The sequence below is a fragment of the Zingiber officinale genome, chromosome 4B (genome assembly GCF_018446385.1).
Source record: "Zingiber officinale cultivar Zhangliang chromosome 4B, Zo_v1.1, whole genome shotgun sequence".
Classification (NCBI taxonomy): Eukaryota; Viridiplantae; Streptophyta; class Magnoliopsida; order Zingiberales; family Zingiberaceae; genus Zingiber; species Zingiber officinale.
In genome coordinates this window covers 52,823,066-52,967,244 of record NC_055993.1, presented here as the reverse complement: position 1 = coordinate 52,967,244, position 144,179 = coordinate 52,823,066, and the positions used below count along the sequence as shown (strand labels likewise).

The 144,179-nt window shown below is 36.9% G+C and overlaps 1 protein-coding gene across 1 annotated transcript; it reads left to right on the top strand.

Moving 5' to 3' along the window:
• The first annotated feature begins 44,546 nt into the window (after window positions 1-44,546).
• LOC121975066 (alpha-N-acetylglucosaminidase-like) lies at window positions 44,547-137,677 on the top strand. Its single transcript, XM_042526435.1, has 16 exons — window positions 44,547-44,720; window positions 53,584-53,669; window positions 53,830-53,924; window positions 65,499-65,580; window positions 83,084-83,190; window positions 92,565-92,595; window positions 118,997-119,114; window positions 124,768-124,815; window positions 125,460-125,569; window positions 125,685-125,787; window positions 125,905-126,003; window positions 131,388-131,498; window positions 131,758-131,993; window positions 136,814-137,051; window positions 137,138-137,216; window positions 137,299-137,677. The coding sequence occupies exons 1-16, from the start codon at window positions 44,547-44,549 to the stop codon at window positions 137,586-137,588; spliced, it is 2,007 nt and encodes a 668-aa protein (XP_042382369.1). The 3' UTR covers window positions 137,589-137,677.
• Window positions 137,678-144,179: the final 6,502 nt, after the last annotated feature.

The following is a 144,179-nucleotide window of genomic DNA, read 5'->3' as shown; positions in this document are numbered from 1 at the left end:
GTTAGTAGACATTCGACATCTTAAACACAGGGAGACTAACACACTCATGATAAGAAGGAGCCTATAATGTAATTTGGGATTGGTGCTGTAGTGCGATAATAACTCTCTAGTGGAATAAGTTATTATCGATGAACTTGAGTTGTGTGTTCGGGGCGAGTACGGGATACTTAAGCTCATCAGAAGGCAAAAACCAATTTCTCCTCTAGGTCCCTGTTGTAGCCTCAATAAAGCCTCAAGTCCATCCAAAGAAAAGCCTATCTTGGTGTCCAAGAAGGGGCCGGTTCATTACTTGGTGACCAAGAAATGGTCGGCCACATATTCTCTAGAAGTGGTCGGTCCTTGCCTTGGGCAAGGGGGTCGGCCGCAATATTTAAATTAGGAAGGTTGTTTTTGAATTTTTAAATTTCCTCAGATATTTACAATTTATAAAAAGAGAGATTTTAAAAATTTATAAAATTTTCCTAATTTAAATTAGGCCACAAGATTTTAAAAGAGAGTTGTAAAATTTATAAAACTTTCTTTTAAAAAGAAATATTATTAGAGATGTTTTAAATTTTAAAACTTGGTTTTAAATTTTAAAACTTTCCTTTTAATATCCACATTAGAAAAAAAAAAGAGTTTGTAAAATTTTATTAGAAGTTTACTTCTTTTAAAATTTTATAAAAAAATTTTCTTTCTTTCCCTTTTAATAAGTGGCCAGCCACCTTGTTTGGTGCCCAAGCAAGGGGCCGGTCAAATAATTAAACATCAACAAATAGTTGTTTAATTAATAAATCAATCTAGGATTGATTAATTAAAAGGAAAGAAAAAGAAAAAATTAAAAGGAAATAGGAATGAGTCTAATTTTTTATAAAACTCTTTCCATAATTTTTCGTTGGGAAACTAATATAAAAAGGGGGGAAGGGGAGGCCTTGAAAAACATAACAATTGATATTGTGTTGTTGGAGATCATCAAGTGGTCGGCCCCTCTCCCTCTCTTCCCTTTGCTCTCTTTTGCTCCTTTGTGGTGGTGGTGGCCGAATTCTAGAGAAGGAGGAGAAGCTTTCCGGGTGGCGTTCGTCTTGGAGGATTGTCGCCCACACGACGTCCAAGAGGAGGTGAGGGATACGACAGAAGATCTCGAGGTTTTTAGCATACAAGGAAGAGGTATAACTAGTATTTAATTTCTACATCATACTAGTTAATTTTTCTTTGTATAAATACCAAATACAAGAGGCATTCGATTCTTGTTTTTCGAATTTAATTTCGATGTTGTGTTCTTTTTCTTTTTTCCTTGTGATTTGATTGTTCCTTTTGGTTAACCTAGAGTTATATAAGGAAATTAAATATTAACTTTCCTTAAAAGGCTTTGTCTAGTCGGTGGTGGTTGCTCCCATATCCAAGAAGGCCAAGTGTCTCGCCATGCAGTACTGGAAGCCAATTTTGGAAATTAATATTTAATTAAATTTATAACCTAGGTGATTTGTATCAAACGTGTTAAGTTCCGCAGGAGATCTAAATCTAAACCTAAAAGAACATATACTTTAAACTTGGAATCAAACGTGTTAAGTTCTGCAGGAGATACAAGTTTAACTTAAAAGAACACATGGTAGCTAGGAAAGGTTCAGATCACATACAAAATTTTTGTACAGTTGAGCCATTGGGTTTTCCGAGTAGCAACCAACAAGCGCCTCAGGTGCAAAGCTGGAGCTGGCTGCGAAGCACTCTGGAGGCGCCTTGGAGGAGTCATAAGGCGCCTTGAACTAGTTGCTTAAGGCGCCTTGAATGAGGCATAAGGCACCTTGGAGAGATAAAATTCGACCAGTTCAAACTTGATCCATGCAGGTGACTCGGCTTGTTTAAGGCGCCTTGGATGGCTTTCAAGGCGCCTTGAACACCCTTTATAAGAGGGTTTCGACCAGCAACTCCACACAACTCATTCCAAGTGATCCTCTTGCTGCGTGCTGCTAAATCGACAACCCGGAAGTGCTGCGACTTGACACCGACAACCCGGAGCTTCGCTTTTTCATCCATTGTTGTCAGTATAAGATTTCTGATTTTAATTAAGCTGTAAATTGTAATATTTGTAAACCTTATCGAGCTTATAGTTGTTGCCCATGGAAAGCGATCAAGGATCGCGGGCCTTCGAGTAGGAGTCAATCTAGGCTCCGAAAGAAGTAAATCCTCTTGTTCTTTCTGTGTATTTTTCTTTATTCCGCTGCGTGTTTTAACTCCGATAGTTTTACGAATCGAATAAAATAGCCACGAGCGCTATTCCCCCCCCCCCCCCCCTCTAGCGCTTCTCGATCCAACAATTGGTATCAGAGCGGGGTCGTTTTGAATCGGTGCAACCACCATTCAAAACAATTTTTTGTGGTATTTTTTAGATTTTTCGGAGTCAATTAGAATTTAGCTTTATAGCTATATTCTAATTCTTTTCTCGAATCGGTTTTTGCTCGAAGTTGGTGCAACACCACTCGAGATCGTTTTCTTTTAACTACTTCCCGCACTACTAATCCAGGGCCAAGTCCTGGAATTTTTTTGTCGTTTATTTTCTTAATAGTTGATCTAAAATGGCCCAACAAGAGGGTTATAGCACTGTCCATCCCCCGCTCTTCACCGGAGAGGACTTTGGTTACTGGAAGGGTAGAATGGAGAACTTCCTGAAGATCTAGTTCGAGACGTGGATGATCGTCAAGACTGGTTTGGATCTGCCAACGGATAAAGACGGCAATCCCACACCCTGCGAGGACTGGGAACCTGCATTAATCAAGAAGGTGGAGGCAAATGCTAGAGAAACTTGTACCCTCCAGTGCGGACTAATAAAGGAGGAGCTAAACCGCGTCGGTCCATTCTCAAGCGCCAAGGAGCTATGGGAGAAGTTGATCGAGCTTCATGAAGGAACCACCGATACCAAAGTAAGTAAGCGTGATTTATTATTCAATAAATTGTACAATCTAAAAATGCAAGAAGGTGAGATAGCAAGTTCACTGCACGCAAGAATTCAAGACATCCTCAACTCTCTCCACGGAATCGGGCAAAAGGTAGAGAATCGGGACGTCATAAGGTACGCACTAAACTCGTTTCCGAGGAGCACATTGTGGGCATCAATGGTAGATGCCTACAAAGTCTCCAAGGATTTATCGTCAATAAAGTTAGATGAAATATTCTATGAGTTTGAATTACATGAGCAGACTAATGCACAGCTAACCGAGAAGGGGGTTGCTTTGGTTGCAGGTACCAAGTCAACCCACAAATCAACTAATCTAGAAAGAACTAACTCTTTACTTGAGCTCCTTCACCTTGACCTATTTGATTCACATGGAGCCAAGTCACTAAGCAAGAACCAGTATTGCTTAGTAATAATTGATGACTACTCTAGATTCACCTGGGTAAAATTTCTAAAAACAAAAGATGAAACTTTTGAAGAATTTAGTAATTTTTGAAAGTTAACAGAAAATGAAAAAGATACTAAAATTAAAAGAATAAGAAGTGACCATGGGGGGAATTTGAAAATCATAGGTTTATCCAATTCTGTAAAATCAATGGATACCAACATGAATTTTCATGTCCTAGAACCCCCCAACAAAACAGTCTAGTGGAACGTAAAAATAGAACTCTACAAGAAGCCGCTAGAACCATGCTAAATGAATACAACTTAAGTCATCAATTTTGGGCCGAAGCCATAAATACAGCAACTTATATTCAAAATAGAATTCTAATTAACAAATATCACAATAAAACTCCTTATGAAATGTATTATAATAGAATTCCCAACCTAAACTACTTAAAAGTTTTTGGATGTAAAGTTTATATTTTAAATACTAAAGATTACTTAGGAAAATTTACACCCAAATCAAACCAAGGAATCTTTTTAGGGTATTCCACAACCAGTAGGGCCTATAGAGTCTATAACCAAAATACCCTAAAAGTTGAAGAAACAACTAATATAATATTTGATGAAGAAAATAATCTACCTAACTTAAATGAAAATGTTGAAATTAATCCAAGAGTTACTGAAGACGATGAAATTCATCCCAACACCAAGAAACCAGAGGAACCAATTTCTGACCCAAACATAAGACCAACTAGAACAAGTACCTCTCACCCACCTGACCAAATTTTGGGTGATCCAAACCTAGGAGTCAGAACTAGATCCTCTTATAGAAACTTTAGTCAGATTGCCCTTATTTCTAAAATTGAACCTAAGACTATAGAAGAGGCCCTACTTGATCCAGACTGGATCATTGCTATGCAAGAAGAATTAGCTCAGTTTGATAGAAACCAAGTCTGGCAACTTGTACCTAAACCCTTAGATAAGTCAATAATAGATACCAAATGGGTATTTAGAAACAAGTTGGATGATCAAGCCAAAGGATTTAGTCAAGTTGAGGGTTTAGACTATGACGAAACCTATGCACCAGTAGCTAGGCTCGAATCCATTAGGATGTTGTTAGCCTATGCAACCCATAAAGGATTTAAGTTATACCAAATGGATGTAAAATCTGCATTCCTAAATGGATTAATTAAGGAAGAGGTCTATGTAAACCAATCCCCAGGATTTGAAGACCTTGACTACCCTAATCATGTATTTAAACTGAAAAAGGCCTTATATGGACTTAAACAAGCTCCTAGAGTATGGTATGAACATTTAACCAATTACTTAACATCCAAAGACTTTAACCAAGGTCACATAGATCCGATCCTATTTGTAAAAACTATAGAAAAAGACATCTTCATAGCACAAATCTATGTTGATGATATCATTTTTGGCTCAACTAACTCTAAATTTCTAAAAGAATTCGTTAAGTTAATGGAAAATGAATTTGAAATGAGTATGGTTGGGGAACTAAATTTTTTCTTAGGTTTACAAATTAAACAAACGAAAGATGGTATCTATATTTACCAAACTAAATATGCTAAAGAACTAATTAAAAAATTTGGCATGGAAAACTCAAAAATCATAAATACCCCAATGGCCACTAACATCAACATTGACTCTGACCCAGAAGGAAAAACAGTAGACCCAAAATACTATAGAAGTATAATAGGAAGCCTACTCTACCTAACTGCAAGTCGACCAGATATAATATTTGCAGTTGGTATGTGCGCACGATACCGATCTAGTGCAAAAGAATCACATCTAACATATGTTAAACGAATACTTAGATATATAAAAGGCACCCTCAATATAGGACTTTGGTACCCTAGAACTAGCACCTTTGACCTGTTTGGCTATTCTGACTCAGACTATGCCGGGTGTAAATTAGACAGAAAAAGTACAAGTGGTAGCTGCCAAATCCTAGGTCAGTGCCTAGTAAGTTGGTCAAGCATAAAGCAACATTGTGTTGCTCTATCCACCACTAAAGCTGAATACATATCCCTAGGAGAGTGTGCCTCTCAACTTTTGTGGATGATGCATACCTTAAAAGACTACCAATTAGAATACAAAAATACAAAAATATTAATTGATAATATAAGCTCAATTAATCTAACAAAAAATCCAATTCACCACTCTAGGACTAAACACATAGAGGTAAAGCACCACTTTGTAAGGGATCACGTAGCTAATGGTGAACTTGCACTCAACTATGTTGAGTCCAAATCAAACCTAGCTGACATTTTCACAAAACCCTTACCTGAACTTGAGTTCAGTATACTTAGAAGAAAAATAGGAATGTGCTGGGTAGAATAGATATTAATTTTCAACATTCATTGTCTTACTTCTTGTTCTTTTCAAAATCTAGGAAAAATAATGATTTTAAAATCCCATTTTCTTAGAATTTTCAACTATTGGACTTAGCCTAGGCTTTACCATAGAAATCCTATTCCCCTAGATTTAAGCCAAAGCATCTCACAAATACCTAGGTATACCTTGCTTGTGTTTGAAAAACATAGAATGGTGTGAGATGCATAGGGTACAGCCTGGACTCCAGTATGTTTATTTCTGTGCATCAATATGAGTCTGGGCGTTAAATATTTTATTAACAGTAATCAAGTCAAGTCTTCCAGTCTTAGTCAAATATAACTGGACTAAATGACTTAACACGACTAACCAAGTGAAAGCTGCTACCCTCTAGGCAATCAGCAAGTAACTAAAGGTTAGACAGTTGGTGAAGGAAATATTAAGTTTAAGCATGCGTGTACGTTAGGGCTCTGATACCTGATCAAAATAAATTAGATATTTTTTGAATACTATTTAACTTGACTCATGCTTGGACTTAAGGACCAACCAATTTAATTAAATTAACTAAATTAAATATTTAGTCTCTCCCTCTTCGTCCTAAAAATTAACAAATTCTTACTCCTATGTTTTCAACAATAAGTATTGTTTTATTCAAATTAAGCTAAGTGTCTTTTTAACTTAAGCTATAGTTTCAAAATTTAATGTTTGCAAAAGACTAAGCTAAGTGGTTCATATAGAAACCTTCTAACTTTTTCAAACTTAGCCAACCTTCAGATCTAACTTTTTATAAATTCTTGCTAAGATATTTTTACTTACCTAAAAGTATTAAAAATTATAGTTTTGCAAAATTTTTACTCATTGCTTTTAAAATATTTTTTGCTAAGTAAAAAGAGACTTCAATTTTCTTTAAGATTTTCAAAATTTATCTAAGTATATTTCAAAAACAACTAAGTTTCAAAAGTGGCTAAAATCATCCTTCACGGTCTACTATATATTAGCCTTTTAAACTTAGGTGAAAATTTTCCCGAAGTCAATTTACCATTTATCCCGTCTTTTTTTCAATAATAAAATATTAAAAATTGCTTAAAACTAACTTATTTTTGATAAATGGCAAAGGGGGAGAGTAGGAAATTCAAAAGTAAAATGAAGCCCTGTATTAAGGGGGAGCTTCACAAAGTTTAAGTGTTAGCTTAAGTTATGCTTTTATTTGAATTTATAGACTTAAGCTTGCTCACTTAAGATCTTTTAATATATTCATGCATTTATTTTCTTAACTTTGAATTTGGGTTGTCATAATCAAAAAGTGGGAGATTGTTGGTGCGGGAAGCATCCGACGATCTAACCTGAGTTTTGATAATGGAAAAGGGTTCAAAGTTAAGGTGTGTTGTGATCTAACAAGTCTGTTAAGTGTTTCAGGAAAAGACCTAACTGTGGTTAGGCAAGGTAAAAACCCTAGGGGGTGGTAACCCTAGGTCATAGGGGGTGGTAACCCTATGCGGAAAGTCTTGGTGGGTCGAGTGCTTCAGGCAAAAGTCCTAGGGGGGTAACCCTAGGTGGAAACTCCTGGTGTCGTGAACTAGGTGAAAGACTGGACCAGCCAGGAAGCGGAAGTCCAGCAGAAAGTCCGGAAGCATCGAGCACCGAGCAAAAGTCCAGTCGATCTGGAAGATCGCACTAGCAAAAGGTAAATCTCCTAAGTGGAGTAGGTGAGGACGCGTTCCCCGTAGAGGGAACAGTAGGCGTCGGGTCGACCTAAGGTCTCCGGTTGGAAATCCGAAGTCAGACCCGGACAGTCCGGAGACTGTCAAACTTTCATATTCATACTATTATTGTGTACTAACTTTGTGTTGTAGGTATTTTGGGACTAACATGTTTGCAGGTACCAAAAACACAAAGTACACCTCGGATGAACAGTGTCCGAGGCGCCTCCATGGGGCTTGGAGGCGCCTCGGGTGCAAAGCTGGAGCTAGCTACGAAGAACTCTAGAGGCGCCTTGGAGGAGTCATAAGGCGCCTTGAACCAGTTGCTTAAGGCGCCTTGAATGAGGCATAAGGCGCCTTGGAGAGATAAAATTCGACCAGTTCAAGCTTAATCCACGCGGGCGACTCGGCTTGTTTAAGGCGCCTTGAACACCCTTTATAAGAGGGTTTCGACCAGCAGCTCCACACAACTCATTCCAAGTGATCCTCTTGCTGCGTGCTGCTAAATCGACAACCCGGAAGTGCTGCGACTTGACACCGATGACCCGGAGATTCGCTTTTTCATCCATTATTGTCGGTATAAGATTTCTGGTTTTAATTAAGCTGTAAATTGTAATATTTGTAAACCTTATCGAGCTTATAGTTGTTGCCCATGGAAAGCGATCAAGGATCGCGGGCCTTCGAGTAGGAGTCGATCTAGGCTCCGAACGAAGTAAATCCTCTTGTTCTTTCTGTGTGTTTTTCTTTATTCCGTTGCGTGTTTTAACTCCGATAGTTTTACGAATCGAATAAAATAGCCACGAGCGCTATTCCCCCCCCCCCCCCCCCCCGCCTCTACCGCTTCTCAATCCAAGAACGTCATCATGGTCAGATAAGAGAAATGAGTATCTCTCAGGCTGACGACGTACCCTATCAGATCTGCGAAGAGGTAGGTCTACTTGAACTGGTTATGGTTCCTTGACTCCTTGTGGAATAACATCATCCACAACACTTTGTGGTTCCAGTTCAACTTCCATCGAGGCTTCAGTGCTATGGTCCACATCTTGAACATCTTCAAGATCGAACGTACTCCCACTAGTCTTTCTAGAAACAAAATCCCTTTCTAGAAAAACCCCAGTCTTAGCCACAACTATCTTTTGTTGACAAGGAATGTAGAAGTAATATCCCTTCGTTTCCTTGGGATATCCAATAAAATAGCACTTATCGGATTTGGGTCCCAGTTTGTCTGAGACTTGACGTCGAACGTAAGCCTCACAACCCCAAATCCTCATAAAAGACACCTGGACATCTCTCCCAGTCCATATCCTATATGGTGTCTTTGTTACAGCCTTAGATGGAACTCGGTTGAGAATGAAGGCTGCTGTGTCTAGAGCATAGCCCCAAAGATACATAGGAAGATCTGTGTGACTCATTATAGATCGTACCATATCTAATAAGGTACAATTCCTCCTTTCGGATATACCATTCCACTATGGTGTTCCAGGAGGAGTGAGTTGAGATAGAATCTCACACTCAGCTAGATTGTCACGAAACTCATGGCTAAGGTATTCACCACCTCGATCTGATTGAAGTATCTTAATACTCTTGCCAAGATGGTTTTGTACTTCATTCTTGAATTCTTTGAACTTTTCAAATGATTCAAACTTATGTGTCATCAGGCACACATAACCATATCTACTGAAGTCATCAGTAAATGTAATGAAGTACCTATAACCACCTCTAGCAGTGACATTGAAAGGGCCACATACATCACTATGTATAAGACCTAACAAGTCAGTCGCTCTCTCACTGTGTCCACTAAAGGGAGTCTTGGTCATCTTGCCTAGAAGGCATGACTCGCATGTCTCATATGATTCAAAATCAAATGAGTCCAGCAAACCATCTTTATGGAGCTAGGATAAGCGTTTGTCATTTATATGACCTAAGCGACAGTGCTAGATATAGGTTTGGTTCATGTCTTTTGACTTGAACCTCTTGGTACTTATGTTATAGATAGGGTTCTCAAGGTCTAGAATATAGAGTCCGTTCATCAGAGGTGCACTACAATAGAACATGTCATTTAAATAAACTGAACAACATTTGTTCTTTATTATAAATGAAAACCCTTTCTTGTCCAAACAAGAAACTGAAATTATGTTCTTAGTTAAAGCAGGCACATAACAACATTCATCTAATTCTAATACAAGCCCAGAAGACAGAGATAGATGATAAGTTTCTACAGCAACAGCAGCAACTCGTGCTCCATTGCCTACTCATAGGTCCACCTCGCCCTTCGTCAATGCCCAACTATTTCTCAGCGCCTGCACATTAGTACAAATGTGAGAAGCACATCCGGTATCTAATACCCATGATGAAGAAATAGATAGATTGACTTCTATAACATAGATACCTGAAGTGGAAGTCTCACTTCTCTTCTTCTTAAGATCTTCCAAGTAAACTTTGTAGTTCCTCTTCCAGTGCCCGGTCTGACCGCAGTGGAAGCAGGTAGCATCCTTGGCGACCCCTCCTTTGGGTTTCAGTGCCTTGCCTTTGCCCTTGGCTTGGGACTTTCCCTTGCCTTTGGGCTTGCCCTTGCCCTTGTGTTTCTCAACCATCATAATAGAGTGGGCTTAACCTTCTTAAGGTTGAGCTCAGCAGTTCTTAACATGCTAAGCAGTTCGGGCAGTGACTTGTCAAATTCGTTCATGACAAACTGACTGTAGCTCTCTGGCAAGGACTGCAAGATCAAGTCAGTGGCTAGCTCTTGGCCAAGGGGAAATCCCAACCTCTGTAGGTTTTCAATGTACCCAATCATCTTGAGTACATATGGGCCTACGGGAGTCCCATCTTGCATCTTGCACTGAAACAGTGCCTTAGAGATCTCAAATCTCTCATGCCTCGCTTGTCCTTGATATAGTTGACGAAGATGTTCAACCATATCATAAGCACCCATCAACTCATGTTGCTTCTGAAGCTCAGAGTTCATGGTCGCGAGCATGAGACAGGACACATCTAATGCGTCATCCTGTTGCTTCTTATAAGCATCACGGTCAGCTCGGGTGGCAGTGGCAGGAGGTGCCTCAGGAATGGGCGGCTCCAGGACGTACAGTGTTCGTTCCTGTGTGATAATGATTCTCAGGTTCCTGTACCAGTCCAGGAAATTAGCTCCGTTGAGCTTGTCCTTCTCAAGGACGCAACGCAGGGAGAAAGAATTCATATTTGACGTCATGGTTATCTACAATAGAAAAATGCAGAAAAATAAATATCATATTCTATTAATCATCTAATTAGGCGTTTAATTAAATGATGCTCCCACTGAATTCTATAATTCATGTGGGACAAGATCCACATTATACTATGCCCTGAGTTAGCTTTGGCTAAATCGCCCAAGACTTAGTATGATCGGTAGGTAACTAATTACCAATTACATCTCTATGCAACTCTTGTTTATAGGATCAAGATCCACATTTATGTTAAAACTCGAGTTAGCTTTGGCTAATATGCCCAAGAGTTAATATAAACGTGATTTTGTCCTATCTTTCAACCATTGAAAAAATACCTATAGTTAAATTTGATCCAATTGAGTTAACTAGTTACTCAATCTAATTGAGTTGTACTCACCCATGCGTTGATAGGCGGGACCAAGATTGTCCCTCCGTATCCTACCAAGATAATATGTGTTGCTCTACTTTGGCAGATTCAACAACAACATATGATCGAGGTAGTGATAGGTATCATGGCATGGTAGGCATTACGAGTTGACACGATTGAGATCTAATCTAATCGACGATGTGTATCATATACTCGATTTAGATCTAATCTAATCATGGAGGTGCATCATGTGCGCGACATAGATCTAATCTAATCGTTAAGGCACTAATTAATTACTAATCTAGCATGCATCACATATACACACACAAGAAATTAATTAAATATTTTGTGATTAGTCATGGCCCTACTACGATCTTCTCAACCCAATGAGAAGAACGGATGGTCAACCAAAGGTCAATAGCTTCTTAAGTTCCTTCCTTTGACCACCTTGTGTTGCTCGCGCCTTCCTCATAACTCCGTCTCAAGTAGACCTTCCACCGCTCCATTTTTTACATTACAAAAGTGAAACTCGAGTTACATTCGAGTCTAAACTATTTACAACAGGAATAAATAAATAGAAAGGCACGACGCGCAGGTGCGTATCAAATATACAACACGCACAATCATATGACGGCACGCAGGCCGTATTATGAATTACAATACACAATATCCAATCAAATTGGGTCTTTTGGCCATGACCATCACAAAATAATACATAATTCTAAATTATGTAATTTCTATAAATTTCTGTAATTTTTCTTACAATTTTTATAATTTTTATGAGTAAAAATTCCCAGCGGTCCCGTTTAGCGATTTTCGGGCGCAATCGCGGAATGAAGCCCCTTGCAGGGTCAGGGGCAGCACCCCTACCTGCGATATAACCATCGCGAGTGTTTCTAAGCGATCCTACAGTGCCTTAGCCCACTATCCCAAAATCATTTGGGGTGAAACCTTGCCATTTCGGAAATATTTTCTCGGTAGTCGAAGCCTACAAGTGTCTAAACACTTGTGCTTCGCTTCTACGAGAAAATTACCCATAAAATCTATAAAAATAATAAAAACACAGAAACTTACAGATTTGTAGAATTTCATAAAATTCAAAATAAAACTCGTACGCGCTTTGCACGTGACTCTGATACCACTGTTGGGTTTTTCGGGCCGCAAAAACCGCTTTTTACGTTGCGGAAACCCCAAAATTCCCATGCCACCGGATCCGTGCGAAGATTAAAATTTTATAAAAACTTTCACGTATGAGTTTTCTAAGCCTAGATCTAAACTAGATCTACAAAGGAGAAGAGCTTTACCCTTGATGCGATGCCCTTCGCTTAATCCCGCTTGTCCAAGGTTCGCCGGATCTCAAGAGTATCAAAGTAGATACTCCTCTATGTGTATCCACACAAGCAAGAGATGGAGAAACCAAACAAAAAGATGTGCTAGCACCTTTGAATGGTTCGGCCAAGGTGGAGGAGAGGGAGAGAAGAGAGAGCTTGAGGAAGAAGATGAGAGTTACTCCACAAAATGAAAACTCCCACACAAGAATGAATGTGGTCGGCCACTTCATGGAGGAGTTTTAACTCCATGGGATACCAAGAGTCACAACTCTTGGTAACTCCCATAAGGTGGCATCCCACTTAAGCAACCATGATGATGTGGAGCATTATCATTAGTCCACTTAATGCCAACTCACCAATGAGGTGGCAAATGGTCAAGTCAAACTTGACCCTTCATCTTCCTCTCAAGTCAAGTCAAACTTGACCACTTCTCTCCCAAGGTTGATCAAATCTAACCATTAGTTCAAGTCAATTTTAATTTAATGAATCTTTATTCATTGAATTAAATTGACACAATGAGTCTAAGTCCAAATTAGACTCATCTAACACATGAACCAAATTGAGTCCAACTCAATTAGCCTAATTTGGGTCCAAAGTAGACTCATCTAACACATGAACCAAATAGTACTTGTCGGATTTGGGTCCCAATTTGTCCGAGACTTGACGTCTAACGTAAGCTTCACAACCCCAAATCCTCATAAAAGACACTTGGGCATCTCTCCCAGTCCATATCCTATATGGTGTCTTTATTACAGCCTTAGATGGAACTCGGTTGAGAATGAAGGCAAAAAGCGATGAACTCTGAAATAGAATCTATGTATTCTAATAAAGCCTAGGAGCTTGTGGAACCACCAAATGGTGTAAAAGTCGTTGGATGCAAGTGGATCTACAAAAGGAAAGTAGGGATAGATGGGAAGGTGGAAACCTTCAAAACAAGGCTTGTTGTGAAAGGGTACACTCAGAAAGAAGGAATCGATTATGAGGAAACTTTTTTACCAGTAACCATGCTTAAGTCTTTCTGGATACTCTTATCTATTGCCGCTCATATGGATTATGAGATTTGGTAAATGGATGTCAAGATAGCTTTCCTTAAAGGAAGTCTTGAAGAGAACATCCATATGAAGCAACCAAAAGGGTTCATTGAAAAAGGCAAAGAGAATCTAGTGTGCAAGCTAAATCGGTCTATTTATGGACTGAAGCAAACTTCAAGGTCTTGGAACATCCGATTTAATGAAGTAATCCAGTCATATGGATTTATTCAGTGTCCAGATGAGTCTTGTGTATACAAGAAGTATGATGGAAATGTGATGGTATTTCTTGTACTATACGTAGATGACATTTTGTTAGTTGGAAATAATATCAAGGTGTTGTCGGAAGTAAGGGTATGGTTATCCAAACAATTCGATATGAAGGACTTAGGAGAATGCGTATATATTCTTGGGATCAAAGTAATAAGGGATCACAAGAAAATGATGTTGTGCTTGTCCCTAGCTTCATATATCGATACAATCCTTGCTCGTTTTAGCATGCAAGACTCCAAGAAAGATTTTCTACCTTTTAGACATGGAGTATATTTATCTAAAGAGATGTCTCCGAAGACATCAAAGGAGATAGAGGACATGAAGGCAGTTCCTTATGCTTCAGCTGTAGGAAGCCTAATGTATGTTTTGTTGTGCACAAGACCGGATATCTTTTTTGCCGTGGGCATGGTTAGCAGATATCAAAGTAACCCTGGACAAGGATATTGAACTGCTATAAAGCATATATTAAAGTACCTGAGAAGGACTAGAGATTATATGTAAGATATCGCAAAATAAATATAAATGTTATTGGACGAAAAATCTTATTGGATTTTTCAGGAATTTTTAGAGATTTTTCGGGATTTAAACGGGGTTCGTATGACCTATTTTGTGGAGATGGATTCGGGGTACAGAGGAAGCCTGTTTAGAACACCAATTAAGTGGGAGTTAATTAAGGAGTGAACTTAGAGTTTAATAAAGTTAACCCTAAGTATTTAATCAATTTCCAATTCCCTCTTCTCATTTTCCCCGATTCTTTTTCCCCTGTTCATCGTGCCCCGAGCTTCTCCATCGGCGATTTCTCCTCTCCGTTTCTCGGGCGATCACCGGCGCCGACAACCCTAGCTCTGGTTCGGTCATCGCCCTCTCCCTTCTCTCTTGTCATCGTGCCCTAGATTGCCGACGCCGAGTCTTGCTCGCCAAGATGCCTCCAGCACACCTTCACCGCCAATCAGGGGAGCATATGTTGGCGCAAATCCGGTCGCCAATGATTCTTCTTCGACCTCCAGCGAGAGATGCCTATTCCCTTTTGTGCGCCACCAACCAACGCGTGGATCGGCACCAACCCTAGTCGCGGACATCTGGTGCTCATTGGAAGTTGTGTGCACGAACCGGAGACGAGGTTACTAGCTTTGATCGTCGTGGCCAGCCGTTGCCCTCTTCCTTACGCACCTGTGCCCTAGATCAGACCCCTCCACTCCGACCAACTAGTGCCGGTGATTGTGGCTTCATTGCGGTTGTCCTTCCCTTGCCAAGAAGTGTCTACAGAGGGATTTTTGGCTACTTATGGCTTGTTGCAATCACTGGACCTCTACTTTGACCATTGTCTTGCCCAAGATCCAATGCTGGACATCATTTTCTGGTTCTGATATGAAGTTGCTGGACATCTTCCAAACATCATCGATTTGGCTAGAAATCAGGATCCAACAGAGGGTAAGTTAGTTGATTTCAGTTGATGAATTGAGGTTTAAATCTAATGCTCGATGTTGATTGTGTATTAGGATATTGTTTGGGAGTTCAGCGGTCTCATCTTGCCCTAGTTACCAATTTCCAATAGCCAACATTTTCGGCTTTGGATCAACCACGGTGCATCCGAAATTGGGTAAGTTTTGGAGTTGATTTGTAATGGTTAATTGGTGAATGATTTATGTAAATGGATACATAATCGTTATTGGTATGAGTTGGATTGATTAGAGTTTGTATTGGGTTAATTATTTCAATTAGAGTTTTCCCTAACTAGATTGGGGAATTTTATTTAGCTATTTGCTACCTATGTAATTGGCTAAAGGTATTATGTGATCGCAGGATTTGGGTTTGAGGTGAGTGTCTTGATGTGGGATTGGTCTATCTGACGCGATCGACAGATAAAGGCGGGTATTTCTTCCTTTGCCTCTATGTAGATTTTCTTTGAGCTTAGTGCATGGTTGTTATTTAACGAATTAGGTTACTTTACCTTATATCGTGTTCGGTTGCTGTTTGTCTTGCTTGTTACTTTTGCTTGAGCTTAGAGATGATCTATTTAAATCATATACAATCTCTACTCTTGATTTCTACTCTGCTGTGATTACGCGTGTAGAGTATGTATTGTAGGGATTGTCGAGTGGTTGGATTTACCATGCTGATTTTGCATATAATGTGGACTGTACGTAGCTTGGTATGTGTTTTAGGAGACATCATGTTGACCGTACATTTGCATGTTGTATGTACACACGTGTTTGGTTAGGTACATTTGGAGGGGTTATGTTGATTGTATGTTTGTGGTTTATACACGTGTCTAATGTTTTTATTATTGGAGGATACATGTTTATTGTACTTACGTTCTGTGCATATGTGTCCAGTGGGATTATTGGAGATTTTTGGTTGATTATACGTGTGTAGTTGTGTACATGTGTTTGGTGGGATGTGTGGATTTATCATGACGATTATATTCATGTTGTGGAGTGCTTATGTGGAGTTAGAGTTTGCATGGATGATGACGGTGTCTGTATCATGATTATATATATATATATCATGTTCATCATTCATTGCATACTGACGACTATCGTCTCCTTTGTAGTTGAGAGGGTTGTCAGTCTTTTATAGCTGTCCACTCTACCACTGATGGAGAGTGGTAGCTGGGAGTGGAGCTATGTCCTGTCGCGCTTACTCAGCTGCTCAGTATTTTTACTCTGTCAGCCTCGACCACTCTGGAGTAGTGGATCTTGAGGGTATAGTAGTCAGAGGGCTTGAGTTGTGAGTGGTCAGGGACCCTTAGCTATGTAGTTAGATAACTACATAGTATACTGTCGCCTCAGTCGCTTTATAGCGGTTACGTGCGTGAGGCTTGTACGGTTTATCACGGACCCAAGCCTCTCGGCCATACATGGGTCGTGGTGTCTGTAGAGGTGGCGGGGGTGACCATGGAGCATGCATGCACATTTGCATTTGATGCGCGGTGCGTCGTTGGAGATATATTTGCATACATGCCTAGTAGATACTAGTTGCATGTGTTTGTGGTATGTTGCATTTGTTTGCGATATGATTGTTGCATATGGTTGTCATGCTGCATACATGTCATTTATTTTACATGTATTTGCAGTCGTATTTATAGTGCACAGGTGTCACAGGTATGTCTGTTGCAGATCTAGTGAGTTTACTGATCTTTGTACCTTGCGTCGATTTCAGATTGGGTATGTATTTACTATTATATCAGTAGTGGTTTGTGCAGTTTGTATGTCAGTTATGATTATGTCGGGTTATTACGTTAGGTATGTTCAGATGCATTGATTATGATAGTATGATCATGTTCTTTATTTCCCTACTGAGACTGTACACTTGTGATCTCCATGTTTGTTTATGGACCATGCACTATCTTATCTATTACCCGCTAAGTTACCTATACTCACCACCGCATGTATACATTTATGTTTTCAGGTAGCTTGTAGATGGTTAGTGTCGCTCGGGGTATCCTGTCTGCCGGGTCCTACGTCACATCTGAAGATCGTGCTTGTTTTCTTTTGTATATTCTTTTATTATTTTTGGCATTGTATTTGTGTATAGCCATGTGGCTATCTTATGGTTTTGGTGTTGTATTTGTGTTTAAGCCGTGCCGGCATGCATTGTATTTATTTGTGTTGTGTGGGCTTTCCTTCGTTTTTCCGTTGTGTTTTAGTACAGCCGTGTGGGCTGTTTTATATATAACTGCGTGGTTGTGATTGTTTCATTCCAGCCGAGTGGGCTGTTATTATAACTGCGTGGTTGTGTATATAAATATTCCAGCCGCATGTGGCTGATGTATTTTGCTTGTATTGATGCTTCATATTGTCACCGGTACAGAGGAGATGCTGTCGGATTTTTGTCTGGCAAAGACTCCTTTGGGGGCGTGACATTATATGCTAGTTTACCTAGCAGATGATTTGCTCCCTATGGGATACACGAATTCTAACTTCCAATCAGATAAGGACAATAGTAAGTCTACATCAGGCTATGTGTTTACTATAGGAGGTGGAGTCATTGCATGGAGGAGTGTTAAGCAGAAATGTGTTTCTGACTCAACTATGGAAGCTAAGTATGTGGCATCCTTTGAGGCAACCAAAGAAGCTGTGTGGCTCAGGAACATCCTAATGGACTTAGATGTGATTCCTAGTTTTCCCAATATCATCACAATTTATTGTGATAATAGCGGTGCAGTAGCAAACTCGCAGGAACCCTGAGCTCATAAGGCAAGTAAACACATAGAGCACAAGTACCACCTGATACGAGACATCGTCAAGCGAGGAGAAGTTGTTGTCGCCAAGATTGCATCAGCGGATAACCTGTCAGATCCTTTCACTAAGGCCCTTCCGACAAAATCTTTCTATCGGTATGTTGAAGGAATGTGAATCAGATGTATGACAGCTTTTATGAGAGCATAGTCTTTTAGTATAAGTGGGAGATTGTTAGAACGTATACTAAAAGCCTAGCCTTTTGTAAACATTTTATTGTGAAATAAAGAATCACATTGGTCAAATGTCTATATTTATATGCTAAGTGTAATTGTTCAATTAATTTATATTGTAGATAACATGGTGTGTGGTGTCACACACAAAAGATCATTATAAAAGTAACAGACATAAACCTAGAACTAAAACTTGAAAATATAGGGCAATAATTCAAGGGGAGGCTCCCTCATAGTTGGAACCTCCAAAACTAACCTACCCGACAGAGTAACCAAAAACTAACCTACCCGATAGGGTAATTAGGACTAGTTTAAAGGAATAACAGTTTAACTTGACCAATAGTACTGGTGAAGTTTTAGATGATAGTACGTTAGGGGAACTTTGTCTATGCATGTCTAGGAAAATATGACTTCGACCTAGTGCATTTGGCTTAGTGGAACTAACCGACGCTACCCTTTACGGATCCTAACCAATTAGATCAAGGCTTTGTATTAAGTTCAGTGGATAGGACGATTTGAAAAATCTCGAAGGCATGGTTACTCTAATGATGTCCAAGTGATTCACCACAACCCAGAAGTTTATCCAAAGAATGTCTATTTGTTGAGCCCAAAGCTAAACCTGAATCTAACACAAAGTTAAACCAAATCCTAACAATCAAATTTAACTCATCCCACAAAATTATAAGATTTTCTGATTGAAAATTTAGATCAGGTGAGATAACTAAGGACTAAATTAAATTAAATTAAAATGAATTAAATTAAATTAAAATTAGACTAAAATTAAATTAAATCAAATTAAAATGAATTAAATTAAATTAAATTAAAATGAATTAAATTAAATTAAAATGAATTAAATTAAAATAAATTAAAATGAATTGAATTGAATTAAATTAAATTAAAATGAATTAAATTAAATTAAATTAAATTAAAATGAATTAAATTAAATTAAGTTAAATTAAATTTACATTATGGGTACCATTGCCTCCATATTTCGACCAGTCGGATATATATTTCTCTATATGTTATTTTTGATGAATCTCTGTTTCCGTTTGTAGTTGCTCCCTGAGATCCTCCTTCAGATAATCAAGGCAACTATCTAATATCACTAAGTAATATACTAGAAGCCCCGCATATTGGTTCATCAGGACATATTGAAAGTACAAGGGGGATGGCATCTTGGGTCTTGCTCCATCTCCACAAGTTCCTGTAGATTCAGCGGCTAGTGGTGATCCACTCTCTAGTTCTGATTCTCATCCGTCTGACCACTCATCTCCAAATAGCTCTGATGATGATATTCCTCGGCGGATGCTTCCTTTAAGTGATATTTATATACTATGTCAACCAGTTTCTGATGGATCGAAAGCGCTAGAGGGGGGGTGAATAGCGCTCGTGGCTATTTTAACGATTTAAAACACAGAATAGAAACGCAGCGGAAAGTAACGTCAAACACACAGAGACGCAGGTGATTTACTTCGTTCGGATTCTATTTCGACTCCTACTCGAAGGCGCGCAGTCCTTGACCGCTTTCGGTGGGCAACAACTATATATCCGGAATTATTACAAATTAAAAGCAATTACAGTTAAGTGCAAATAAGGAAGTTTTACCAATGAACAAGAAAGTAGTAGAGCTTTGGCATTTCAGTTCGTTGTAGCAGCAGAGCGTAGTTGTAGCGTATGGAGCACACAAGAGCGCAGAACTTCTGTTCGGGATTCGATATCTGAGCTACACCTCGAGGCCTCCTTTTATAGCTCTGCAAGGTCTGATCCAAATCCCCAAGTCTTGGGATCAGTTTTGACCCGAAGCGAATCGGTCGACCGATCCCCACGTTCGGTCGACCGATCAAATGACCTCCACCGCATTTGATCCGTCCATCCGTCGCTCCGCTTCGATCTGGTCAAACTTCATCCCTGGGTTCAGTCGACCGATCCCAAGGTTCGGTCGACCGATCAGTCTCCTCTGACCCGCACACCTCGGCTTGATCCAGTCGATACCTATCCAGGTTCAGTCGACCGATCCCAAGGTTCGGCCGACCGATCCCTGATCGAGCCCGGTCCAACTTCTGGAGATCTGATCTGGTAGCTTGGAGGTTCGGTCGACCGATCCCAAGGTTCCGTCGACCGATCCCGGTCAGTACTAACCCTGCACAAAAGTGTTAGTTTCCTGTAAAACAGAGTTAGAACAAAAAATGATAAACAAATGTATTGACAGCCTTCGGACTGTCCGGGTCTGACTTCAGGTTTCCTACTGGAAACCCTAGGTCGACCCGACCCCTACTGTTCCCTCTACGGGGAACGCGTCCTCACCTACTCCACTCAGGAGATTTACCTGATGCCAGTCCGGTCCTCCAGACCGACTGGACTTTCCGCCTAGGGTTACCACCCCCTAGGACCTAGGGTTACCGCCCCCTAGGGTTTTTCTCCACCTAGGGTTACCACCCCCTAAGACCTAAGGTTATCACCCCTTAGGGTTTTCCTCCACCTAGGGTTACCACCCCCTAGGACCTAAGGTTACCGCCCCTTAGAATTTTCTACCTGCCTAACCGCAGTTAGGACTTTCCTGCACACTTGTTTAAGCTCATTAGATAACAAAACAACTTAACTTGAACCCTTTGACATAATCAAAACATCGGTTCGATCGTCGGATGCTTCCTGCACCAACAATCTCTCCCTTTTTGATTATGGCAACACAGTTCAAAGTTAAGTAAAAGTATGACAAAATTAAAATATGAAATTATTAAGAAATTTAAACATGAATGTATAAAAATTTGTAAAACTTATGCTCCTCTTTATGTTTAAATTCTTAATTGTTAATTTCTTTAACTATTTCTTTAACTTTGACTTTTCTCTCCCCCTTTGATATAAATTAAAAAGAATATCAGGAAGAGAAAAGAATAATTAGTTTAAGCTCCCCCTGAAGAGTAGCCATTTATTTAATGTCTTAGTGTTTCAAAAAGAATTATTTTACTTAAGTTAGGAAATGCCTTGGAAACTACTTAGTGTTTTCAACAAAAACTTAGCAACATTTAGCATTTTGAAAAACACTTAGCTCAATTTGAAATTGTTTTGAAAATACATAACTCATTTTCAACAAAAACTAATTTTGACAAACACTTGAAGGTAAAAACTTTGCTTAACTTTAAAAGGATTTTCATAAAAGCGTAACTTAAGTACTTAGCTTTGAGAAACTGTTTCTTGAAAGGAACTTAGTAAAGGATTTGGATAATTTAGTGCTTAGTTTTGAAAATTGATTATCTAAAAATCCAAGCCTTTAAAAATACTGTTAATTCTATTTTAAAGCTGAGTCAAACATAATTTTTATAGCAAGTCAAAAATAATTTTTAAAACCAAGTCAAAGATAATTTTTATTTTAAAGGAAAACTAGCTTGAAAAGAAAATTCACTCCCCCTTGATTAATGTCTTAATAAATTCTTAGGGTCTTATAGTCCAAGCATGAGTCACGTTAATTATTTAAATTGTTTTGGTCAGGTATCAGAGCCCTAAAGTGTAAGCAAGTTTAAGCTTAACATTTCCTTCACCAACTGTCTAACCATTAGCTACTTGCTGATTGCCTAGAGGGCAACAGCTTTCACTTGGTTAGTCAAGTAAAGTCATTTAGTCCAGTTAGATTTGACTATGGCTGGAAGACTTGACTTAATTACTGTTAATAAAGTATTTAACGCCCAGACTCATATTGATGCACAGTAATAAGCATTCTTGAGTCCAGGCTGTACCCTATACATCTCACACCATTCTATGTTTTACAAACACAAGCAAGGTATACCTAGGTGTTTGTGAGATGCTCTGGCTTAAATCTAGGGGAACAAGATTTCTAGGGTAGATCCTAGGCTAAGCCATATTTTTGAAAATTTTAAGAAAATGGGATTTTAAAATCATTATTTTTCCTAGATTTTGAAAAGAATAAAAGAACGAGTTTTGAAGTAAAACAGTGAGTTTTGAAAAATTAATATCTATTCTACCCAACACATTCCTATTTGCCTTCTAAGTGAGCTGAACTCAAGTTCAGGTAAGGGCTTTGTGAAGATATCAGCTAGGTTTGATTTTGACTCAACATAGTTGAGTTCAATATCACCCTTAGCTACGTGATCCCTTACAAAGTGGTGTTTCACTTCTATATGTTTAGTCCTTGAGTGATGAATTGGGTTTTTTGTTAGATTTATTGAGCTTATATTATCAATTGAGATTTTAGTTTTATGATACTCCAGTTGATAGTCTTTAAGGGTATGCATCATCCACAGCAACTGAGATGTGCATTCACCTAAGGCTATATATTCAGCTTCAGTGGTAGATAAAGCAACACAGTGTTGCTTTCTACTCGACCAACTTACTAGGCATTGTCCTAGAAATTGACAGCTACCACTTGTGCTTTTTCTATCTAACTTGCATCCGGCATAGTCTGAGTCAGAGTAGTCGTTTAGGTCAAGGGTGCCAGATCTAGGGTACCATAGTCCTACATTTAGGGTTCCCTTAACATACCTAAGGATTCTTTTAACAAGGGTTAAGTGAGACTCTTTTGCGCAAGATTGGTATCGTGCACACATACCTACTGCAAAAATAATGTCTGGTCGACTTGCAGTTAGGTACAGTAGACTTCCTATCACACTCCGATAGTATTTCAAGTCTACTGATTTACCTTCTAAGTCTGAGTCAATTTTAGCATTTATAGCCATTGGTGTATTGATTATTTTTGAGTTTTCCATGCCAAATTTTCTAATTAATTCCTTAGCATATTTAGTTTGATCAATGTAAATTCCATCATTAGTTTGCTTAATCTGTAAACCTAAGAAGAAATTAAGTTCTCCTACCCGACTCATTTCGAATTCATTTTCCATAAGTTTGGTGAATTCTTTTAGAAATCTAGAGTTTGTGGAACTGAAAATAATATCATCAACATAAATTTGGGCTATAAAAATGTCGTTTTCTAAGGTTTTTACAAAAAGGGTTGGGTCTATTTGACCTTGGTTAAATCCTTTTGATATTAAGTAATTGGACAGACGTTCATACCAAGCCCTAGGTGCTTGTTTTAATCCGTAAAGGGCCTTTTTTAATTTAAAGACATAATTTGGGTGTTCTAAGTCCTCAAATCCTGGGGGTTGACCTACATATACTTCTTCTTTAATAAATCCGTTTAAAAATGCAGATTTTACGTCCATTTAAAATAGCTTGAATCCTTTGTGTGCTGCATAGGCCAGCAACATCCTAATGGATTCAAGTCTTGCTACTGGGGCATAGGTCTCGTCATAGTCTAACCCTTCTACTTGACAAAATCCTTTAGCTAATAACCTAGCTTTATTTCTAACTATTTCACCTTGATCATTCAATTTGTTTCTAAAAACCCATTTAGTGTCAATTATGGATTTATTAACGGGTTTAGGCACTAATTCCTAGACTTGATTTCTTTCAAATTGGGCCAGTTCTTCTTGCATTGCTAGAGTCCAATCTGGGTCTGGTAGGGGCTTCTTCTATGGTTTTAGGCTCGATTTTTGAAATCAAGGCTATTTGGCTCTGGTTTCTGTATGACGATCTAGTTCTGACTCCTACAGTTGGGTCACCCAATATGTGGTCAGATGGGTGATTTGTGCTTGTTCTAGTTGGTCGTATACCATTTGAGTCAGTGATTTGTTCTTCTGATTCAATAGGTTCAGGTTGAATTTCGTCATCTTCTTTATTTATTGGGTTGATATTTTCTGTATTTTCATTTTCATTTATTGTGTTGGGTAATTTATTTTCTTCATCAAATATTATATTTATTGTCTCTTCTACTCTTAGGGTATTTTTGTTATACACTCTATATGCTCTATTGGTTGTTGAATACCCTAAAAATATTCCCGGTGTTGTTTTTGATGTAAATTTCCCTAAGTAGTCTTTAGTGTTCAAAATGAAGACTTTACACCCAAATACTTTTAAGTAGTTTAGGTTGGAGATTTTATTATAATAAATTTCATAGGGTGTTTTATTTTGTAATTTGTTAATCAAGATCCTATTTTGAATGTAAGATAGTTTATATTCGTTTAACATGGTTCTAGCAGCTTCTTGTAGGGTTCTGTTTTTACGTTCTACTAAACCATTTTGTTGAGGGATTGTAGGGCAGGAGTATTCATGTTTGTATCCATTTATTTCACAAAATTCAATAAAGTTATGATTCTCAAATTCTCCTCCATGGTCACTTCTTATTCTTTTAATTTTAGTGTCTTTTTCATTTTCTGTTAATTTACAAAAATTACTAAATATTTCAAAGGTTTCATCCTTTGTTTTTAGAAATTTTACCCAGGTGAACCTGGAGAAATCATCTATTATAACTAAGCAATACTGGTTCTTTCTTAGTGACTTGGCTCCGTGTGAATCAAATAGGTCTAGATGAAGGAGCTCAAGTAAACAAGTAGTCCTAGCTAGATTGGTTGACTTGTGGGTTGACTTGGTTTGTTTTCCTTGTTGACACGCATTACAGATTGAATTTTCAATAACTTTTAATTTTGGCAATCCTCTAACTAGTCCATTTTGACTCATTTTTGAAATGAGTCTTGTGTGAGTGTGACCCAATCTTCTGTGCCACAACTCCATTTCCTCTTGTTGTGTTAGAAAACACTTTATTGAGGGTGTTGGTAGATAAATGGTGTAGACATTATCTTTCCTAGTGCCCTTAAGTATGATTTTTGGATTGTCAATATGTTTGACTATACATTCGGACTTGGTAAAATTAACTGAATAACCAGTATCGCAAAATTGGCTTATACTTAATAAATTGAAATTAAAATTTTCAATTAATAATACTTTTCGAATAATAAAGTCGGAATTAAGTTCAATATTACCTTTTCCGATTACATTCAGTTTTCCATCGTTGCCGAATGCAACTGACCCTAGATTCTTTAGTTTTAGCTTAGTGAACTTCAACCTATCTCTAGTCATATGTCTGGAGCATCCACTGTCCAACATCCATTGATCCAATTCCTACACATAAAGTAGTTGATGGATCAAAAGACAGTTTGATTCAAGTATTTTTGAAAAATGTTAAGTTTGGAGAATATTTTAAGTTTTTTTTTTTAATATTTAAGTTAAACTTTTTAAAAAAATATTTAAGTTAATTTTGAAAAATATTTAAGTTAATTTTTGAAAAATATTTAAGTTAATTTTTTGAAAAAATATTTAAGTTAAACTTTTTGAAAAAATATTTAAGTTAATTTTTTTTTGAAAAATATTTACGTTAATTTTTTTTTGAAAAATATTTAAGTTAATTTTGGAAAAATATTTAAGTTAATTTTTTGAAAAATATTTAAGTTAATTTTTTGAAAAATATTTAAGTTAATTTTGAAAAATATTTAAGTTAAACTTTTTGAAAAATATTTAAGTTAATTTTGAAAAATATTTAAGTTAATTTTTTTGAAAATTATTTAAGTTAATTTAAAAATATTTAAGTTAATTTTGAAAAATATTTAAGTTTATTTTTTTGAAAAATATTTAAGTTAATTTAAAAATATTTAAGTTAATTTTTTTTTGAAAAATAATTAAGTTAAACTTTGAAAAATATTTAAGTTAATTTTGAAAAAATATTTAAGTTAATTTTGAAAAAATATTTAAGTTAATTTTTGAAAAAATATTTAAGTTAATTTTGAAAAATATTTAAGTTAATTTTTTTTGAAAAATATTTAAGTTAATTTAAAAATATTTAAGTTAATTTTGAAAAATATTTAAGTTAATTTTTTTTTGAAAAATATTTAAGTTAATTTTGAAAAAATATTTAAGTTAATTTAAAATTATTTAAGTTAATTTTGAAAAATATTTAAGTTAAATTTTTTTTTGAAAAATATTTAAGTTAATTTTGAAAAAATATTTAAGTTAATTTTTTTTTAAAAAATATTTAAGTTAAACTTTGAAAAATATTTAAGTTAATTTTGATTTGAATGAATTTAATTTTGAATTAATGAATTAAATTTTTAATTAATGAATTCCTTAGTCATCTCTCCCTATCTAAATTTTCAATCAGGGACTCCTATAATTTTTTTTGTGAGATGAATTGAGGTTCAATTTTAGAATTATGTTTAACTTTGTGTTAAATTCAGGTTTAGCTTTGGGTTCAACAAGTAAGCATTCTTTGGATAAACTTCTGGGTTATGGTGAGTCACAAGGAACTCATTAAAGTAACCATGCCTTCGAGGTTTTCCAAATAATCCTACCCATTGAACTTAATACAAAACCTTGGTCTAACTAGTTAGGATCCATTTAAGGGTAGCTTCGGTCAGTTCCACTTGGCCAAATGCACCAGGTCGAAGCCATATCTTCCTAGACATGCGATGCCCAAGCTTCCCTAACATACTATCATCCAAAAACTTCACCAATACCGTGGCTCAAGTTAAACCTAGTCCATTTTATCTAACCTTAATTACCCTACCGGGTAGACTATTATTGTTTACCCATTTCGGGTATTTTAGATGTGGGTGCCAGCTATTCTGGATCCTCTTTTTTTTTAATTAAATTTAGAATGTTTAGCTTAATTTTGAATTTTGATTTAATTTTTTATTTTAATTTCAAATTTTTAATTTGGAATTTTTTAATTGAATTTTTAATTTTAATTTCGAATTTTTTATTTAGAATTTTTTAATTAAAATTTTAATTTTAATTTCGAATTTTTAATTTAAATTTTGATTTTTAATTTAATTTTTGGTTTTAATTTTTTTTTTATTTTAATTTCGAATTTTTAATTTGGAATTTTTAATTGAATTTTTGAATTTTAATCGTTTTAGCTCCCCCTGGATCATAGCCTCGATATGGTCTATCGAGGTAATGTATTTGATCCTTGGGAACCCAATATTGTCCGAGTCTAACTTGATTGATCAGGTTGGACTTGGCAACCCATGCTTGGACCATTTTTCTATTTGTTCTTTGTATGAGAGATAAATATGACTTATATTTCTTTTTAAATTTGTATCCTAGTCCAGTTCTATTGTAGATTGCCCTTTGTGTTCCAAGAATCAAGTCAAGATTCTTGAATCCCAGGGAAAATCGTTCTAGGTTTGGCTTCAAATCCTTGACTTGATTTTTCAGGTTAGAATTCTCTTCCTCAAGTCTTTGAACTTGAGTTGAGGTTCCAATCTGAGCTGGATCAGTCAAGGATTCGTTATTAGTCGTTTCTTTAAGGAGTGTTACCTCCTTTAGAAGCGACTTGATTCGAATTTTTAACTTAGCTACTTTATGCATTAAATAATTAATTAAGCTATATAAACGGGTTGTACTTACAGAGGGGTTTGGCCCTTCGGAAACGGATGCGGATCCGTGGCTTCTTTCGGACTCGGCTTCCGATTAGTCCTCGCTTCCGGATTCGTTGGTGTAGTCCCGGGCTGTCAGCGCGAGAAAATTCGTCTGCTCGAGTTCTTCGTCGTCGGATTCCTCGGAGGAGACTCGTCCCACGTTGTTTTCAAGGCCTTATTCCTCCTTGGTTTCTTTGGATCTTTTTGGTTCGGGCAATTTGCCTTGATGTGCCCCTTCTGATTGCACCTGTAGCAGGTCACTTCGAATTTGGCCTTCGAGCTTGATCGGGCTTCTTTGGACTGGATGGCCTTTCTCACATCCTTTTTGTTGAAGCCCTTCTTTTTGTAGAGTTTCTTTACCAGGTTGACTATTTCGGTTGTAAGCTCGTCATCGTCTTCCGAATCTGGTTCTTCTTCTTCTGACTCAGGTTCGGTTCTGCGCTTTATCTTTGATTCGCGTACTCTTCCTGTTCCTGCAACCAAAGCCAACCCTTTCTCGGTCGGGCATGCATTAGTCTGTTCATGAAGTTCGAATTCTGCAAAGAGTTCATCTAACTTAATAGTAGACAAGTCCTTAGAAACCTTGTAGGCATCTACAATGGATGCCCACAAGGTGTTCCTCGGAAAGGCGTTTAGAGAATACCTTATAATGTCCCGGTTATCTACCTTTTGTCCAATTGCATGAAGACCGTTGAGCAGATCTTGAATCCGGGCGTGGAGTTGGGCAGCTGTCTCACCTTCCTGCAGTTTGATATTAAACAATTTATTGAAAATTAAGTCTCTTTTACTTACTTTGGTGTTGGACGTCCCTTCGTGAAGTTCAATGAGCTTATCCCACAGCTCCTTGGCACTGCTGAAGGGGCCGACGTGGTTGACTATAGGTAAAATTCCCCCTAAAGGTCAACTCCCCCTTGACCATTGCACCAACAATGTCTTGGAGAGTTTCAAACCTTCAAAATACCAACTCCCGAGCTGAAATTTCAGACAACCAGTCGAATTTCAGCAATTTGGCACGCCCTGATCGGTCACCAGACCGATCAGGCTCCCTCTGGATCGGTCCAGTGACCGATCCACACAGACCTGGACCGATCAGGGAACCTCCTGATCGGTCCACGACCTCTGATTTCTGATTTCTGATTTCTTCTCCCAAAATTCAGAAACCTCTAGAAAATCACAGAAAATTCTACAAATTGTAAAATTTTGAGGATACACTCCTCATAACATATACTATCATGGAAAAATAGTTTTCTATGAAAATAAGTTCCATTTTCAAATCTTGATACAAAGTTCAAAAGTCTTTGAAATACCTCAAAGTTAACTCATCTTTGTATCACTTTGCTCAATGATGAATGCTATCACTAGAAAAGCTTCATCAAGGTTTTTCAAATCAATTTTGAAATGATTTTAAACCATTAATTTAGGACCACAATCTCTAGGCTAAATGTACATGACTTGTACATAAGCTTTCCTTATGATCCCCAATTTTGAATTAGGCTCATCTAGGTACAAGAACTATGCACCTTGTTCCTAACTCATCATCCTAATATCTCACACACATCTAAGGTGTATCAAACACATCCAAGTCAATTTTGGTGTGAGATATGGGTTTAGGTTATCTTAGGCTAAGGTCTCATGCATTTTCTAAACATCAATTTGATCTCCATATCAAATTATGTTTTTAACCTTAAATCAATTTCATTGATTATAAATGCAAGAAATGATGACATGGCATAAAATGATATCATACATAATAACATGTGTCAATGTCATGATGTCATGCATAAAGTATGAAACTTAAATAAAGCATGACATATAAATAACCTAAGCATTATCATGACATTTCAAATGATCACAGATTAAATATGATGTCATGACATGGCATATGGCAAACAATATATGGCAAATAACATGTCAAGGTATAGAAAATACCTAATTCTAGCCTTAGTTGTCATTTTTGATAATTTTGATCATTTTGCCATAAATTCTATATTCCTAAGTGTAATAGATCTAAAATTATATCCTCAAGACTTTTAGATCACTATGTGCCAACTAGATTGACTCTAGAAAATTCCTCAAATGTGGTTGGCACATCCTAATTATCTTAGGAATAATTTTCACTTTCATTTTCAAGGCTTGATTAGACCTTGAAAATTCCTAAAGTGCCACCTTTTGCCATGATTAGATTAACTACCTATTCAAGTAAGGTTGGCACACCCTAAACCATCTAGCGTGATGGAATCACGCTCCTAGGAACCCAATACCTATTGGAGCTCATTGGGTTCACTAAGTATTCACTAGGGATGACTTCCCTAGCAACCCTTCTAATGACCCTCCTAGGCTTTGAAGCCTTGGTCATTTGGGACTCATCAAGATCAACTCTAGGGGTGACTCCCCTTGTGACCTTGGTGATGGTCTTCCTTACCCTAGATTTTGTTCCATAATCTAATGGAACATTGTGATAAGTGGGCTTGACCACTTGGGACTTAGGTTTGTGACCCAAACCTTTCATGTCCTTGGGCTTTGGTTTTTGCCCCTTAGACCCTATATTTGACTTTTCCAAAGTTTTAAGGGTCTTTTCTAAAGAGTCAAGTCTTGACCTCAAGACTTGATTTTCCTTTTCTAAGGCCTCAAGTTTTAACTTGTCATTTGTCTTTGAGGTATTCCTAGGCATATGTCTAGTTGTTTTGGGATTTCTACCTAGGTTATCCTTAACCTTAGATGAGTTGATCCTAGGGTTGGCTTTCCTAGTGTTATCCTTATCTAGGCTCACATGTTTGGCACCTAAGCATGTGTATCGATTTCTATAATTATCATGCTTATCATTATTGTCAATTGCAATCAAACTACTAGCATGCATCTTACTAGTATTGTAATAATGTGCCTTAGAGATTACCTTAGGGTTTGCCTTAGCTCCCCCTATCGATGTGCTCGGTCTCTTGTCCTTGTGAGATTGCCTCCCCCTCGGACATTGGCTCCGATAATGTCCCCTTCGCTTGCATTGGAAGCACACCACGTGCTCCTTGCTCTTGCGTATCGGGACTCCGGCTTCCTTGATCTTTGGCGCCGGTGGAGTCTTCCTAACCCTCTTTGGACATTTACTCTTGTAATGTCCAAATTCCCTACACTCAAAGCATAATATATGCAATTTACTAGAACTTAAATTGCTTGAGTTACCTAGGGTTGAGGTGGGATGTAAGCTCTCTCCTTCATCCCTTCCGGAGGTAGAAGCTTCTTCCCCTTGCTCCAAACTTGAAGAGGAACTCTCCTCCTCTTCTTCTTTAGATGTTGAGTAGCCCTCAACTTCTAAATCCATGCCTCCATGATGTGAGCTACTCGGCTCACTTGACTCCTCTTCATGGCTTGAATTGGAGCTCTCCTCATGGAACTTAGCCAAGTTGTTCCACAACTCCTTGGCATCGTTATATCCACCTATCCTACACAAAACATCATTAGGTAAAGAAAATTCAAAAATTTTCAATACCTCATCGTTGACTAGGGATTGGTGGACTTGTTCCTTGGTCCACTCCTTCTTCTCTAGGGTTTCTCCTTTCTTGTCCATCGGAGGCTTGAAACCTAATTGAACACAACTCCAATTTTCAAGGTTAGTCATAAGAAAGTACTTCATTCTTACCTTCCAAAACGCGAAGTCGTCGCGATCGTAGAAGGGTGGAATCGTGACATCTTCTCCAAATAAATCCATTCTCTAGCTCGTGCTCCCCCGGGTGTTGATCCAACGAAGAGCGACCTCGCTCTGATACCACTTGTTAGGATCGATGGTCGCGGCTAGAGAGGGGGGGTGTGAATAGCCGCCCCCAAATTCTTTCGTTTCTTCCTACGATTAGGGTTAGTGCAGCGGAAATAACAAATAGAAACGAAAAAGGAGAAGCAAACCTCAACACGAAGATGTAACGAGGTTCGGAGATGATACTCCTACTCCTCGGCGTGTCCGAAGCCTATCAATCCGTCGGTGGATGAGTCCCCGGAAAATCGGCTAATATAAACTCCTTATGGGTGGAGAAACCTCGCCACAAAAACTTACAACAGCAAGAAGGAGTACAAGTACAGCAAGAAGCAAAATACAATACAACTGTAAAACCTTCGCTTACTTGCCTTCTCTTCGACTGGATGAAGCAGCAGCTTCAAGCGACGCCTACAACAGCAGGAACCCAGCCGATGAAGCTCACACGAAGTTTCAAGCAGAAGCGAGCTCACCAAAGCTCAAATCACAACAGTGAAGAAGAAGAAGCAGAAGCTTCAGACCAGAAGAAGAGTAAGAGAGAGTCCACTGTAGAAGCCCTCAGCCCTTTTATAGCCTGCATCCACCTGCGAGAAGAACAGAGGCCAAAGACAGCAGAAGAATCTAGCCGTTGTCTCTCAACGGCTAGGGCCAGACCGATCAGGCATCACCCTGATCGGTCTGGGGCTGATCTGATCGGTCGTGGGGACCGATCAGGCTCTATGCTGATCGGTCCCCAGACCGATCAGAAAGCTTTCATGCCCAGACCGATCAGTAAGCTCACAGAGGCACACTGATCGCTTTCTGATCGGTCTCCAGACCGATCAGGAAACCACAGTATCAGTGGATCGGTCACCAGACCGATCCAGGTCTTGGTTTTTGCCCAAACCAAGTCCAAACCAATATCCGGTCAACCTTGACCTCTTGGTACATCATGCTTAGCATCCGGTCACTCCCTTGACCTGCTAAGACTCCCCACCAAGTGTCCGGTCAATCCCTTTGACCCACTTGGACTTTTCTCTTCGTGTCAAGTATCCGGTCACTCCCTTGACCTACTTGACCTTCTCAACACCAGATGTCCGATCACCCTTGATCCATCTGGATTTTCCCTTCACTCACCAGGACTTTCACCTAGCTTCACTCACTAGGGTTTTCACCTGGCTTCACTCACCAGGATTTCCAATCTGCCCGGCTTCACTCACCAGGACTTTCCAACTGCCTGGCTTCACTCACCAGGACTTTCACCTAGCTTCACTCACTAGGGTTTTCACAACTGCCTAGCTTCACTCACCAGGACTTTCCCACTGCCTGGCTTCACTCAACAGGACTTATCCGTCTGCCTGGCTTCACTCACCAAGACTTTCCACATCCGGTCCAGAGAACGAGCTACCGAGCCCTCTCTGACCACAGTTCGGAGAACGAGCTACCGAGCCCTCTCCGACTTCCCATGTGCCAAGCTTCCATACTTGGACTTCTCCGTGCCAAGTCTCCATACTTGGACTTTTCCCGTGTCAAGCTCCCTGCTTGGACTTTTCACCATGCCAAACTCCCTGCTTGGACTTTTCCCATGCCAAGCTCCCTGCTTGGACTTTTCCCGTGCCAAGCTCCCTGCTTGGACTTTTCCGAGTCAGGTCAACTCACCTCGGGTCAACCAGGTCAACCTTGACCACGGGTTGCACCCACAATCTCCCAAGCTTGTATCCTTGTAAAACATCAAGATACAACTTTTCTGTTCACATCAAACATTGTCAAACATAACTCGTCAAACATCAAAACACAACTCGAGTCAAGTCAACTCGAGTCTGGTCAACCAGGTCAACCTTGACCTAAGGTTTCACCAACAGCACAAACCTTGAGCAGAAACCGATTCGAGAAAAGAATTAGAATATGGCTATAAAGCCAAATTCTAATCGACTCCGAAAAATCTGAAAATACCACGAAAAAATTATTTTGAATGGTGGTTGCACCGATTCAAAATGACCCCACTCTGATACCAATTGATGGATCGAAAGCGCTAGAGGGGGGTGAATAGAATAGAAACACAGAATAGAAAAGCAGCGGAAAGTAACATCAAACACACAGAGACGCAGGTGATTTACTTCGTTCGGAGTCTATTTCGACTCCTACTCGAAGGCTCGCGGTCCTTGACCGCTTTCGGTGGGCAACAACTATATATCCGAAATTATTACAAACCAAAAGCAATTACAGTTAAGTGCAAATAAGGAAGTTTTACCAACGAACAAGAAAGTAGTAGAGCTTTGGCGTTTCAGTTCGTTGTAGCAGCAGAGCGTAGTTGAAGCGTACGGAGCACACAAGAGCACAGAACTTATGTTCGGGATTCGATATCTGAGCTGCACCTCGAGGCCTCCTTTTATAGCTCTGCAAGGTCTGATCCAAATCCCCAAGTCTCGGGATCAGTTTTGACCCGAAGCGGATCGGTCGACCGATCCCCACGTTCGGTCGACCGATCAGATGACCTCCACCGCATCTAATCCGTCCATCCATCGCTCCGCTTCGATCTGGTTAAACTTCATCCCTGTGTTCAGTCGACCGATCCCAAGGTTCGGTCGACTGATTAGTCTCCTCTGACCCGCACACCTCGGCTTGATCCAGTCGATACCTATCCAGGTTCGGTCGACCGATCCCTGATCGAGCCCGGTCCAACTTCTGGAGATCTGATCTGGTAGCTTGGGGGTTCGATCGACCGATCCCAAGGTTCGGTCGACCGATCCCGGTCAGTACTAACCCTGCACAAAAAGTGTTAGTTTCCTGCAAAACAGAGTTAGAACAAAACACGATAAATAAATGTATTGACAGCCTTCGGACTGTTCGGGTCTGACTTCGGGTTTCCTACCGGAAACCCTAGGTCGACCCGACGCCTACTGTTCCCTCTACGGGGAACGCGTCCTCACCTACTCCACTCAGGAGATTTACCTGATGCCAGTCCGGTCCTCCAAACCGACTGGACTTTCCGCCTAGGGTTACCACCCCCTAGGACCTAGGGTTACCGCCCCTTAGAGTTTTCCTCCACCTAGGGTTACCACCCCCTAGGACCTAAGGTTACCGCCCCTTAGGGTTTTCCTCCACCTAGGGTTACCACCCCCTAGGACCTAAGGTTACCGCCCCTTAGGATTTTCTACCTGCCTAACCGCAGTTAGGACTTTCCTGCACACTTGTTTAAGCTCATTAGATAACAAAACAACTTAACTTGAACCCTTTGACATAATCAAAACATCGGTTCGATCGTCGGATGCTTCCTGCACCAACAGTTTCCACTCGTTATCCTCTTCCACGTGCTCTTATTGCTTCTTCAAATTTTGTTGAACCTTCTAGTTTTACATAGGCAGTCAAAGATCTAAATTAGCGTATTGTGATGGCTACAGAATTTGATGCTCTTCTTCGCAATACAACCTGGAGCTTAGTTCCTCGTACCCCATCTATGAATATTGTGGGCTCTAAATGGGTTTATTGAATTAAGTATCGTGCAGATGGTTCTATTGAACGTTACAAAGCTCCCCTTGTTGCTAAAAGTTTTAATCAACAGCCAAGTATTGACTTTAATGATACTTTTAGTCCCATCGTCAAAATTACAACTATCAGATTACTACTATCTATAGTTGTTAGCTCCAATTGGTCAATATGCCAATTAGATATTTCCAATACTTTCCTTGTAAAATACACAACAAATAATAATAAAATAATAAGGGTTAATAGGCAAATAATCTTAACAGAATGTTTAGAATTTTTTTAAAATTCTCTGGGGATTTTTCGGAGTTCGTATGAGGTAGTTTACGGGGATAAATTAATAGGCGTGGGAAAAGCCTGTTTAGAAATACCCAAAAGTAGGAGTTGATTTAGGAAAGTACTTAGGGTTTGATTAAACTAAAACCTAAGTTTCCAGCCTTATTTTCTCCCCTCGCTGAACACTTTCTCCCCACACCGTCGAACCCGATGCCCTCTTCTTCTTCTTCTTCTTCTTCTTCTTCATCTTCATCTCGTGCGACCGTTTCTTCTTCGATCTCTTCTTTTCGCTCCGCTCGAGCGTCGTCCAACCGTTGAGCCATGATTTCTTTTCCTCCTCTTCCCTCCCGAGCCGCACGCCACCGATGTCTCCTCCTCACCGGCACCCGAGCACCGCCCGACACCTACTAGCGCCGCCTTATTTCCCTCACTGCCCTAGCATCGGCAACCGAGCCATCTTCCTCGATTCTTCCTGCTGTCGACGTCGGTGTGGCCCTAGCCGTGCCCTAGTTTCCTAGTGCCGGTCCTCTTCAGCATCGCCGACCATGGAGCTCCGACGCCGACAGCTGTGAGCTTGATCGCCGACGCCAAGTTTCCACCTCACCTGTGCCCTAGATCGCGGGCGTGAGAAGGTGTTCGGGGATCCAAGGGTGAGCTAGCCTCAACTCTCTTCCTCTTTTGATTTACATCGTGCCCTAGTTCTTAGTGCTTGCTGATCTGACATTCGCGATCATCTACACTGCTGCCATAGAAACCATGAGGTTCCAACAGCAATTGTTTTCCAGCCACCACTTCCCTATTAGTCGGAGGTCTGCATCGTCGGAATCTTGGTCATCGCAGACAGCTAGTGAGGAAGAGGTAAGGTGCATAAATTTATTCTGGTATTAGGTTCATATTTGGGAGATTTCACGCTGATTTAGGTTTAGACTTAAATCAAATTGTATAGTGGAATGATTAGGGTTAAGGAAACTAACCCTAGTTGACCTGTGGATTAAGTATAGTAGGGTTATGTCTATGATTGATTAGGGTTTCCCCTACTTAGGTTTGGGTATTTTATTTAACTGTTTAATCCATGTGAATTTAGCTAAATAAAATATATATTAATGCAGGACTTTGATTAGAGGCGAGCATCTCGACATGAGATTGATTTGATACAATCTTCTTTTAAGGAGGGTACTTCTGACTTATCTTCTTGATATAGTCATTTTAGATACGCATAATAATTTATTTCTAGTAGTAATGATTATGTTTGCATCTGCTTTGGTATGTCACTATTTGGTTCTTGTAGTTTGCCTATATTCTTATCGGTTGTGCACTCATGGTTATATTCTCTTGTTTGTTTCCATGTTTACTCCTGTTCATAGGAATAGTGACATACATTGTCCTACTATGTAGTAGTCTAGTTATTTGATATATCTGATTTGTGTATATGGATTTAGGTTACCTGGATCATTGTATGATTTATTTCTTTTATGGTACATGTTATATGGAGGTGTATACTATCTGTATCTACATGTTTGGTGTCATGCACCATCTTGCATGATTTCATGCTGAGCAATTGTCGACTCCATTATTTTTGAGCGCATCGCCAGTTACATGATCTGCACACACAACCACTCATGGGTTAGTGGTATATCTGGCAGTGTGTGTGCAGTTTGCTCTGTCAGTGCTCCGCTGGTCCACTCATGGGTAGCATGTCGCAGCGTAGTAGCACGTCAGGGATCCTTCCTCTAGACTGTCTCAGGGAGATGAGAGAATTGTGCTCCCCCACTCTGTTTGGGGTAGGAGGATAGGTTACTCCGACAGCATCCTGCCCACTCAGTCACTCGGGAGCAGTGATGACAGAGTGCATAGTTGTCATAGCTCTACCACTCCGTCTCACCATCGCGTGTGAGATGGTTGACTGGTGACAGGGGTGACACATGTCATTTTGCATCATTTTGCATGATTGCATTTATTGCTTGTGATAGTTGCATATTGTTTGCTGCATTTTAGTGGTTGCATATGCTTGACATGCATACAGGTGACATTTTGTATTTGGTCTGACTACCCTTATATTCTGGATAGGAGGTTCTGGTGAGTACAATTTCTTTAGCCCTTTCAGTTTGCATTTTCTACTTTTGTTCAGGAAACTGTACCACATAGTTATTACTGTTAGTTATAACTTATTATGCCTGTCTATTTGTATCCGCTGAGTTCTTGGACTGACCCCGTTGATATATAATTTTTTAGATACCAAGTAGAGGTATGTGGAGTCGCTTGAAGTATCCTGTCTGCCGGTTCCCACATCACATCCGAAGACCGCTTCGAGTTTCATTTACGCTTTTCGTGTATTTGGTATTTAGTGTTGTTATTGTGTTTTGTGTTATTGCGGTTGTGTAAAGCCTAGTTAGCTAGCGGTTGTTGTTTTAAGTTTGTATGAATTTTTTTTTATCATTTTTCCGCTGTGTTGGTTTTTAGTACAGCTGAGTGGGTTGTTAAATATATATATAACTGCGTGGTTGTGTTTATTCTGTTCAGCCGAGTGGGTTGATGATATATACTGCGTGGTTGTGTATATTTTCTAGCCGTATGTGGCAAATGTATATTTTGTATGTAGAAATACCTCATATTGTCATATGTACAAGGGAGATGTTGCCAAAATTTCTTCTGATAGGGACTACCTGGGGTGTGACATTCCTTTATGGATACCTTGAAGAAACTGTTTATATGGAGCAACCTCCTGGATTCATCCACCCGCAACTTCCAATACATGTGTGTCAACTTCAGAAGTCTATATATGGTCTTCGACAAGTACCTCATGCATGGTTTCTTCATCAATCTACCTGACTTCATACTCAGGGATTTTTTGGCTTAAAATAGACTCTTCCCTATTCTACAAATGTCATAAGAAATTTTCAATATTTGTTCTGATTTATGTGGATGATATATTAATAACTGGTAGTGATCAAAACGACTTTACTATTTTACTACATCTTCTCTGTTAAGAGTTTCCTATTCGAGATCTTGGCAATGCTCGCTTTTTCCTTGGCATAGAGTTTCTCTCACATTCTGAAGGTTGTCTTCTCTCTCAGAGCAAATATATTACTAGACTCTTACAACGAGCTAAAATGGATGGTGCCCGTCTTATCTCCAAACCAATCATTAAGGGTGGTTTCACTGCACCTTCATCCTCCTCTTCAATGTTTGAACCCCAAATCTATCGTAGTATTATTGGTGCCCTACAATATGCCACAATTACATGATCCGATATTTTTTTTGCTATGAATCATTCCTGTCAATTTATACATGCTCCTACTGAATATCATTGGGAAGGTGTTAAGAGAATTCTTCAATATCTCAAAAATACTATTCTACATGATCTTCTTTTATATTTGTCAATCTTCACGAGAGTTGATTGCCTACAGTGATGCAGATTGGGATAGATCTCCCGAAGATAGATGTTCTACTAGTGGATATGCTATATTTCTTGGGTGAAATCTTGTTTCCTGGCTTTCAAAGAAGCAACCTACAGTCTCTCGCTCAAGTCTGAAGCTGAATATAAAACTATCACTAACGCAACGTCGGAAATTATTTGGCTACAATATCTTCTTTTAGAATTACACTTATTACCAACCGCTATGCCTAAAATTTGATGTGATAACATTGGAGCGACTTATCTTACGACAAATCCTATTTTTCATGCTTGTACCAAGCATGTACAGATTGATTTTCATTTTGTTCGCGAGCGTGTGGCTACTTGACAACTTTCGGTTTCTTATATCTCTACAGAAGATCAAATTTCTAATATATTTATCAAGCCATTATTTAGACAACGATTCACCAAGTTAGCACTCAAACTTAACGTTCAGGCACTCCCCTTGAGTTTGTTGGGGGGTAATGACAATAATGGAAAATAATCTCTAATTGATTTCAATCAATTGAGATTTATTATATTTGGCATCATAATCAAGATTGACATGAATCAAATAAGGAAAAATAATATTTCCAAGTCTATTATATTACTACGTTTATAATTATTACGATTGTATGCACTTGGTCTTTCCACCTGGTCCCATAATCTGCTAAGACTTTTCCTGCCTAGCCTCCAACTAGGTCTTTCCCGGTTGAGTAAACAGCTTGCACACTTAATTAACTTGTTAGATCACAATAAGACTTAACTTGAATCTTTGACAACATCAAAATTCAGATTTAATTCTGGTGCAACTTGCGCTAACAATCAGCACCTCCACCACCTTCAGGTGGAGGACGCCCTCCATAAGCATGGAGGGCGCCCTCTATAAGCATGGAAGGTGCCCTCCATGAGTATAGAGGGTGCCCTCGACCTGGCCAAAGTGGTTGTTAGCAGCAGATAAAGGTTTATCTGATGATGCCTCGCTGGAGGCGCCTTCCAAGCCCTTTGGAGGCGCCCTCAAGCTTCGGATGAGATTTCCCAGGGGTTATAAAAAAAACCCTGGACCTAGGAAATGAACAACAACTGCTGTAATCAATTTCCTAATCTTTTCTGAGATTTTCATAGATTATAAGAGGCTTCTCTGCCTACACGAAGGAGAAATTTCTAGTAGAACTTTGCAACCATCTTGGATTAACAACTACTTAAGTTATAACCAAGTTAAACATGTTAACCTATTTTAATTGTATTAGTTGTTCATTTTTGAATTTATAATTATTGTGATAGTGCTATTAATCTTAGTTGGAACAAGGAAAGGTTTTTATTTTTTTTTTACAGACGTTGCGCCCTCTGGTCGGCCCCGCCGCTGCATCAGCATCTTTATGTTTCTTGATCTCTAAGTAGACACACTCAATCAAATAAGCTTAATATCTTATATTGACTCATTTGAGCATGGTCTTAATTTCTTGATCCCTTCCATATCACTTTTGTCATATGGAAATGATAGATCTCATCTACATCACTCACATCCCTCTGTATAAGTTATTTTATACCCAGTGATAGACTTTATAGTCCACCCTGTTATAGGTGGCATTTGTCGATATCAAAGTATACAACACCTTTTGTAGGGAACCATAATGACTTCAGGTATAAAAACTATTCATATTAATAGTCACATGAGAATATTTATGATACTCATATAACCATCTATGAAATATTCTCATGGCGGGTCATTTAGTATATATTCTCTAATATATATCCATGTGTCAACCTAATATCTCATATACATGACTTGTGAGATTAAGTCATCTGTTGACCTACATGCTAGTCTCAGCGCTTTAATATTATCCTTGTATATTAATACCTAACTAGGAATAGTTAAAAGTAGTATTCTATGTATATCTACAATATCCCACTATCAATTTAACCAATTGATATATTGTATATTAGAACTTACTATCCTAGGACATCATTATACTTATTCATTTGGCACCAAACTGAAATAATATAATAACTAACTTTACCTTTTATTAATAATGAAATATGATATAAAAGGAGTCATTTACAATCATCTCATAATTGATACTAGGGATAATACTAACATTCTCCCCCTTGGGGAGCCCTAGGCTTCATCCTCGCCGATCTTCACCAATTTGTCCACCTCCGGAGCAAGGGAATGCCACTAAGGACGTCACACTTCAAGGATAATCATTCTCTTCTCTCTCAATCCATGTTTTGAGTTATAGATGCTATATTTACATCTCTTGATTGTACCTCTCTTGCAATAGAGTAGATCTCTAGATCTAGGATGTAGGAAGTAGTTATGTTGTGATGTTGATGTATGAACTTGTATTAGGATATTTTCCTATGCAATGATGTGTTTACTACTTGTTCTATATGTTATGCCTTTTATGTATTTGACGAAATGTATTAATGATGTAAACATATAGAAGTGAGAGGTTTGTCTCTATGTTAAGATTGCTACTAGACTGGATAATCAGGGGATCCTTAGTGACAGAGGATACCCATTCAATCAGACATATTTGTTGGTTAGTCCTAGGAAAACGTACCGGTTACACTGTACAAAAATTTTGTACAAATGTCGAACCTTTCCTTAAATAACCTATTGTGTTCTTTAGAAATTAAATTAGGAATCGCAGACGGAACTTAACATCATTGATTCCAAATTTAACTTATCTATTCTTAATGGTTTAGATTTGAATCGCAAGCGGAACTTAACACTATTGATTCAAATCCACCTATGTTATTAATTCCATTAAATATTAAGTTCCAAAATTGGCTTCCAGGACTGCATGGCGAGGCACATGGCCTTAAAAATAAATTCAAAAAATTAGATCTAATACCTATTGTGTTTGGAATTCTTACAAAAAGAAATAACTAGCATGATGCGGAAAACAATTGCTAATTATACCTTCTCTTTGTAAACTAATGACCTCGAGATCTTCTGCCGTATTCCTCGCCTCGCCTTGGACGTCGTGTAAGCGACGATCCTCCAAGCTAAACACCACCCAAGAGCTTTCTTCCTCTTCCTCTAAAATCCGACCACCACCACCACAAAGGAGAAGAGAGCAAAGGGAAAGGGAGAAGAGAGAGGGCCGGCCACACCAAGAGAGACTCCTCCAAGAGAATAAGAATTGTATCTCATGAAGCCTCCTCACCCCTTCTTTTATAATACTTGCCCAAGGCAAATAAGGGAAGAATTTTTACAAAAATTAAAATCTTCCTCTAGTTTTTCCTTTTCCCTTTAAATTTTCCTTTTCTTTCCTCTTGATTGAATGAATCACCAAATATTAATTGATTATTTTATTTTAATTTCAATTTGGCCGGCCACCTTGCTTGGGCACCAAGCAAGGGTGGCCGACCCCCTTAAAGAGGAAGGATATATATATATATTTTTATAAAATTTTACAAGAAAAAAATCTCTTATAAAATTTTACAAGCTCTCTTTCCTAAAGTGGATGTTAAAAAGGAAAGCTTTTAAAAATTAAAACCATGTTATAAAATTTAAAACTTCTCTTCAAAAATTTCCTTTTTTAACATGAATAGAAAATTTTAATTTTTAAAACTTCTCTTCCTTTTTTTCTAAAACCATGAGGATGGTTAAAAAAGGAAAGTTTTAAAACTTTTAAAACTCTCTATTAAAACATGTGGTCTAATTCAAATAAGGAAAGTTTTAAAAACTAAAATCTCTTTTTTACTACTTATAGTTTTCTACAAAGAGAAGATTTTAAAAATTCAAAACAACCCTCTTTGTTTGAATTATTGTGGTCGGCCCCTACTAGCTTGGTCACCAAGCAATAGGGCCGACCCCTATAGAAGAGGATGTGGCCGGCTATTGCTTGGTCACCAAGCAATGGACCGGCCCCCTTCTTGTACACCAAGAAGAGCCTTACATTTGGATAGACTTGAGGCTATAATAAGGCTACGATAGGGACCTAGAGGAGAAATTGGTTTTGGCCTTCCGATGAGCTTGAGTATCCCGTGCTTGCCCCGAACACACAACTCAAGTTCATCGATAATAATTCATTCCACTAGAGAGTTATTATCGCACTACCGCACCAATCCCAAATTACATTATGGGCTCCTTCTTATCATGAGTGTGTTAGTCTCCCTGTGTTTAAGATAACAAATGTCCACTAATTAAGCAAATTACTGACAACTCACTTAATTAATATCTAGCTCCAAGAGTAGTACCACTCAACTTCATTGTCATGTCAGACTAAGTCCACCTGCAGGGTTTAACATGACAATCCTTATGAGCTCCTCTTGGGGACATTCTCAACCTAGATAACTAGGACACAGATTCCTTCTATAATCAACAACACACACTATAAGTAATATCATTTCCCAACTTATCGGGCATATTGATTTATCGAGCTAAACCTCACCCTTTGATAAGTCAAAGAAATAAATATTAAATATATGTGTTTGTTATTATATTAGGATTAAGAGCACACACTTCCATAATAACTAAGGTCTAGTTCTTTTACTAAGTCAGTACAAAAAGAACTTACCTAAATGGTCCTACTGAATACACTTAGAGTGTACCAGTGTAATTTATTAATCAAGATAAACTAATACTTAATTACACTACGACTATTCTGATGGTTTGTTCCTTTCCATCTTAGTTGTGAGCAACTGTTTATAATTTATAAAGAACCGTCAACATGATCTTCTGTGTGTGACACCATAAACCATGTCGTCTACTATATAAATTAATTGAACAATTATATTTAACAAATAAATGTAGATATTGACCAATATGATTCTTTTATTTCAAAAATAAATGTTTACAAAAGCTAGGCTTTTAGTGTACACTCAAACAATCTCCCACTTATACTAAAAGACTAAGCTGCCATATCTGCCATATATTTGATTCCCATCCCCTCCACATGTTGATCAAAAGCTTTCGCCGGAAGGGCATTAGTGAAATGATTTGCCAGGTTATCTGCTGATGCAATATTGGCGACAACAACTTCTCCTCGCTTGACGATATCTCGTATCAGGTGGTACTTGTGCTCTATATGTTTACTTGCCTTATGGGCTCGCGGTTCCTTCGAGTTTGCAACTGCACCGCTATTATCACAATAAATTATGATGATCTTGGGCAAACCAGGAATCACATCTAAGTCCATTAGAAAGTTCCTGAGCCATACAGCTTCTTTGGCTGCCTCAGAGGCTACCACATACTCAGCTTCCATGGTTGAGTCCGAGACGCATTTCTACTTAACACTCGTCCATGCAATGACTCCAGTCTTCGTTGGAGACCTGTTTAATTTTTTATTTCATCTCCCACTCACATGAGTCCTGGACCTTTGTTTAGTATGATCATAACTATATATCATTAATTTTATACAACCAAATGGATCGTGTGAATGGCGAGCATATTAAATAAGAGCTCAAAACCATACACTAGTTAAGGATATACAACAGTTCAATTCAAAATATGTATGAGAATAGTCAATTCGCTATACCCTAGTTTATTTGATCACATCAATCAACTTATCTCCTCCCCTAAACAAAATAGCATACTTGATTTGAAACAAATGATTTATAACAGGAAAAACATTCTACATGTTCCTTTGTCTTGTGATTCATAATCAAACATGTTAAACAACAGTCGAGCAATATTCTTTTGTGTGTGGTTAGGGAATTTGTTCTTGCTATATTTGATATTAGTATTTAGATTTAATTTGTTAAAACAGAAAAAAAATGAAAGAAATGGTGTTTTCTTGGTTTAGGGAATAAGACATTTTTTTTTTCATGAATGCAAGTGAATTGTATTAATCTGAAAAATATTTACTTTAATTTCCCCTCTCAAAATACATCTCAATGGAAAACCTCTGGAATGAAAAACTATATAGAAAACAACATAATATAAAGTAGAGAAACAAAGGATGGAAAAGTATAGCAAACATATCTCTGAAAAGGACATGATTCTTTGCAGAAATGACAACCATCACAGACATTTCCGTTACATATTTCCTGCTGAATCTTGACAACAGTCTCCCATCTCAACTGTCCATTGACTGATGACTCGTCAGCTACCAAATTAATTCCTGTTTGACTACTGACCAGAAACTGTCTCACAAAGATTGTCGAGCTACTTCAGCCACCGAATTCCTATTTACCTTTGTGGAGCTCTGAAATTTAGATGTGGGCTAATTGTTGCTAGACCATTGAGCTACCACAGTCACCGAATTCCTATTTACCTTTTTGTTGTTGTGGAATTTAGGTGTGTGTTCATTGTTGTGCATCTGACTGACATGTGCAAACATTTTGGTATCTGGCACCATCTTGTGTTAATGTGGTAGTGTAAATCTATATTCTCGTCACTTGCAAGTCCTTAGATTTCATAAAGCCTTTGTAATTTTAAAGCTAAATATGAAGATTTCGTGTATCTGTTTCTATTTAGGATGCCTTTCCACCACTTCTTGGAAAACTTAGGTTATTTTGTCTTCTACTCAGATTCATATGCATGGTGGGGCTGGGAAAGATGGGAGAAAGAAATTGACTGGATGGCTCTCCAAGGCATCAACTTACCACTTGCTTTCAATGGGCAGGAAGCTATTTGGAAGAAAGTTTTTGAGGTAGAATACTCTTTCTCTGTGACTTCCTATAATTGTGTCAGAAGTAATCAAATTAACCTTCTTTCTCAATGTAGTTATTGGACCATCAAGCTTATGCTGCCTTATTTTGCGAATGCTTTTGATATTATATATTATTTTAGCCTTCTAGTTAGCAATTATTACTTTTGCTCCCTGCTAAGGTTGTTTCTTTGTAAAAACTAAATTGTTTGGACCAACCATGTTGCAGTGCCTTCATCTTTTTATAGTTACAATTTGTGGGCTGTACAAGTCTTAGATCCTCAAGGGAAAACACTTCTGGAAGATAAGTCAAACAGACTTGTGAAAATAGACTAGGTTCATGTAGTTAATGGGATAATGTTGACTATATGCACAAGAGTTGGCTGGAATGATTCTTCAGGTGGAATAATTACAATTGCACCCGTTTAATTTGTTCCAGAGAGATAAACTTAGGTACTGTGGAGGAAGACATGTGAATGATGAACAAGATGCAGTTGGATAGAGTGATTCTTATGTGAATCAACCATGAGTGAGAACAAAAAGGGAGTGGCAGTATCCCAGCTTTGATACTATGCTTATTGAAAACATTATTAAGGTTTCCCTAAAGTAGTCCACTCTATAGTTTAAAATCTTGTACCATTTCGCCCATACGGGCGAAATATTTTCGTTCTGCCCACGAACCGTTGCCAGCATGCCTTCGGTGCTAGAGCGACCTAAGGTCCTTTGCAGATGCGTTGGCCCTGAGACAAGTTCGGATACATCATGCTGGCTGGCAGCGTTGCTCAGGCCCCAGGTAGTTGGCGACGCGAAACAAGCGGGGGCCGGGAGCCGGGAGCCGAAGGTTTTAACTTAGGTTTAATTAAATAACTTATATTAATAATTTTAATCAACTCCTAACTACGATTAAAATAATTTAGATAGGCTTAATTAAAGCCTGATAAAATTATCCTATTAATTTAATATATATTTTAAAAAATATTTTATTTTTTATTTTTAAATATTTAGATTAAATTTATTTTTAGTTAATATATTTTATATTTAAAAAATACCGAAATTATGTCGGCATGATATGGTACTGAAACTATATCATTCTACTTGAGAGTACGTTGAATAACCTTAAACAAGAAATCCAAGATATTAGGTTCTTGATTTTTTAAAATATGATTCAACAAAATGAGCAATAACAGGTTAGTAATTAATAACAAAATATAGAATATGGAAAAGTTAGTCATCAATTGTCTTAATTATAATAGTAATATTTCATTCTTGATGAGTAATATTAACATGTTGTAATTTTGGTGATATTAATTGACACCACTAATTGAAAATTGGTTGCTTGCTGTGACATTTATATTTATATACTAGTACTAGTGAGAATTTCATTCCGTGCCTGGCGGAACGGGCGAAACTTATCGTTCCGCCTGCGCACCGTAACCGACACTAGACTAGCGATGATTTCGTCGTGCATCATTGGGAGCATCACGAGATAGAATGAATTGTGCGCTCGTTTAGCTCGATAGAAGGAATCACGTACGCTCGTTCTCCTAGACGCCTCGCATGCCTCGTAGGCAGCGCCGGAGGAGTCGCGGGACTCCTCCGGTGTCACTACATGGTCCTAGGTGCCTCGCAGGTGCCGTAGGAGGAGTGGCAGGATGCCTCTGGCGATGTCGGAGGAGTCGCGGGACTCCTCCGGCGGCGCCGAAGGCATCCCGTGACACTTATGTGTCGCCGAACAATCGTTCTATGAAGACATTGTTAAAAATTAAATATTTTGATTTAATTAATTCGAACATTTCCTAACTTAAATGTGATATCTTGAAGAGACTTTTATAAACCTTAATTAAATTATCCCCATAAAATATAAATATATTTAAAATTTTTAAAAATAATAAATTTTATTAATTAATACTTTGAAAATAATTTTACTGAATTTAAATTTTATTTAAAAATTCTAATTTTTTTTAAAAAAATTCTAATAAATCAGATTAATAGTCTGATATATATTTTTTTAACTATTTTATATTTTTTTACTGTAAATATATTCAAAATTAATAAAAATAATAAATTTTATTAATTAATATTTTAAAAATTAATTTTACTGATTTAAATTTTATTTAAAAATTCTAAAAAAATTTAAAAATTCTAATAAATCAGATTATTTAGATTAATAATCTGATATTTTTTTAGTATTTTATATTTTTTCACTGTAAATATATTTAAAAATTTTAAAAAATAATAAATTTTATAATTTAATATTTTGAAAATTAATTTTGCTGATTTTAATTTTATTTAAAAATTCTAAAAAAATAAAAAACAATTCTCATAAATCAAATTAAAATCAATATATAACTTATTTTTAAATTATACACAATAAACATATTTATGTAATAAGTACTATTTATAAATAAAAAAATATCCATACTGTATCGGCACGGCACGATACGATACCAAAGTCATATTGTTCCGGTCTGGGACCGAAACCTCGGCACGGGTCGAGATTTTAAATCTTGACTATACCATTTGATAAGAGGTTGCAATTTTGTTAGGAACAATTCTAATATATAGCATGAGGCATTTAGATTTGTTTATAACTTTAACTTGACAACCTTGTATCTCCAATGTTCAGGTTAACTTTACTTTGACACAATTTTACTCTTTTGACAATTGATCTTGAGTCTAGTAGTTTTTTCAAAGAGCCATAAGACAACTTTTAGTGTCTATTTGGTCTTTGGTCATTCTGATAGAAGATGAGAGTTGTTTGCTTATCTAAAAGATAAAAATACCTTCAGAGACAACCTATTCACCCACTCTTTGAATTAAATTGTCACCCACTCTACAAAAAGTCAGTTTTGTTGCATATGGGTGTGGTTATTATGAATATCTATGTTGGAAGATGAATAGTGGTGTTAAGAGTAGTACTGGCCTTTTTATAAACTTTGGGAGCTATAACGATCTCTTTGGGAATCTAGTGCTCCACCAATTTGACCTTTACAACTTGTTGCAAATCAACCACGATGGCTGGCTCAAAAATATCATTAAAATAGTCTAGGGATGCATTTGTTAGAGGCTTTGATGGGAAGGCATTGTTAGGCTCTTCATGCAACTAGGTTTTAATCTCATGTTCCTTTTCATGTGCATCATTCATTAATAGGTGAATGCCCATTAAGTATCTTTGTCATCCAATATTCTATTGGTGCAATTGACCTCCTTAGTTATCGAGAAAGATTATTAGTTTTGATGTTTGAGTAACGAGTTTAGTTAGGATTGTCTTTGGTTTTGATGTGTATATTTAAGTCTTATAGGATTTAAAGGAATACACATAGACATGACTTGGAGCAGTCAAGGCTGATGGATACTCGATGGCTTGAGATCTGTGGAGATTGGTGAAGGATAGCGTGGAGAATCTGAGGGACCACAAGATAAGGAGCATTGGAGAGGAGTCAGGGAAGCAGAGTCTAAATGAAAAGACATAAAGGATGCCAAGGAGAGGAGTTGTGGGCTTGAGTGCATTCAAAAGACGTGGGGTTGAAGGAGGATGACTTCAAAGCAAAGGTATAACTCTATGGGAGTTGAGTGTTGAGAGAAAATGTACCTGAGTAAGGATATATCTCAACATAGATGAACTTGGCCTTAGAGTTAGAGTAGTAATTGACTCGTGAAATCCTAAACCTTAAATGAGTTGATTTTGTAGTTATGACCTATTTATGGTACTAGTAGGTCCAGTATATTGATGCAGTCGATTGGGGCCGATTAGCCAACTAACAGAATGATTTTGTTCGTGGCCGAGTGGATTGATCATAATTATAAATTAGTCGATTGATAGCAAATTCCAATAAACTATTTTGTTACACTGGTAACTTGGAAGGAGCCATTCATAAAGTAACAATGGTTAGATCTACTAACAACATTTGTGGAATAGTTGATTGATGAAGAATTCCAGTTGACTGAAAGAAAGCTATAAAAGGAGGAGATGGAGAATTAAAGGCCGACGTCCGCAGTGATATTCTTAATTTTTTAGCTCTTTGTAATCCTTTCTTTAGCTTTTTATTACCAATCTTATATATAGGGTGAAGGTGAATCATCTATGCAATATAATTCAATAATCAAGTTAGGAATGAGACATCAAATAACCCTCTATTCTCCCTTGCATGACATCAATGGTTGATGGAAGCTACAGTAGTTTAACTAACAACTTTAACTAAGATATTCGTATGCTAGGCCAAGAGTAGAAGACCTGGTAGGGTGATGCCTACCATGTTGGTCTTTGAGTCGTCAACTGGTTTCCAAGTTCATGTTCTAAGGATAGATTAAGATTATACAACCTTTGAGGTTACATGTGGGAAGGACTTTATGGGTGGGGTGCATGCTAGGTATTGTCCACCTTGAACAATGATTTGAAGTGCTATTTAGTGTCAATCACCTCTAAAATGGCAGTTGAGTAGCACTGCATTTTTTCAAGTTGAGGGTTAAAGAATGACCATGGTTGAGAATTTTCGGCATTCTCAAATAACAATGATGAGATAATGTAGAAGTTGGGGTGGTGCACACATTAACATGCTAAAGGTTCGCTTTTGGACTGATGCATGTGTGTGTGTCCATGTTGAGGGATCCATTCAAGACCAAATTTGTCGACATTCTCCAATGACAATGACAAGTTCTGGATGTAGGAATGGAGGTAGTACACACAATAACATACTTTTGAGTAACTCCTTTGCAACCACAGCCTTTATGCCTAGTATTACCACATAGACAAAGTTTCGAGGTGACATCTAGACTCACGGACAAAGATGTTGTTTGTGGAGGAGAAGCACCGAAAGGATCTATATCGAATGAAATCTTCCCAAGTAGCTGCCCTAGAGGATTAACTTGAGGAAGAGGCTGGGTGAGTTATCAAGACCGGGTTAAAGGACTTATTAGGTATGTGCATGTGCGTGCATGTGTGTTAGTGCAAAACACTAACATGCTAAGCGATCTCTTTTGGGTATCTCCTTTGCAACTATGACCTTTATTACTTGTATTACTCACATAAATAACATTTCCAGGTGACATAGCAGTCAAAGATGGTGTATCTTTGACGTGCAGAATAGTGATTATCCTGTGGGCTCACGAGAAGTGGAAATTGAAGAGAAGATAAAGAAGAGAAAAACCATCACCCTCTAATTTTTTTTAAAAAATTATTTAATAACTGAGGATGATCTCTCAAACAGCTAAATAGACGCTTATATATACTCTAAATCCTAAGACCCAAATAAAGGAAAGAGATTCTAATATATAGACTATAATTCCTAACTTGTAAAGAAAGGAAAGAAATTCTAAAATAAAGGAAAAATTATTAACAGACTTACAATCCCAAAATTCCTAAACAAACTCAAAATCCAAAAAATATAAAAGATAGAAATTACCAAAAATACCTAAAATACCAAAAAATCCAAAAATTATAAAAAGAAATAATTTACTAAAAATAAAAAAAATTCCCACCCCATGTTAAAAAGAACTCGTTCTCGAGTTTAGCGTAGTGGTGGTAGCCCAGGAGAAAGATGTATCAACTTGGTAAAATCTAGCAGCTGTTGGACTTTAGGAATCCTCGACGATCTAAATGCAACTTTATATTCAAACTGGAGAAGCTCCAATGTGTTGATCCTTGCCATCTCCTTGTTCGTGTCGCTGTCGATCATCAGGAAGTCCCTCATCGTCGTGTAGTTCCAGCCGAGCGCCTCCAGAATTGTGCGTAGGCACTCGCGTTGAACCGCCTCCAGCAATAGGATCCCCTCCACCTCCTACTTTGCGAAAAGCGTGTCGTCGGCCTACGGCTGCAGCGTAAAGAAGTTGGCCTCCGCGATTGCGCGCTAGCACTCCGCTTGCTTCTCTTGCTCGTACAACGCCTCCTCTGTCGCCTTTTGCTTCTTGTATAACTCCCAATTTGCTTCCTAACCTTAATTTCATAGTCGACGGTGGCTCTGCTAAGGAGCTCGACCTTGAGCTTCTCTATCTGGCAAGAAGCGTTCTTCTTCTCCACCTAGAGACACAACGCGGAGTCCCTAATGGTGACTACCTTGGCGGCCTCGACATCGACCACCTTGGCTTGATGTAACCACTCCGCCTTCTTCACGGCGAGATGTGCATTGGCGGTCACACCTCTGCCTCTCGCTCGGCTCGGAACAACTTGACTTTGGTTAGGACCTTGGCCTTCGCGTTGATCCTGGCGGCGTTCTGCAGCATCCTACCGTCATGCTCCTTGGAGCCCATCTGGCCCTTCATCCTTGCTTTAGTGACGTTGACCTTGGCCTGGTTGGCAACCTCCTAGTACGTCGTCTGGCCGAGGTAGGAGAAGTACTCGTGGTCCTTGACGTCGACGAGCTGCTTGATGTTGGCGTTGTAAATGACGAGGCTGGAACTAGTTGAGCTCCAGTTGCACCTTCTCGAACACTTCATGCTTGAATGTCTTGGCCCCCTTAAAGATCTCTTCCCCCACCATTGGCTTAAATCGTAATAAAGTCACTTAGAATAGTGCTCTTTGAAGTTGCAGTTGTTGATATGACAAAGTTTAATGCCTTCAGCTAGCTTCTCATCTTGGTCCATCTATTCTTCTTAGGGTCTTCCACAACTTGCAGCGTGTCAGGTTCATCAACTTCTTCTAGGTAATTGTTGTTGTTGTGCACCATTAAGCAATTTGGTTTTGCAATGAACATCCTCATTCACTTTGTCATCTGATTGTTTAGTACTTGATAAGTCCGAGTTTCAAATAGAACCTTTCATAGGACAATTAATATCCAAAGCGCCATGAATAGATTTATCTGATTCTATTAGTGAATCCTTGGAAATCAACAAATTCTCACTAATGATTAAAGTCTCAAGGCCATCGCCATAAAGTATCTCATCAACTTCTTCCAAATCATCTTCGAATATGTCAAGGTGATCTTGGGAATCGAAGCTATCTTGGGGTTTGAGTCTACCTAAAGGAAGAAAGTAATCTTTTATTTTTTTCTTCATCTTCTCCCAATCCTTGATCTTGGTTTTGTCCTGTCTGTCTCGTGAGCATCGCAAGTGCTCCCATCACGCCGATGCTCGATCCTTGAGTTTGATGGCAATCAACTTTACCTTCATCCGATCCGGAACTTGCTTATAGTAGATCCGTTCCACTTTGTTGATCCAATCAACAAAATTCATGTATCAGAAAATTCGGGTAGATCAACTTAAAATCCGAAGTCTCTATATCGATCGTCTCGACCACGTACCTCACAATCTTCAAGATTTCACGTTACTAGATGCTGGGTTAAATCTATAACTTGTCACTATAAATCCTCAATCTCGTCGGTGCTATGACCACGGTGCAAGGCTTCTTCAGCTGGAACTTGCCTGACACGATTACGATCACAATCGACCTTCCATTGGATCTGATGCTCGACTTCTTCAATCGGAACTGCTTTGATACCAACTGACGCTGGGCATGATAGCGATTATCGCTAGAAGTGGAAATTGAGGAGAAGACGAAGAGAAAAATCATCGTACTCCAGATTTTTTTTTGAAAATGGGAAATTTATTTAATAACCAAGGATGATCCCTCAAATAGCTAAACACATTCTTATATAGACTTTAAATCCTAAGACCCAAATAAAGGAAAGAAATCCTAATATAGAGATTACAATTTCTACTTTGTAAAGAAGGGAAAGGAATTCTAAACAACAGCAACAACAACAACCACCAAGCTTTATCCTACTAGGTGGAATCAGCTATATAAATCCTTTTACGTCATTGAGCTCTAACTCCTACTATATCATCTATACTTAAATACATTTTATCTTGTTTTATTATTGCTAACTAAGTCTTTTTTGGTTTTCCTCTTCCTCGTTTGATATGCGTGTTTGTTATAGTTTCACATCCTCTAACTGGAGCATTTATTGGAGAAATTCTAAAAGAAAGGAAAAATTATAAATAGATCCACAATCTTAAAATTTCTAAACGGACTCAAAATCTAAAAAATATAAAAGATAGAAATTACCAAAAATATCTAAATACCAAAAAAAATCCAAAAATTACAAAAAGGAATACTTTACTAAAAATAATAAAAAGGATCCCACGAATCCTCCTGCATCAATCTTGTGGAGACACATTGAAAGGATCTATATCAAATAAGTCTGCGCAAGTAGCTGTCCTGGAGGATTAACATGAAGAAGAGGCTGGATCGGTTGTCAAGACTGGGTTAAAGGACTTATTAACATTTATTGCTTGTAGGACGTATTTGAATGAGATAGGAGGGATCTAATCAATGGATATAGTGAGCAAGGTTTTTAAATTTTAACCATATAGAATTCTATCAAGTAGAAATAATTGATAAACTGCTTTTTTAAAAAGTTTGTTGTCCATCAGGCTATCAAATTCTCTGTCTGTGTCCTTGATATGTAAACATGTGGATTGAGAAGTACTATGCTAAGTTTAGAAAAACTTCGATAAGCTATATAACCTATTAATGGTTAAATTCAATGCATCTGTTATGGCGGGAATCAGTAGTAATCAAGAAACTCTAAGGTAGCTGTCCAGTTTTGTTCCACATTGCATTTTTTGTTTGTGAGGTTCACTTTTTCCAAGAAAAGACGCTGTCATTTTCAGCTAAATTGCAATGAGGGCCAAACTTTACAATTTGACAACATTGATTGACTACTTCATGCTTTTCTCTTTTTTTGTTTGAAGTCCTTCTGGTAATTGATTATGGATAAGTTGTGGTCAAATGGCCACTACTTGGAGACTTCCACCAGTAAGTTATCATGCTATTCATTTGATGATGACTGCTCAATGATAATCAATATTTGTTGCAGCATTCCATTAGGTTAGAAATCATCTGATCTGTCTTGCTATTTCTCTTTCCTAGAGGTATAATATCAGCCACTCAGATCTAGATGATTTTTTTGGAGGACCTGCCTTTCTTGCATGGTCACGTATGGGAAATTTGCATGGGTGAGTTTGTTGTTGTTTCGATTTCGAATTCAAATATATATTTGAAGTATATTCTGTTATTATTATTTTTTATAATTAATGAAATTTGATTATATGAAGTTTGATGCTCATGCTACATACTTTTCTATTATAATTCTTTTTTCACTATATTTGATGTTAGATGGGGTGGACCCTTGCCTCAAACTTGGCTTGATGATCAACTAGTTCTTCAAAAGAAAATACTTGCTAGAATGTACTCATTTGGGATGTCTCCAGGTAAAAAAATTTTATGCTAGCCTCTATGATGGTTTATTTTATTCTTTCAGTATTATATTCCTCTATCAACTCTAGCTTGTTATGACAACCATCTTTTTTGATTTCTATGATGGCAAAAGAATTTCTCAATCAACCCTAACTTGTTACAAATATAACCAATTCTAGGGCCTATTAAGGACCATTAGTGAAGTTGCTAGTCGATTATTAAGTCTAACAGATGACCTAATGATATCCTCACAGCACATTTTCTCAATGCAGTGACAATGTGTTGCTGTTTTTTTGTCCTCTCATAAAAGACTAGATTATAGGCAATATGCATGAAAGATTATCACAATATAAATTTTATGTTTGGATAGGTGAATCAATTTATAGTGTTGCTGATTGTTTGAACCAAATAAGCTCACATATGGTAAGAGATACAGTCCTATTGATCCAAATAAGCTCACATATGGCAAAAGATACAGCCCTATATTCTTCCTCAGCACAAAATATGACCAGTACACTCTGTTTTTTTTTCCTCCAAGAAATCAAATTCCCTCATAAAAAGATAATTGGTGTGTACAGCACATATCTGGGAACCTACCTAATTTGTAGTCGTCTATCCTATAATTCGAAGATGGTCTTAATCGGGATTTAGGAGGCACCTGCTTGGAGCATGCATCATATCAAAGAATCTTAGAGCTGCCTTCTAATTGATCTAGCAGGGTGATTCTAGATATTGTCTTGTCACAATCACAATAAATGAGATGATAGGTGTTGTAACTATAAGATAATTAAGTTGCAAGCCAATCTTCGATACTTCCTTAGGTTAAAATAGTGACTACCCTTTCCCTAGTATTAGTATGACATTTAGATGCACAGGAGTATCCACAGGTCTAGTGTCTAGCATACTACCTTGTTCAAGCAAATGAAGCATATATTTATGCCATGAAATATAAGTGTTTCCCCTGAACGGGAAACCTTTATGTTTACAACATTAATTAATGTTGCCTAAATCTTTTGCTTTGGAGGGGATGATGGAGATACACTTTTGATCTTGTGATTCCAACAGTATCATTACTTGCAACATTAATATCTACATTAACAATGAGACAGTTTATTTATAAACAGAGAGATAACATAAAATATTAAATAATTAATACACTCCGAATGATACCAAACTGAATAAAAGATTCCCAAACTGAATTTAACAAACATGCTTTATTTATGAGATTACATTCGATATAGATATTATTATTATTTTTTTATTTACAAGTCTATGCTCCACTTGAGCAATTAGCCCTTGCTCAAGATGTTGCTTTATGTATCATTCAAGTCACCATGGAGAGAAATAATATTGATATCTCATTGAGATAGCCACCATTGGGGGTATAGCTGCCAATATAAGGGAAGAAATGAACCTAAGCAATCTTGACCATTGTATCCAGATAGTCAATGCTATGTTTCTATTCCCTTCTATCATTAATTGAGCTTTAAGCCTATCAATGGAGCCAACCAAGGTTGTTTTTAATAGTGATCATCCACTTGCAATGAACAATAGACTTGCTAGAAGGAAGATAACTAATTCTCAAATACAATTAGAATGCAATATTGTCATCTCCCATAAGTAAGCATAAGTGGATGAGATGGCTTCTCTTGTGAGTAGATATGTTCATATAATAGAGATGGGAGGAGAGAAAGGATTGAAGGATCCCTAAGCCTAGAAGTATTGATGTGGGAATAATTCATTTGATTGTTCGCTTAGACTCTGACAACACCTCACAACGACTATATGACTTTTAGAGTCTTCGACAAGGTCCAAAGATGATGATCACTCAAGATTATTGACGAATATACACAAGATCTATGAGGCTTCCATGAGATGACTTCTATGCAGGATCCACGAGTCTTTGGAAAGATGATGAATGCTTAGATGGGATCTTGAGAAGATGATAACTTTATCTATTGTGCACACTGGCGACAACTTCACTTATGGTTTGCGAGACTTTTGTAAGGCATTGAGATGGCGAATGATAGTATCTTCTTCCTCCACTCTTTCTCCTCCTTCAGCATAGCACACCCACTAGCACTGCCATACGACACACTCGACACGTCTCATTTTGATGAGACACCAAAATCATGGCGTAATGTGAGATTTCAAATCTTGTCTCTAACAAGAACCAAGTGCAGGCCATATGCTTAAACTAGTGGTGACAATTGAGTTGGACCTCTTGCGACTCGACCTTGCCAAGCTTGGGCCAAGCCTAGCATGATCTGATTGGGGATGGACTACGTTGAGCTCGGCCCAACCTAGCTTGCGGGTCTGACACAGTGGTGACTTTGTTGTCCGTCAAGCCTAGCCTACAAATTTTAAAATGCATATATAAAGATGTTTAAACTTTTTAAATAAAATAAGAAAAATAATTTATAAATATTATTTAATTTTTTCCTTTTACTTTCTTCTTTTTATTATTATTATTATTATTTTTTTAAAAAAGCTCAACTTGGCTTAGGCCAACCACTGTGTGGGGAAACAAACCCAGCCATCATGGCCGTGGTGGTTCATGATGGGTCAGGCTCAACACCTCACCTAACGGGTCAGTCGGACACAAGCTTCAAGGAAGGTATAACAAAAGAAAGAGGGGTCAAATTTCAAAAAAAGGAATTTTAAGGAGAAAAAATAGTAATAGAATTTGGAGCAACATTGCTATCTTTCCTTTTTTTACTTCAGTTCTGAAGCACTACTTGATTCTTATTAACCGTTAATTTTCTGCTTTTGTATTACTTTTGGTATATTTTTTGCATGATTTAAGATTATTTTTCTGATGTCATTCCCTTAACATTTTCGCCCTTTTTAAAGTAAAATGAGATTAAATTTGCCTCTCTCTAAAATTTCTTATCTTTTAGGGCGAATGCCGACAAGCTTTAAAGCCTCATTTGGAGTTAGGGTATTTATGTTTGATCAGAACTGTTTTTTTTTTAAAGAATGTTGACACCAATTAGAGTTTCTCTCATTTAATGTGATTGGTTCAACAGGAGTCCAGTCAATCAACTTGTAGACAAATCAACTTGCTTAAATTGATGGAGTGTCATATGATGACCTGAATTGTATCTCTTTTAAATTTTTGACACACCCTTTCGGTGTCAAGGCATCCCTTTGGATGGTAGATATATCCTTTCGATATTGTCATAGCCAACTTAATTGTGTCCATCACTATCTCAATATTGTTAGGTGTCGAATCACCTCTTCGGTTATGGATACATCCTTTTAGGTAAGAGAGAAAGGTTGAGATGAGAGCAGGATCCTTTCTTTAAGATGATATTGCGATTGATCTACAATTGCTCATAAGATACAATCACTTTGACTCAAAATAGGAGCAACCAAATCTCAAATCATATAAACTTTTGAAACATTAGAACTTTTTTGAGAGGAGATGAGAACAAATCACAACTAGAGAATATAGTGATTTGAGAACAATAGTGAAATTCCTTTTATAGGGAGAGATGAAGAGTTTCTTTTGAAGGGTGAAAAGACATTTACTAGATGGGTGTCTTTTCTTGAAAAATTCTATTAATTTAATTTTTTAATTTAATTAGAATATACAATAGTAGAGTATTGATTACGCAGACTCAATTGATTGATTAAACTTGTGGAAGATGTTCGTTATTGTACACCTTCCAAAAATAAGTTTCCCATTGGGTAAATATGGTATCCCCTACGATGCAACACAGTGGAAGGATAATGATACAATCCTCACTAGAGGAAAGTTGCCAATTTTCACCTATAGAAAAGGAAATTGCAAATTGTATTAACTCTAAACTTGTCTATTACATGAGATCCTAATCATTTTTATAGTTTGATAACACGACCTATTCTTTATAAAACAATAGACTTTTAAAATAAAACTCTAATTATTCTAATAAAAACCTAACAAGCTTTTTAAAAAAACTAAACAACTTTTTTAGAAGTTCCAACTAATTATAAAAATTAATAACTTAGACAACTTTTAATAAAATTAAATCCTTGACCACGGTATTTTTCTCAATCGAAGAGAACTTGAGTCCGCCAAGTGCAAAGGTGGAGCATTTATGAAGTGGAGCTGCCTTTTTAGCCAATCAGATAGTTGCTGGCTGTTTTTTTTTTGATGTTGATGTTTTTGTTTATTTTGTTGAATAGGAAGGTGGAATAATTGAGAAGCAGAGATGTCTTTTTAGCCAAATTGAGCAGTTATTGATTTTATTCTTCAATCATTATCTTCGTTATGCTAATATGTTTTCTTGTTTGCATTATTCTCCTTCACTCGTGATGAGTTGTTGACTTTTCTTCTTAGACCGCCTTTTGAAAGCATATGAAATAATTGCTTCAGTAAGCCTGTCTAGAAGTATTTCTTCATTAATTTTATTCTTTAGATGTACTTTCCAATGGGAAAGAAATAAATGTACTTTGTTTCTCTTTTTATATTTTGACCTTAAGATATTTTCTTTTGGTCGTCCTTTCTAATGAGTAAGGAAATATCTGAGTTTCTTGTATGACAACAATGATATCCATGTCTTTGTTGAAATTATGTAATGTGAAGGTGATAACCATGATGACGATTCCACAAAATCTATAAAGAAGGAGAGCCTTGGCGTAACGGTAAAGTTGTTGCTTTGTGACCTAAAAAGTCACGGGTTCGAATCCTGGGAATATCCTGTTGTAAAAAGTAGAGTAAGACTGCGTACAATGGATCTTTCCCCGGACTCCGCATGGCGGGAGCTTCGTGCACGGGACTAGTTTTTTTTTTGAAGGTGATAACTATGATGATGATTCCACAAAATCTATAACAAAATCAACATATGGAGACGAATGCTCGAACTTCTCCCAACAAATTAGTATATTCTCCAATTTTAAAATTTAACTTGTACTTAAAAAAGTTGAAAAGAAGTGGGACCCAAGTTGCCATAACCATAATCTTGAAGTTGGTTCAGAAATTTTTTTTGGGTTTCTCTTGAGTAGAAGTGGGACCCAAGTTGCCATAACCATAATCTTGACTGTCTTCTTAAATTCATATTGGAGTTTCTCTCAGTTAATGAGATTGGTCCAATAGGTTTGACACTAATTAGTTAGCTTGTTGTTGAATCGCCTTTTTATAAGTTGACATACCCTTTACTTCCTTAAGAGCCTTTAAAAATCCTGACTATATTCTCTCCAAGATACAACAACCTTTGATTCAAAATAGAAGCATTCCAAATTTCAAGTGTAAAGGACCGTCAAAGTCTTGGAACTTAAAGAGGAGAGGAAGGGAAGAAATTATAAGTAATTTGAGCTAAAGGAGTGTGGCTCTTTCATAGGTGAAAAGTTATTTTAGACGGGTATACCTTTTCTTGAAAAATTCCATTAATTTAATTTATCAAATTAATTGGAATGTATATTACCAAAGTACTATTTTTGTGTACTCAATTGATCGACTGAAGATGCAAAAGATGTTAGCTATTATGTATCTCTAGAAATTAAGCTTCCCATTTGCTGAATATGGTGTCCCCTATTTGCATTAGTTGCATGCAACTAATGCAAGTTGAGAAAATTCATTGTAAGTGTTTGTATGAAACCATGTGAATATTGACGCTACAATTGAGGTCTAAGGAGCACAATAATCAAAACCGCATCTATATTGTTGCTTCTTGCATGGACATTGAATGAAGGCAATTTCTTCGAAACATGTCTTGAACAGGAGTGCATGCGTGTGTTGATTTTAGGCTCATGATCCGATTTTAATACAAGACCAAATGATGATTGTCACATGGTTTTTGCCTACTACTTTTGGTACCGCCTTCGTATTGACAAGGACATGGCTAAGAACCCAAGAATTTTTTTTTTCCTTTTTTATTTAATTGAGATAAAATTATTCCCAATTAAATTCATTGTAATATGGTTCTCATTTGTAGTTCAATTTGGGATTTTGTCAATCCCAATTCCTCAGTCAATTTCACACTCATTGACATTTGCACATGCTAAAATTAGCAGTGTATTCGCGTCTATGGATCATGTTTGTATTCGAGCCAATGCCTTCGCCTAATCATATCTGACCTTGAACACTAATTTTCATTCACTTGAAAAATTATATTACAATGATATCCTTACGAAACAGTCGTCCATGTCTCTATTTTTCCAATTGATTACGAACGAGATGGAAGTAGTAAAAAAAAACACTAATCATGTTACCTTCCAACAAACACTAATAATAAAACAATGTTATTGTTACCGAGCTTGCCACATGTATCTAGTTGAGGAGCTTGGTTCTTGCATTATTAGTTTCCTTAGAAGAGCACACATTCCTAAGTTGGAACTAGAAAAAGAAGATGATGATGAAGAGGAAGAAGAAAAAGAAGTGAAAGAAGAAAACTTAGTGTGGATAAGAAGAAGAAAGCCAAGTACTTAGTTCCCATGTTGTCTAGTGTCTTTTGGTTGGTTTCTAGTCTTGTGATGAAGAGGATGAGAGTAATAAGAGTAGAACCTACATTTATGCGGTGTTTTACTGTCTTTGAGAGTTCCTAGTGCTAGTTTGCTAGTAGAACAAAATGTTTTGCTCATGCCATTTGACATGATTCAATATTTTAAACCATGGATGTTGGAACCTGATCTCATTTTCTATTACTTTCTCTTCAGTTGCAATTTCAAAAATATTGTAGTCACAACCTCTCTTTGATTATTCTTTTTTAAAGCTTTCATGCCTTATTTATTCATCACTATTACAGGGATAATAACCACTAGTTTAGTATGCTCAGCTTCTGGCCATGTATGTTGAAGTTATTCCTTTCTTGAATATTCACCGGTTGCCTAATGTTCATAGTAAGGTTAAAAATCTCAAATTGTGTTGAAGTTTCGATCTTTGACTAGCCAATGTTTCAATGCATGGTACCGGTAATGGATTGGAGTTGAAGAAGGAAGAAGATGAAGCATAAGAAGGAGATTTTGTTCGTCGAGCATGATTTTAAATCTTGTGTAGGGATCTTTTGCGAAAAATAATGTATAAATGCAATGGAAAAAGAGATTCCTCCAGAGATCCAAGCGAATGCAGAATATATATTTGATCGAGTTGTTACCTTTGTTGCATGAACGATACAATCCAAGCAGCAACTTTGACTCGGCGGTAGATCTCAGTGCGATTAGAATGTCCACGCCTTTACGGTATCCATACGAGCAAGTCACTCGGTTCTTCTCCAAGAACTCCGAAGTTGGAGCTCTCTCTTCTCACACGGAAAATGGAAGAAGAGAAGGATTCATGCTAACTTTTCATCTTGCTAGAGATGACATATATATTGACAATCCAAGAGACACCCAAAACCCCTTCACCTTCTTAGCCTCTTTATGGCTATTTGAGTTGGCATTAAATATGAAGATGAACACTAACTCTTCATTTTCTTCGATAAACTCTTCATCTTCTCTGATGACTCTTCATCTTCTCCAATGACTATTAGTGTTTATCTTAGTGGGCTCTTGATCAGGTTGGGTCATAATAAGGTCCGAAACCAATTTCAGGATTAAGGCTCAAACCCATACAATTCTAGTCAAACTAAAATAAATTAATCTCCAAGTCAACATGCTCTTTATATGTGACCCAATAGGTTCTCGTAACATTGGTAGTGTTTCTAAAACCATTTTAAATACACAAGCAATTAGCGACATCTAACAATGCATTATTGATACCCAAGTAACGAGAATGTCGAGATCCGACGTAAACTGTCTGTCTATTATCTTATATAACTCAATCCTTCTATTCTCGATATCTAGATTGATCCATAAGGCATAGACCGTGTCATCCTCTTATTAATCTTTGTGTTTATTGATCTCCAATGTCACGGGTTCAAATCCTGGAAACAGCCTCTTGTAAAAAGTAGGGTAATGTTGCGTATAATGGATCCTTCCTCGGGACCTGCATAGCGGGAGCTTCGTGCATCGGGCTGTTTTTTTTCTTTGTTTCTTAATCTCCAAGTAGATTCACTTAACCAAATAAGCTCAATCTCATATTGACTTATTTGAGCATGACTATGTATTTTAGTAGTCCTACTTAATCAAGGGGCCACAGATATTACTTCCGTTATATGAAAGGGATAAATTCCAACTATATCACTCACATTCCTCTGCATAACTTACTGCATACTAGTGATCAACTTTATAATCCACCTTGTTATAAGTGATATTTGCCGATACCAAAGTACATATTAATGAAATATGATACAAAAGTTTCCTTGTCAATCATCTCATAATGGGCACGGCTAATACTAACAATCTCCCACTAGTATTAGTGTCAATCACTGAAATATCTAATACCCTAATATGACCATCATGCTTCCTTTGTGCCAACGTCTTGTCAAAGGATCCGTAATGTTACCATCAATCGGTACTCTACATATCCTCACATCTCCGCTATCGATGATCTCTCGAATAAGATGGAAGCTTGCATCGCTGTAATCCTTTATAGCGATCTCCTCATCACCTCCAAATATTAAGAAATATTCTTTCGTTCTTTTCAAATATTTAAGAATATTCTTGATTGTTATCCAGTGACCTTCATCTGGATTTGACTGGTATCTGCTTGTCAGCTTAATATATACGAGACATCAAGGCGAGTACAAAGCATGACGTACATGATAGATCCTATAACAGATGCATAAGGAATCTGATCTCTGCAGTCCCTTCTCTAAAAGAGGGGCATTGAGTCTTCGAAAGACTTACACCACGTGACATTGGCAAGAATCCCTTTTGGAATTCTGCATGGCAAAACAATTAAGCACCTTATCAATATATGTGCTCCGACTTAGACCAAGCAATCTGTTAGATTTAACTTTATATATCTTGATTCCTAAAATGTAGGCTGCTTTACCTAAGTCTTTCATTGAAAAACAATTCCCAACTAAGTCTTCACATATTGTAGTATAGGGATATCATTTCCAAAGAGAAGTATGTCATCTACATAAAAGACGAGAAAGATGACCGTGCTTCCACTAACCCTTTTGTAGATACAAGGTTCATCTTCATTCTTTATAAAATCAAACGTTTTGATCGCATTATCGAATCGAAGATTCTAGCTTCTAGAAGCTTGTTTTAATCCGTAAATGGACCTTTGCAACTTACATATCTTTTCGATATTCTTTGGATCTATAAATTCCTCAGGTTGTGTCATGTACACATCCTCGAGTAAATTTTCTTTCAGAAATGCAGTTTTGACTAGTGTTCGTTCAGTGTTGGGCGGAAGGAGCAAAACTTACCGTTCCGCCCACACACTGAAACCGGCACAGGCGCTTTGTAGGTTCTGAGGCCCACGACCAGCCTCAGAGGCATCGTGCGAGCCTTGCGACCATGGAGGAGGCATTGCGCTATCCCCGCGGTCGTGCCAGACTTGTCGCACGAGCACCACGGTCATAGCGGACTTGTCGCGTGAGCCCCGCGGCCGTGGCGAACTGGTCGTGTGAGCCTTGCGATGGTGGTGAGGCGGCAATGAGGTGGTGAGGTGGCGAGGCGAACAAAATCGAGTGCGGCGGTAAAATTGTGAGAATCACGAAGGGAGAGGAAAAGTTAGGATTATTAAATGTGTTAATTAAAATCATTATATTATATATATAATATCTAATTTCTAATTAATTATTATAATTATATAAAATAATAAATAATTAATTAAACGATTAATTAATTAATATAATTATAATATATATTTTTATTAAAAATCTAAAAAAATTAAAGTAAAAAATAGATAATTTATATTATATATAGTTATATAATTTAAAATAATTTTAAAAATAAACTTTAAATTATTTTTATAAATTAAAAATAGATTAAAATTTTATAAAAATATTTAAAATATTTAAAATAATTCTAAAAAAATAATTGTTAAATTTTTTTAATAAATATATAAAATTTTTAAATAAATTTGATTTCAGAATTCAATATAAACTATATATATATATATAATTTAGAATATTTATAAACTATAATTATATAATTATATTATATATTATATAAGTTAATTAATAAATAATTTATATAATTATTAAATATAAATTATGATCTTTATGTTAATTTATATAGTTATTATAGATAGGGCAAATTACCTCTGTGACTCTTAAACTTTTTCAATCACTTACTTTTAGCCCTCCAACTTTTTTTTCTGAATAAATTAGCCATTCAACTTTTTTAACTGGTCACTTGTGTCCCCTCCGTCAAGTTCGTGCCTTTTAGAGGGGTAAAATATAGAAGAGGCGACATATCTCATACCAGTAGCAGTATTAGCTAAAGCGAAGCTGTAGAGCACAATGCTAGCAACACCCTTCCGCAGAAGGCTACTGCTCTTGTCGCCGTTACCTCCTCGTTGACGCCTGGCAGTGATGACAGCCTCGTTGGTGGTGAATCGACCGCTTCCGCTCCCTGTGGTGGTAGGCCAACCGGGTCCAGCTGAGGCGTTGGGCGGAATGCAGCTACGACACATTAGTAGTGGCCTCTCTGGCGAAGATCTCCCTGGAAGCAGCACCTTGGAAACTGTGAAGATGGCCACGGGATTTTGGTCGAACACCATGTGGGTCATGGACGCCTTTTACCCTTTTAAAAGGCACGTAGAAGGCACGTTTCATATCTTTTCATAAAAATTTGACGGAGGGGCCACAAGTAACCAGTTAAAAAAGTTGCATGGTTGATTTGTTTGGAGGGCCAAAAGTAGGCGATTGAAAAAGTTCAAGGGCCACAGAGGTAATTTGCCCATATAAATAATATTTTTTTACCTTATAAGCAAGATTTGGAACCATGAATATTAACATATTTAGCTATCTACTTTTTAGATTCTTGGTTCCTAATCGAAACACATTTCTGTTGATATTTTGATATGAATATTTGATATTTATGTCTAGGAAATACTTTAGATTACATATTTTTGATTTCAGAAGTTTTGAGAAAGGTATGCGGTCAAGTTACATAAAATTAATACCACCAAACCTTATATATATATATATTTTTTTTTCTTTTTTTTTTTGAAACGCTATCGGTACGACACGATACGATACCGAAATCGTATCGTTTCGATCTAGGACCGAAACTTCGGCACGGGTCGAGATTTTAAACCTTGGTTTTGACATCCATCTGCAAGATCTCATAATCATGGTAAGCTGTAATAGCAATTTGTGTCAAGATCTAATTAATTCCTTGAGATCAAATTAAACAAAGTTTAATCAATTTAGATCCATTAATTTGAGAAAATCTTGTTCAATAAATTAAATTAGGAATTCCCAAATAATGTCTAGGATTTCAAAAATGCTGAGAGCGTGAACCCTCAAAATGTTAATTTTGAAATTTCCAACAATTTTTAAGATCAATTACTTTCAAAAATAAATTTGAAAATTGCTTCTGATTCATGATATTTTCGAAATGCTTGAAAATTTCAATGTCAACAGTTGTCTCATTTAGTTTGAAGTTCATTCTTCCTCTTTCCATATCCAGTGACCATAAATTGTTGATGAACTTCTATGCATAGCATGATTATATATGTAGGTTGCATGTAGATCTGTATGTTTTCTTATTCTGCAGCTTTTGTGATCTTATGATTATTCTTGTAACAATCTTCCATGCAGTTCTTCCTGCATTTTCTGGAAATGTTCCTCCTGTATTGAAAGCCAAATTTCCTTCAGCTAAAATTAGTCAGCTTGGAAACTGGTATGACAAGCCAAGTTGGCTTTATAGTTGCTTCAACCCTTGGAAGTATTTCTTTTGTTGATCGATTCTACTATTTGATAGCATTATATAGTCCATGCGTTCATTAGCATTATAATATTATCTGTGAAGATGAACACATTATACATCATGATTTGCTCCTATCATCTGATCAAGAAATTGCTACGAGGGAAAAAAAGTTTTCTTCAAAGAAAAAATCTTCAAAATTTAAGTCAAAATTTAAGCTACTTTATTTACCATGTTAGATCCATTGTTTAAGTTGGTATCTTAGGCCGCTTAGGAGGTTGATTTTCCAATGTATCTATTGTCAATATTTTAGTTTTTTTAGCTTTTACTTTTATTTTATCATTTTCTGATTTCTTTAATGAGTTCAGTTAAGAGGAAAATTGTAATTTTCATATCATGATGAACAATGTTTAGAATTGTGGTTTTAAATTTCAAAGAGATTTCTCTTTGGCTATGACTAGGTAAAATAAACCTTATCTACCTTGATAAATCTTATACTCGCTAACATTGCCCTCAAGTTGCAACATAGATGTTGATCAACCCCCTGGTCTATGGTATAGCGATAGGGCTCCCATGAAGTCTCCAAGTATCCATTGTTTGATTCCCAACTTTCCTCTAGTGTAATGACAAAGTCATTGCGAGCACTTCTGGATTTACTCTGATATCTGGTGGAAAATATTCATGGGGTCGGACTGGTCATTCTCAGGATTAGCTAGCCCGAAGAATCGGATATCTAGTGCTAGCAAAAAAAAAAAAACAACATAGATGTTGATCATTGTAGAATTGTATGAAGAGAAAAAGAACATACATATTTTCATCTTATTCATAATGTACAAAGAGTCCAACTAAAATAGGAGGATGCAGGAAACATTAGAAAAGGAAGGTCACAAAGAAAAGGAAAATAAAAATCTCTTTCAATCACAGATTGACCTATCCTTTCCTTTTATGTTACTTCCCTAATCTATCAAATTAAATCAATTAGAATATTCTTTAATACTATCAACACTCCCCTTCAGGTTGGTGCAAAGATATTTATCATATACCCAACTTGTTGACTTAAATTCAAATGCTTGTTTCAACAAGCCCTTGGTTAACGCATTTGCCACTTGCTGTGAAGTTGACATAAATGGAGTAGAAATTATTCCCTCATCGAGTTTTTTCTTTATAAAGTGTCGGTCAATTTCAACATGCTTTGTTCTGTCATGTTGAACTAGATTTTGAGCAATTTGATCACTGCCTTGTTATCATAGTATAGCTTCATAGGAAGGTTAATTGCGTTTGTAAGATCTCCTAAGGATCTTCTTAATTTAAAGAACCTCACAAACTCCTTGAGCCATAGATCTAAACTCGGCCTCAACAACTGCACTTTGTTTCTTGCTTCTCCAAGAAACTAAATTACCCCAAAGAAATGTACAACACCCTTAAGTTGACCTCTTATTAGTGATTAATCTTACCCAATTAGCATCAGTATACACCTTAATCCCTCTCTTGTCATTTTTTCTAAAGAAAAGTTCTTTTCCTGGAGCCTCTTTCAAATATCGGAGAATTTGACACGCAGCTTCAAGGTGCTCTTTAAATGGAGAGTGCATAAATTGACTCACCATACTCACAACAAAGGTAATATTAGGACGTGTGTGTGATAAGTAAATCAACCTTCCAACTAGTCTTTGGTACCTTCCTACATCTACAGGAGTTTCCTGTTTGACTTTTCCAAGCTTAACATTAACATCTATAGGAGTTTCTGATGGTTTGCAGCCACTCATTCGAGTTTCTTTTAAAAGATTCAGAATATACTTCTGTTATGAAACCACAATGCCCTTCATGGATCTTGCAACTTCCATTCCAAGAAAATATTTTAGCTGGCCCAAGTCTTTAATCTCGAACTCTTTGGCTAAGCTTCGCTTCAATTTTCTTACTTCTTCAGCACCATCACCGGTTAATATTATGTTATCCACGTAGACAATCAACACTAAAATCTTGTCTTGGTGGATCTTTTAGTTAATAGAGTATGATTAGATTAGCCCTAAGTATATCCTTGACCTTTAACAAACCTTGTAAACCTGTCAAATCAAGCTCTGGGGGGCTGTTTGAGTCCATATATAGACCTTCTCAGCTTGCACACCTTACTTCCAAATTTCTCAGTGAATTCGATGGAGGTTCCATATAAACTTCCTCATCTAGGTTCCCATTTAAGAATACATTCTTCACATCTAGTTGATTCAATGGCTGATCAAGGTTAGCAGCTATAGATAGAAGTATTCGTATTGTGTTTAACTTAGCAACTGGAGAAAAAGTCTCGAAGTAGTCTACTCTATAAGTCTAAGTGAACCCTTTAGCTATTAGGCGAGCCTTGCACCTCTCCAAGGATCCATCTGAGTTGTATTTCATCGTAAATACCCACTTACAATCAACAACTGTCTTCCCATTAGGTAGGTCCACTTTCTCCCAACTAGAATTCTCCTTCAAAGCTCTCATCTCCTTATAAATAGCTTCTCTCCACTCGGGAACATTTAGGGTTTCCTAGATGCTATTAGGAATGAATACACTAGAAAATTGTGAAACAAATGTCCAATAGGAAGGTGAAATATTTTCATAACACAAAATTTGACCGTGGATATTTTTTTAGAAGATCTAACACCTTTCCTAAAAGCAATGGGAAGATTTAGTTGACTAGAAGAGTTAGACTCAGAGTTACCTAGAAGATCAAGGCCTTGTGAATCATGAATTTCATGATTGAACCTCTGATTAGATTCTTGGTGATGCTGGGACTAGGGTCTTTCTTTTTCTTTGAATAGACAAGACCTTTATATCGTTTCAGCTTGCTCATTTTGAGATGACATTATCACAGAGTGTTCTTATTTGTCAGTAGATTCAATATTTTTCACATTTTCTACCTCACTTACTTTTAGTGGTTGGGCATCATTAGGAATAAGTGCAAATGTTAAGTCAGATTTATCAACACATTCATCTTTATTAGTTTTGTTCTCCCCTTAAAGATGAGAGTTCTGGTATGAAGTTCCTTCAAGGAAGGTGACATCCAAAGAGATTTTTTTCGAAACTGGATCAAAGCATTTGTAACCCTTTTGATTGGTGGGGTATCTCACAAAAATGCATTTATGTGCTTTTGGATCAAGTTTTGATTTTCTAGGATCAAAATTATGAACAAATGCAACCTTTCCAAAGATTTTCAAAGGGATGCTTGTCACTAACTGAGAATTAGGAAAACATTATGGCTGCGTTTGGTAGCCTGTAATCTACCTTGTAATGTAATCCAGATTACATTACAAAGTTGATTATTTTGTTTGGTTTGATTTAAAACTTGTAATGTAATGTAATCTGGATTACAAAAGGTAGTGAAGATTTGTAATATGGATTACAAAGCAATTGCTATGTAATCCGATTACATTACGAGGTCATTGTTTCACCAAAGTTTAAATGTCGAATATACCCCTAGTTTGTTGTCGACCGTCGCCCGCCACCGGTCGCCGACCTTCGCCGCCAGCGCCGGCCGTCGGCTGCCGCCGCCGCCGGCAATCGGTCGACACCGCCGTTGCCAATTGCCGGCCGCTGATCGCCGATCGCCGGCCGCCGATCGCCGTCCGCCACGGTTGCCCGCTGGTTGTCGCCCGCCGTCGCCCGCCTGTCGTAGCCCATCGTCGCCGATTGGCGAAGACGGTGGCCTGCTGCGGCGACCGACGGTGGCGGCGGTAGTTGGTTGCCGATGGCTGCCGCAAACTCGATAGAGGTGTGGCGACCGCCGATAGAGGTCACAGGATATTTTTGTCATTTTATAATAATATGAATTACATTCCCTATAAAAAATAATGGATACCAAACAAAAGAATGTAATCACCTTTGTAATGAAAGATTACATACATTACATAACCAAACGTAGTAATGTAATCAAGATTACATTACATTACATTACAAATCTGATTACATTACAAGCTAGATTACATTACACCCAACCAAACGTAGCCTATGTGAAAACCTGGATTGGAGTTTTAAATGGCAAATTTCAGGTTGACATTCAATTAATCAAATAGGTTACTGTGTGAACTGCTCCCCCCCCCCAAAGATACTTAGGCACTTTAGTTGTAAAACTCAAGGCTCTAGCAACTTCAAGGAGATGTTTGCTTTTCCTTTCAGCAATCTCATTTTGTTGAGGTGTATGATTATATGAACTTTGGTGCACAATTTCTTGCTCAGCAAAAAAAAAATTCCCCAATACATTGTTAAAGAATTCCGTTCCATTATCACTTTGAAAAAATTTTATCTGATTCTGAAATTGAGTTTGAACCTTGTTTTAGAAAATTTTAAACATCATTACAACCTTAGATTTTTCTTTTAGCAAAAAAAACCCATGTGACCCTAGTATGATCATCAATGAAAGTAATGTACTAATATTTTCCAAAAAGAGTGGTCACTCTAGAAGGTCCCCAAATATCACTGTGAATCATAGCGAAAGGTGCTGATTGGGATTGAAAAACAGATCGATGATGTTTTGCTAATGCACATAACTCACATTGAAAAACTGACTGCTCTTTATTCATAAATAGCTTGGGAAACAACTTTAAATATTGAAAATTAGGATGTCCCAATCTATAATGCCATAACAAAATTTCACTATTATTTGGAATAGAAATAGAGCTGAAACAAGTTTTATGGTCTCGCCTTCCAATAATTTATCCTTCATTAAGGAGGTAAAGCCCACCATCTTGTTTAGCATCCCCAATCATCTTTCCTTAGGTTAAATCTTGAAATTCACAACACGGGGAACAAAAATTAGCTCTTCAATTATGATCATGGGTGAATTTACTAATGGATAGAAGATTGTATGAAAGGGTAGGAATATGTAGAACATCTTTCAGTGTTATAGTTTGAGAAATAGGTACTAGTCCTTTTCCTACAACGGTAGCAAAGGAACCATCTGCAATTTTGACCTTTTTATTCCCTGCACTTGGTGTATATAAAAAGTAATATTACGAAATACCAGTTATATGATCAGTAACACCTGAATCTAAGATCCAGAAACCATTAGATTTGATACATGCTATGGTACTGATGAGAACAATACTTGATTTAGTAAGGGAACATGAAGAGTTAGAATTTCCTAATTACTCCATTTGTTCCTTAGTGAAGGGAAAAGATTCTGAGGAAGATTGCTGTTTCAGATCTGAATGGTTCACATGAAGGGCACAACTTTCTCTCCCTAACTTGTTATCGCTGCCCTATTTTCTCTTCCCATTTGTCATGCAACTTCCAATAGTTTTCACGAGTGTGCCATAGTTTTCTGCAATAGGCACACCAAGGTATTTGCTTTCCTTGTCTATTTCCTTCAAATTCTGTACCACGAACTGCAAGAACGGACACCTCTATTTTTGGTTTTGATTCATGAACATTTTTTAGCATCACATGTCTTCTTGCTTCTTCTCTATGTACTTCTAAAAAAACTTCTCTCAAGGGGGCAAGGGCTTCAATTCGAAAAGTTGAGAATGATTGTCCAAATCCGAATAAGTTTCTCTAACAGCTTCCCACACATCTCGAGCTGTGGGTAAGAATATAAATGACTTTCCAATCACAAGATCTATAGAGTTGATTAACCAAGCAGTGACCATAGAATTTTGAGACCGCCACTGCTTGAATTTTGGATCCATTGTGGTTGGGGGTTTGATTTCACCATTCAGATATCTAAGTTTTCCTTTACCGTCTATTGCCAATTGCACTGTCTGAGACCACTCAAGGTAATTTTTTCTATTCAGTTTATGAAGGGTAATATGGAGAGAGCCAATAGAGTTGTCAGGAAGAAAACCAGTCATCGGTTGGACATTTGCCTCCAAAGACATCACCTCACTCCTAGCATCCAAAGATGTCGAGCAAGAGCCAACCATGGCTGCCTTAAAGTTCATACTTACACCCTTTTGCTCTGATACCATGTAGAATTGTATGAAGAGAAAAAGAAGATACATATTTTCATCTTATGTCCGACACAGCATTAGATCAGAGTACACCTCTAAATGCCTTAATACATGTATACTCAAACTCCTAACAATCCTCTCAACATTCAATTGCTCATCCTCAAAAATACCTTTATTTCTAGCTTTATTAACGAAGACAAAGCCAAGCGCCAAGCCTTTATTAATACCCTATTCTCACGGTAACATCTTTCAAACACCCTTAAAGTCTGTCTAAAAGTGGACATCTCCTGCCACATATAAAGCCAGACCCTCCTCCATAACTCAGTAATAGTGGGGCACCCAAAAAACAAATGCTCCTGTGTCTTCAACACTTGTCAACAAAATACACACGTCCAGTCCTCCAAATACTCCTGTATGTCTCTGGTGCAAAGACACCCTAAGGCTAACATCCATCAAGTGGTAGCATGACTAGGCTGCAAGTAAATCTTCCACACCGTTCGTGCCCATACCTTCTTTAGACTAGAGTGTCTTAAGAAGTTATATGCCTGAGCGATTCCGCCATCTTGTGTGAACCAACTAACTAGTCTTTGTCTAGCAGCAGCCGACGAGCCCGCCTCCGAAAGAATTTGGTCCCATATCAGCAGTAGCCTCTTAATCAAGGGGGAGTCTGTAGAGGCTACTTCCTAGGACCACACATTTGCATGTCTCAGATACTTGTGGCAGATTCATTTGATACAAAGAGCATCGACTTTCACCTCAATTCGCCAAAGTACTTTAGCTAGTAGAGTTAATTTTCAACTCGTTAACTCTCGGAATCCCAAGCCTCCTTCCTTCTTTAGTTTATGCATATCAGCCCAAGAAACTGGAGGATGCTTAGATGTCCACATGAAAAAACTGCAAATGCTATATGTACAGTATATGATCCCTAGAGGCACGGGTAAGATGACATCCAGAAACATTCCACACCTTGAAGAACCGAGGGAAAAAGTTGCGCCTTTCCTGCATAAGATAGAGTGTGCCTTGGCCATCCATTAACACGCCGGGCCAAGGAGTCCAGGAGAGGGCTATAATCTGAGATACGAAGCCGCTCAGCTGCAAGAGGAATCCCAAGATATCTAAATGGCATAGCTCCCTCTTGAAAGCCCGTGATGGTGTGGACCCTATCCTCAACTCCAGCCAAATAGATGTAGGATTTTAGTATGTTAACTCGAAGACCAGCTACTTCCCCAAATTCGTGCAAACAAGAAGATATTGTAGCAACCGAATTCTCATCACCTTTATTGAATAGGAGATTATTAACATAAGCTAGGTGAGTTAGTCCCAGAGGTGCACGCTGAGCGTGAAACTGAAATGGCGAACCAACTATGCATTGCTGGATTTGTCTCCCAAAAATTGCTATACAAATTCCAAATAGATATGGTGACAATGAGTCTCTTAGTCGTAACCCCTAGCTCCCTAAATCGCCCAAAGGTCCCACCATTAATGGCAAGTGAGTATGAGGCAGTGGTTACACATTCCATAATCCAATCTATAAACTTCCCTAGAAATTGCAACCCAAGAAGAGTTTCCTTCAAGAAATCCTAGTGGATTGAGTCAAAAGCCTTTTGCAGGTCAATCTTCATAATGCACCTTGGAGATAATCTTTTCGGTTATATTTCTTGAAAAGCACCTGAGTCAAGTGGATGTTATCTGTAATGAGTCGACCCTTCACAATTGCAGCTTGTGCCTGGTGCAGAAACTTGTCCATAATATTTGCAAGATGACTTGCTAATAACTTTGCGATGACCTTGTAGAAGACAGGATATAGGTCTATATTCCGTCACTTTAATGGCATGAGAAGACTTCGAGATTGGAGAATTCAAAATATGGTTCCATTTTTTAAGTAGCTTCCTGTTGTTGGAAAATTCCATGAGTGCATTTAAAAAATCTCCTCCAATAATGTCCCAAGATTACTTAAAAAATCGTGACCCATAGCCATTTGAGCCTGGGGCACACTGATCTATGTCAAAGAGCTCCTCCTTTATCTCATCAGCCATTGGAAATCGGACTAGCTGGCCATGTCGTGCCATTTGAATAAACTGACCAAAGTGCAAGAAAGATGTCCTGTCCACCTCTGTGCCAAGTTGGTTCTAAAAATAATTAGTAAATACTTCGGCAACCTCTCCAAATGATTTAGTAAGATGGCCATCCTCCCACTCCATTACTGTGATTTCATTGCGTTTGTTATTCCTTTTTACAAGCATATGAAAAAAAGAGGAGTTACAATCTACCTGTTGAAATACCCTAGCTTGGCACGTTGTAGGCAGAAACTGTGATTTATTTATTTGTATTCTAAAAATATATAATACTAATTTTATGTATTTATTTATTTATCTCTATATATATATTTTTTTTAAAAAATATGTTTTATATATTTTTTATTTTTTAAATATTTATGATAAATAATTTTTTTAGTTAATATATTTTATATTTAAAAAAATACCAAAACCATATCTATGTGATATGATATAATTTCGAAATCGTATTGTTCTGGTCATGGATCGAAACCATAATATGGCTCGAGATTTTAAACAATGATATATGCTAACATATGTTAATATATATTAGTATGGTAAGTATGTTAAAAACTGCATCAAGAATCAAATATATCATGTGATAAAAGAGAAAAATAACAAACTACAATTGTCAACTCTCCTAATACTAGAATTAAGGAGATGACTCCATCACGATGGAGATACAAAAACAAGACATCAAAAGAAACATTCTATAATTTAAAGTAGAGATCAAAGTACAAAAAGAACTTAGTTTGTAGATGTCGTTGACATCTCTGGTTGATCTCCACGTGCTCTTATCAGCTGAAATCTCTAGGCTTCTTGGATCTCTTCGAAGATGACTCTCTTTTGGGGTCTTATGTCACAAGAACCCCACGATACTTCAAACCGACACTCTCTAGTTGCTTTTATAATCTCCAAAAGTTTCCAAAATATAACAGAATTTCCTAAAATCTAGAGGAGCGCTGTCATCAAAACTTAGCGATCCAGAGCCATGGTAGGCACCATGGGCTGGCCGTGGATCATGCTGGAAAACTTTTCGCCAAAATCCCGGATGGAACATGACCATGGCAAGTGCTACGGGTTGGCCGTGTTCCTTGCTGGAAGCCCTGGTTGCTGCTCCAATGCCAATTTTGCTTCCATGGATGGTCCATGGCGATGACAACAATCAGGTCATGGATCATTTTGTAATGCTACTCCTTTATCTTTTCGTCTCCAAAAAAGCTCCAATGCCAAGATCTTTATGTCCTATCAATAAAATAGGTAAAGAGTAGTTATCTGAACTAAAAAGATGAAAATAATGCAAAAGCTAGGAATTTATGCAAAATATGCTCATGTAATGCAATAAATATATGCTAAATGATATCGAAAACATATACATGATTTACACACATTACCGAGATAGTCAAGAAATCTCACAATTTTAGGCACTAGTTGCTCTGTATTGTTCTTCGACACTAGATCGTTTAATCACATTATTTTATTTTATTTTTATTTTTAATGTTACAAGATTCCCTCTTAAGTGTCCGTGCTTCTCTTAAATAATGTTTTTTTTGGAGATCAATTAATGTATTTTATAAAGGCTTCTTCCCAATTATACTTCTTAGGTTGTTGCATAAACTGACTTATGTCTTATGAACCCACAACAAATTGAAACTAGAAAAGTCTAAATCTGTAATGTGGACAATAAAACCTAGACCCAATGTCTAGCAATGTACATATCTGAGGTATATGAGATAAAAAATGCCACAATATGAGACATTTAGGTTATAACTTTGATGAATGCCACAATGATTGCCTTGATAAGTTTTGAACTAGACATTTAGGTTATAACTTGGATGAATGCCACAATGATTGCCTTGATAAGTTTTAGTTCAATAAAGAACTAACAAATAAGAGCCTCATCATGCTTTTGGATTGAAAACAAACATTTGATTTATGTGTGGCTGCCTATTTATAACTATAGGTTGTCATGAAAACCCTAGAATGTCTAAAGTAAGCCTATATAAAAAAGGCTTTGATAGACTATTTTGCTAGTTTGCGCTTAAGTCATTATTATAATCCAAATAAAGGTAAAATTTGAGCCTATACATTAAAATAGTCCCCACTACATACAAATAGAGAATTAAGTGACTAATTAAGCCCATTTGAGACTTGAATTAGGTTGACTAGGTTACATAATTTGCTCTTGTCCAAATCTACTTCAACTACAACTTTTCCCCTAATATCTTCAATAACCCATTAAGTGTTTCTTTATTTTTTTTAGCTTTAGCCCTTGTAATTGGACCTCCATCGATGTGTAATAATTCATCAGTAAAATTTAGAATGGATGCTCGGTCCTTTCTATAGTCGTTGCTTGATACCCATCCCTAGCTCGCTTGGCCACAATTTGGTCTCCATCATTCCCTCTCTATAAAAGGATTCGTCCTTGAATCACTGTCACCTACATCAAAGGGAGAAAGATAAAAAAATGTTGAATGTAACACTCATATTATACTCCCCGGTAAGTCACCCTTATAAGCATTATCATTGATCTAAGCAATGATACGAAATGATCCAAACCCTCAAAGATGCAACCTATTACGTTGTTTAGCTAGGAATCTATCCTTTCTCATATAAACTCAAACCCAATCCCTAGGTTTAAAGACCGCTATGAAAACCTCTTTTAGTAACAAGTAATGCTAAATTCTCCAAGGTATCACTAAAGTAAAGGTTTTGTCATAAGTTGGATAGTTCAAATTTATTCCATTGAGCTTGTTACTAAAATAAGCAAGGGTTCAACCTTCTTGTATTAGCACAATTTTAATACATATTCTTGAAGCATCACATTCTATTTTAAAAGTTTTAGCAAATTTAGCTATTACAACTAGTGATGCGAAACTTAGCCTCTCTTTAAATAATTGTATCTTGTTCGCTACTCTAATTAAACTCTATTCTTTTTAACAACCTAACCTATAAAAGATACAAAACTCAATTATGGTTTTTGGTGTTATCCATTCACAAATAGCCATAACCTTCTCTTCATCAACCTCTATTCCCTTAGAACTAATAATATAACTAAGAAATACAATCTAATTAATACAAAAGAATATTTGGAGGTTAGCATAATTCTCATTTCGTAGAATAAGTAGAACTTTCTTTAAATGAATAAGATGCTCATCTATCTTTTTGCTAAAAATCAAGATATCATCAAAATATACTACAATAAACTTCTCAATGAAGACACAACATATGGTTCATTAATCACATGAAAGTACTCACTACATTATTTAACCCAAATGACATAACTAACAACTCATACAAACAATATGTGGTTTGGAAAGCAATTTTCCATTTGTCTCCCTTGCGCATACGAATTTGATGATAAGCTAGGCTTCCATTAAATTTTAGACAAAATGCAAAAATCCTGATCTAGAAATAGGATAAAGATTATTCCAACATTTTTTCACTCCTTTTTCCTTTTTATTTTCCCACAATCATTTCTTTTCTTACCTTTATTTTTGATCCTCAATTGATTTTCATATACCTACCTAGGAGTCAATGGTACAAGAGTGACTTCCATGCATCAAAGGTTTGTCTCAAGGTTTAAAATTTTGAGTCATGTTGAAGTTTTGGTTAATGATTAGAAGAAAGTTAATTTGCGACATATTATTCTCCTTGATCATAAGAAAGTTAATTTGCAACATATTGTTCTCCTTGATTCATAAGAAAGTTAATTTATGACATATCGTTCTCACTTTTAAATGTAATTAGGTGTTCTTCTCTCTTCTTGAAAGACCTATTAGTTATAATAAGTTCATATGCTATTGCGTAATTTAATATAGTTTTTCATTTTTTGTTCCTAAATCATAACCCTAGGCACCCTATCTTATTCCTCATTTTTTACTCTTATATGTCCATTTGGATTTCCTTCTATTAAAATCATTTTATTTGTCTAAATTTTTTGTACTTCCTTATCTAGGTCTTCTCAAACCGATGTTCGATGTCGTCATCTAATTCTACTTAAGGTGCATATATGCTAATTACATTAATAGTTTCTTTTGCTATCACTTTCTGAGGGCTATGGTGGTATCTCTCTTCACTACTACTTCGCCCCTTAATAAATTGGGTATAATGATACCTACTCTATTTCTCATTTTACCTTTTTTTTTTTGTTGTGTATCATAACTTAAAATCTTAGTTCTCTATTATTTTTGCCTTTTCCTCTAGCCATTTGTTTTTGTAATTCTAATCATTGTATTTATTATTTCCATTACTTTATAGTGTTAGGTTCCATGCTCCAAATCTAAGATAATTGTTTGTTTCTGGAGTGTCTGTTCTTATCCATCCTAGGATGTGAAATTTTTTACATATTTACACTATGCCCAAGTTCTCATTGAGATGTAGAAGTTTTTGTCGACACGTTATAGTTAGACTTTGTAACATGTTCTTTTCAAGAAACAACTGAGCATTAGCTCAATTATTTGAAGGATCCATACATAACATTTACCTATGTATTATGCTGGCTGGCAACGTAATGCAACTCTCCTCTTTTGTTTGAGCTTGGGACTGTTCGTGGAGTTTATTTGCCATGGACAGTGTTTGATTTAGATAGACTATATGACACAAAATACAAGTATAATAAATCTCAACAAATGCATATAAGAAATATAGTACAATGAGATAATCACTTATAGCTTACCTAAAAGGTAAGAATCAATGCCGGAATGAGATCACATTTAGCAAACAAGAGCTTTTGCAATTAAGAATGAAGTCTAGATCATACTTTTTGATCGCTTAGGATGTCTAAAATTTTGAGTATTCTTAAATAGGAATGTGTGCTAACTTTTGAATATACTACCTAACTGTATACCTCTAATTTCTGCCTTTCTAAAGTTGAATTCTCGCCTTGCTGGTTGACCTCAATTTACCCAGACTTCCTTTTCTCAGCATCTGATCAACCTTGACATATTGGGACTTTACCACTACCTAGCATCCAGTCAATCTTGACCTGTGAGGACTTCATCGTTGCCTAGCATCTGGTTAACATAGACTTGCCAACACTTCACCACTACCAAACATCCGATTCTCTTTGACTTCCCTCATTGTCAAGTGTCTGATCCTTTATGACCCACTTTTGTTTCGCCTCCCATGCCAACTCCCTGTTGAACTTCCAACAATCAAGTGTTCAGTCAATCATGATCCACTTGGACTTTTTCATTGTCAAGTATCCAGTCACCTTTGACCTACTTGACTTTTCTCTTGACCATCCACATCCAAATCAATCTTGGTTAATTTGACTTAAGGTCAATTGCACCGACAATCTCTCTCCAACAAATTCTCCTTCCACTTGACTCGAGCTTTATCGACAAACTTCCGCTCTCGTCAACAAATATATTGCTTAAATATCAAAACTCAACTTGAGCCAACTTGAGCTTGGTCAACTTGTTCAACCATGATTAAAGGTCGATTGCACCAATAAAACATGAGATTCAAATGGAGATTTTTAAACTTTTGACCAAAAGAGTTGTTGTCATGACAAAGTCTTAGTAATACAACCAACACCAACTCAATAATTGATTCCTTTGGATGTCTGCCCTACAAGACCTTCTATGACAAATGAAAGGTAGGATAGCGTTCAAAAACAAAACTATCGTAATAGTAATCATTGTTAAATAAGACATTTGTAATATGCAAACTAGAAGTTATTAGAAACTAAAATATACAATTTATATCAACTACTCAAATAATTATTTTTCAGCAACTACTTACACAATATTAATAGACAATTGTTGCCCCCGGGTCAATGGTGCAATGGTTAGACCCTTCAATGGATAACCAAAGGATCTAAGGTTTTAGTCTTAGCTACGACGAACTGCAGGAGATTTTTCCTCTAGTTAGAAGCGGTCTTAAGAATGTTGGCCATTTGAATGGACTTCCATTAGCTCTTCCCGATTTACTTGGTGGGCGGTGGGAAACTTTTGCTTGACAGTCAACCCCAGGATTAGTCGGTTCGAAGAGCTGGATACCTGAATTACTAAAAAAATAAAAAATAATAATAAATAATTGTTAAGATAGGAGACAACGAGTTGTGATAACTTTAAGTATTTAGGATCATTTTTGTAAAAAGATGAGGGATTGCAAGAGATATTTTATATAGAATATAAATGGGATGGTTGAACTCAAAGAGAACATCAAGTGTTCTTTGTGATCGAAAGTACTTCTAAAATTTAAACGGCGGTTATACCTGCTATATTATATAGATATGAATGTTGGGCTATGACTTAATTACATGAGCAGAAAATTAAGATGTTAAGGTAGATGTGCAAACATACAAGAATGGATAAAAAATGAAAATATTAGAGAGAAAGTCGAGTTGTATTTATTGAAAGAAAACTTGGGGAGATATGTTTAAAATGATACAGATATGTACTTAGACGACCAATAAATACTACAGTTAGACAATGCAAAACTATGATAAATATGTAAATCAAACGAAGAAGAGGAAAACAAAAAAATACTTCGTTAACAATGATAAAAAAAGTTAAAATTTATTTAAATATAAATGATAATATATTAGAGGATAGAGTCCAGTTGGCGTAGAAGGATTTATATAGCCGACCTCTCCTAGTGGATATTCATATAGTAGTAGTTGTTGTACTTATAGAATAATTAATTTAATTTCAATTTATTCTTACTAATAACATTATTAATATGAAAAATAAAATTTTTTCAACAATTACTCAAAACAAACATTAACTTAATATGGACTTATTTTTAGTTGAAATCATTGTTAAATTAAAATAAGAATTTTTCAACAACTGCCCAAAATAATCATTCATTCAATATCTCATTTCCATGATCTAGTAGATAGCATTTATTATTCTCTGAATGGGGTTCAAAACAAACCTAATAACTAAGCAATCTAGAAACATTCATCTGGGAAACTACCAAAACCCTCCTCACATCACATAAGCTGCAACTTGATACCTAAGCAAGCAAACCTGATCAAGAGCTGGAATAGATTCTATCATGTTGTGGAAAGGTGAAACATATTAATATATCCATTAACCTAAAACTTTATATGGACATTTTTTTAGATCTAAAACACTGTCCCTAAAACTTTATGTGAATTATTTCAGATTTGAAAGTCATCCAAATCTCATCCATTCTAAAACATGATAAGAACAAGGTTTGAAGTGTCGTTCCATGCCGCCCGGCACGGACAATTTTTACCATTCCGCCGGGCGGCCGAAATCGGCACGAGAGGCGTCCCCGTCTCGGCGGCGCCGGAGGAGACGCGGGACGCCTCCTTCGGCGCCGGAGGAGACGCGGGACGCCTCCGGCGGCGTCCCGCGGCACATTCGGCAGCGAAGGCATCATGCACGACGCCTTCGGCGTGCAGAAGGCGTCGAGCACGACGCCTTCTGCGGCGCCGAAATCGTCCGGCGACCCTTCCGGCGCCTCCGGAGGCGTCCGGCGATGCTTCCAGCATCGCCGGACGCCCCCCGCGAGATCGCGATGATCGATCGCGGGCGGGTGCGATATCGTGTACGCGTTTTTTTTTTTTTTTTTTTTTTTCTGTTTTTAATAATTATTTATTTTATTTTATTAATTTAAACAATTCCTAAGGAGGATGGGTAAAGGATGTGTGATATTTCGAAGAGGCTTTTATAAACCTAGTTAAATTATCCTAATAAAATATATAAAAAATATATTTAGAATTAAAATAAATTAAATAAATTTTATTAATTAATATACTGAAAAAATAATATTTTAAATTTCATTTAAAAATTTTAAAAAATATATAATAATTCTTATTTATATTCTAATATTTTTTTATTATTTTAAATTTCATTTAAATTTTTTAAAAAATGTAAAAAAATTCTAATAAATTAGATTTATATTCTGATTTTTAAAAATTTTTTACTTGATATTTTTTACTATTTAAAATATATATTATTTAATTAATAATTAATTAAATGAATAAATAGTTAATTTATATAATTATTATTAATATAAAATAATATCTTGTATTATTATTATTATTATTATAATTATAATTATAGATCCTTCCATTTTAATTTGAATTATTGATATATCAATTCTATTTAAATAAAATTATTTTTAATTATTTTTTCTAACAATATTAAATTATTCAATAATTGAGAACTTATAATAAATCAATATACAACTTATTTTTATATACACAATAAACATATTTATCTTATCATTATTATAGATAAATAAAAAATACCGAAACTATATCGGCACGGCACGATACGATACCAAAACCGTATCGTTCCGGCCTGAGACCGAAACCTCGGCACGGGTCGAAATTTTAAACCATGGATAAGAATATTATCTCTAAATTGAAGCTGCTCAAAACTCACTCATACTGAAGCCAGATATGAAATATGTTTCATTTATATAACTTTTCGGAAACTCATTCAAATTTGAAGCTTGGGAAGAAAACAATGTCAAAACAGAAGCTAATAAAGAAACTCACTCAATCTGAAAATGAAATGCATCAAAACTGAAATTGTTTCAAAGCTAGAAAAATTGCAAAATTGAAACAAGCTAAACAATATGATGCTAACTGATTCAGAGCTAAAACTTATAAAAAAATTAGATCAGGCTGAAGTCAGGGAGCAACCTATCCCCAAATTTGAACCATATCATAAAACTTCAATCAATATGAACAGAAAAATAGCAAACCAAAAGGATTTTTGAAAAAAGAAACTGTTGGAATACTGAAACACCCCGAAAAACTGTCTGTGTAACTGGTGATCTGATGTTGAGGAGCAAACCAGTGCAAATATTCCCATCTCCTAGGCAGCAACGTAGGCTGTGGAGGAGAGGCGATGCAGGCAACAGAGGAGAAGAGGGTGACCAAACACAGGAATATAATAGAAAAGAAAAAAGAAAGAAAAATGAGTTAGGTGGGTTTAGAACTGTGGTAAACCATGTGAAGGAGAAAAACACTGACCACAAGGCTTTTCGATTCCTAGTTATATGTTTTTCCACTTTTTCTTGGTTTCCATTCCTAGTGGTTTTTGTGATAAATTAGATTGAATTTGTACTTAATTCCTGGATACTGGCTAGTTTAGTTTGGTTCTGAAAACACTGCTTCTCACTGGATTAGGTATTAGTGTGAGAGGAGTTAGGGGGAAAAAGTGGGGTGGTGACGAGTCTGGTAAACTTTGATAGCAAATTAAAAGGAAAATTATATATTTTATATCACGAAGCATGTTTAAAATTATGTGTTTGTAAACCTCAAAAAGACCAATTCCTTGTAAAGTGGGTAAATATATAACTAATATATGACAAGGTAAAATGAACCTGATCTACTCTAATAAATCTTATCCTTTTAAACATGTTCTATGTACCATACTTCCCAATTTGTACTCTTCTAGTTGGACTTTGCTATAGATGAGTAAAGCAAATCCATTTTGGTTATTGATGTATTAAATCATATCCCCTATCATGTTACGTTTTACTATTACATTATGTTCTTTTAATTGGTTGCAGGTTTACAGTTCATAGTGATCTAAGGTGGTGTTGCACATATCTTTTAGATGCAACAGATCCTTTGTTTGTAGAAATTGGAAAAGCATTTGTTGAACAACAACTTAAAGGTACTTGTTCCTACTTGTATGTTATTTTGTTGGAACAAAAATTGTGGTCCTAATAATTTTTTCAATAGAGTTAATATTATCTTCTTCTCAACAAATTTTAATATATCATTCAAATGAGTTAAAGTAATCAAACAAGGAGCAAACCCTTATCTGTTTATTTATATGAAAAATGTTTAGATAATTTAACTTTTAATGTGACTACCTTGTCGTCTACAATTTATGCCACTATATGTACTGATACCCTTTCTAGTGTTTACCTAGTGATTAGTGTAAATCACAAGGTTTATCTGAGTTATGGAAGACTGAATTGATTTTATGATTCCATTTTAGAACTAAAAATAATGTATGTCATGCTCTAAAATATTGCTCCAATAATAATACAAATTTTTGGTAGAACTGATATGTACATTTTGTTGACAATGGAAAGGTTAAGCTAAGATACCATAAGTACATACGTAGACGCAAAGATGTTATGAAACCTAATTTACTACAAATATACAAGTATATTCAATCTTCGGACCTCAAGGGAACTAATAATAGATGAACACTCTACTTGGAGATTGCGCTATCTCTTTAATAAAATGGTCATCAATCTCTATGTGTGCAGAACGCTGGATTAGAAGCTACTTTATTAGTTTTTTAAAAGCATATTCTAACTTGGTGCTTAATCCAAATAAGCTCACAGGTCTACTTTGCCTTTGTACATGATCTGGGTACAACACTTCGCTTTTTTTCTTTTTTAAAAAATTAAATTGGCTCCTACCCAATGCATGAGGCATGGAGAATGGGAAGTGTTGCAATGATACAACACGAGACATGGAGAATGGGAAGTGTTGCAATGATACAACACCAGACATGGAGTAGAAGAGCTCTTCGAACCATGTTAAATCCTTTATGTTATCATTGTTCTTCTTTTTACACTTGTTTATTTTAATCTCTTATTTACTTCTTTTCATTACTTAATCTCTTATCACATTTAATTAATCTTCAAGTTGCAACTTAGTTGATTTTTTTATGCAATTTATGTTAGTTATTCTTGTTGCAATTTACTTTAATTATATAGTTGGAATTTAATTAATTTTGACATTACAATTAAATAACTTTTTCTATTGCAATTTTGGTATCTTTCTTGTCTCACTTTAAGTCATGGTTTAAAATTTTGTGCCGTTCCGATCGGCACGAGTGCAAGAATTCGTTCTACCCGTCGACCTACATCAGAACGAGTCCCTGCGCCCACAAGTCTGGTATCGACTACACCAATCCTACACTCCATAATCCAATGAGTGCCTTATGAAGGAAAGCCTAGTGCACCGAGTCAAAAGATTTTGAACATCAATCTTCATGATACATCTTGGAGAAATGCACTTTGTATACTTATATATTTTTTTATAAGTAAAAGTTATATACTATGTGTCAAAATGTACAAAATGAAATTTTAGGGGTTACTCATGTACGAAATATCAGATCTGAGTTGATGCCTAAAGACCTCTATACATGAAACTACACTCATTGTATACTTATATAACATTTTTTTTATAAGTAAAAGTGCTATATCATGTATTCAAAATGTACAAAAGTGAGATTTTAGGGTTTTTTCATGCCTGATATAGTATTAGATTTGAATATATACCTAAAGACCTATATACATGTATCTGCATGCTCCTGAATATCCTCTCTATATCTAACTGATACTCACAACAAAAAATTACAATTTTGAGCACTCCACACATAATGTATCAGCGATGACAAAGCTAAATGACGAGCCTTTGTCTCAACTCTGCTCCCACTGTAGTGTTGTCCAAAGAAACGAACATCTCTAGACACATATCCGCATATAAAGCCAGCCTCAAATCCTTAGCCATAGGTCTATAATAGGGGGCACAGACACTCTTGTGTCTCTAACACTTGTAGGTAAAAAGTGCACTATTGATCCTCCTAATACTCCTACCGATCTTTGGTGGGGAGTCTCCGCTGTGCCAGCATCTAGAAAGTGACTTTATGACTCGGTTGAATGTAAGACTACTACATTGTCCAGGCCCCATGTATTAAAATGTATAAAATGAGACTTTAGGGGTTATCCATGTTTGATGAAATATTAGATATGAGGAGACACCTAAAGACATGTATACATGGAGCTACACACCTGTATATTATCTCAACATCTAACTGTCCCTCACCAAAAAAAACTACGTTTATATGCCCTCCATACATAGTGTATCACCGATGACAAGGCCAACTAATGGGCCTTTGTTAGTGTGGAAAAGAGAAAATCTCTCTATCTTATCATTAATACGTTTATATGTAGGTATTTATATACATAAGGAGAGAAGAAAAATCAGTCTCAATTCCTACAGTCAAGGGAATACAATCAAGATCAATCCCAATCCCAATCCCAATAATCAAGGGAATCCAAATCAATCATAATCCCTGCAATCAAGGGAATCTTCAGAAGTATTCAACACTCCTCTCAAGCTGGAGAATATAGATCATATGCACCAAGTTGTTACATATGTAGTCAATTCGGGGACCTCTTAGTGACTTAGTGAATATATCTGCTACTTGATCATGTGAATTGACAAAGCTAGTAGATATTTCTCCAGATATGACTTTCTCTCTGATAAAGTGATAAACTTCAATATGCTTTGCCCTTTCATGAAAAACTGGGTTCGAGGCGATATGTATGGTGGCCTGGTTGTCACATATAAGTGATACTTGTGTAACCTCTCCAAATATTAGTTCCTGAAGCAACTAGTTTAGCCATATAAGTTCTTGACTGGCTATGGCCATAGCTCGATACTTTGTCTCTACACTGGATCTTGCCACAACATTCTGCTTTTCCAAGAAATAAGGTTATCTCCGACAAATATACAAAACTATGGATCTTCTATCCTGCCCAATCTGCATCAGAATATCCTACAACTCGAGTATGTCCTTTTTCTTCATACAAAAGATTCTTTCCTGGTGCATCTCTGATATATCGAATAATACAAGTCACAACATCCCAATGTTCCTTGCATGGAGAGTTAAGAAACTGACTTACTACACTTACTGCAAATGAGATATCCGGACGAGTAATAATAAGGTAGCTTAGTTTCTTTACTAATTGTCTGTACCGTTCAGGATTTGGAAGAGGCTCTCCCTGATTTGGTAGGCGCTTGACATTAGGATCCATAGTGTTGTTGATTGTCTTTGAGTTTAACATTCTTGTTTCTTCCAGAATATTCATTGTATACTTCCATCTTATCTTTAGACTGTGTTACTTCTATCACCAAGAAATATTTGAGTTTGCCAAGATCCTTTGTTTGGAAATGTTTGAAAAGATGTTGTTTTACCTGTGAAATCCCGAGATGATCACTACCTGTGATGACAATATCATCAACATAAATCACTAAGTAGATGCAACCAGTAGATAAGTGGCGATAAAAGATAGAATGGTCAGCCTCGCTCCGAGTCATGCCAAACTGTTGAATTACAGTACTAAATCTACCGAACCATGTCCTGGGTGACTACTTGAGGCCATATAAAGATTTCTACACCTGAGCAACAAAATATGGAGGTTGCTCCATGTAAACCGCCTCGAGTAGGTCACCACGTAAAAATGCATTTTTGATGTCTAACTGATAAAGAGGCCAATGTCGAATCGTAGCAATGGACAAGAAAAGGCGCACAGAAGACATCTTGGCAACATGAGAAAAGGTGTCCCCATAATCCAATCCGAAGATCTGAGTATATCCTTTAGCGACGAGACGAGTCTTAAGCTGATCAACCGTGCCGTTTGGACCAACTTTCACCGTATACACCCATCGACAACCAACAACTGACTTCTTGGTAGAGGAATGAGGTCCCAAGTCCCACTGCGTTGCAAGACACATTTCATTGAACATAGCCTGTTTCCATCCTGGATGGGCAAAAGCATCACCTGCAGTCTTTGGAAGAGAGACAAACGACAAGGAAGAAAAACAAGAAAAGTAGGAAGGGGAAAGACGATGATAACTCAAGGAAATATAATGAGGAGAAGGATTACGAGTGGAACGCATACCTTTCCGAAGTGCAATGGGAATATTAGACTCAGGAGATGGGACCGGAGAAAGAGGCGAAGGACTCGCCTCTATAGGTGTGTCTATGATAGTGTCAGTGATGGGTTGCGGCAAAGTAAGGCGAGGACGACGCCGATAAACCTGCAAAGGAGGAGATGGGGATAGAGGTGATAGAGATGCCCTCGGAGAATATAAGACAGTCACTGGTGCAGGCGGAGAAGGAAAGAACTCGGATGAAGATGCGTGAGGCCCAAAAAAAAGGGAATTGAATCAAAGAACGTGACATGATAAAGTATCGACGAAGAGTAGGGGAATAACACTTATACCCTTCTTGAGACTAGGGGTATCCAAGGAAGACACACTTGTGAGATCAGGGAGAGAGTTTGTCAATGCCAAGATCAAGAGCATGAGCAAAACATATAGAACCAAAGACCCTAGGTGGTAAAGGATGAAGAGATTGATGAGGATAAATTACATGATGAGGTATTTTATCCTAGAGAGTTGAGGAAGTATGTGATTGATGAGATAACGCGCAGTAATTACAGTGTCGCCCCAAAATCGATGAGGAACGTGAGAGTGGAGAAGAAGAGTCCGGGTGGTCTCGAGGAGATGACGATTCTTACGTTCTGCAATCCCATTGTGTTGAGGGATATGTGGGCAAGACGTGCGATGCAACACACCGTGAAATGCCAAGAAGGTACAAAATTGAGTAGATAGATACTCGTATGCATTATCACTTTGCAAAGTTCAAAGAGAAATATCAAATTGAGTTTTGATTTCACGAAGAAAATATTGAAAAAATAGGAAATAATTCTGAACGATCCTTATAACGGGAAAAATCGTCTATAAAAGTAATAAAATATCGTGATCCCAATGTAGAATAAATACGACTCGGATCCCAAACATCAGAATGAACCAAAAAAAAAAGGGACGTAACCTGACTCACAGTACGAGGAGAAAAAGAACTGCGAACATGCTTTCCTAATTGGCACGACTCACAAGACAAAGACTATGTGAGAAAGACTAGAACGTAATTGTTTCAACTTATCCGGACTTGAATGTCCTAATTGAGCATGAATAAGAAGTGGAGATGTCGCTGCTGAACCAATAAGAGAGGGCTGTTGAAGCCTATATAGGCCATGAGACTCACATCCGAAGCAATCATCCTCCCCGTACTCCGGTCCTGTAAGGAAATAAAAGTTTTAGTAAAAGAGATGACACAATCAAAGGCTCGGGTAAGTTGGCTTATGGACAATAAATTAAAGGGAGCTCCGGGGACATAAAGAACATTATGGATAGAAAGAGACTGGGAAGGATGAATAATACCAACACCCTGGGACTGAATTTGGGAACCATTGGCCATGGTGACAAAGGATAAATAATCGTAAGTAGAGAGAAGAAAAAAAGGATTTATGACCAGTGATATGATCGGTGGCCCCAGAGTCAAGAACCCAAGGACCCGAAGAGCGAGATATGCCAGCAAAGGAATTACCAGCGTGTGCGACGACATCAGTGGAATCTGAAGCTTGACGATCCTCATACCATTTCTGAGAGTCATCATAGGAAGGTGGCGGGGTCGGATCCGGTGGCAATTGTGCAGCGGAAGCTGAAGAAGCGACAGAACTCTGAGTGATCTGAGCAGCGCGAGGAGGTCGACTATAGAGACTCCAACACTTATCAATCGTGTGTCCTGGTCGGTGGCAGTGATCACACCAAGGACGTCCTTTACCACCCTTATGAAGTGGAGGTCTATTGTTGTTTCGAAGGAGGCAATGACAAGACTTTGGCAGGGACACAGAGGACAGTTGCCCAGGTACTGTCCATGGTGGCTTCTGTGGGGCTGTCCAGGATCTGATCGCGAACATGAGAATAATCTATGGGCAGACCATATAAAGGCAGAGACAAAAAATTTCTTTCGATTTTCAAGCTCCGCAACAGGAGTGGTCGCAGGTGGAAGTAGTTCATTGAAGTCACAAAGAAGGCTAGAGACTGAACCTAGATAGGTAGACATTGAATCCTTAACCTGATGGACACTGAGGATGGTCATGAGATCTTCACAAACTTGATAGAGTCGCCGTGAGGTGTTTGTAAAGAGTTGTTGAGCCTATGTCCAAACAGAGTTACAGGTTTTGTGAGTGCGGAAGACATCTCTAAGAGATGGATGGATGGTGGCTCGGATAATGCAACACAACTGGGCGTCAACCTTTTTCCATAGAGGATGATCGACGACTTGGACATCCTCTTCGGTGTGAGTGAGATGTGTCTCATAACCCTGTCCAACAAGCCAAAGCTCAATGTGAATGGTCCAAGATGAGTAGTTCTTACCATCCAACTTCTCGGAAGAGAGTGGTGCAATGATGTGGTTGGTAAAGATTGAAATATCTGGTTTTGGAGTGTCGGAGAAAGCCATTGATCAACTCAGTGAAAGAGGGCACACAACGAAGAAAGGCTCAAGCGATGTAAGAAGATAGGTGAGGACGGTGGAACTGTAGGAAGAATAATCCCCGCCGTCTCCAAACTGTTGATCTCCCGAGCTTCTCTCTGTCGGCGGATTGCAGGAGAGGACAAAGGACGGTGTGCTCACGACACAGGAAAACGCTGACGTTAGTTCGTGAAGAGGAGAGGAGGGTGGTAGCGTCGGGTGATGCTGTGGGGCAAGGAACGGCAGCGCAAAAAAAAAAAAAGGGTTTGCCTTTCAACGTCGCTCTGATACCATGTGAAAAGAGGAAATCTCTCTATCTTATCATTAATATGTTTACATGTAGGTATTTATATACATAAGGAGACAAAAGAAAAATCAATCTCAATCCTTACCGTCAAGGGAATACAATCAAGATCAATCTCAAACCCAATAATCAAGGGAATCCAAATCAATCGTAATCCCTACAATCAAGGGAATCTTCAGAAGTATTCAACAGTTAGCATCTTGCTCCCACGGTAGTGCTGGACAAAAACTCTAAGCATTCGATGATATGAAGACATATAGAGCCAACCTCAAATCCTCCGCCATAACTCTACAATAAGACACCGGAAGAACATATGCTCCTGTGTCTCGAGCGCTCGTCTACAAAAAGTGCATAGTCAATCCTCCTGACAATCCTGCCTATCTTTGGTAGGAAGTATCCGTAGTGCCAACGTCTAGAAAGTAATTGCATGACTTAGTTGCAGATAAGTCTTCCACATCATCCGAGCCCACGACATCCTAGGACTAGGCTGTTTGAAGAACAGATCCTCCTTTGTACTCTTATAATGGTGGCAAAAGGCGATTCGCTCGCCCCCGCCAACCCGCCCTTGGGCCAACACGGAGGAGGTAAATCACGGGTGACTACTAGCCCGAACAGTGACTAGTGCATAGGGGAGGGTAGGAATCTAACTATTAGCCGGGATTTGACTCCATACCTCATGGTGGTAATACCTTATACACTAGCCACTAGTCCATCCCGAGGGGACCCTTGTATACTTATAATGATTCTAGAGGAAGGGGAGTCCTGGCGCAATGGTAAAGTTGCTACCGTGTGATCTAGAGGTCATGAAAGTCTCAGAAATAAACTCTTGCAAAGAAAGATAAGACTGCGCTTCCTCGGGACCTCGCATTGGCGGGAGGAGCTTTGTGCACCGGGCTATCTTTTTTTTTAATAATGATTCTATAATTCATTTGACTTACCTATCACTTAGTTCCTTGCAATTATGAACTTCAGAAATATGTTGTCTATTCAGGACCTAATTGTAAATCAAACTGTGAGTATATAAACGTTAGGGTTGTAATCTAAAATGACAATAATGAAAATCTACATTATGATAGGACTACATAAGGAATGAAACCTAAAAAGCTAAAGGATTTCTATACATACTGAAGCAATCTTCTAGGGCATATTTGCAGTTTGCTCTTATTTAGTTTGACATGATCAGAAGTATATAAGATCATTCAATAATGCATCCAATCTCTTTTTGGATGTGTATTTTTCTTATGGTTTATATAGATGATATCATCATATTGCTGATGACTCTGCAAAAATCACAATGCTTCAAATCGACGATATTGGCAACTACAGTTGTTTCTCGACATAGATGTTGTTTAGCCAGTGAGAGATTTATATCTTTCAAAAAATATGTACTTAACATGCTCGAAGACACTAGTATGTTAGGAGCAAAGCTAGTTGATATCGTCAATGTCAGACTGAAGACTGATTCTTAGACGGTTTTATCTGATCAAGGAAAGTGTATAAGACTAATTAGTGAGCTGATATCTCATTTACTGTAAGTGCAATTAGTCAATTTTTTAGGCTTGGGTCATGAACATTGGGAAGGAACCGTAAACGTTTTATGATACTTTAACAATGCTCTTGGAAAGGATTCCTTATAACTTGATCATTGCCATCCGTAGATTATTAAATATATGACCCAGATCAGGTAGGGTCCCATAGATATGCATTCATACCAGAATATTGCATTGTTCTTTGAGACAACCTGATATCTTGGAAGAGAAAAGTAAAAAAATCGTTGTTAGATCAAGTACAGAGATAGAACACTATGACTCTAGCTATGTGAGCTTATTTGGCTTAGATAGGTAATGATTGAGTTCACGAATTCTTCCGTTGAGCTGTTGAAGCTATTGTGAGAATCAAGATACCATGCACTGCTTCAAATCTGTCTTTCATGATGGCATAAAATATATTTGGGTTAATTGCCACTTTGTTTAGGAAAAAAGTGCACTTCAACGAGATACCTTTTTTATTAGTTTTAATTAACAGTTATATATATATATATATATATATATATATATAGATGTCCAAACTTTGTCGAGCTAATTTTGGAGGTAGATCTTCTTCCCTGGTTTGCCTACACTGGTAAATTTGGAGCATAGCTTGTGCACACTCAGAGGCTGACCTCTAGAATGTTAATCTCTGTTGGGATTCAAACTCTTGTTTTCTTATTTGTTATTCTGAGTGCTTTACCATTATACCACACTCGTGGAGGTTGGGTTTTACTATATTTTTGAGATAGCTTGAGGAGTGAGGAACTAATAGTTAATTGAACATGATTTAACTATAATTATACAAAAAAAAACTTAGGTTTGTAAATGTAAAATGAGACTAATGGTTGCATACATGAAGGTAGAGGGGACTATCTAGGAAATGATCACTTGTAATTTACCTCGCTAGTGTCTATTGTATCACTTATTGTGTTATGTGAACTTATGAGCCCATGCAAAAATTAATATCATAATTTATTATTTCCTTCATTTTTCCCGTGATTTTCTGTAGATCTTTTACCAATTTTTTAATATGATATATAATATTTTTCTGAAATTTGAAGTATTTTTCTATTTTTCTGCAGAATATGGAAGAACTAGTCACATATACAATTGGTACAGTTCTCTTTTTCTCTTTTTGGTGAAATCTGTCTATTTATCGTTTCATTGCTAAGAGCTTTGCTAATTACAAAATAATCAAATCCATGAGAAGCTAACATTGGAATTGGTACTATTAGAAACTTGCCTAAGAAAAAAACTGAATATACTATCCTACACGTCTACCTAAGGGAGAGTAAAATGATGTTGTATTCAAAGTATGATTTAGGAATTTTATTTTGTTTATCATGGTATATTTAGTAATAACATTATGGTATGCAGCAGTTTATAATGCAGCATTCACCTGAATGTACATATTAGATTACTTATTATGGTTTTTTAGGACTGTAAATGAGTTAGAATTAATCTCTGGGTTTTTGTTTATTAAAATAAATAAGCTTAATGTTAGCTATTCAATATTTTGTATTAGTTCGTTAACTAAAATTTGTATCAGACTCAAATTTGTCCGAGATCAATAAGATTGCGCTAATAGTGTAGTTAAAACATGATCCAGTAAATGAAACTTCTTATTTTTGCCTCAGTTTTCACATATTATAGATATTTAAAGACTTAAGAACTTTAAATATAAAAAATAATTGACAAATAGTATCATAAATATATATACATTTATTATATTCTTTTAATTTGAATAAAAATTAAAGAAGCAAGATAACAAATCAGTCAAATGACTTTGTCCATTGACATAATGAATTTGCTCATGAAACATTAATTAGTTCAGCTCACGTGTCGTCATGCTTGTTCCTAAACATTAATCTTGTCTATTTATGCTATTTTTCAATATACATATTTCATTTAATGCCTTATTATTTTTTATCATAAAATCATATGTTGGGTGAATCAGTTGAAAAGTTTAATTCTGACCTACAAAGACTCATTAACATGAGGTAAATTACCATGTGCCTCCTATTGTGCCCATTGATTGTGTGGTTGCAGTCATGTAGAATGGTGATTTTTTCCCCTTCTTTATCTATTTTTTTTCCTCCTTATTTTCCCCTCCTTCATTCATTCGTCCACAAGAATAAACAAAGAAAAAACCTCTTTACCTCTTTAAGGATGATTAATTTCTCTTCTCTTTTATTCGTCCACGAGATTAATAAAAGAAAACGTTAAAGGTAAAGTTAATTTTTTTTCCTTCGTCTATCCATTTGGTAATAGAGAAAAAACCTCTTTGAGATAGAGGAAATAGATTGTTTAAAAAATTAAATAAAAAAATATAATATAATTTCTAACTTTATAAAATATATTATTATGAATTAAATTAGTATATATAAATTTGGTTTAATTTTGAACTAAATAAAATAAATTCAAATTAAATCTAGTTTAATGTACATGATCCTTTCATGTTTACTTATTGGACTTTAGCTAATCCTAAATTGATTTTTAACTCAATAAACATCAAATATTTTACGAGATAATGTCAAAATTTAACTCAACATTCAACATCTCAAATGTAACTCAATAATAAGCCTCTATACCATCAGATATTAATAATTTTTTTTAAAAAAATATATTTATATTTAAAAAAGTATTGAAATTGTATTGGCATAAAAAATTGTCATAACTAAAACTTTGACATGACTCAAAATTTTAAACCTTGGCTGCAAATATTATTCACTGAGTCGACTCTACTTGTCGACTTAACAATTTTCTATTTGTTTTCAGCCCATTAAAAGTTGGAACTTCCTCATGCCAAGAAACCCCATGTCTCCAAGACATTCTCATATGCCTAGTATAGGATATCGAGTCGACCTCAACCTATTAGGACCTTCTTAGGCTAGAGACTCCTTGTCTTAAAGAATTTATATATAGCTATCATTGGCCTAGTAGGACTTTCCCTTACCCAACCTTAGGTCACACTTGACCTACTAAGACTTTCATCGCCTAGAATCCACTCCTCTAGGACTTCTAACCTTGCTTGTCATGCAACCACCCTTGACATGCCAACACTTTATCCTTTGCATGATCGGTCAAGACTTCTCTTCACCATGACTTGTCACGAGCTTCCACTACCAACATTAGTTGGACTTCAACTGCTAAGTGTCTAATCAACCTTAATCCACTTGGACTTTTCTCGATCAATTTTGACCTACTAAAATATATCTTTGCCATCAAATATATTGATCAAAAATCAAAATCCAATTTGAACTTAGTCAACTTTGACTAGAGGTCGATTCGACCAACAAAATCAATAAGCAAAGAAGAGGCTTGAATGCCCCTCGATAAGATATTAGATCCTCTATCTTGAAAGAGTTAGCCTATTAAGCATAAATTTTTTCTAGGAATTTTATGGAAATTGCTTTGAGTGGATGCAAATAATGACATAGTCTTCTATATTGTATTCCTTTTTTCGTTACAATGTGCTTCTATATGAATTTTATGAAGTTCATTACTAAGTGCAACTTTTCTCCTAACATCGACATGCATCTCTTGAATATGCTCAGAAAAGCTCTTAGTAGACTCTAAAGGGTGGAAGGAGGTAGGTGGGAAAAGGTTGGCACTAAAACCAAATTGATAGGGTGATGAGCTTTAGATCTAAACAAACCCAAATGAACTCTTACCTATAGAATGCTTACAAATTAATTATAAGTAAATGCGACAATGTGTAAGACGAGGTCAAGATTGTTGTTTAGAGAGAGACTCTTCTCTCTAAAGAGGGTGATGACAACACTTGAGAGGGAGCTCTTCCACTGGTGGTCTTTACTTCAGGTGCTTAGTAGTTGCAAACGGGGGACACTACCTCTTTGATGGGGCAAGGAGTGCTTTCTTCCTGTTAGTGCAGGCAACATCAGATAATCGAATCTGTATTTTGATGTATGATAAAGATTTAAAGTTAGGTATTGGAAAATTTAATTTTTATGTTAAGTGTGCAAGTGTACGTCACTTAATAGGAAAACTTTAGTGGGTCATGAGGATTAGACACTAGGCAGGTAAGGCTCAGGCACACGAAAACCTTAGTTGGTTAAGAGGATTGGACATGAAAGCCTAAATGGGTCAGTAGAACCGAATATTTGGCAAAGGTAGGAAGCTCTCGGTAAGCCATGCAAGATAAGTCCAGGAGAGCACCTTTTGACAAAGATGGTGGTGAGGACTGACTTAACTTTGGGACGAGGATAGCTTTTCTCTAGGCATTGACTAGACTAAGAAACTAATAGGAGTTTTGAAGGTCAAAGACAGTGTTGACTATCGTAATACTATTTTAATTGAAAAATATCTTGTTGTACTAACTTGCAGGAATAAATTAGTTTTTTTGGGCAACTTGAAAGGATTTCCGGTCGACCAAACGGATCGGGTGACTAGATAAGTTTGATTGGTTGATCGGAAGTTCTGATCAGCACAATGCTGCTTACATGGTAATTGACGTGGCAAAAACTATTGGTGCAGTGTAAGTGGTTCATAGAGCTAGAGGGGAGGGGTAAATAACAACCTACAAACAAAAGTTACAATTTTCTCTTGCTAACGAACTAGCAAGGGCAAACACACATTAAAAATATAACAATAACATATAAAAGAAAGAAATTGAATGTTTATTTGGTTACAACCTATGTGGTTGTTAATCTAAAGCAAGTAAAGGTGCACTAATAAGATCTCCTTCGAACACAAGTCGGAGGCGGGAAGCCTCTTACAGTAGTTGAGTACAATATGAATTTATGAGCATAAAAGAAAGAGTTAAACAGGTGTGTTGTACTGAACTTTGAGCACGAGCACTCCTTTTATAGTCTTCGTCTTGGATCTGACCGTTTGATGACGTGGCAGATTCTGTGCACTTGGAAGTGGTCTGGGCACCTAGATTCGATAAACTCAATCTGCTCTGGCAACAGTTCGCTCAACGTTTTTGGATGACTTTTCCCAATCCAGGCGCTTGGAAGCAGTCCGGACGCCTAGAGTCTAATGTGGTCGTTGTCATGATCCGTTTCGGTAATGGGTCTTTATTGACGTGGCCATCCAATCTAGGCTCCTGGAAGGGATCTAGGCGCTTGGAATCAGTTCGAGTACATGGAATGGTCAACTTAGAAATTGACCATTCTCTAGTCCGATCGATTGGGTGATACTCCGACTATTCAAAGTTGAGTTCACCTGAACTTAACTCCGGCCTTTTCCTTGAGCAAGCGTTCTCTCCGGCTTCTCGTCCCTTAGGTGCACCGCACGTGTCATTCTTGTCCATGTACTCTTTTGCAGTTTCTCGTCTCTCGGATGCACTGAATCTGTCGATTCCCTTCCCGTGCCATCTTTCTCACTCGCTGCGTTTTCTGCTCGACTTCTTGTATTCTTAAGTCCCTACACATTCAGACACAAGACATCAAATACACAGGGCCTAATTTAACTCGGTTGATCACATAAAACTATCCTCGGACACTTATAATCTCCCTTTTTGATGTGCATCAACCCGAGTTAAGGTTAGGGCAAACAAACAAGAAATATGTTTTTTAAAAAAAAGTTAAAGTATTAAGTATTGCAATTAAGTATAAGAAAGAAAAACTTGCAAATATAAAACATTTAACTCTCCCTTAACATAACCCCTATAATAACAGAACTATTCAGATCATTATAAAAATTTATACTTAGAAAACTATTTTTTTTTTAACCAAAATAAATATTTTTATACAGATATATGTATTTTCGAAATAAAATGCTTAAAAATAAATTTTGACTTGTAAAAATCTTGATAATTTTCCTGAACATTCAAAATATAATGGCCTACAGAAAAATTGAGATTTTCAAAATTTATTTTTTTTAAAAAAAATAATTTTAAAAATTTATTTTTTTGGTAAAGAATTTATAAAAAATTATATATTGATCGAAAAATTCTGTAAATATTTATGCTAACAGATAATAATTTTGGCTATCACAAAAAAATTATATATTGACCCGTTTTGGCAACGGGTCTTGTGGCCATCGAATCCAGGCCCCTGGAAGGGATCCCAGCAAGCTTATGGAATGGTCAACTCATAAATTGACCATTCTCTAGTTCGGTCGACTAGGTAATGCTCTTGCTGTCTGAAGTTGAGCATACTTAAACCCAACTTCGGCGTTGTGCTTGAGCAGACTTTTTCCCCGGCCTCTCGTCCCTCGGGTGCGTCATGCATGTTATTTTTGTCCACCGATGTACTATTCCGCAGCTCCTCATCTCTTGGATAAATCGAGTCTGTCGACTCCCTTCCCGTATCATCTTTCTCGCTCGCTGCGTTTTCTGCTTGACTTTTTGTGTTCCTAATGTTGGGATATGCTCGATGCATTGTGTGCTAAAAGCACATTTCATAAACATGCACAGTGGAATACTTATCTATAAACTAATTTATTACATCACATACACCATATGCATGCATGATACAATGCCGCGATAAGATCGTAAAACAAAACGAAATCGAATAATAATTATTCTAGGTACACCTTATGGATGCCCTGTAATGAGAAGGGCATCAACTTTTTGCGACGTTATCGAACTTCGCCTTTATTCTTATCCATGCCAAACTCTTCAAGACAACTTCAAGAGAACAAGTTTCGCCTTTGGAAGGTACTAGCCACAAGCGAAGGAGAAGGATCAAGAAGAGGAAGAAGAAACAAAAGGAAAATCTTCTTCCTTTGGATGGCTCACGACAACAAGAGGAGACCCTCTTGTTGTGGTCGGTGACAAGAGAGAGGTATTTGGTTTAGGTTTCCAAAACCTAATCAAGCCAATAATAAATTGTGTATTAATTCTCTCTTAACTATATCAATATATAGTCCTCTTTAATGAGTTGGATTAGAAAACTCAAATCCAATCTATTATTCCTTAATAAAAAATTAGTCCATTAACCTCTTGATTTGGTTTACAACTAAATAAAGTTAGTTTATAGCTAAATCAAATTGGGTCCAACTCTTTCATAAGAGATGTGGCCTATCCGCCCTTCCGATCTGACAAATATTTCCATATTTGTCTTATGTATGGACCAACCAAACATTTATCTCTTGATCTGAGAATTCTATTCTTTAACTTGCTTTACGTCTTTTAGAGACTTGTAGTGCGTGTGACTCAATAAATTTCCAATTTATCTTGGTCATTCATAATTAACTATTTAATTATAGAACGATCATGAGTGACACCTAGCAGTACATTATGATCCTCAATTAACCGGACAATCATAGTTGATCTAAGAACTAATTTTGAATCCTTTAGCAGCTACAGCGAGTCGTGCCTCATTCCTTTCACTCATCTTATACCCACTTAATTCAAGACATGGTCTATGTGTTTACCTCCACTAGACTGACTACGTCACACCTAGGCTAAGTAATACTTCCTCGTTCTGCAAATTTAAATTACTCGTATATGTGTACAAGAGTCTCGTACTTTTAACATGTGATTTTTTTGGCTAAAGACTTTGAGTAATAATCCTAACGAGTGACCATAGGGTATACGTCTCCTTGCAAGGAGTAGTGAATCCTCTGTGGGTTATTCAAACATCTTCGAGTACTTTAACTTATACCTAATCATCTCGGGTCTACACCTCCAAGAGATGTTTGTTTAAGAAGGAAAATATAAATCTCCATGACCTAAATAGCTTGTATACCTCAAGTCGAAGGAAACTTGCACTCGAGCTGCAGTAAGAACTTCATAGACATATCCATATATATAGAGAATCATATGAAGTCTTACAGCAAGTCACTCCAATGAACTAGTTACAATAACTAGCATCCACTTTTCACTCTCGATATTCCAATATCTCCAGCTAGTGAGAAACAGGAGTTTAGCCGAACCAAGCATAACTTGTGTTAGTCTTATAGAATTGATAATGTTTGAATGTACCAATTCGACAACTAGGAAAATTCCAATATGTTCATAATTGCAAATGTAGAGATAATCACAAGTTGTGATCCAATCACAAATTCTCTCATGTTATGAATTGTATTATGTACATTCAGGAAATGAATTTAAGACTATTCATATATATAATATGCATTCAAATAGTGAATCTATATTTATCAAATAAATAGTAAAATCATAAGGCGATTGCCTTAGGACATTCATTAAAATCTAACACTCTTATTTGGCTTAATGCCAATTGCCACGATATCCTAAATTGTAAGCATGGACGTGACTCTCAAACTTGCTTTGTGATAGAGCCTTGTCAAAGGATTCGTTAGGTTCTTTTCAGTGAGAATTTTCTCGAATTATATTTCTTTCCTACTAATGATCTCCTTAATAAGATGATAGTGACGAAGCACGTGTTTGGATCATTGATGAGATCTAGATTCCTTTGCTTGCGCAATGACTCCAGTGTTATCACAGTATTGAGGTAATGCTTCAAATAATGGATGGAACCACACCAAGTTCGGTAAAGAACTTCTTGATCCAAACTGCTTTCTTTGCTGTTTCTGAAGCTGTAATGTATTCCGCGTCACATGTAGAATCTGCAATAGTATCTTGCTTGGAACTCTTCCAACTAATTGTACCTCTATTTAATTTGAATATGAATCCAGACTAGGATTTGGAGTCATCCTTGTCCATCTGGAAATTGACATTCGTATACCCACATATGATCATATCACCATCTCCATATACCAAGAACATATCCTTAGTTCTTCTCAAGTACTTAAGGATTATCTTGACAGCTACCCAACGATCCATTTCTAGATATGATTGGTATCTGCTTGTAACACTCAGAGCATACGATACATCGGGCCATATACATAACATAGCATAAATGATAGATCCTATTACAGACGCATAAGGTATCTTATCCATGCAAATCCTCTCGTCTTTTGTGCGTGGGCACGTAGACTTCGAAAGGTGAATTCCATGCCCCATAGATATGAAACCTTTCTTGGATTCAGACATATGCTAAACCGTTTTAGCACTCTGTCTATATATGTCAACTGTGAAAGATCAAACAACCTTTTCGGTCTATCTTTATAGATCTTCATCCCTAGGTTGTAAGTTATTCTCCCATGTCTTTAATGAAGAATGTTGTGGACAACCAAATTTTAACTGATTATAGAACTGGCACATCGTTTCCTATAAATAATTTATCATCAACATATAATATTAGAAATATGACCACACTCTCACTAACCTTTTGATACACACGAGGTTTGTCTAGATTTTGTGAGAAATCAAACTTTTTGATCGCCTTATCAAAACGAATATTCTAACTCTTGGATACTTGCTTTAGTCCATAATGGACCGTTGAAGCTTACCTACTTTATTATGGTAACAAATGTGAAACCTTTGGGTTGTATTATATACACGCCCTCGAGCAGGTTTCCATTAAGAAAAGTTCTTTTCATATCCATTTGCCATATTTCATAATCATGATGAGCTGATATGGCTAGGAGTATTTGAATGAATTTATACATAGCTACAGGTGAGAAGATTTCGTCATAGTGGCTTCCCTTTAACGATAGCCTTTGCCACCAACCTTGCCTTGTAGGTAATTACATTACCATCCATATCGGTTTTCTTCTTGAAAACCCACTTGCACTTCCACTAAATTTCAAACTTGGTTTTCGTACATGAAATCTATCTTCGACTTCATGGCTGTAAGTCACTTGTCCTTTTTTGAACTATTCAGAGCTTCTTCGTAATCAATAGGTTCCTCATCCTCAACAAGTAACATGTCATTCGATTCTCTTACAAGAGATACATATTTCTCAAGAATATTGTGTGTCCTACTTGCTCTACGAGAGGTTATGTCATAATCAGTTGCGGTTCTTGACTAGGCATCTCATTAGTGTCTATTGGAGTCTCTTGAACTTCATCAAGTTCAACTATACTCCCACTTGCTTCCTGCAAGAGAAATTCTTTCTCTAGGAATGCAACATGCCTTGAAATGAACACCTTTTGTTCCAAGAAGTGATAGAATTGGTAATCCTTAGTTTCCATAATGTATCCAATAAATAAACACTTATCACACTTAGCGTCCAACTTGTCTGATACAATCCTCTTCACATAATCAGGACATCCTCATATCTTCAAATAAGATATGAGGGGTTTCTTACTAGTTCATACCCTATATAGAGTAGTTGAGATTGACTCTGTTTACCAAGTATACAGTTGCCATGAGTGCATAATCCCAAAAGGTTTTGAGAAGATTTGCATGATTTATCATTGACCTAACCATGTCTAACAGGATTCGATTATATCTTTCTGATACACCATTATGTTGTGGTGTATAAGGCGGAGTGCATTGAGACAATATATCATTGTCCCTTAGATAATCTTGAAACACTTGACTTAAATAATCACCACCCCGATTGGATTAAAGTATCTTAATACTTTTACCAATTTGTTTCTCTACTTCATTTCTGAATTCTCTAAACTTTTTAATGGCTTTAGACTTGTATTTCATTAGATACAAATACCCATAATGAGAGTGATTATCAATGAAAGTAATGAAGTATCTATAACCTCCTAATGCATGAGTTGACATTGGTCCACATACATCAGTATGTATGAGCCCAAGTAACTCACCAACCCATTCACCCTTTCCAGAAAAAGATAACTTTGTCATCTTGCCTTTTAAATATGTATCGCATGTATCAAATGTATCTAATTCAAATGATTCAAGAATTGTAATCTTTTGCAATTTGGAAATGCGTTTCTTGCTTATATGGCCAAGGCGACAATGCCACGAGTAAGTGGTTAATTGATTATCTATTCGAGCGCGTTTATTGCTCGTTTCGATATTGAATACGCCACTAGATATATCTAATGCGTAGATGCCGTTGCATAAAGTTCCAGTGCCATAAAGAACAACATTCAAAGTTATATAACAACAATTGTTACTAAAAGTTAAATGGAAATCTTCTCTATTTAAGCAAAAATAGAAACAATGTTCTTTATTAATTCAAGAATAAAATAACAATACGAGTTCTATAACAAGTCCACTAGGAAGCTTTAACAAGTATGTTCTGATGACAACTGCAGTAACCTTTGCTTCATTCCCTACTCGCAGACTGGATTCTCCCTTACGAGTCTTTTGTTATTCCTTAGCCCCTGTATGTCATTCATATATGTAGCCACACCCAGTATCTAATATCCAAGTGTCTGAGGAAATAACATGACAATCAATAATGAAAATACCTGAAGTGGATGGGGCTGCCTTATTCTTCTTCTTCATAGACTTAAGATAAATATTAGAGTTTCTTCACTCCCATCTTGCCACAATGATGGCATGTGCTCTTTTGTGAGGGTCTATAAGGCTTATTGTCACGCCATATAGGAGTCTCTGTCAGACAAAAATCCAGCAGCATCTCTCCTGTACCGGTGACAATCTGAATCATACATACATCCATAAGAATACATCAACCCACACGGCTGGAATATACACAACCATGTAGTTATATATATTCAGCCTACTCAGCTGGAACAAAATATCACAACCGCGCAGTTATATATATTAAACAACCCACTCGACTGTACTACACAACGAAAATCAAAGAAAGCCCATACAAACTAAAACAACAAGACTGCTAGCCGGCTAAGCTTACACAACACAACAAAACAAATACAACTCCACATAGCAAACTCAAAAGAACAAAGTCGAATTTATACAACACCAAATCCAACATAAACGTAAGACAAGTAAAGTAGAGGTAAAGCCGGAAACAGTCTTCGGATGTGATGTGGGACCGGCAGGCAGGATAGTCCAAGCGACACGATAGATCTATGTGCTATCCTGAAAACAACATGAAAAAAATATGGGGTAGTGAGTATAATATACTTAACGGGTATCAAGCAGACATGCATAGTAAAATATAACTACCCGTAATAATCATGCAGTACAGTCTCCTGAACAATAAAAGGTAACGCAAAACTGAACAACAGAAGAACTGTACTCTCAAGGGCCTCCTATCTTGACATAAGGGGTGAACTTCACCAACAGATACAGGGTCATCAGACCAATATTAATATCTCCTGTATGCATGTCAATCATATGCAACCACCAAAATGCAACATATAAAAATGTAGTAATCATAAGCAATAAATGCAATCCATACATATGATCCAAATGACATGGTCACCCCTGACGCCAGTCAGCTATCTCACACGCGATGGTGAGACCGAGTGGGTAGGGTTATGACAACTATGCACTCTGTCATCACTATTCCTGAGTGACCGAGTGGAGCTCTCATCTCCTTGTGTCATAGTCAAGAGAAGGGATCCCTGCCCGCTACCATGCTGCAGTCACACTACCCATGGGCGGACCAGCGGAGCCCTGACAAAGCAAAACTGCACACACCCTGCCTGATATACCACTAACCCATGAGTGATTGTGTGTATAAATCATGTAACTGGCGATGTGATCAACAACAATGGAGCCGACAATTGCTCAGCATGCAATCATGTAAAATGGTGCATGACACTAAAGCATGTAACTCTTGAAAATACCAGCCTCCTCATAATGTGTACCAAAAGGGTAATCGAGTTCATAACAATGATCTAGGTACGCATGCCAAGTAATAAACCTAGGTACACATGCCAAGTAATAACACTAGGTACATATGCCAAGTATATCTAGTAACTAGACCTGTATCCGGAAATGCATTGTATGTCACCACGTAAGTACACAATGCAAGAATCAAGAGGACATAAGCAATAATGCAAAATAGACAGTAATAAGGGCATACTACAGGTATCAAGTAGTGGCATACCAAGGCATATATAAACATAATCATTACTACTAGATATAACCTACTACGCATATCAAAATGACAATATCAAAAGAGATAAGTCAAAGGTACCCTCCTTTAATGTAGATCCGATAAACCAACCCCACATCGAGATGCTTATCTCGAATCAACGTCCTGCAAATCACATGATTACAATTTAGCTAATTACATATGCAACAACTAGCTAAATCCTAACTCAAACTAATTAGGGAAAATCTCAATCGAATCATCCATGAATCCTTTAATCTTTCTAATTATAATCTACAATTCATTATTCCATCAAATACAACTTAATCAATTTCTATAATCTATTATACCATCTACTAAACATCATGAATCAACCCTAATCAACTAATGATATGTTCCATTTAACACCATCATTTAATCCACATATTAACTTCAATCATAATAAACTAATATGATGTTAATCAATCACAACTACCTTAGATTTAAGTATCTTTAAGCATTCCACCAATAAAATGGATTAAATAACCCTAAACAATCCACAATCCAAATATACAACTCAATTACATCTCAACAATCCTCAATTAACATAATCATCCATATTCCACAATCAATCACCACTAATAAATACACCCATCATAAATCCTTCTAGATCCACTGATCACTAAATAAATCACCACATCATTGTAATGATTCTATTAATCATAATATCAATCTAATAATTTTCTGTTAATGATCATGTACTCCTCAAAATCAACCAATCTTTTTCCACAACTAATTAACCAAATCAATACATGAAAGATGAATTCAATTCAATAAACTTCCAATTCTAACCACAACTTACCCAAATTGGATTGCTCCTCAGATGACTCCTGGCCGAAGAGGTTCAACGTTGGAACAGGATGGCCAGAACTGTGGTTCTTTGACGAATAGTGCTGGCCGAAGCTATAAAGACCAGCCAAGCATCAAATCTCCTCATCTCAATACAAAGAATAGAAAATTGATCTCTGTTAATCGAATCTTAAGCATACCTTACCTCAATTCGAATCCACAGATTCTTCTCGGGCAAAATCTAATTGTTGCTGTGGTGATGAGCCGTGGCAGAGGAGCGACAATGGCACTAGGGCACCAGCTCGAAGCAAGTTGGGAGAAGAGGAAGGATTGACAGTGGCTACTGTGATGCCAAGCTAGGGTAGAGAAGGGGCGGCGATGCGAAGAGGGCGATGGTGGTGTTGCCCAAAAACTAGGGCATGATTCGGTGCCGTTGTGTGGATCAGCTCCTGATCGGGGCTAACGTCCAAGAAGGAGGGGCTAGCAGAGGGGGGACTGGCGAAGCTCGGCACCGGGAGATTGATGTTGCGAGAGGGGAGATGGCATCGATGGCGCTCGAGTGGAGAACAAAGCATACGTGAGGAAGAGAATCGGCAGTGGGAATGAGAGGAGAAGAGAGGATGACACCGGCTCGCGACAATCGGCGTCTCATCGTCGGTGGTCGACGGTGATAAAGAGGAGAAGAAGAAGAATCGGGAGAAGAGGAGAAAGGTGGGCCGACGGTGCAGAATCGAGAGAAAAGGAAAATTAGGGAGAGTGAACTTAGGTATTGCTTTAATGCCTTAGGTTAATAAAATTAATCAACTCCCACTTTAATTGGGATATCTAAGCAGGCTTTCTCCAGCTCAACCAATTCATTCTCTCAAAATGAGTCACACGGACTCCATTTAAATCCCGAAAAATTTCTAAAAATTTTCGAAAAATCCAATAAGATTATTCCTCCAATAACACCTATTATTTAATTTTGCCATATCTTACACTTATATTTTGTTTGGTCACTTTAGTTTCTGACATATGGGACACTACGCTACAACCTTAGTTATGTCTCATCAGAAGGATGGTTAATAAAATCTTTCTTGAATCAAGGTTTTCGTTTTGTCCTTCCTAAAATGTATTGTTGAGACCTCTTACATGTAACTTCCATATTAAGAAGTCCCTAAGTGATGTGTGAGGGATACAGGTGAGTACCCTTAAATAAGTAACCATCCTTAGTTAAAAGTCTAACCAAATTAAGATGGTTTTTGTTTTGGATGTTTTGAAAATTATTGAAGGAGCCTTGGCGCAACGGCAAAGTTGTGCCATGTGACCAAAAGGTCACGAGTTCGAATCTTGGAAACAGCCTCTTGCAAAAAGCAGGATAAGACTGCGTACAAATCCTTCCCTGGGACCCCGCATGGCAGGAGCTTCGTGCACCCTTTTTTATGTCTTGAAAATTATTCTAAAATGAGGCCTAGGGTACTCATACTAAGTGTTCAAATCCTATTATTATGATTTCTATAATATGTAGGGTGCCTACAACTTATGTGTCAGTAGGGTGGTGTTATAGGACAAAATTGTACTCTTGAATGAATTGACCCACCTTGCATGTTTAACTCTTAATTTTATTTGTATTTTAATGTAGCTAAGTGCCTTATAGTCAAAGTGCAATATGAATGTAGCTAAGTGTCTTATACTTGAGTATAATATGAATTCACTTCACAATAAGTAGTACTGAGGTACACAATTTTGAGGCATACCAAAGTTTGGTTTTTGTCTATGATGTTGTCTTTGGTGAACTGGAGGTGAAATAAAAGAAAAAGAAGATAACAATATTTCTTAATTTATTTTGACCTGTGTTATAACATGCCAAGAGATGTTAAGTGCAAGGATTGAAATACTATTATGTGCCGCCTGAAACGGACAGCTTTTATTGTTGCACCACGGGAGTGGCACCGTCACAGCACGCGTAACAATTTCGTGTGTGGCAGATATAAGGAAACACATGTGCGGCATATCAAGATTTACTTGGAAGCATCGACAAAGGCAACTGACAAGATATCAGTAGTGGGGGGCTATGGTGAGACGGTGATGAGGCGATGATGAGGTATCAGCGAGTTGGAAGCTAGCCAGTGACCACTCTTTTCAATTTGAGAAAGAAGAGATCTGATCGACGAAAAATTGCGGCGGAAGGAAAGGCAGGGCGAAATCGTAAAGAAGAAACCTGAATCGCGACTTTGCAAGGAATTTGTGGAATTTTTGTGTTTTATTAAAATTCAATATAACGGTTTTAATTAAAAACGTTGTATTAAAATTAAAAAATTATAATTATAAACATTGTTATATGGATTATATGAGTGATATAAGTTTTTTATAAATTATATTATTTAAATTATATATAATTTCCAATTAACATATAAATTATAATTATATATTATATAAATTAAAATTAATTTAATAAACTATTAATTAACTAATATAATTATAATATAAAATTTTATATTTTTATGTAAAACATAAAAAAATAAAGTAAAAAAATATAAATATTCTATTTAAAATTTTTAAATTCCTATTAATAATTTATTTAAAATTAAATTTAAAATGATTTTTATAAATTTAAAATATATTAAAATTTCATGAAAATGTTTAAAATAATTTTAAAATTTTAAAAATAATTTTAAAAATTTTAATTGTTAAAAAATTAAAAATATATATATAATTTTAAATAAATTTAATTTTAATATATATAAATATATAATTATAATATTTAATATACATATTATTATTACTTATTTATAAATTCATATAACTATAATTTTATTTTTATAGCTAGTTTTAATTGTGTTTAAAAAAGGAATCATTAAATAACCTAAAATCATTTTGTCCTAAACACCTCTATTTCATCATTGGTAACATTATTTACTTTAAAAAGATCAACATCATGCCATGAATTGTTATCTTCCAACTATTTGGAGTAAGCTATGTCTCTTAAATCACATTTTCTGCATAGTTCTATATGATCTAACTCCTAAACCTATGATTGACCAATTTAGCTTGTCAAAATATAGAATCAATTGGCCTTTTGTGATGTCTTCATCTCAACCTATTGTCTTGTTTTATAATTTTTGAATTATGTTGTTAAATAATTGAGAACTTAGGTAAAATCAATATACAACTTATTTTAAAATTATACACAATAAACATATTTACCTAAAATTACTATATATATATATATATATATATATATATATATCGAAATCGTATTGGCATGCTACAATACGATACCGAAACTGTATCGTTAGACCGGAACTTCAGCACGGGTCAAGATCTTAAACCTTGGTTCAGTGTTGGCATGACACCATACTTATTAATATGATTAATACAATGACACATGAGATATTGCCTTGATTGTGCCATTAATATGATTCATGAATGTACTTGGGGTGTTTAAAAGTCCAAAGGGCATAACTAACCATTCATATTGTCTCTCCTTTGTTTCAAAGCTAATCTTCCTCTCCTCTCCTTTCCTAATATAAATTTGATGATATCCACTACCTAGGTCAATCTTGGAGAACTTTTCAAAGCACATTCTCTGAGAGTTATTTTGGTGTCAATAATGCAATAATAATACAAGGACTCACTAAGTTTCAAAATCTCGAGTCGTGCTAGAGTTTCATTTTTTATTAGAACAATATTGTTGTGGTATCATGTAGATGCTTCGATATATGGTGCCAATGTCGAATTAAAGGTGGAAAAAAGAGATAAAAAAGAAAAAATAAAATAAAATACAACTATGTCCTTAAATTCAAATTTTGTCTTCCACTTGAAATGATATATATTTTAACATTATCTTGTATAAAGACAAGCTAAAAGAATAGCAAAATTATCTTAATTCATCTTGACTTGTATTGTAGCATGCCAAGAGGTGTCGAATGTTGACATGTAATAGTAAACACAATAGCACATGAAATATTACAGGTGTCGAGTAGTATTGTGTTTCAATAATTTATTGAAATGATACATTCTGACCGTTTTGACTAGCATTGTATGAGATTTAAACCATGAGACTCATGTTTTCTCAAGAAGAGAGAATCAAAGAGATAAGTGAATGAAAAAATGTTTGTTGAGTTTAGAGTAATTTGGAATGGGAGAAGCACGTACCTTTTATCAGAGTTTAGTGCTTCAAGAGGTTACTTGAAAAGGGTGATTCTTAATTCAAGAAGTTTCATGGAATTAGTGTTTCTTAACTCAAGAGTTTAGATGGAATAACATCTGAACCTTTATGGATATTTCCATGGCTTCGTGCCACCTCTTACTTCCAAGTGTTTTTCCCATCCTTTTGCCCATCTGATCTTGCACTCCCATGTACTCAATAGCACTCTTGCATACTCAAGTTTATGTTTGCACTCATGCATTTATTGACTTGTTTCCAATCTTGTATTGTCTGACGTAAATCTACTTAAACCAAATCAACAGAACACAATTTCCTCCATTACTTGGTAGTTAATTTTGGACATTATTTTCTCATTCATTCAAAAAATTGATTTATAAGAATCTATCACAATATAAATTGTCCATTTCCAACAAACATCCATTATCAATTTAAGAGATCTTACTCAATTTTATTGGTTACAAGATCAATTTCCAATAGTTATCTGCTACATGGTCAAATAATCATCTCTATTCCTATGGAATGTGTAAGTGGATAGAATGGAAAGCATTTATATTTGGCATTAGGATAAATTGAATTCTGGCATTGGCATTATAGTCATCCCGTCACCTTGTGATCAATATGCACAAATCAGCTATAAAGCCAAGTGGATCATTTGACCTGACATTATGTGGTTATTCAAATCTTCAATTAGTTGATGTCTTACTAGCATCTTGTAGTCTCAAAGGTTGTGAAAATCATTTTCAAGTCAGAGTGTCATTCAATATAATTTCAACCAATAAATTCGAGATTGTAGCATACAATTCATTTGTCAACTTTGTTATGTTGGATGCAAACTAAATACTTGCAACGCCTTCAGTTCAGGAGTTTTAAAGGAGAGATATTGTCTGTGCCTTCAGTTTCAGGAGTTTTAAACGAGAGATATTGTCTGTCTCCTATACGATTCACTCTAATTCTTTCTCAATTTGTTATATATTACTATGTTAGCATTCACTTAATATGTACCTTTGCTTTGGTATTTTCTTTCATTTTCATCATGATACCATCCATCCACAATACAATTTACCACCTTTGTAAATCATCATGTTAAGTACAAAAACCATTCCCCATATTCAATGCTTATAAAACCAATTTACATTTGTATATTGCAGTAAAAGAATTATATTAGGTGCAAAAACTGGAGCTGTGTTGGAGTTTTTTTATCTTTGAGTGAAATGATACTATTTTTAGTATTGTGTTGACATTTTGATGTATAGTGCTAGTAGTAGTAGTAAATTGGTGGTGGAAAGAGGAGAGAGATTAACAAGAAAAGAAGATAAGACAACTACTTTTGGACTTTATATTCCATCTAGAATTGGACAGTTTTAACATGCTCTTATATGAACACAAACTAAAAAAAGTAGTCACATCTCAATTCTTTTTAATATATGTTGTAGTATGTTAAAGGGCATTCATTGTTGACATAACATAATATTCATCACCATCAGCATGATTGATATAGCCACATAGGAAATATTATCTGTGCTGAGTAGTTTCGAGTTTTGATAATATTATCTATATATATTAGTTACCATATTTATATATATTAATTGCCATAACTGTATATATTAATTACCATATTATTGGTACAAATTAGTTATTAGACATATGTCAATTAGGTTAATTTGTCAATTAAGCTAATTTGTCAATTAACCTAAGTATAGTTTCCTAAAAATAGATCCCTTGTTTGTATATAAATATGTTTCACTTTTTAATAAAGTGTATGTATTCTTTTTATCTCAATTAACATGATATCATAGCCATTAGAAATTAGAAATTAGATTTTTTCTTTGTCCGTGTGTGATAAAACAACCCGCCAAAGCCCCTTTGCGTTTTGGCCCCTCTCGCGTTCGTCTCAGGAGTAGGGATGACAATGGGGCGGATTTAAATGCGACCTCGTAATAAACCCGCCCCAACGGGACGGGTTTAGACCCGCCTAAACGGGTTTAAGGCGGGTCCGGGGCGGGTCCTGGGTTTAACCGGACCTGCCTCGGACCCATATATATATATAAATAAATATATAGTTTATTAACATAATTATAATTTTTCTTATATTTAATAATTAATATTTTAATTAAAATTTTATTTTATAATATTTTAATATTGAAATAAATATATTTTAAATATGACGGATCTAGCGGGTCTAACCTGGACTCGTCTGCCGGGTTCACTGGATGAGGCGGGGCGGGTTCTGGGTTTGGCCAAACCCGCCCCAACAAGGACCCGTTGTCATCCCTACTCAAGACTTCGCATGCAAGAAAGCCCCAATGCCAACGTCGCTCTCCTTGATTCTGCCTCCTATTTCACCTATAGAAAGATTGTCTCGCTTCGTTCGAAGTCCTCCCGCACATCATAGCATCACGCTCGTGCATGACTTGCGTCGTGTGGTGTTCCTCTGCCAATGCCGACCTTGGCTGTGGTCATCGATGTCGTGCGTAACTAGCGAAGTTAACCACGTCGGAAACCACGAACTTCTGGTAGAGCAATGCCGACGTTGCTCTCCTCTCTGAGCAGCAACTGCTGCTATTGCATCTTATCCTTCCTTGGCGCCGTGATCATTGCCTCACACGGCTGCCTTTAACCCTAGCACGTCGTCCTCTAGCCTGAGCAGCCACCATTGCTCTCTTCTCCCTGACGTCTTGGTCTTCCTACTGCAGAAAACAGAGAAACTTCACTGCTCTCCTCTTCTAGTAGTCATAGCAACATCTTGGACTTTCTTCGGGAGAAATCAAAGATGTCTTCTTTCCTTCATCTTTTATTTGACTTTCTTTGGGATAAAGTCTTATGATTGAAAATAAACCTTCTTTTGTGATAGATATGGTGCCAGTGATGTTTAAAATCACGGACTATAAGCTAAATGATTTGAACTATTTGGATTGGACTAAGACGGTTCGTCTTTATCTATGCAGTATTGACCAAGATGGTCATTTGACTGATAACCCTCAAGATGATTCAAAGCAGACATCGCTTAGAGAAGATGCTCGCTTGTTCCTTCAGATTTAGAATTGTATTGATAGTAAGATAATAGGTTTGATCAATCATTGTGAATTTGTTAAAGAACTAATAGATTACTTGGAATTTCTTTATTCTGGAAAAGGGAAGCTCTCTCGCATGTATGAGGTTTGTAAAGCATTTTATTGTATGGAAAAACAAGATTAACCTCTCATCAATTATTTTATGGCTTTCAGGAAGACATATGAGGAGCTTAACATGCTATTGCCCTTTAGCCATGATGTGAAGGTTTAACGACGTCAACGAGAGCAGATGATTATTATGAGCTTCCTTGCTAGCCTATCTCTTGACTTTGAGTTTGCTAAGTCACATTGAAAACAAAGAAGGTGGCTCACATGACTTTGAAACTCAAACGCCGAATTTGGATAGTATTATATGCACCTACTGTCGTAAGCTAGACCATACCATGTTTGAGTGTAGAATGCTAAAGTGTAAAAATCAGCAAAAACACTTAGCCTATATTGCATCCACAAATGATGCCTCTGATAATTAGGTCCTTAACTCAGATGAATTTAACAAATTCTCAAAATATTAGGAATCACTTAAGTCTTCATCTTCCTCAGTCACTCTATTATTGATTCAGGTAAACAAAATGTATGTCTTCTTTTCTACTCTTTCAAATGGGTCATTGATTTTGGTGTCACAGATCATATAACAAGTAATTCTAGTCTCTTTTCTACTTTTCAATCCAAAACTAACACTCCTACTTTACTTTAGTTGATGGGTCTCCATTTTTATGTCCGTGGGTTTGACATTATCAATCCTACTTTGCTTTCTCTGTTATCTGTCTTACATTTACCTAATTTATTCTTTAATTTGCTATCTATCTGTCAACTAACTTGTAATCTTAACGGTTACATCTCATTTTTTCTCTATCATTGTTTATTTCAAGATCTTTTGACAAAGAAAATTATTGGTAAATGACATGAGTCAGGAGGCCTCTACATTCTTGACACACCGCTCCCATATTCTTTTGCTGGCTCAAGTGTCACTTCTCCATTTAAGGCTCATTGTAGGTTGGGATATCCATCTCTACCTTTGCTCAAAAAGCTTTGTCCACAATATGGTAAGGTGCCTTCATTAGATTATGAGTCATGTTAGTTTGCAAAATATCACAGTCTTAGTTCAAGTCCTAGAGTAAATAAACGTGCTACTATTCCTTTTGAATTTGTTCATTCCCATATTTAGGGTCCTTATCTTGTTTTATCTAAACCTGGTTTTAGGTATTTTGTTACTTTTGTCGATGATTACTCTCTTGTAACTTGGTTATATTTAATGATAAATTATTCTAAGTTATTTTCTTTTTTTATGCCTTTTGTGTTGAGATTAAAACTTAGTTCAATACATCTATCCATACTTTACGAAGTGATAATGCTAAGGAGTATATGCCCGGTTTATTTCAGTCGTATATAGTATAGAATGACATGCTTCATGAAACCTCTTGTGTTGACACTCCATCCTAAAATGATGTAGCTGAACACCCTTTTATTTCAAATGTATGTTCCCAAACCTTTTTGGGTTGATGTAGTGTCTACAACATATTTTCTCATTAACCGCATATCGTCTTCTATTCTTCATGGTGAGATCTATTACAAAATCCTTTTTCCTAACAAGTCGTTTCCTATTAACTCTAGGATAATTGGTAACACTTGTTTTGTTCGGGATGTTTGTCCACATGTCACTAAATTATATCCCAAATCTCTGAAGTGTATCTTCCTTGATTATTCTCGTCTTCAGAAAGATTATAGATGTTATTGTCCCAGTATTAACAAATATCTTATCTCAATTGATGTTATCTTCCTAGAAGCCCCACCTTATTTTCTATTCTCACCAATTCTGACTCATCAAAGGGACGATGATAATTTATTGGTGTATTCTATCACAACCTCCGCACCTGTCCTGAAATCGACGCTTGTCAAACCTCCTATTATTCAAGTCTACTCCCAGCGTCACCCTCTAGATTCATGTCCTGCACCTATTGCTTCGTCATCAGATCCGATCCCGAGCGATGATCATCCTATTGTATTACGCAAAGGTAAACGACAATGTACTTATCCTACTTCTTCTTTTGTTTCTTATAACGGTTTGTCATCTTTTTCTTGTTCTTTTATTGCTTCATTTGATTCTGTCTCTATTCTTAAGAATGTGCGTAAGGCCATATCTAATCCTAGTTGGAAAGATGCAATGATAGAGGAGATGAATGCTTTATATGACAATGGTACTTGGGACTTGGTTGATCTATCTATTGGATGCAAATGGGTATTTACAGTGTAAATCCGGATGAGTCTTTTTCTAGATTAAAAGTACGTCTTGTCACTAAAGGCTATGCTCAGATTTATGGGGTGGATTATTCTGACACTTTTTCTCCTGTTGTGAAGTTGACATCTATTCGATTATTTATTTCAATGGCCGCTACCCATCATTGGCCTTTGCATCAACTTGATATCAAGAATGCTTTTCTTCATGGTGATCTTCAGGAGGAGGTGTATATGGAGCAACCTCTGATTTTATTGCTCAGGGGGAGTCGGGTAAGTTTGTTGTCTTTGAAAATCTTTGTATAGTTTGAAATAGAGTCCTCGTGCTTGGTTTGAAAAATTTAGTCAAATTGTTGAAAAATTTGGTATGATGAAAAGTAAGTTTGATCATTCTATGTTGTACAAACAGTCAGGAGCTGGTATCATTTGTAAGGAAGTAGAGCACTAAACACGCTTATGCGCAGCGGAAACCATCTAGTTCCTCCAGGAGATCCATGCGAAGGGAAAGAAAAATATACTAAGTTTTCTAAAAGAGTATGAAAAGGTTATACCTTTGGTGCGTGCACATGGACTCCAGACAGCTTGGATCACAGCATGATCACACGTTCGCGCCTCTATGGTATCCACACGAACAAGCCTTGCCTTCATTTGTCTCACAAACTCACAAGTTGGAGAAGGAAACCACCTAAGGTTGTGCTAGCAACCAAGAGTAGGTGTTTCGGCCAAGAAGAGAGGAGAGGAAGGAGAGAATGAAGATCTTCCCAAAAATGAAGAGAAAAATGCTCAAGTATTTTCATTCAATGAAAATGCTTAATGAGCATTAATTCAATTAATGAGCCTTAATGAGTATTTACACTCCATTAAGGACCACACTTGAAACTTCTCATTTTAAATTCAATTTTGAAAATTGAATGAAATGATTCATTGAATTTCGAAATTTAATGAATATCTCCATTAATCCTCACTTGAGTCTAACTCAAGTCTAATTCACTTGAGTCTAACTCAAGTCTAATTCAATCGAGTCTTAATCTCATGCGATTTCAAATTCAATGAATCACATTTCATTAATTTGAATTGACTCCTTGAGTCTAGTTTGAATCGGACTTAATCCAATAATTAGATCCAATTGAGTCTAACTCAATAAGTTCAATTCGGATTAGACTTAATCCAATAATCAAATGATTCATCATATGAACCCATCTCCAAATCTATTTATTCTTTGTGTGTGACCCTATAGGTTCTCGTAACGTTGGCAATGTACCCAAATCAACATTTAGATACATAAGCAATGAGTGACATCATTGCTACCCAAGTGACGAGAAAGTCGAGATCCGACCTAACCTGTCCGTGGCTATTATCTTGTATGACTTGGTCCCTCTATCCTTGATATCTAGATTGATCAATGAGGCATAGACCGTGTCATCCTCTTATCAACCTTTGTGTTTCTTGATCTCTAAGTAGATACACTCAATCAAATAAGCTCAATATCTCATATTGACTTATTTGAGCATGACCATGCTTTCTTGTGTCCTACTAATCAAGGGACCTACAGATATCACTTCCGTTATATGAAAGGGATAGATCCCATCTACATCATTCATATCCCTCCGCATAATTCATTGCATACCCAGTGATCGACTTTATTGTCCACCTTGTTACAGGTGACGTTTGCCGATACTAAAGTACACAACTCCTTATGTAGAGAACCGTAGCGACTTCAGGTCTAAGGACTATTCATACCAATAGTCACATGAGAATGTTTATGACACTCGTATAACAATCCATGAAACATTCTTATGGAGAGTCATTCAGTATATATTCTCTAATATATACCCATGTGTCGACCTGATATCTTATATCCATGACTTACGAGATTAAGTCATCCGTTGACCTACATGCTAGTCTCAACGTATTAATATTGTCCTTGTATATTAATGCTTGACTAGAATAGTTAAGAGTAGTGCTCTATGTATGTCTACAATATCTCACTATTAATTCAACTAATTGATATGCTACAAGATATGAACCTACGACCCAAGGACATTATTATACTTATTCAATCGACACTGATTTGAAATAAATATAATAACAAACTTTGCCTTTTTATTAATAATGAAATATGATACAAAAATGAGCCCTTTACAATCATCTCATAATTTGTACTAGGGCTAATACTAACATCATTCTATTAGTTGTATATGTAGATGATATTGTTATTACTAAAAATGATACTACTGAAATCTCATCTCTTAAAGCTTTCATTCATAATCAGTTTTATATAAAAGACTTGGGGGTGCTAAAGTATTTCTTGGATGTTGAAGTTATCAGTAAAAAAGGTATATTTCTATCTCAGAGAAAATATATCCTTGACTTATTAACTGAAATAGGAAAATTAGGGGCAAAGCCTTGTAGCACTCCAATGACTCAGAACATGCGTAACATGAGATGGGAAACTATTTGAACATCCTGAGAAATATCAAAGATTGGTTGGGAAGTTGAATAACCTTATTGTGACTGGTCCAAATATTGCATATTCAGTTAGTGTTGACTGTTCATCATTGGGCACCGTTAGAGCAAATTTTGTGTTACTTGAAGGGAGCACCCGAACGGGATATTGTATATAAAAATCATGGGCACACTCATATTAAATGTTTTTTAGATGTAGATTGGGCAAATTCTAAAATGGATAGAAGATCTACTTCAGGTTATTGTATCTTTGTTGGAGAAAATTTAATCGCATGGAAGAGTAAGAAGCAAAATGTTGTATCACGATCCAGTACAGAGTTAGAATATAGGGCCATAACAGTCTATGTGCGAGATAGTATGGATATATCAACTCTTGAGTAAAGTGAGATTTAAAATTTCAGTACCAGCTAAACTATAGTGTGATAACCAAGCTGCTCTTCATATTGCATCGAATCCTGTGTTTCATGAGAGAACTAAGCATTGAACTTGATTGTCATTTTGTTCGTGAGAAAATTCAACAAAATTTGTTTCTACTGGATATGAGAAGACTGGAGAACAACTTGGAGACATCTTCACAAAAGCTTTAAATGAGGTTCGAGTTGATTATCTTTGTAACAAGTTCGGTATGATTAATATCTATGCTCCAACTTGAGGGGGAGTATTACCTGTATATATATTAGTTCTCATATTTATATATATTAGTTATGATAACTGTATATATTAATTACCATATTATTGGTACAAATTAGTTAATAGATATATGTCAATTAGGCTAATTTATCAATTAGCCTAATTATAGTTTCCTAAAAATAGATCCCTTATTGGTATATAAATATATCTCACTTTTTAATAGTGTATGTATTCTTTTTATTTTCAATTAATAGATAATTTATTAGAATGATACGTTTCAACCATGCCGTCCTATACAACAATAATAGCCAAATCTTTATCTCACTAAATCAGTTTGGCTATATAGATCCTCTTATGTCATTGGGCTCAATCCCTATTCTATAAATGGATTTGACTATATAGATTCTCTCATGTCATTGAGTTTAATCCCTACTATATCTTCATCTATATTTAAATAAATTTTATCTTATTTTATTGTTGCTAACTAAGTTTGCTTTGATCTCCCTCTTTATTATTAATGTGTGTATTTATCATGGTCTTACATTGCCTAATTGGACATTTATTAGATGCCTAAGTACATGTCAATACCACCTTAAACACGTCTCTTAGAGTTTTCTCTCAATAGGTACAACCCCGACTATCTTTCTATTTTCTCATTTTTATCTTGTTTGTCCTTGTATGTTCGCACATCCACCTTAACTTTCTCATCTTTGCGACTTTTATCTTTTGCTCATGTGTTCGCTTCATAGCAACATTAAGCTTGATATAACATAACAAGTCTAACTACTGTTCAATTATACCATTTGATACGGTACGAAATTTCTAAATGTGGTAATTTATTTACCATTGAAAGTGTTAGGTGATTGGGACTCCATCAAATTGAATTTTGTCAAAGCCTTTAACAAAGTATAGTGTGCTATAAGACCCTAGCATAATTATTGAACTTGGTTAAAGATATAAATTTGTGGACCACGTATAAGTCCTTGAATTCTCCAAAATCAGTTGGACTTGTTACCTAGACAAATGGAGAATCAATTTGACTACAAGATAGGTGAACCTATTTTAATTGGAGTCCTAAAACGTTCCAACTTATGCATATGAAGTAAAAATGAAAGTAAATGATTGTTGAGTACTTTAAATTGATGTCTTTTTTTTGTTCCATTATTTACTTTGATGGATGGATGAATAGGAAGTGCAGGGCAAAGGAAAGAAATAATTCTGCACATGTTAAGGAAATATCACCCATGTATTCTTTGCATTCCCCATGCCCCGCCCCCCTTTCCGTCCAATTAATCCACCCATGTAAACAGGAGCATGCAATCTACAATCATTTTGCAGTGAATCTAATTTTTATGAATTTCATACCTAAAAAGTTATTGTTTATTTATTTATTTTCTTGTCTGTGTAGTGATACATTTGATGAGAATACTCCTCCTCTGGATGATCCAAACTACATTTCTTCATTGGGTTCAGCAATATATAAAGGAATGCAAAGTGGTGATGATAATGCTGTATGGCTCATGCAGGTGATTATTTACAAATTATTTATACAGTTTTACATGTTTATGGCCTAGGCATTTTCAGAGATTGCTTCTTCTTTTTTTTTTAAGAAAATAAGATTAAAATTGGATGAAAATGGTCCGACCAAACAGGGCCTAGGAGCTTGAATTGTTTGATTCAAGGTTTGAAATCATGTTCCTCGTGAGATTTTGATACTTAGGGTTTCAGTTCCCTGCCAAAACGAGAGTGCAGCATGTGGTGCCTAAGACACCAACAACGATGAAGCAATAGAGAGGTGGAGAAGAGGAAGAAGATGAGAGGAGAAGAAAGAAATAAAGAAAAAAATAAAAGAAAGGAAAAAAAGGCATTATTACTGTTGGTGCAGCGGGGCCTACAAGAGGGGGGTGAATTGCCTGCAAAATTAGATTATACCCTCCTCAAGGCTTTCAACTCAAAAATGCAACACTAATAATATAAAAACTAAATAATAGAAAAAGAAGAGGAGACAAGGATTTAACTTGGTTACAACCAAGACGGTTGTTAATCCAAGGCGGTTGAACAGCTCCACTAGAGTATCTCCTTCACTGTAGGCGGAGAAGCCTTTTTACACACTTAGAATGCTCAGAGGTTGCTAGGAATGAACACAGAGTTGAATGCTTGAATGAATACTATTTCCTAGCTCCAGAGGTCATTTTAGGAAATCTTATCTCGAAGGTCCAAGGCGCCTCCAACAGAGGTCCAAGGCGCCTCTAACGAGTGGATGGATAAAACTTTATCCATTGCGCAAACGATCATCTTTGACCTGTCTGAGCCGCCTCCATTGAGCAATGAGGGCACCTTCAAGGTGAAGGCGCCTCCATTGATCAATGAAGGCGCCTCGGGCTTTACTTCCAGCTCACTTTCTCCTTTGTTTTGACTTCTGAAGCTCCATGCGTTTGGGTGATTCCGGCCAACCGAAATAGGGCTCACCCGAACCCAATTTCCGGCCTTGTCCTCGAGCAGTCTTCCGTCCCGGCTTATGTCCCTCTAACATCGCGTACGTTTTTCTCGCCCACCGGTATACTCTTCCGCAGCTCTCTCGTCCTTCGGACGCACCGAGTCCGTCGGCTCCCTTCCTGTGCCGTTCTTCTCGCTAGCGTCTTCCGCTCGACTTCCTGCGCTCAAGCTCCTGCACACTTAGACACAGGGATCAACAACAAACAAAACCTAACTAACTTGGTTGATCATATCAAAATAACCACGGGGTCCAACAATCTCCCCCTTTTTGATGTGCATCAACCCAAGTTCAAGTTAGGATAAAAACAAACAAATAGTAGTTTTAAGAAAATTACTAAACTAACATTTTAAGCACATAAATTGCAATAATAGAATTTGCATAAGTTAGAATAAAAAACATTTAATCTTCCTAACTCCCCTAAACTTGTTACCTAAATTCTCCCCCTTTGATTACAGTAAAAACGGGGAAAAAAAATTCCTAAGTTATGTAAAACAAATTTCTGAGAATTTTGAAAGAATTTTCTATGTTAAAACTTAGGCAAGAAAAATAAATTTCTAATTTAGTTCTAATTTCAGAAGAAATTTTTAACTGAGGCAAAAAAAAAATATTATAGAGAATTTTCCTAAGTAAAAAAAATTTTATGCAAGAAATATTTTTGTTGAATTAAAAAGATGTTAAAGAAAAACTTTCTAAAGCATTATTTAATTTCAATTTTAATGTTTTACCAGAAAGTTAATTAAACATTTTATTTCAATATTTTGGTTTCCAGGTCGTGGCGAGGCACTATGCCTTCTTAGTTATTAGAGCAACAATCACTTCCTTAGACAAAACCTCATAAAGAAATTGTAATGTTTAATTTTCTCGCTGTAAGCCCTAACGTAAAAATAATTTAAATTAGCAAAGATTTTGGAACCCAGTATAGGTTTCTTCCTACAGGATTGTTTAAGAACTTAGGGGGTATATAATTTCTTGGAATTCGTCTAAGTTGTCCCTGATGCTTTCTTATATACCAGTTTAATTTTCCATAAACTTTAATTTTTTATTTTTGAACAACATTAGTGTTTAAACATGCATCAGATTTTAAACTTTCAATTTGAAGTTTCAATTTATCATTTCCATATTTCAAACTATCTAACATTTTATTTAAGTTAGCAATTTCTTTTTCTGGTTGAGCTAAGTCTTTAGAAAGAGATTTAATAAATTAAAACGACTGTTTAGGGTTTAGAGCACGTACCTTACCTATCTTACTTTGTGATGCTCCCCCCTCATCATAGCTTTCGTCTTTTGATGTTCCTCCCCCTTCATCTATGCTCATTTCTGAACTTGACTCTTCATCTAGCTGGTGGTTCGCCATCAGCGCTAGTCCCGAGAAGGCTTCGACTTCAGATTCGGAGGACGTTGAATCGTCTCATGTGGCCTTCAGGATTTTGTGCTTGGAGGTGTTTGACTTGTGCTTTACCTTCTCCTTGTCTTTTGTCTTTTCCTTTATTTTTGGGCCGTCATCCTTGATGTGCCCTTTTTCGTTGCAATTGTAGTACCGGACCGTCCTTCTATTGTGTTGATGCTTTCTCGACTGTGATCGAAATTTATTAGTTTTAAGAAATTTATTGAAACGTCTTACCAGTAGCGCTGCTTCGGTTTCGTCGATTGAAGCTTCGAAGTTGGGATCGTCTAACTTGGATTATAAGGCGATGTCGAGGTTTGACCTCACTGTTTCTTTAGGCTCTGCAATTCGAGACTCGTGAAGTTCGAAGGTAGAGAATAAACTTTCTAAGCTACTTATCTCAAAGTCCTTAGAGATGTAGTAAGCATCTACTAAGGAAGCCTATTCCGGAGTTCTGGGGAAGACGTTTAGTGCATACCAGATGGAATCTCAGTTTGTTACCGTTTCGCCGAGATTTGTCAGCTGCGTTATCAGCTCTTTGATCCTCGCTTGAAGTTGCGCAACCTTCTCGTCGTTGTTCATCTGGAGATTTGTTAGTTGTGTCCGGAGGACGTCGCGCCTTGCTAGCTTTGCTTCTGAGGTGCCCTCGTGGGACTCCAGGAATTTATCCCAGAGGTCTTTGGCGGAGTCGTAGCTTCCGATCCGACTTATCTCCTGGGGCGGCAGAACACTGAGCAGGTAAAATTCCGCCTTTCCGTTGGCCACGCAATCGGCCTGCTCCTTCTTCGTCCAGTTGCATTCTTCTTTGTCTTTTAGCGTTGTATATCCATATTTCATTATTAAAAGAATATCAAATTTGGTCTTAAAAAATATCCCTCCATTTTGCGTTTCCACGTAGCGAAGTCTCCGTCGAACTTCGGGGGATGAATGTTCGCTCCGGCCATCATCCTGATCTTTGTGCTTCAGTTGGCAGTTAGTCCTTCTGAGACGGTCGGGCTCTGATACCACTTGTTGGTGCAGTGGGGCCGGCAAGAGGGGGGTGAATTGCCTGCAAAATCAGATTATACCCTCCTCAAGGCTTTCAACTCAAAAATGCAACACTAATAATATAAAAACTAAATAACAGAAAAAGAAGAGGAGACAAGGATTTAACTTGGTTACAACTAAGACAGTTGTTAATTCAAGGCGGTTGAACAGCTCCACTAGAGTATCTCCTTCACTGTAGGCGGAGAAGCCTTTTTACACACTTAGAATGCTCAGAGGTTGCTAGGAATGAACACAGAGTTGAATGCTTGAATGAATACTATTTCCTAGCTCCAGGGGCCATAGCTCCTGGAAATCATATCTCGAAGGTCCAAGGCGCCTCTAACGAGTGGATGGATAAAACTTTATCCATTGCGCAAACGGTCATCTTTGACCTGTCTGAGGCGCCTCCATTGAGCAATGAGGGCGCCTTCAAGGTGAAGGCGCCTCCATTGATCAATGAAGGCACCTCGCGCTTTACTTCCAGCTCACTTTCTCTTTTGTTTTGACTTCCGAAGCTCCATACGTTTGGGTGATTCCGGCCAACCAAAATAGGGCTCATCTGAACCCAATTTCCGGCCTTTTCCTCGAGCAGTCTTCCATCCCGGCTTTACGTCCCTCGAACGTCGCACACGTTTTTCTCGCCCACCGGTGTACTCTTCCGCAGCTCTCTCGTCCTTCGGACGCACCGAGCCCGTCGGCTCCTTTCCCGTGCTGTCCTTCTCGCTAGCTGCGTCTCCCGCTCGACTTCCTACGCTCCTAAGCTCCTGCACACTTAGACACAGGGATCAACAACAAACAAGACCTAACTAACTTGGTTGATCACATCAAAACAACCACAGGGTCCAACAATTACCTCATTATGGCTGTAGACTGAACTCTAACCTCATCACAGTTGCCTCGCAAAAGCTCACGCCTTCTTGGTGCTAACGTTGCACAAGCTTCTTGTGAAGGATCTGATGTCGTTGTCAGTGTCATTACAGCCTTGCATGAAGTTTCCAAAGTTGGTGGTGGTGTTCTCATCTATTACAGTTAGTGGGCCTGATATATCTGTTGGTTTTGTGAGTCAATTTATGCTGATAAGAAGTTTCACTGGGAGAAACTATTAAAAATCCTTCAATATTAAATTCCTATGGAAAGATTTACTTTATAAGAATCTTGGACATTAAATATTGAGGCCCTTTAGACATCAATTATGTGGGTCTAGTATTGATGAGGCATACTTCATGTTTTTGTATGCATGCCGGAAGCACCTCCTAATGTGGAAAACCAAGAGGTGTTGTAGCACAATCTAGTGGATAATGGCATATACAACTTGTAATAAAATCCTTTCTTGATGATCTGATCTCGTCTTCAATAGTATGGAACTAATGAATATTCATTATAATATGAAGTCATTTACAGTGATAATATACATTGTTCCATACTGCACTAAGGCGGACTACCACTTTATCCACAATGCAGATATGATTATCAGAAGATTTACACTACTTTTCTTCTAAAGAACAAATTTCAGCACATTTATCAAGCCTATCATTGGCCAATTGATTTTTTACTATATCTAAGTTAGGCATGATAGAAAACTATTTTTCACCTTAACAGGTGTTAACTAAGAATATTACATGTGGAACACATATTAGTCTTATGTCTAAGTTTAAATAAAATTAGTTATTTCTCTAAGTACTACCAATACATGGATTTAACCATATTTCAGGAAATAATAAGATATCTAAGTTTCAACTGAGTTTGTTCACTAATTCCTGAAACTTATGCTGTTAAGTCAGTGTCCAAGATGTACCTTTTATTGTCTCATGTTCCTCACGTTTTGAAGTTTACTAAGCTGAACCAATATTGCTAAATTTTAATGCATCTCTTCATATTCTCCTTTTATTATTTCCCCATCATGTTTTGATGTGTTTAAATTGGACCAATATCATTAAAATTTAATGTCTCTTCGTATTCAAAAAGCATAAGCTGTGAGGATTGGTTTAATGTAGACTTTCTATTTTTTGATTTCCACCCCCCACCCACACTTGCCCATTATCTGAATTGTACTAAACCTGATCCCAACATGTGGATTGACATAACTGGAGTATGTTTTTCTGTAGTGGCATTTGCAGGATTTAAATACAGAATATCATGTTGTTACACCTTGTGGTTTTAGAGTGAACACTTCAAATGCATAGACTATTAGGAAATTACTCCATTATATTTTTTATAATATTCCCAACAAATATAGATATTAAATAAATTTTTGGTTATTGAAACTTCACAGGGTTGGTTATTCTCATATGATCCATTTTGGAAGCCCCCTCAGATGAAGGTAACATTTACCTCTACCTGCTTATTTAGGTTTATTGACAAAATGTTCTTTCAACATCTTACTCTCTACAATAACTTGTTATCCTGTCTAGAATTTTCAACGTGGACAAGTGAATGTTGTCTTGAAGTTTATTTGATACACAATCATGTCAATACTTTCTAAGTACTGATGGTTCAGTGTTGGAATCAATAATTTCTTAGCCTCTGTATTTTCAAGAATTTTTAAGGATGTTTTATATGAAGGGCAAAAAAATATACTTGCAGTCCCATCAAGTACCAACTAGTTAATTTCTTCATGCAAGGTCATTTACAAAAATATTTGTTGTTGATAAAAAAACCACTAGCTATCATTTAATTGCATTGTTTCCTCTCTGCATTTATGCAAAAATTCTGAATCAGCTTTATTAGTATCAAAACTATTATAATAGTGAGAAACACCAGGTCATCACAATACAAGTATTGCCTAACATTACAAGAGCACGTACATACTAAACCATATTGGTAATCCAAATCCGTTACATATTCTAGATGTTATTTCTAAGTGTTACCTCTTCTTTCCAATACTTAAAATTGTAGCATTTCCTCTCATATTATTATTATTAAATTTTTATTTTATCTTATTTTATTATTATTATTTTTGCCTAGGCTCTCCTTCATTCAGTTCCAATTGGTCACATGGTAGTTCTTGATCTGTTTGCTGAAGTAAAACCAATATGGTTCACCTCAGAGCAATTTTATGGCGTTCCCTATATCTGGAAAGTTCCTCATTCTCTGTTTGATTGAATTTTGTAATTTTAGCAAGATAATTTGTAACACTTCTTTTTATTTTGAAAAAATAACCTACACGGATTTCTTTCAATTTTTTCGCAGGTGTATGCTACATAATTTTGCTGGAAACATTGAGATGTATGGTATTCTGGATTCCATTGCACTGGGACCTATTGAAGCTCAAATAAGCAAAAATTCAACCATGGTTAGTTGTTTTTCCATATTATTCTAATGCATTGGGTGATTTCATTTTTTTTTTCCTTATTTCTTTAGTTGATATACTATGATTCTCTATACTTGCTGCCATATTTCTTGACTGAAGGTTGGTGTTGGAATGTCGATGGAAGGCATTGAGCAAAATCCTATTGTTTACGATCTTATGTCTGAAATGGCATTTCATCACAAGCCAGTAAATGTGAAGGTAAATTTCATTTTTTCTCTTATGCCCATCTCTTGTGCTTGTTACATACTGCCACATTTGTAAAGATATGCAGTCAATGTATTACAAAGCTCCTTGTATTTCATTATCATTATTTTGGATGTTTGTGATTTTCCTTGAGTAATATATCATTTATAAATTTGTTTCCTCCACCTAGGTGAATCATTGAGTCTGGTTTTTCTGTTTCCTTATATTTGTGATTTATATCTGAGGTACAACGTCCAACTTTACAGCATTCTAAGCTTGATCTGACATCTGCATCTCTTCAAACTGCTTCTTTCACAAACAATCAACTTTCACATGACATTCCACAGCGCTCTTCTAGAATCACTCATCCATTGGATTGGTATGACTTTTCCTATACATCTCTTCATACTACTTTTTCCAGTGTTCCTATTCCTTCATGTTATTCAGAGGCTGCTAAACATGATTGTTGGCGCAAGGAAGAACTTCAAGCTCTTGTGGACAATCACACTTGGGATATTGTTCTATGCCCTCCAAATGTTAAAGTCATTGGTTGTAAATGAGTTTACTCTATCAAGATTCGTTCAGATGGTATGTTAGATCGTTGTTGCTTTGGGTAACAAACCAGAGTGACATCAATTATGACAAGACTTTTGCTCCGGTTACTAAGATGTCAACGGTTCGAATGGTTATTTCAATTGTTGCTTCACAAGGATGGCCACTTTATCATATGGATGTTAAGAATGTGTTTCTTCATGGTGATCTCAAAGAAGAGATTTACATGGTTCCACCACCGACTTTATCTTCTTCTTCTTTGGATGTTTACAAGTTGAAGAAATCTTTATATGGGTTAAAACAAGCTCCTCGGGCATGGTTTGATAAATTCAGATCCACTTTGCTCCAATTTCATTCAAGAAAAACCAATATGATTCATCTTTGTTTCTTTTCAAGACATCTACTCGGTCATTCTCTTAGTTTATGTTGATGATATTGTTATGACCAATTCTGTCTTAATTGCTCTTTTGAAACAACATCTTTAAGCCCCATTTCATATATGAAGGATCTCGGTCCTCTTACTTATTTCTTGAGTTTTGAGGTTCATACTAATCCTTTTGGTATTTTTTGCATCAACATAAGTACACACAAGATTTGCTTCATTTAGTCGGTCTCCAAGATGCTTCTACTATAGCTACTCCACTTGAAGTAAACACAATGTGAAGGATCGAGAAGAAGCGATAGAGGAGGGGGGGGGGGGTTGAATATCGCTTCTTAAAAACCTCTTTTATCGTATTCTTAAAATCAAAATAGAGTATTAGCAGCGGAATAAAAAGAGACAAAGACACAGATCGTTTTTACTTGGTTCGAAGTCTAGGTCGACTCATAATCCATGACCCTCGATCCTTAATCGCACCGTTGGACAATTCACTATAATTCTTCTTTCCGAAACCTTCATAAGAAGCAATTCATACAATGAAGTTAATACAATAAAATGCAAGCTAAAATAAAAATGCCAACAATACAACAATGAAGATCGTCGGAGCTTCTTGGTGATGTAGCTTGCACATTGAGTAGAAGAACAGAAGCAGCACGAGCAGCAGCGTAGTAGAACAAAGGAATGCAGAGAGTTGCTTCGATTTGGTGCTCAAGGCTTGCTTTTATACGTGTTGATCGGTCGACTAATAAACCCTTCAGTCGACTGATAAACTTGACTGATATGTTCGGTCGACTGAACCAAATATGGCAAGCACAGTGTCAGAATCGATCTCGGCAGAAGTTGGAAACTGTAAGGATCGGTCGACCGGTCATGGTGATTAGTCGACCGATTAATTAAATTCTCTTAATAGCACAGGGTTAGATGCACAGTATATAATAGATATCCCTGCAACACAAAGTGAGCACATAGATATTATGCATGACTAATAGACAATAATATCTGTCTTGATCTCAACTTGGAAACCTCCCGGTATCTTCAGTTGGATCAGCGACTTAGGGTTTGTTCCTTTTCGGAACATGACCTCACTGACGCTCTTCTCCAGTTGCTTACCTCAACCTACCTACCAAACATGGTCCTCCAGATTTGTTTGGACTTTCTCTGCTCAGTGTCTGATCCCTGATCCACTAAGGTTTTTTCTGTAATACTACATTAGCCAACAATAATAATAGTAATACACAATAATATGGTAAAACTAAACTTGATATTGGGTCCTCCAGACCTATCGAATCCTTCTACCTTGCTTCCACGATCTATTGCGATTTTCCTTGCCTAGATGCAACTAAGACTTTCCTTACCTAACCGCAGTTAGGACTAGTCACTTGTTGACTTCTCACCCTTGCCTAGCCGCGACTAGGACTCCCCTTGATCAAACTCCATTAAACATAGATATTAAAACCTTGGAGGTCGATTGCACCAACACGAAGTACCGTTTTGAGGAGGGTAATCTTCTTTCTGATCCTACTATATTTCGATAATTGGTGGGCAGCTTGAACTATTTGACTGTTACTTGACCGGATATTTCCTTTGCTGTTCAACAAGTTAGTCAATTTAAGACAAAACCCCTTCATCTACATTTAGTTACTGTTCATCGAATCATTCAATAATATCTTCGTGGGACATCTTGTCGTGGATTGTTTTTTCCATCCAGTTCTCCTCTTTATCTTGTTGCCTATAGTGACGCTGATTGAGTTGGATGTCCTGATACTCGTCGATTTATGACAGGTTAGTGTATGTTTCTCGGTGATTCCTTGATTTCTTGGAAGAGCAAGAAGCAAGATCGTGTTTCTAAATCTCCTACAGAGTCCGAATATCGTGCTATGTCTGTTGCTTGTTCTGAGATTGTTTGGCTTCGTGGTTTTCTAGCTGAGCTTGGTTTCTCTAAGTCTACTCCTGCTCCACTTTATGTTGATAACACTAGTGCCATTTAGATTGTTGCTAATCCTATTTATCATGAGCGTACTAAGCATATTGAAATGGATTGTCACTCTATTTGCGAAGCCGTCGATACTCATATTATTTCTCTTCCTCATATTTCCACCAACGTTCAGATAGCTGATATATTTACTAAGACTTGACGCGACAACGTCATCAATTTCCAGTGGACAAATTGATGCTTCTTGATCGACTAGCATAAATTTGAGGGGGGATGACAACATATATAGTAACATATATCAAGTCTTAATTATGATAGCATATATGACAACATATATCATATATGACAGCATATATCAAAACTTAATTAATAGTTGTAAATATATTATAGTGGTAACTTCCTTAGCTGTAAATATCTTGTAATTAATAACATAGTTATACCTTCTTGATTTAGAGAGATTACTAGAAATCAGCTTGGATTTATGGTTGAAGATTTGTTCTGTAACTTTTTGTAAATCTCTAACATTTTCTATATAATGAGAAAAACACTCATGGTAAGGGTATTCAATCCATTTGACACTACCCAGAAAACTTGAATAAATTAAGTGTAAATTATTATAAAACGAAAGAAGTATAAAATTTACAATTGAAGATAAAATTAAAACTAAATGATTACAAACTTGTTTTATTCTAAAACTTACAAAGACTAAACATATATTAGCAATCTAATTAATTATTATGTAAATAGTTAATTGCAATAATAAATTAATTAAGAATTACAATTTATATTAAATAAAATAAATCATATTATTATTAGTAATTCAATTAATTAAATATTGAAACCGTTCTGCCATTGCATGATAAGCACTAAAACTTTATCATGCCGGTCAAAATATAAGACTTTGCTACTGCTCAAGATTTTAAATCTATAAACAAAGTTGAGAAGAAAAATTCTCTCTTATTTTATTAATGAACCAAGACACCCTTTACTAATGACAATGGGAGTTAATAAATAAATAAATAAACTATTCTACATAAATAAAATATTCTATCAAATCACTCTAATTGATTATATCCTTATTTGCACCCATGATTGGCTCTATACAAAGCAAGATAAAATACTTGATTATTTCCTACAAAATCTTAGTTTGATCTACTCCATTCTATTGAATGGCTTCCTGCCTCCACCACAAATGGGATTAAAGAACATCTTCAAGTGTGTTTGGAGGCTGTAAGTGAGGAGTTTTCTTCTCCAGTAGTTTATGGTAGATGAGAAGTGCTGGAAGTGAGGTTTTCATTGCTTCTCCATGGTGTTGAGAGAGGAGTTTAGGGTTGATTAAGAGATCTTTTAAAGGGTGGGCAGCAGGTTTGCCTGTTTTATTGTACACTTTCTCTCAAGTTATCTACACAAATTCTTCTCCAGGAGTAGGCTTATGCTAAACTATGTTATATTGCTCTTGTTTCTTCTTTCATGCTTGTATCATTCTATAAAGGAAGACAAAGACTCCACATTTGTGGTGGATCTAAAAGTATGTGTTTTGACGACAATACTACCCATTAGTATTGGAGCGGTCTTTAATTCCGTCAATTGGTGTTAAAGACACATGATCACAACAAATGCCATCAATTGGTCTTTAATTCCGTCAATTGGTCTTAGAACATTGCATCTACAGCTTTATAGTGGATGGAGCAGTCAACACAGAATGGCTGAGACTTCAGTGAGAATTGGGGACTTCAGTGAGATTCTAGAGGTTCAAAATTTTCTTTGTTGATACAACATGGTAATGGGATAATCTACTTGACAGAGGAGGAAAAACTATTAAACATCCCAGAAAGCTATTGGAAGATCATTGAGAAAAAAGAAGTCACTACTATCAGATTATACTTTGCAAATAGTATTGTTCATATGATTGAAGTAGTGTTACCAGTAAAGTTGCAACACAAGGCATCATACAAAGATTGACATAATGATATATGGCTCAGTTTTATTTACCATCTCAGGAGAAAACTATATAAGCTGCATATGGCAGATGACAAAAACCATATGGAAACACCTCATTGATAAGCTGACCAACATTAGTGAGAACTGAGAAGATCTCAAAACAATCTCTCTTTTAATATTAAATGTTTGACAGTACAGAAGGAAAATTTAATCTCAGATAATCTCTCTTCTCATTTATTCTTCCATAAGAAGATTCCCCTTCTCTTCTATTAACTAATCCATGAAGATCTAACATCTTGTCTTCTGCACAAAAGCTAGATTATTCCTGGTGGGATCCTCTGGTCCGCAAATTTGTGGACCAGAGGATCCACTTAGATTATTCTTGGTCATTGGTCACTGTGTTTGTAACAATGATTATACTTTAGATGCTTGTTTCCATTTTGCTTTTTTTTTTGAAAATCTGACATGTTATTCATACATGAGGTAGTTATTGTCTAATAGCAATAGTATCTACTAATTTATTGCATTGATTATTATACAAAAAATAGATTCAGCCCATTAATGAAATCCCAACTTGGTTTGTTGATTTTGTAGGTGTGGGTTGACCAATATGCATCAAGGAGATATGGAAAAAATGTTTCAGGTCTACAAGAGGCTTGGCAGATATTGTATCATACTCTCTATAATTGCACTGATGGTGCTTATGTGAGTTGGTTCATTGTTTGTTTTGGATGTTTTGGCTATTCCCCTGATTTTCTGTTTGTGACTAAATTGTAGATTCATCATGCATTACAATTTCTGACATTAAATATTCTATTAGTAAAGTTGATGCATAGGGGTTTAGTATATTGATTTGGAAATTAGTTATTAGTGTGCTGCCTCTGAAACATCTATTTTGTACTCGTGGCCTTGCTTACCCAGTAAAGTTGTACATATTTTCATACATTTTTTGGCTTGATAACAGGACAAAAACAGAGATGTTATTGTTGCATTTCCAGATGTTGATCCATCAGTCATCTTAATACCGGAGTTATCAGGAAGAAAGTATTTTAGAGGACACATATTAAAAAGGAGACAAATGAAGGAAACAACTGACTCTTATGAGCATCCACATTTATGGTATTCAGTGTCTGATGTCATAAACGCATTAGTTCTTTTTTTAGAAAATGGAGATGAAGTAGCGGATTCCCACACTTTCAGGTAGTATGTATTTCATTTACTTAACCATAAAGCTTGTGGCAATATAGTTAGATGTTCAGCACCTACTTGTGCTCTTGTTTTAAGTTTGCATATGGCTATATGTATAGGACTTCTTATGATTAAACCCATTTGGAAGGGAAATAAAAAATTGGCAAGTAGTAGCAAATTCCAAGTATGTGATTCTAGAAAATAAGGTTATTATTCAAACTCATAGGTTTAGATAGTATGTAGTATCAGATGTATTCTTGATAATCCTTGGTTTTTTCATCCAGATTTTTAGTTTGGAGTCTAGGAGATAAAGGTATAAGTTAGCTAATTATTTAATTAACTTTTGAAAATTATGAGGAGCTCAAAGAATAGAAATGTTTTTTTTTCTTACCTGCTTTATAAGAATAAGGTGATATACAATTTAGTTTTAATTATAGAGGGATATAGTGTTAGGGTCGATTAGTTAGTTGGCAAGTCATGCTTGGGAAGGAGTAAATAGACAATATACCTAAATTTAAATTCTCGCGTAAGCACAAATAATGAAACCATTAAATGTGCATGTGCTTTGTGTGTTCTTAGTATCAAAACTTTAGAGCAGAAATAAATGTAAGTACCCTGGATTAGTTTTGATATGGTCAATCGAGTTAAGTTAGGTCATGTGGTTTTGATGCCTTATGTCTGAGTATGCAGGAATTTAGGAACATAAGAATTGAGCGGAAGACGCAGCTAGCCAGAAGGATAGCACGAGAAGCGAGTTGACGGGCTCGGTGAATTCGAGGGACAAGATTTTGAGGAAGAGTACACTGGTGGATGAGATAGATATGCGCAATGAGATGAGAAGCCGGGGAGGAAGCCTGCTCGAGGAGAAGACCAGAGTTGGGTTTGGGTGAGCTCAATTTTGGACAGCCTGAGCAACACCCAAGGGAGCGGGACCAAAGAAGATCAACTTGAAGGTTGATCTTGAAGACTCGAGGTGCCTCACTTGTATGGAGCCACCTCGGAAGCCCGCTCTTGAAGCTGCCGCATTCAGTGTTTGAGGTGCCTCTATTGCGTGTGAGGCGTCTCGCATGAAAAGACGCGAAGGCGCCTCAAGCAAGCTCAAAGGCGCCTTAAGTAGGGGCACAGAGGCTCCTCCAATGACATTGAAAGCGCCTCCAACCAATCAGAGCCGTTGGTTGACCGTTAGAACGTGGATAAAACTTTATCCACGATGGAGGTGCCCTGGATGACTTTGGAGGTGCCTCCAACCAATGGTAACTTTTTCCAAGAGGCTATAAAAAGCCCCCTGGAGTTAGGAATTATTCAATAATCATAGTATCCATCTTTCTAATAATTTCTGAGCTTTTAAAGTGTGTAAGAGGCTTCTCCACCTTCAATGAAGGAGATTTTTAATGAGCTTTCAACTGCCTTGGATTAATAACCTCTCCGGTTGCAAACCAAGTAAAATTCCTGAGCCTCTTTATTCTATGTTATTTATTTTAATTTATTTATTTTAATTGTTTAATTAATTTGATTATCCTTGCTAAGAAAAAGTAAGATATTTGGCTAACTTTCTTTTCAGGCTATTCATTTTTCTCTAGCCAACCTAACGCAGACCTACAATTAGTATCAGAGTCAATTTTGCTTTAGAAGAACTAATTGTCAACTGAAGCAACGAAATGATGGCGGATCGAGATTTACCCACCGAAGTTTGAGGGAGAGTTCGCGCTATAGAAGCACCGTATCAAGGTAAGGAGAAGGATGGCAAAGAAATGGAGGAGTTCCTTTAGACCAAGAAGTAGCAAATGGACTTTGTGGCCAACTGCAAAGTAGAATTTCATCTGTTGAGTGTTCTACCACAACAAGAATTCAACCGGATTGGAATTTGCAAGTCAGCCAAAGAACTTTGGGAGAAGTTCTTAGAGTTGCACAAAAGAACCTCGGAGGCTAAGCTAGTGAAGGACTTGCTACGGAGTCAATTGACAAACCTCCATATGGAAAAGGGTGAAACGATGGCTCAACTATATGCGAATATCAAGGAACTAATCACCAGACTCAACAACCTCAAAGAAACGGTAATTAATCAGGATTCAATAAGGTATACTCTAAATGCATTCCCGAGAACACCCGAATGAGCATCAATAGGACGACGCCTACTACATTCCAAGGACATCGAGGTAAGTAGTTTAGAAAATTTATTTTGAATTACATTAGTCTAGATACGTAGGCATAAGAAAGGACAAGGAGTCGAACAACATCGCCCTAAACACAAGGAAAGTCGAACAAGATTCATAGTCATCCCTCGACCCATATCAAGAAGCATATATGGTAAGAAAGTTCAAAAAGTTCTTTAAATCTAACAAGTTTAATGAGATGCAGGAAAAAAAATCCATGAGGTAAAAGAAAAATCAGATGCTATGACTGTAATGAAGAGGGACATTTAAAAGACAACTACCCAAGATTGAAAAACAAAGGGTCAGACAAGTCCAAACACAAAAACCTCAAGGCCACGTTACATCATCATCTGAGTTCGAAAAAGAAGAATACACTGGACTAGCATTGATAGTCAGTCACTAAGAATTAGATGAAAAAGCAACCACGGAAGAAAGCATCGATGAAGGGGGAGCTACTTCAGAAGACAACAACAATGAAAGGGGAGAACCCATCTTTAGATCAGATATAGTAAGTGAGATATATCTTCTACCTCCTGATCGGCTATATTCAGGTATTAAATGAATGTCTAAATTTTTTTGCAAGCTAAGGTCTAAATATGTAAAATTAAAAAGGGGTAATGTTGATCTCAAAGTAAAATTAGCAACAGCATGTCTGTTAGAGCACTTTGACAATATTAAAGAAGAAAATTATAAATGAAAGAACAAATAGAAAGTATGGAAAATTTCATGTTTGCTCCAAAAAGAAATTTTAGACATTATAGCGGAAGTAAATGGTATATTATGAACCATAGGCCAAATTGTAAAAGTGACAAAAAATAGCATTCCAAGAAAATTTCTAATAAATCCTCTAGGTATAGAAATTTCCAAAAAATAAAACTTGTTGGTGCCATTGTGCCCCAAATGGTCAAGTTTGATCTTGAATTTTAATGTTTATGCAAAAGGTTTAAGTTAGGCTTGCATAGTGACTTGATGGGTCAAGTGATGCTGATAATGACTTGGTATGGTTAAGGCAATGACTTTGAAGTCCATGAAGATTAGAGAAGTTTCATGAGGCAACCGAGGGACTACAAGATGAGAAGCACTGATGTGGTAGGAATAACTCATGGAGCATAAATTAGCATGTCAAGTTGGCAGCTTGATGACTCAAGTTCTATATAGATTAGAGAAGAATTGTATGAGACATTCGAAGGACCACTGAACAAGAAGTATTTAGGCACATTGTTGAGGATAGTTGAAGGCATACTATGTAGGTGAAGCGTGTGGATGACATGTAAAGTGAGCCAAGAGCTTGGGTGCATCCAAGGTATAAGTAACCTAACATGAGACGACTGTGGTGGCGAAGTCAATTTGCGAAAGGAGACGTCTGGTTGGGCATTGTCAAGAGGTAATCTTCTCAACAAAGAAGAACCCTTGCCAAAATGTGTCTGTTACTGCTAGCAGTGCTTTAAGAGTGTGCCAAAGATGCATAGTCAAAGAAGAACCAAGCATCACCACCACATGAACAACAATCTCGAAGATATGGTTATCAATGGAGAGAATAATTTGAAATAGAATAGAAAGCTTCCTGGAACATTGAATTAAAAGTAAAGAAAGGAGTTGTCCTATGCCTCAATTCATTAATCTACTCTAAATGCAAAAAGTTGCTTGAGTTTCCAATTGGAAATAGTGAGGGAGCACTCCAAATATCCGGATTTAGAAAGACCATTTTAAATAAAAATTTAGTTAATTCTCTAAGTAGTTCCTGATGTATGTATATATATATATACGATTTCGCTCGCCTGCGGTTTTCTCCCTGCGGTTTGGTGCGGCTATGATGAGCTGGACGCGCCACGTAAGCAAAAAAAAATATAAAAGGAAAAATCACTACCGTAGCCGCGATCTCTCCGCTTCTCCCCGCGGTTGCAGCTGATCTTCACGAGACGCTGGCGGATCACCCTCGGCCAGATCACAACCGGATTCCGGTCGAATCGCGGCCGGATTCCGACCAGATGGCGGCCGGAATCCAGCCGTTTCGTGGCCAAAATCTGCCGAAAACGCTAGCAGACACAGTGTTGCCGATTCTGGCCGCGATCTGGCCGGAATCCAGTCGGAATCCGGTCGCGTCCGGTCGCGACCGGATTCCGGCCGGATCGCGACTGGATTCCGGCCGGATCATGGCCAGAATCGGCAGCGCTGTGTCTGCTAGCGTTTTCGGCAGATTTTGGCCACGAAACGGCCGGATTCCGGCCGCCATCTGGCCGGAATCCGGCCGCGATCCGGCCGACGGTGGCCGGGCGTCCAGTGGAAGGTCGGCAGTCGGTGGTTTGGCGAGGTCGGCGAAGAAGACGAGAAGAGAGATGATGCCGCGTTTTTTTTTTTTTTTGGCTTTGACGTGGAATGCCAAATCATCTCTACCGCACCAAACCGCAAGAATTGCACCGCAGGAGAACATTTCTCTATATATATATATATATATATATATATATCTTACATTGTTATCATTTTGTATACACATTCTTGTGTATTACAAGTCTATAACTATTTACACATTTCCCTCACAAAATCACTTAATTTTCTGAAAATTTCAATTAAAATTTGAGAAATATTTTTCGGTGCAACAAAGTATAGATTATAAAATGGAAATATAGGTTCAGATGATTGTTCAGATGATTTAGATGATAATAATATTTTGTATTATAGGTACGATCTTGTGGACCTTACCCGACAGGCACTAGCAAAATATGCAAACAAACTATTCTTGAAGGTCATTGAAGGGTATCATCTAAGCAATCTCTCACAAGTAACTTCCTGTGCTCACCACTTCCTTGATCTTGTCAAAGACTTGGACACTCTTTTGTCCAGTCATGATGGATTTCTGCTTGGTCCCTGGTTGGAAAGTGCTAAGAACCTAGCAAGAGATCCAGAACAGGAGAAACAGGTGACGACTATTATTACTTTTCTGTTGGTTGTCCTCAAATGCCATAAATAGTCTGATAACCTGAGTAAGCTGCTTCCATGATGCAGTTTGAATGGAATGCAAGAACTCAGTTAACAATGTGGTTTGATAATACAGACACCGAAGCTAGTCTGCTTCGAGATTATGGTATGAACTAAGTAGAATTCATTTTGTTAGCATTATTTGCAAATTTCAGGAATTGTTTCATCCAAAAATCTTGTTGTTACAGGAAATAAGTACTGGAGTGGTCTTCTGCAAGACTATTACAGACCACGGGCAGCTTTATATTTTAAGCACATGATCGATAGCTTGGTGAAAGGTGAGAGCTTTCCACTGGAAGACTGGAGAAGGGATTGGATATCTCTTACCAATAAATGGCAGGAAAGTAGAAACCTGTTCATAGTAAAAGCTCATGGAGATGCTCTAAACATCTCGCGCTGGTTATATGACAAATATTTAAGAGAAGACCACTCACAATCACTTTATAAGCTCAGAGAAAACCACAACGATCAGCTTTAATTTTGAATTATGAATCTTCTGCCCAGATGATAGTTTGCTTTACAATTGTTAGTTTGTTCATCATAAAAGAATTCATGGTCATTAATTTAGCTTTTCATTTGAAATAAAAACTTCCAAATGGCTTTGCCAATGAAGGTACCAAATGAATTTCATGTCCATTTATTTTATCGCTTAATATGCAATACGAAGTCCTGATGAAATATTGCATGGAAAGAAACGACATTGGAAACGGGCAAAATCTACAAGCTAATTTTGGTGATCTCAAACAAAAATATAAAATGCACTTTCTCAGGAAAGTTGACTGCAGTATTGGGTCCCCTGTCAATTTGATTGCTAAAACCTAACACAGCCCAGAAAAATTAATTCATCTCCAGCTTGTTCCACAGCCTTAATGTAGTTTTGGAATCCTCATTTCTTGGAGACAGCTTTGTACGCAATGAAACTGCTTTGCTGACTGAGACAATTGCGCCTTCGCGCTGCTGGCTAGCATTAGAGCTGTCTCCCAGGAAATGTGGTTAGTGGCCACGCAAAAGCAGTAATTGACAGTGGCGCAGATGGTGGCAATGGAGTAGCTGGGGTCAATGGCAAGCATAGCAAAGGCCATGTTGGTTATGGTGGAGGTTTGGGGCCCTTGTCATTCAGATTTACGATGTTACTGGAGAAGATTTGAAGGCCTCCCAAGTCGTGGGCAGCTCTAATATGAAAATAAAGTTGAACTACATCCTAATTTATTAGGAGGCGCAATATTGCTCAGGATGCTCATTCAAGCACTGCATTGTTATGTTTGAATCTTATAAAATTGTCAAGATGTATTTATTCTCTAATCTCTGATTGTATAAGTTTATACAATAATTTTAGTCAAAATTATTATATAAACTTAGACCGTTTAGAATTGAAAAATGAATGATACATGTAACAATTTCATGATCAACTGGACAACATTTTGTGAACTTTTTAGAACATTGAATGAGAAATTAATTGATTGTGATTATTTGCTTGAAGTTGTATAAATAGTGATGCTTCGGGTGATTGAAGAACGTTCCAATCGCTTGAAACTTGACATTCTCTAACCGTTTAGTCTTTGTTGTCCACTATCAAGTTGCCCAAATCTTCATCTGATCTCCTAGTCTCCCCCTTTGTCAATTTTTTGTGTCCACGTACATGCAACATCTTGTGCTGATTGGATGTCGATCTAGACCTTTGAATCACTTGGATCACTTCTGATCACCGGAACGAAAAACATCATCTAGCCACATCACCTGCCTGAGGCTTATCTTTGACTTTAGGTTGCATGGATTCCCTTGGATCACCTGAAACTTTTAGTCGACCAGAACCATTTTTTGATAGCCAAAAATCATGTGTTTGCCTACAACATAAGGGGTAGTCCAAATACAACATAGAATATACACGTGTGCCTAATAGTTGGTTTACCTAACCTACTAAGCATGTCTAGCATCTATTCTACCTGATTTATCAAGATTTGCTTGGAGTTCACTTTTTAAAGACTTGGTACCTACCTAAAGTTTACTCCTTTAGGATTTTTTCCGTTGCCAAGAATTTGATTCCCTTTTGATTTGCGTGAACTTTACACCTATCTTGATTTCACTCCTTTTGAGTTTTTACTATTGGTTAGTCCTAAGAAAACGTATCGGTTCCACTGTACAAAAATTTTTGTACAAGTGTCGAACTTTTCCTTAAATAACCTATTGTGTTCTTTAGAAGTTAAATTAGGAATCGCAGACGGAACTTAACATCATTGATTCCAAATTTAACTTATCTGTTCTTAATAGTTTAGATTTGAATTGCAAGCGGAACTTAACACTATTGATTCAAATCCACCTATGTTATTAATTCCATTAAATATTAATTTCTAAAATTGGCTTCCAGGACTGCATGGCGAGGCACATGACCTTCTTGGATATGGGAGCAACCACCACCGCCTAGACAAAGCCTTTTAAGGAAAGCTAATATTTAATTTCCTTAAATAACTCTAGGTTAACCAAAAAGAAAAATTGAATCACAAATTCAAAAAACAAAGAAAACACAAACTCGAAAAATAAATTCGAAAAACTAGATCTAATGCCTCTTGTATTTGGAATTCAAACAAAAGAAATACAACTAGTATGATGCGAAAATTGATTACTAATTATACCTTCCTTTGTAAACTTTAATGACCTCTTGATCTTCTACCGTATTCCTCTTCTAACCTCAGACGTTGTGTGGGCAACGATCTTCCGAGATGAGAACCACCAAGCACCTTCTTCTTTCTTCTAGGTTTCGGCCACCACAATTCTCCAAGAGAAGTAGAGGTCCGGCCACCACCACCAAGCTCCAAGGGATGCATGAAACAAAACCTCCTTTCTCTCCTTCTCCTAGCTAGAATCGGCCACCATCAAGAGCTCCAAGAGGGGTTGCCGCCGGCCACAAGAAGAAGAGAAGAGGGAGAAACTAGGGCCGACCACCAAGGAGGAAAAGAGAGGAAGAATAGAATAGAGTCGTTAGCCATGAAGGCACCTCTACCCCCTCTTTTATATTCCTTGGTCTTGGCAAATAAGGAAATTTTAACAAAAACTTTCTTAATTCTTTTGCTATGAAAAGGAAAATTTTAATTAATTAAAAAATAATTTTCTTTTCTCAATTCATATGGCCGGCCACTTTCTCCCCAAAATAAGGAAAATTTAATTCACACAAGAATTAAAACTTCCTAATTTGTTTCCAGAAATTTATAAAAATTTCTCCAATAATTTTATCCCTTCATGATTGGTTAGTAAAAAGGAAATTTTATAAATTAAAATATTTCTTTTAAACATGTGGATAATTTCCAAAAAGGAAAGTTATCTCTAAAAATTAAAATCTCCTTTCAATTTACAAATAAGGAAAGATATCAAATTTTTTCTTAATCTTTTGTAGAAATTAATAAAAGAGAATATTTAATTTTTTAAACTCTCTTTTAAATCATGAATATGGTTAAAAAGGAAAGTTTTCTCAAAATTAAAATTTCCTTTCAATCTACAAATAAGGAAAGATTTCAAATCTTTTTTTAATCTTTTGTAGAAAGCTATAAAAGGAAAGATTTAAATTTTAAACTCTCTTTTAAAATCATGATATTCACATAAGAAATAATTTTAATTAAAAATAAAGTCCCTTTTAATATGGCCGGCCAATCAAGCTTGGGCTCCAAGCTATGGCCGGCCAATTAACTTGGCTAACCTTTGGGTCTTGGCCGGCCCTAAGCTTGAGCTTCAAGCTTGGCTTGGCTGGCCCCTATAGGTTGGGTAAGAAGGTGGGTATGTAGTGGGTATAAATCTCTATATACAAGAGGCTACGATAGGGACCGAGAGGAAGAATTGATTTTGGTCTCCCGATGAAAATAAGCTTTCCGTGTTCGCCCCGAACACACAACTTAATTTCATCAATAATAATTCATTCCACTAAAGAACTATTATTGAACTACCGTACCAATCCCAAATTATATTTTGGGCTCCTTCTTATTATGAGTGTGTTTGTAAGATATTGAAAAATTAATTAATAAGGTTATTTGGGAAATAGCCTTATAGAATTTTTTCAGAATTTTTAGAAATTTTCTAGGAATTTTTCGGAGCTCGTATGACAGGTTTTGAGGGGAAGAATTGGCGGGTCCGGATAAAGCCTGTTTAGGATATCCCGTTTAAGTGAGGAAATGGTTTAATTATAAAATCCTTTTTCTTTTATTTTCCCCGACCCATCGTCGTTTCCCCCAAACCTTTGCGATCCCGATCCCAACCCTTCCTCGCGCGCACGATGATGCCACCACGTCGATCGCTGGCCGCCGTGAGGACACCGCCGACAACAATCTCCTTCTCCAGCGTGTCTCGGCCGAGTCTCCCTCTCCCTCTCAAGGTGTGGAGCCTCTCCTTTCTCCCAATCTCGTCACTGTGCCCTAGATTGCCGACGTCGAGTCTCTCTCACCGAGCCACAGCATTGCGAGTATTCCGTTTGCATCGACGTAGCTCAGTCCATCGCCGACCGAGCCTCCCTTCTCCTCTGTCGATTGCCCGAGTCCATCCAGCCACTGTCTCTCTTCTCCGAGTGCATTTCTTTGCTCATGTGGGTCTTCAGCCGAGAGGGGAACCCGTGCCCTTGCTGCTTCCCATGGATGTCGATCATGTTTCCTCATCACCGGATTTTGGATCGAGGCCCAACGTTTCCTCCTCACCGGATCTTGGACCAGAGGGGGGGGCTCTTTCCTTTACACGACCACATTGCTAGGCATCGGATTAAGGTAAGCTATGATTAGTATTGTTTTGGTATACTGTGGATTCTTTCTTGCATTAGATTTGTTAGTTAAAGGATTGGTTGGATTGTTAGGCTAATAGGTGATGGAGATGTGGGCAACAGTGGGTATTGACATCGATTTCCAGCCATGGGGCACCCTCTGATCATGAGCCACCAGCGATCATTATCATAATTTAGTGAGTATTAAGGTTGGAGTTATTGCTAGGAGTAAAATGGGGGATTGTTGTTTAGATGGTTAATTGAGTATTAGATGAATTATGTGAGATTGATTCATGGTTAAGGAATTGAAAATCGGCTATGATATATTGATTTGGTTGAGTCTTGTATTGTTTTGGGTATGTAGTAGATTTGGAGTTGTAAGTTGTTGTGGTATGGTTGATAAGTTTAGTGGTTTGTTGTAGATGACTACATAATCGTTAATCAAATTCATTGGATTGATATTGTGGTGGTTGGGTTAGTTATTGATGATGATGTTAGGTTGTTGTGGATTTATGGTAGAGATTCGATTTTGTGATAGGTTATTGTGAGTTGATATCATTATGAGATGAATTGATATAAGAGAGATGGATTTGTTATTGGATTAAAGGATGTGTTGATTTGGGAGATTAGTCAGAGATCAGATTTGATTGGAGTGAACCTATTGGGTTAGGGATTTTATTTAGCTATTTAATTCATATGAATTTAGCTAAATAAAATATAAACATATTGATTGCTGCAGGACTTGGATTCGGGACGAGTGTCTCAACGCGGGATTACTTGGCACGATCTACATTTTAAGGCGGGTATTTCTTCCTTGGCTCTATGTAGATTTTTATTGAGCTTAGTGCATGGTTTAGGCTGCTTTACCTTATATCGTGTTCGTTGGTTACTTTCCTGCTTGATACTTATGTTTGACCCTTGTGATGATCTATTTTATTCTTATACAGTCTACACTTTGGATTATCTATACTTTGTGGTGTTTGTGCACATGTAGAGTGTGTATGGTAGTGTATGGTTCGTTGGTAGTGTTCATATGATGATTGTTCATTTGTATGTCGTGTACACATTTGTCTGGTGTGATGATTGGAGGAGTTGTGTTGATTGTATATTTGTTGTATATACACGTGTCTGATGTATTTTTACTGGAGGATACATGTTGATTGTACGTATGTTCTGTGTACATGTGTTAGGAGGATTATCAGAGATTCTTGGTTGATTATGCACATGTAGTTGTGTATATGTATTTGGTAGGATATGTAGAGGTATCATGATGATCATACTCATGTTGTGGGGTATTTAGGTGGATTTAGAGTTTGCATGGATGATGACGGTGTTCGTATCATGATTATATATATATCATGGTCATCATTCATTGCATTGCTGACGACTATTGTCTTCCTTGTGGTGGAGAGAGTCGTCAGTCGTTTATAGCTGTCCTTTCGACCACTGATGGAGAGTGGTAGCTAGGAGTGGAGCTAGTCCTGTCGCGCTTACTCGGCCGCTCAGTATTCCTGTCAGCCTCGACCACTCTGGAGTAGTGAGTCTTGAGGGTACAGTAGTCAGAGGGCTAGAGATGTGAGTGGTCAGGGACCTTTAACTATGTAGTTATATAACTACTTAGCTGACCGTCCGCTTCGGCAGCCTATAGCGGTGCTTGTACTGGAGGCTAGTACGGTTTGTCACGGACCTAAGCCTCTCGGCCATATAGGGGTCGTGGTGTCTAGAGAGGTGGCGGGGGTGACCATGGAGCATGCATGCACATTTGTATTTGATGCGCAGTGCATCTTTGCAGATATATTGGCATACATGCTTAGTAGATACTAGTTGCATGTGTTTGTGGTATGTTGCATTTGTTTGCGATATGATTGTTGCATATGGTTGTCATGCTACATACATGTCATTTATTTTACATGTATTTGCAGTCGTATTTATATTGCACAGGTGTCACAAGTAGGTCTGTTGCAGATCTGGTGAGTTTACTGACCATTGTACCAGGTGTCGATTCCAGATTGGGTATGTATCTATCATTATGTCGGTTGTGGTTTGTACAGTATGTATGTCAAGTTAGTAGTTCTGATATGTTCAGATGCATTGATTATGATAGTTGGATCATGTTCTTTGATTCTCTACTGAGACTGTATACCTTTGATCTCTATGTTTATTTATAGACCATGCACTATCTTTTCTATTACCCGCTGAGTTACCTATACTCACCACCGCATGTATATCTTTATGTTTTCAGGTAGATGGTTGGAGTGTCGCTCGGAGTATCCTGTCTGCCGGGTCCTACGTCACATCCGAAGAGCGTTTCGGGTTTCCGCTTATGTTTTACTTGTA

What these genes read in the sequence shown, in the direction of transcription:
- LOC121975066 (XM_042526435.1), top strand. Translation starts at nt 44,547, where the DNA reads ATGCCTTTCCACCACTTCTTGGAAAACTTAGGTTATTTTGTCTTCTAC. An exon ending in TGTTGAACAACAACTTAAAG is followed by an intron (nt 83,191 to 92,564) that starts GTACTTGTTCCT and finishes ATTTTTCTGCAG; the next exon opens with AATATGGAAGAACTAGTCAC. An exon ending in ATTGCACTGATGGTGCTTAT is followed by an intron (nt 131,499 to 131,757) that starts GTGAGTTGGTTC and finishes GCTTGATAACAG; the next exon opens with GACAAAAACAGAGATGTTAT.